Source organism: Sander lucioperca, chromosome 14 (genome assembly GCF_008315115.2).
Source record: "Sander lucioperca isolate FBNREF2018 chromosome 14, SLUC_FBN_1.2, whole genome shotgun sequence".
Lineage (NCBI taxonomy): Eukaryota > Metazoa > Chordata > Actinopteri > Perciformes > Percidae > Sander > Sander lucioperca.
Window position 1 is genome coordinate 33947849 of NC_050186.1, and position 123963 is coordinate 34071811.

The 123963-nt window shown below is 40.5% G+C and overlaps 3 protein-coding genes across 8 annotated transcripts; 1 reads left to right on the forward strand and 2 right to left on the reverse strand.

Annotated features, from left to right (window-relative positions):
* Positions 1 to 9692: 9692 nt before the first annotated feature.
* LOC116041381 (leukemia inhibitory factor receptor-like) lies at positions 9693 to 40619 on the reverse strand. 3 transcript variants are annotated; one of them, XM_035991375.1, is made up of 19 exons: positions 40500 to 40619; positions 40181 to 40384; positions 26513 to 26664; positions 26252 to 26402; positions 25852 to 26124; positions 25620 to 25743; positions 22257 to 22399; positions 22000 to 22145; positions 21750 to 21903; positions 21589 to 21650; positions 20643 to 20865; positions 18163 to 18342; positions 17980 to 18081; positions 16301 to 16456; positions 14761 to 14889; positions 14528 to 14621; positions 14336 to 14387; positions 10193 to 10727; positions 9693 to 10101 (listed from the first exon to the last, which is right to left on the reverse strand). In XM_035991375.1, exons 2-18 carry the CDS (start codon positions 40272 to 40274, stop codon positions 10242 to 10244), a joined length of 2721 nt encoding a protein of 906 aa, XP_035847268.1. In that variant the 5' UTR covers positions 40275 to 40384; positions 40500 to 40619; the 3' UTR covers positions 9693 to 10101; positions 10193 to 10241. The 3 variants fall into 3 exon arrangements, with proteins under 3 accessions (XP_035847268.1, XP_031143129.1, XP_031143128.1); XM_031287269.2 differs by having other exon boundaries at positions 9693 to 10727; positions 25852 to 26103; XM_031287268.2 differs by having other exon boundaries at positions 9693 to 10727.
* Positions 40620 to 54897: 14278 nt separating this feature from the next.
* On the reverse strand, positions 54898 to 78458 carry crata (carnitine O-acetyltransferase a). 3 transcript variants are annotated; one of them, XM_035991379.1, is made up of 15 exons: positions 78193 to 78219; positions 73488 to 73778; positions 73141 to 73259; positions 69942 to 69995; positions 68637 to 68793; positions 67280 to 67454; positions 65847 to 66025; positions 65552 to 65652; positions 63542 to 63661; positions 63302 to 63424; positions 60984 to 61119; positions 59978 to 60040; positions 57858 to 57995; positions 55641 to 55964; positions 54898 to 55306 (listed from the first exon to the last, which is right to left on the reverse strand). In XM_035991379.1, exons 1-14 carry the CDS (start codon positions 78217 to 78219, stop codon positions 55749 to 55751), a joined length of 1899 nt encoding a protein of 632 aa, XP_035847272.1. In that variant the 3' UTR covers positions 54898 to 55306; positions 55641 to 55748. The 3 variants fall into 3 exon arrangements, with proteins under 3 accessions (XP_035847272.1, XP_031143138.1, XP_035847273.1); XM_031287278.2 differs by lacking the exon at positions 54898 to 55306 and having other exon boundaries at positions 55563 to 55964; positions 78193 to 78458; XM_035991380.1 differs by lacking the exon at positions 54898 to 55306 and having other exon boundaries at positions 55563 to 55964; positions 78137 to 78194.
* Positions 78459 to 78722: 264 nt separating this feature from the next.
* Positions 78723 to 110305, forward strand: ptpa (protein phosphatase 2 phosphatase activator). 2 transcript variants are annotated; one of them, XR_004894992.1, is made up of 11 exons: positions 78723 to 78851; positions 79656 to 79765; positions 80997 to 81083; positions 81949 to 82074; positions 84758 to 84875; positions 88333 to 88432; positions 89042 to 89166; positions 91200 to 91300; positions 102672 to 102779; positions 109128 to 109650; positions 109693 to 110305. XR_004894992.1 is itself a non-coding variant. In XM_031287304.2 (10 exons), exons 1-10 carry the CDS (start codon positions 78827 to 78829, stop codon positions 109200 to 109202), a joined length of 975 nt encoding a protein of 324 aa, XP_031143164.1. In that variant the 5' UTR covers positions 78723 to 78826; the 3' UTR covers positions 109203 to 110305. The 2 variants fall into 2 exon arrangements, 1 of the variants encoding a protein (XP_031143164.1); XM_031287304.2 differs by having other exon boundaries at positions 109128 to 110305.
* The last annotated feature ends 13658 nt before the right edge of the window (positions 110306 to 123963 follow it).

The window sequence follows — 123963 nt, forward strand, 5'->3', positions numbered from 1 at the left end:
AATTGTACAATCCTCCCAAATTATAGTCTCATTTTACTGGACAACACAATTTGTGTGCTAAGAATGCCAAATACAATGCACATGGAAGTGGAACAAACATGATCCTTATTGTTAAAGAATTAAAAAAAAATGAATAAACTAAAATAATTCAAGGTGCATTGGTCAACTATAGAAATGTACAGCGTTGTATGTATTGCCCTTAGTAACAGACTTCATTTAAAACACATTTGAAATTTTATCAGCCTTTTCTAATTATCTCAACAACTGCCATAATATATTCATCAAACTTCTAACAACAATATGAACAGCAGTCTTCATACAGCAATATAACAGTAACGATGACTGTCACATGAATAATTATTAAAAAAAATTATGGTACTTAAAGGAACAGCAATATGCACCTGTTGTATTTTAATCCAGGCTGATAACAATAGGGTAAAACCACTGCTGGGTGATCAGAAAAGGCTCCAGGATTAAATAAATCCTGGCTGTTAGCCTGGTCAGGAGCAGGCTAGCTGCACAGAATAAATCTCCATGGTGATTTATGTGCCTCCACTTTCGTGAAACCGAGTCAAGGCTTAAATCATCCAGGATAACTGATAAATCCCAGCTTAATCCCTTATCTTGGTTTTGTGAAACAGGCCCCAGGCCTCATATCTATAACTTCTATGAGCTCAACAAGCTCCACACTGTTTGCATGGCGCCGAGGCTCACTGAGAGGAACACATCTTTGCCTGCATTTTCAAAATTGCGTGTTAGTTTGGCACAGGTCTTTAGCCACACTATTTCTGCAGGTATATTTCATGTGCATTATTCATCTTTACAATGACTAGTAGCAGAATTTGAAGATTCTAATGTAATACTGACCTCTTTAACAGTATTTGTTGCTACCCCCCTTAATTTACAGACAGTTTTAACTGTTCTTATTTTAACATAAATAACAATAAAAATGACAAAGTATTTTTAATAGAACTTTTATTGTAAAAAGAACCTCATTAGAACATTAACATCTACATGTGTGTGTGGGTGTGTGTGTTTCTGTGTGTGCGTGCATGCATGTGTGTGTGTGTGTGTGTGTGTGAACATTGGTGGTTCATATGCACAAGTGGCAAAATGACAACATGAACTGTGTTTGTGTGTGTGTGTGTGTGTGTGTGTGTGTGTGTGTGTGTGTGTGTGTGTGTGTGTGTGTGCGTGCATGCATGTTTGTGCGAACATTGGTGGTTCACATGCACAAGTGGCCACATGAACACCCGCTGCCTCAAAAAGGCCAAAACCATCCTACAGGACTCATTACACCCCGGTCACACACTGTTCAAACTACTGCCGTCAGGCAGGAGATACAGGTCAATGACAACAAGAACAAACAGACTTCAAAACAGCTTTTATCCAACAGCCATAAGTGCATTGAACAATGTTGCTAAAGTTGCTGCTAAAGTATAGTTCCCACCACTGATCTATGTCAATAGAGCGATGTGCAATTTTTTTAAACATGGATGCCTGTATGGGTGTGTCTCCTATGTGTTTTTAGCATTAATATGTATGCAGTAGTAGCATTCTTTATTTATGTATTTATTTAGGCATGTTTTACCTCGTAGATGTTTGGCACTTGACAAGGTCTGCACTTTATTTCGTTGTATCTGTTACAATGACAATAAAGATATTCTGATTCTGATACTCTTTCCCATTCATTTCCCATGGCGGTCATTTTTGACCGTAAACAAAAAAAGTCTGACTAAGTTGAATAAATCACTCAAAATTCAAAGAATTAGTCACAATGAATTGTATGTGTTCAAATGGCTTTTGTGAAGGATATCATAATGTATTGTGGTAATCTGATGAAAAATGCCATATTTATGGTACTGGCAATGTGTAAATCGGTCATTTTTGACCGGAACAGTGTTAGAAAGTTAAGTTATCACATCTGTTGTGACCCAGGCATTTCAGCAATGGTGTCATTGAAGAGGCTGCCAGCAGAGGCAAAAGACACGGCAGAATTGAACACTCAGATTCTCGCCTATCCTGGTCCAACCGGTACCGACACGAATAACAGGTGAGAGAATTCCCTATTGCTTGCTATAGCTGAAAATTCTCATATTCGGCCCTCTCTCTAAAGTTAAAGTTGGACCTGGGTAAGTGATTCATCTGACCATTTCAAATTTAGCTACACATTTTGTGGATGATATTGCAATGAGGATACCTCTTCCACTGTGACCAGGTTTCTATTTGTTTGCTGTGTCTTGATTTACATGCGGTGCTGTTTGTCTATTTTCCTTGTTCCTGTCTGTTGGTTCACTGATCTGTTGTTTGAAGTATGAGAGTTCTTTGTTTTCTATATGCTGATGGTGTGACTTATGGTGTTTTGGTTTGTCTTGATTTGTTTTTTGTACGTGTGACGTTCTGTTGTTTTGGGGTTTTATGCTCGCGTTGATTACATACTGTATGCGGAGCTCACTGCTCTGATGAGAGGCTGCAGACTCTCTGTATCGGCTCAGTATATCTCCGTTCGATTTCTCTACTTTTCCTCATCCTTGACTTCCAACTACGTTTTCTGATGCGGTGTTGATGCGGAGTGTGCTGGTGTGTGTCATTTCAATAAACTCTCTCCTTGCTCTTGAGACATAAAAGTGGTATGGGTGAAATTGTGTAAGTGTAAATCCTATAAACACCATAGTGCCAATTTACTTACTACCATTCTTTCACTTATACCCTTTAAAGTTATTTAACTGATATAAGGTGTCCTTCCCACATAAGACACCATAGTTAACGCTAAGGTTAAACATTCAATAAGGTGTTTTAATAACCACAATTGACAAAATAAACCCATATCACTTCCTCAAGACTGGTCGCTGATTTTGGTGCTTTTGTTGTGATGATCTGCTCTAGCAGACCGCTTGTGTCTCTCTGGATTGTAACTATTTTTTGGTTGTGTTGAAGAACTACTTTTTGTAGGGAATTGTTTATTACTGAGCACAGTGGACAGTCTCCTGTATGTTCTGACTTGCACAACAGCTGGTGACTGAAGTGGCTCAAATTTCACACTGACCTAGAAACGGGGTGTGGTCTGCGCTGCTGCGGGGAGGTGTCTACTGACTCTCTGCACTGCTTCCACACACACATTTTTTCTCTAAGGAGCCTGGCTAATAACTTTATTGTTAGTAACACACAGTACACACACACATTTTATTACTTGCATTTCTTTCTAAGCAACCTTACAAGCAACATTTTTTCCTGTATCATTGTACTATTCACAACATTTATTACGGGCTAGACTCTGTCTCAGCTGTATTGATGCTTTGCCTAGCTTTGAAACTTCTATTTTACATACACCTACGACTCCTTGCTGTTCACATATATATATATATATATATATATATATATATATATATTAGAGATGCACCGATTACAACTTTCTAGGCCGATTCCGATTTTCTTTGAGTTAGGCCAGCCGATACCGATTTTAGCCAATTCCGATTTCATTTTTTCTAACCACTTTACAGCACACACAAATATTTATTTTCTATCTTTTCTTTAATAGAACATTTTGCACAGAACATAGAACATTTTTTGAACAGATAATGGATCACTATAAAATAGAACTATATAAATTACTCCTGGTGTGGGACATTCACACACATCTAAAGTGCAATGTTAGAACCATTTTCTTCTTTTCACATCCAATATCCAACTAAAAAAATGTGATTTAGGTTTTTGGTGTCGTCCCTCGACGCCCTACTTTTTCCTTGCAGGTGTTGCATACTGCAAACTTGTTATCTTCTGCACACACGCTGAAGAATTTCAGCTGACATGTTGCAGGTTAATTCACGAGGTTCCTACATGTGCGAGAATAGCGGCGACACGAGCTTCACACCGCGAGCGGGTACGAGCGACACACGGCGGAAAAGTTGAGAGAAAGGAAAAAGAGACTTTGCTGTCGCGTCCGTGTGTGCGTGCGTCCTTGAGAACTGTAACTCTTATAACTTATGTTGTCAGTTAATTGTAGCGTTGACCGGCATTAAATCGGCATATGTCAGACTGACCTGTCGGTCGCCGGTCATGACCGAGCACGTGAAAACCGGCCAATTCCGGTCACTGGCCGGTCTATCGGTGCATCTCTAATATATATTAATTTGGCAATACATCTTTTCTTTGGACTTAACCATCTTTCATTTCTGGTTAACGATGACAAGATAATTTTGTTGCTAATCGAGTTGTACTTGGGTCTGAAAAAGAGGGTTTTAAGTTCCGAGACGCAACGGCTGTCTCGTACATGGATATTGTCAGGACCTAGTTGAGGGTTTAGCTTGCTTTTTCTAATTTTAGGTTAGGACACGTGTGTCAAACTCAAAAAACCAACAGTGTTGGGAGTAACGCGGATTTAGGCCTGTGGGCCAAATCCGGCCCCTCGCAGATTTTGATCTGGTCCGCATGTCACTTTTGGTTTAAAACACATTTTGGCCCACCAAGTTTTTGTCGCATTTTCTTCGTTTTTGTTGCTTTTCCTGTGTGAGAAAACTATACGAGACATGCAATAATACAGTCAAAGATATTTAATTTTTTGGATTAAATAAAGGCATGTCAATACACCCATACATGTCTAGCTCTTGATGTGATTCTTACTTTCCAGTGTGGCCCTTTTCTTGAATTGAGTTTGACACCCCTGGTCTAAATTGTGAGATGTGTGCTGCTCGGTTGCTTCCCAGTATAGTGGCTCGAATTTCAAGTTTGACTACAAACAGGGTGTGGTCTGTTAGTGAACCGCTGCAGCAAGCGAGCTCTCATTCTCTGGTCTGGGAACAGTCAGAGTGGGGTTTCCCAGATGCACACACACACACACACACACACACACACACACACACACACACACACACACTCACATTTGACAGTCGAACATAAATTGTGCTCCTGTTGCTTACACTTAGCGATGATTTTAATACACTGAGGTACATTCTTCAACATGATTTATATAATTTTTACTTTCTTTCTACTACTAGGTCTAGAAAACATTTTACTATTACTTTCTGTTGCAAACCCAAATAATATATGAAATAGACCTGGTGTCTTCACCATTTTTCAAGCCAAGGACCCCTTACCTGAAAGGGAGATGGAACTCTGACCCCCTGCTATTTATAGTATCAATGAAGTTGCATATTAAACTGGGCCTACGTGTAGGGCGGCCTAACACCTTGATACATACCCGTTTTGTGCATAGCATAATAAGCTATTACAATATCCTAATGCCTGTTTTCATGGTTTTACAAATCATGTTTTAATGTTAAACATGCATGTGGCACGGTGAATCCTTAGGATTAACTTTATCTGTGGACGGCTACCATAGAGACTACCTTCCCTAGAGGCCAGTAAGCAGTGGGGATTTATTTTATTTATTTACACTTTTAATTTTGGAAAAACTTTAAAATAATTCAGAGCCCCCCGCCCCACACCCCCCCTTGCATTGCAACCACCATGCCAGAACGGAATGTACATCTCCATTAAGAGCATATTGCTGGTCCACAAAAGGTGCACAGATGCTGGTATGAAGTATTTGTGCACCTCAAAATTGAATCAAGAGTGTATTGAGGTAATGCAACAGACTACAACAGACAAACAAAAAAACATGTATTGGTACAGTAGTTTTTCCCGGAAGCCTTCCAAGGGACTTTCCCTGAGTCTCTCTTCGGTCACATCTAATTGTGAGGTGGATGATGGAGTCATACTTCTGACTAACTCATCTGATGGGGCGACTTCCTCGACCTCAGCAACAACAGGTCCACTGACGCTTCTGACCACCTCATTGGCCCTGCCTCCACCTACAACTGTAATAGAACCAATGGATGTAGAACTGGTGTCAGACATTGCGGAAGACAAGGTTATCTGCACTACACAAAACACACATCTACAGTCATAAGTCACATAACACATTATCATATGCAATATGACATTGTATTTCTCTTACTTTGTAGACTGTTGGTGATTGCATCCAGGAGTAGGGCCTCTTTTATGTTGCTGGCTGGGTAGTCCGGATCCTTCAGCAGGAGGAAACAGTGAGGGCATGTCCTGCTGTTGGGTCCAACACATCATGACCACAGCTGCGTAGCAAGCAAAGAGCACCATTTCCTGGCGGCCAAAAACTATACACCGGCCGCCAACCCAATGAGGCCGTCAGAGGAGTTCTTTGCAGGACATGGCGCTACTGTAGAGAATGAGTAGTAAACAGGAGTGTCAGGTTGCGGCTGGTAATCAAAAGGATGGGATATACTGTTTTAACATGAAATAAAAATGTACATCCAACGAATCAAATGCTTATGTTATCATGAATCAGCTTGTTTTTGTTTCCTTACTGCTTCATGAGTTAGCTCCCAGAGACAGCTAACATTAAAGGTAACGCTAGCTGCCTTTTAGCTGTCAAGAGTCCACTTCGAGTTTATATATTATTTTCTAATAGATGAATTCTTATTAACGTGACATTTTGCAAGAAACAGGTTGCTAATCAACTGCCAAAAAAGTAATGACAGCACTGGAATAGTTATCAATGCTGTTATTCCGTTTATGACATATCTTTGCTGCTGTGCTTTCTAACATGCTGTCAGTGTGCTAACCAGGTTGGGCAAGTTACTTCCAAAATGTAATGCATTATAAATTACTAGTTACTGTCATTTGAAAGTAATTAGTTATATTACAATATTTCTGCCTCTGAATTGTAATGCTTTACACTACTTTTGCATTACTTTTGAGATACTTTCTCCAAAACAACAGCGGGAGTTTGACTTGGCAGCTAGCTTGTGAATTTCACCACCAGATCAATAAAGTCTCCTCTTTATCCACTTTAATATATCATAGATCATTCATAATATTTTGTATAATTAATATGAATATGCAAAGTAACTAAAGCTATAAAAACAGAGAAGTAAAACGTACAATAGGCAAGTAGGAGAAAATGAAAATACTCAATTAAAAGTACCAGTTGTATTGAAGTACGGCATAGTTACTTTCCACGGCTGATAAAATGCAATGATATTTACGTGTAGCAAGCCTCAACATTAATTCCCGACATGTTTCTATCTGTCAGTAGCTCGGACACACTGCTGTCCGCGCTGACGTACCGTCACCTGTTGGGACACAGATGTTGTCCGTAGCGTCTCTGGTTGGCTCTGACCACGGGAACAGTGACAGGACAGCTCACTTCAATGCAGCGTAATAACTCCTGAAAATAATATCCTTTTTTTTCCTGTGAAGAAATGTTTCACGGTGTTGGTGAATTCTTAAAAAGACAAAACACCACTAAATGTTGCGTTAAAATGCGTTGTAACTACTGAGATTGTAACGGGTATAATATTACCGAAATGTAATTAGTAATGCGTAATGTATGCGAATAGCCTACATTACTGTAATTGCGTTACTTCTGTAACGCGTTACTCCCAACACTGTTGCTCACACAGTTGTTCACAAAGTGGTAAAACCTCGCCCCATCCTTGCTTGTGAACAACTGGGCCTTTTGGGGATGCTCCTTTTACACCCAATCATGACCAATTAACCTGTTCACCTGTGGAATGTTCCAAACAGGTGTTTTTGAGCATTTCTCAACTTTCCCAGTCTTTTGTTGCCCCTGTCCCAGCTTTTTTGGAATGTTCAAAATGAGTGAATATTTGCTGCAGCAAGAGCAGTGCATATTGTCAGTGTATTCTCCAGACTTTCCATGGAGTCTGTAAATTGATGCTGAAAACTTGATGTAATAAAACCTTTTATAATCAAAATCAGTGTCGTCGAATTCCTCTTCCATACGACATCACAGCAACGAAACTAAAGATACCACAACTTACGTCCCAAATTCACTGGAATTGGGGTTTGTATAATGTACTTAGAGTATCAAAGGTAAAAGTACTCATTCTGCAGAATATTGGCCTCTGTAGCTGATATATTATCATATATGACATTAGATTGTTACTGATGCAACAATGTGTAAGAAGCATTTTACTGTTGTAGCTGATTAAGGTGGAGCTAAATTTAACTGATTGATATGCAGTGTTGGGTAGTTTAGGGGTTCTAACCCTAGTGGGCGGGCCCCTCCAAAGGGTCACCAGATACATCTGAAGGTTTAAAGGAATCTCAGGTGCTTTGAATGAAACCATCTGGGAAGTCTATAGGAGAAATGTTTCTTTGGTGGAACTATTAACAATTCGTCGACATCTAAAGAGGTACAGTACTTGAGTAAATGTGCTTAGTTGCTTTACGCCCCAGACCAATACTGTGTACCAGTTCAGTCTAGGGCCACACAATCCTCTCATAAGTAATGTAGTGCTATAGCTCCCTCTTGTGCTCACTAACAAAATTGTTAACAATGCAGTTTGCCACATATTCATCATTATAATTGAAATAAATATCAGTTAAAATGTACCCTTTTCTTTGTTTCTCTCAGAATGAAGTGAAACTGGTTCAGTAACGACATATTTATTGAAGAAGCTCAGCGAAAGCTTCAACAGACTGATGATCCAGTGAAGACTCTCTGAGGACACTGGGAGGATTTAATGAGGCAGAGATTGTTCTAAAGCAAATGAATGATTCAAAGGTATGTCTTATTTTAAACCTAAATGGAGCAAATGGTTATCACATGGCCCAATATCATCTAAAATGATTTGCCTATTAAAAGTATTCACCCCCCCCTTTGAAAGCTTTTATGTTTTATTGTTTTACAACATTGAACAAGACAATTGAATGCCAAAGTTGAAAGCTGGAATGAATTACAAATCTAAAATACAAAGTACATGTTTGCATAAGTATAAACCCACTTCAATAGGACACAGCTAAAGAGTTCCCCCCATTTTATTTTGAGGTACATACAGTAGTTCACAAGTTAAATGCCTTCTGTAATTTATTTATACATATAAAGTACACATATAATGCCAACTGCATTGGAAAATTATAGTCAAGTTAATTCACAGTGTATACTTCTTTATCAGTGATCAATCATGAAACAACAAGACTAACAACAAGACGCCTCAAGATTCTCAGCCATCAAGGTCATGCTTTACCCAGAAGAGTTAAGTCAAGGGGCAACTGAACTTGCTTTAGATTCGTCCAGACGTTAAAGCCTGTAAACACCCACGCGGGTGATTCCAGTTATTCTGGTTGATTAGACCTCTGCTCAGCTTAAAGTGGGCCGGAGCTTAGATGGGAATTCATTAGGTCACAAATCTTTTCTACCAATAAGAATGGTAAAGCTGTCATTTGTCCTGCCCTAACTGGTGGAACAAAGCTAACAAGAGACTCAGGAAGATGTCAATCAATCAGTCTAGACTAGGGTTGGGTACCGAAACGCGGTGCCAATAGGGCACCTCTTCCGACGTAAACGGTAGTAACAAGACCGAATGAGAACGAAAATTTCGGTGCCTGACTCTTTTTTTTTCTGAAGCATCTCTACACTGGACGCTATGTTACCGTTAGCTAATAGCTGAATTAAACACAATGGTTAAAATGCTGACAGCTTATGTCAAGTGGTGTAAAGTGTGACTGTATTTCCCCGTAGAGGATTCCAACACTGGGACGTAACAGTCTGACTGCAGCTGCCGTTGTAGGAAAAACAACACAGACGGTGCGTTTACTTGAAACTCGCCAGCCTCGTGGTGCATTTTAAGTTATTGTAAAATACCCTTTTTCCATCTGGTGTGTGTTAGAATGCTAACATTTGCTAATCAGCACTAAACACAAAGTACAGCTGAGGCTGATGGGAATGTCAACAGTTTTGCAGGTATTTCGTCATAAAGCAAAGTACTGGAGAAATAGAAATTGTTACCTGATGATGGCGCTAGATAAAAAGTAATCAAAGTTGTTATAACTCGTTCTCTGGGATCATGAATGTCCGTAACAAATTTCATGGCAATCCATACAATAGTTGTCGACATTTTTCAATGAAAACCAACAACGTCTACCTCATGGTGGCTCTACATGAGGGGTGAAGGGATCACCTAAGTCAGTAGGATTTAGCGACAAGGGACCTTGAATGTCTGTTACGAATTTCATAGCAATCCACCCACTAGTTGTTGAGCTATTTCAGTATAGACCTGAGTGCTGGACATACAGAAATTTCCATTCTTAGAGATTGCTAAAACTATGCTTAAAAAAAACATTGAACTGTGTAAATGCATACACATAATAAAAATTACGTGTTACACTAAATCCGTGCTAAATTTCTGTTTTCTGGCTACCCTACTTATAACTTACCATACCGGCATTGTATGCAGAAGCTATCTGGAAGATGACTGTGGTAACAATATGTAAGTGGAGACACAGGACATAGGACTGTCTGGATCTTCTTCTGTCTGGTTTGTAGTCAAGGTTTCCGTTTGATCATGAGGCTGGTATCCATCGGAGCTTCTCTCTAAAGATGTTCCCTCCTGAAGCTCAGGACATAAGTTGGACTGCTGATTCCCAGGCTGCATTATCAGATTGTATGACAGATTAGGAAATTCACTTCTAAATGAAGAAGATGGTAACCCTGACTGAGATGGGATGGCCATAGATGGTAAAGTGAGGGGTGGTGGGATGTACTTTTTCAGGGGCTGGTTGTAGTAACCCTTTGGAGTTTGTGAAAAAACAAATGGCATGTTCTCCTGGCTGACCAAACCATTTATTGGTGCTCCTGCACTACAATACAGTTCCGGGACATCCATGATATCTGCTTCACTATAGTGACACTGATCCACCTGAAAATGACGACATCCATGTTCACCCTGGAAAAACAAACAAAATAACCTCACATTAATTTCAAGATGGGTGGTAGCTGGGTGTGCAAAAATGCTGATAACCTCTGACCCAACAATAGTTTGGCATGTACTTGATCATAAACCAAAAGTAAAAAATTTGACATGATGACGGCGCTAAAGGAAAAGTTAAGTGATCACCAAAATTGTTACAATCCATTCTGAGGGGGACAAACCACAAATGTGAACCTCATGACAGTGTTAATTTCGGCAGCTATTTTAGGTTTAGTCTTAGACAAAAAATGCTTAGCCTATTAGCCTAGATTAAGTCACATTTTAGGCATTTTTATCCTTCAAATTTTTCTCATTACTTTTAGTCAAAATGTTTTCTCTGAATTTTGCCACTTTTGTTTTTTAGACTTATTCCTGTGTCAAATGTTTTATCAGTTAATTTAGTCTCAGCAAAATGATAATTTTGTAATTTTAGTCTGATCTATCTTATCATTATATGACGAAAAACACAGATATCCTGACTTTAAGTCTCTAATATCCAAAAACGCTGGATCCCACTCACAATGCCACTCAATGGCAACTGTCATTAGACCACCCCTGCCTTTTAAATGTCCTCATCTTCCAAACTTCACATCTTTAGTTTCTTACACAGGCTTGGTCGAGCTAATGCTGATGACATCACTATGACATCAATAGGCTAGTTTTCTCAGACTTTAGAAAGCCCCCTGCAGAGCCACATAAGGCAACAGTTTTCTGAGTTTGATCAATACTCCTCATGACAAGTAATCTGGGTAGCACTTTACATAACACCACGGTAATAAGATGGTAATAGTGGGGTAACAGTGTGATAATAAAGAGGTAATATATAGGTAATAACATGTAATTACCAAAGTAATAACTGGGTAATACATCACAGTAATAAGATGTAATACTGGGGTAATAAGGTGATAAGAAGGTAACAGATGTAATAACATGCAATTACCAATGTAGTAACTAGGAAAGGGTTCGATGATAACCATATGTATATCTGGATAATGATAATATAGTTATATTAATATTGTAATAACATGATAATAATGGGGTAATATATGTTTATGTTTTCACAGTATTATAGGCTACTATCAGCATAATACCTTCCAAATTAGATAAAACTTCTTGGAATTTAAAATTGGTAATTACCATGTTATAATGCTGAAATTCATCCACCCTTTATGTTCCAAATATTTCCCTTTTGTTTCAAGGTAATACTTAACAAATTATATGTTTAATCTTGTGACTTCTTACCTGGAAACACGATTGGTAGTTTCTGTGTAACAACCATGAATCAGTGGTGCAAAATGCAAAACTGCCTGTTTCTATTTTATTACATGGTAATATTAGAATAACAGATGTGTAGAGATTACCTGGAAATGCTTCTGGTAGTTTCTGTGTAACAACCATGAATCAGTGGTGAAAAATGCAAAACTGCCTGTTTCTATTTTATTACATGGTAATATTAGATTAAACAAATAATCCAAAAGTGCAGAGATTACCTGGAAATGCTTCTGGTAGTTTCTGTGTAACAATCATGAATCAGCAGTGTTGGGCAAGTTACTTCCAAAATGTAATACATTATAGATTACTAGTTACTGTCATTTGAGAGTAATTAGTTATATTACAATATTACTGTCTCTGAATTGTAATGCGTTACACTACTTTTGCATTACTTTTGAGTTACTTTCACCAAAATAACAGGGGATGTTGGATTTGGCAGCTAGCTTGTGAATTTCACCACCAGATCAATAAAGTCTCCTATTTATCCACTTTAATACATCATAGATTATTCATATTTTGTATAATTAATATAAATATGCAAAGTAACTAAATCTATAAAAAAAAATAGATAAGTAAAACGTATAATAGGCAAGTAGGAGAAAATGAAAATACTCAATTAAAAGTACGGCATTGTTGTAAAATGTTTGTTTATAGCACTTGAATAAGAAATTCATGTTTAGTTTAAAACACTCTAAAGGAAATGTTCAATTATAGTGTGATTAAAACTCACTATTAACATTATTTACAGTACTTGATTTACAGCTGGTTTGTGAAAAGGTAGCCTAAACAACCTTATTTAACAGTAATTTAGTTTTACTGCGAATAGTCACAGGAAGTGCTCTTATTTTGAAGTATGCTACACGAAAGTTATCTGTTGTGTAGCCTACTCTTGCTAGCTTACTGAGATGCAACCAGGATGCAACATGTCCGTCAGGCTCAAGTTGTTCACTTTCTTGTTTATAAAACTGCAACATATTGAACAGTAAATGGTCACAGTAAAAGACAAGCGTTTTTGGTCGTCATTCGAAGCCATTCCACTACAGGCAGAGTTACTCTCAACGGCTGATAAAATGCAATGATATTTACGTGTAGCAAACCTCAACATTAATTCCCGACATGTTTATATCTGTCAGCCGCTGACGTACCGTCACCTGTTGGGACATACATGCTGTCCGTATCGTCTCTGGTTCTGGCTCTGACCACGGGAACAGAAACAGGACAGCTCACTTCAACGCAGCGTAATAACTCCTGAAAATAATATCCATCTCGCAAATGTATTTGTCTCTGCAGTCATCTCAACCATCGAATACAGCGACAGGAAAATAATACGGCTTTTTTTTTTCCTGTGAAGAAATGTGTCGCGGTGTTGGTGAATTCTTAAAAAAAACAATGCACCACTAAATGTTGCGTTAAAATGCATTGTAACTCGCGTTACTGAGATTGTAACGAGTATAATATTACCGAAATTTAATTAGTAATGCGTTATATTACTGCGTTACAGCAAAAAGGAATACATTACTGTAATTGCATTACTCCCAACACTGTGAATCAGTGGTGCAAAATGCAAAACTACCTGTTTCTATTTTATTACATGGTAATATTAGAATAACAGAGGTGCAGAGATTACTTGGAAATGCTTCTGGTAGTTTCCAGGTAATCTCGGCACCTCTGTTATTCTAATTTTACCATGAACTGTGTCTTGTCCTGCATGCATGTAATCCTGTGCAATCTGACCAGCAACTCAACACCTTCCACAATCAAGCACTGGAGACTGGGATCGTCATAACTCAGTTTATTTGAATGTAAGTTAGTAATATTATAATAACAAAAGTGCAGAGATTACCTGGAAACTACCAGAAGCATTTCCAGGTAATCTCTGCACTTAGGGATGATTTGTTTAATCTAATATTACAATGTAATAAAATAGAAACAGGCAGTTTTCATTTTGCAGCACTGATTCATGGTCATGGCAGGGTCACTCCATCTCTTCCTCGTTTTTTCATAGGGTTTTTGAACCATTCTTTGTCTGGCCCCTCACCTGAGACCACTTTGCCTTGGGAGACCCTACCAGGAGCACAAAGCTCCAGACAACACAGCCCTCAGGTTCATAGGGACACACAAACCTCTCCACCACGATAAGGTGATGGTTCCTGGAGAGGTTATTACCTATACATTACCTCTTTATTATCACACTGTTACCCCACTATTACCATCTTATTACCATGGTGTAATGTAAAGTGCTACCGTAATCTGATATATTAATATGTGAAATTAGTGGAGTGCCCCTTTAAGACATGGTTGTGAGGACCTACCGTTGATGTCAACACTGGCTTTGGGATTGGAGGATAGACCGTCTCTTTGATACTGTTGGATGTAAGAATGCATGGAAATAAGTCACACAGGTATGGCAACACTATGCAGTCATTCAAATAGAACCATCAGAGTACCATTAGGGACAACAATTGAGCTAATTGCACAGAAAATGAATGTGTTGACTTGCTTACCATGTCCAGTGTCTGTAGCAAACAATAGTGATGAGGGAAAGGAGACCAAGAACAGTGGCCAGGGAAATGAAGACTGTCTTGATCAAGTCATCAGCTGTTGAGTTAACAACCCAAATGAGAAACAGAAGTTTATGAGATAAAGTAATAAATTCAAGATGTGATTGTGTTTCCATAAGACAATTGATTTGTACACAAGTAAAAATAGTGATCTGAAATCGAAAAAAGCAATATACTCAGTGAATTCAAGGTGGCAGTGATGGATGTAGCGCCACATTCTCCAACTGCTGTCCGTGCCTTTACTGTGAATTTGTAGGAACCGATTTTAAGGTTTCTTGCTGTCAGGCTAGTGGCCTCAGGATTGTCTAAACCAAACAAAAGAGATTGTCATTAGTAATAAACATCCTGAAGAACCATCAAGGTCACAATTTAACACTATAGAGTGCTTTCCAATTAGTAAAGTTAGAAGGTCTGCATTACATATAAACATAACGCTTCAAGTCCCCCTATTTAACATTTACTACATAAGCAGCTATAACAACCAGCAACTTCCGCGCCTGAAAAGTGAAGCCAATGCAGAAGTGCCTTAAACCTGCATTCTATCTCATTTCCAGCAGGGGGCGACTCCACTGGCTTCAAAAAGAAGTCTGTTTCTATAGAAGTCTATGGAGAAAAAAAAACACTTCCGCCTTGATTTAATACCTCAATAAACCTTTTTTACGAACCAGTTTACGGTCTCAATTACAAGTCTTCTTCAATACAGCATGATGTTCATTTTGTAAATTATGGTCCCATTTATTTAAAAATAGACGATAAAGCAGGGGATGCTTTAGGACCTGTCAATCAGGACAGAGGCTTAGCAATGCTAATCATGCTAACACTGTGGACATTAAAATAGACTTCAACTTGTTTTTGGGTGTTGTCCGTGTTTTCATCTTAAACTTTGACCCGCTCGCTGTGTGTTTTCACTTCAGCAAAGTTAATTGTAAAACTTTGGTCGCCTAGAAATGTCTTATTCAGTATTCTGCCAACCAAGCTAGCTAGCTAGCATTAGCTGGTAACTTAAAAGAAAGCCTGCCGATTTTCAACCAGCTCTGCATGCTACATGCTGACAAGCAGCACCAGTACCCGTAGGTCTGCATTTACCCGCCAGTAAAATGTTACCTATTTATCTTAGTGCAGCGCCATTGAAACCATACACAACAGTGCCGTAGACGCCAAATATGGTCACTCCGGCTCTAAAAAATGCTAAGATGTGGACGGCCAAAATGTAAACTCGTGGCTTCAAAACGGCAGTCCACAAACCAATGGGTGACGTCACTGATGCTGCGTCCATTATTTTTACAGTCTATGAGCTATAAGGACATTTTAAGTATTTAATAATAGACAGATTTGTCAACTTCTAATAACTGTGTTTTACTTTATTGTCATTCAATATCTGTTTTTACAACAGCCTCCATTTAGGTGCTGAGGAGTTATAGTTATAGATGTAAATAAACACTTACATCTGCTTACAACTATATTACAGTGTGTTATTAGAAACCATCTATTTCATGTTTATATACTGCTTGTAAATGCTAAATAGGGGGAAATTAAGTTGAATGTTGTGGCAATACTAAGGTAATTGATAAGAAGGTTTGTAAAGGTGTATCCTGACATGCAAATGTGTTCTTATATTTGTAAATGTGTGTACAGATTGAGAATGCGTAATAGGTCCTGTATGTAACCCTGGTTCTCTGTGGACTTTCATCAGAAAATAACAGGGTGTCACAATACCTGTGCTGAAGTTGACTTTCTTGTTGTCGTCCAAATACAGGACATAGCCTTGGATTAAAGCAGTCTGCTCTCTTAGAGATATAGGCTCCCAGGATAACTCGTAATCCCAATTCTGCTGTTGCCCCTTGAATGATTTAAACAGGCCGTCTTGTATTTCTGTCAATAGAAAGTACTACTGTAGTAATAGTCACTCATATAGACACATATCTATATACTTATATATAATTCATACCTTGCACTCTGTATATACTGTAGCATGTTATTTATTCATACTGTAGCACTTTTATTAGTGCACGAGCGCCAACAGCGGCGAAGGCCCTATCGAAACTCTTTTTTTTCTGCAAATGAATCGCCTTTTTGAGGGGCCGATCATACTCAAAAACTCACCAAAATTGGCGGTCGCATCAAGCCTGGTGAAAATGTACATATTTTAAGGGTTTCGGGAATAGGCGCACAAAAATGGCTCACTAGCGCCTCCTACAAAATTAAAAGAATTGAGCCCATGCAGTACGTTTAACGTAGACTAACGAAACGTAGTACACATATGTAGCATGTGAAGACGTACAAAAAAGCTAATTGGAGCCATACCCTTAACGCAACGGAAGTCTGCCATTTTGAATTGAAAGTTCGAAGTGAGTGTGTTTTTGGCCATTTCTACATGTCGTACTTTAACGAACTCCTCCTACAGATTTCATCCGATCGACTTTAAATTTGTCTGTGCCATCTTAAGACGTTAAAGATGAAAAGTTATTAAAAGAAAAACCTTTCGTCATAGGGCATGGCCGTGGCGCGGCCGCCATTTTGTGCGTTTCGCCATTGAAACAGGAAGTTGGTGTAACTTGAGTGTACAGGCCAATATTGACTTTTGGTCATAGTGCCCCCTGCTGGCAACAGGACATCAGCCTTAAATGACAAACATCATCCAATTAACATGAAACTTATAATGTGTGGTCTACTTGTGATACTGGGCTGGCCCCTATACTTTAACCATGCCCATGTACTCAGGCCACGCCCCCCTTTATGGCTTTTGAACCGTTTAAGGTACAGTCTTGTGGGAGGTGTCATTGAACTCAGCAGAGTTCATTTTTGATTGGTGATGGTTTGAGCCGCTCCCTATGTTTTAGCCACGCCCCTTTTTATAACTAATGACCCGTTTGATGTAAACTATTGTGTGAGGTATCATTGAACTCAGCAGAGAGTCCTGTTTTCACTGGTCATGGTTTGGCCCGCCCCCCTATGCTTTAGCCACGCCCCCTTTCACAGCTAATGAACTGTATGATGTCTTGTGTGAGGTATCATTGAACTCAGCAGGGAGTTCCCAGTTTCATTGGTGATTATTTGCAGTGTCTGAGTCCCACGCAAATGCACGGTTGCAAGGAGCGGCGTCCGCCAGTAACCCCGACATGCAAGGAGGTGCGAGGGCTCGTCCAATGCTGCTTGCAGCTTTAATTACATTTTTTATTTAATCACTGCTTAAACACTTCTGGTTAGACACTAACTACATTTTGTTGCTCTGTACTTGTGACATGTGCAATGACAATAAAGTTGAATCTAATCTAATTTAATCTAAAAAAGCGTAACATAGGTGAAATACTATTGGACAAAGTGCTTTTTTATTGCACGGATAGATTTATTAAGCTAAAAGTACTCCACAGATATATCAAACATTTCAATCTTACTTTTCTCTCCGACATAGCCCTCACTTCTTTGTAGTAGCACTGGAGCTCCCTGGGTGCAGGCATATACTGACAAAGTGTATCTCAGTCCATCTTTGAAGTTTTCTAGAGTGGCGAAATAAAAGGATGTATTGTAACACAAATAAATGTAATGTAACTGTTTTCTGGGCAAATGATGATACTTACTTGAAAATATACTGGCATTAGTCTGATTGGGAGGCACTTTCAGCCACTCCACAGTGCACTTTCCTAAGGTAGGACACCAATCTACTATGTAGCCACAGCTGGCAGTTGGACTGGCAGACCAAGACAGGTTGAAGCTACCGTTGCTGCCAATGATCAAAGAAGTGTTCACTCTGGTTCTGTCTGAAAATAAAGACTTTGGAAGTTAGGATTGAAATAAACATATAGCTGCAATTAGGGTAGTGCAGTGGTTAGCACTGTCGCTTCACAGCATAAGGGAATAGAGTTTGAACCCACTGGCTGGCTTGCCCCCCCTCTTTGCATGTTTTCCCCATGTTAGTGTGAGTATTGTCCCACAGTCCAAATAATCCAATTGTGACTCTAAATTGCTTGAATGAATGGGAGCGTGAATGGTTGTCTATTTTAGCTCTGCTGATAAAGTGATTGGCTGTCAATCTTCCATCCCTCCAGGACCTGTATGCTTCCAGGACCCTGAGGAAGGCAGAAAAGATTGTGGCTGATCCCTCTCACCCCAGACACAAACTGTTTTGAACCCCTCCCCTTCTGGCAGGAGGATGTGGACCTTCAGGACCAAAACCTCACGCCATAAAACAGTTTCATCCCGTCTGTATCTAATGTCTGTTATTTGATATCTCCTCGCTCCTCGGCTGAACCGGAAGTTGTTCTGTCCCTTCTTCGTGAAGGCCGTCTCAAAGCTCTAGTTTCTGCCCCGAGGAGGGATCACCGAGGAGGGATCACCGAGGAGGGATCACGAGGAGCCGTAAGCAAGGAAACACGAAAGCAGCCTTCCCGGAAGCCGTGCAGCTGAAAGGGTTGCAAACTGCTGACAAATTCATGTGAGGATTTGTTTCTGTATTTATTGCTTATTTCTATGGCTGTCAGCATTAACGCGTTAATCGCGATGCGATTAAGGGCCGGGCATAACGCGTTAATTTTTTTTAATCGCATTAATCGCATGCCGGCATTTATTAATTTATTTTACACTTCACTCGGCTTCGCGTCGTGCCTAACAGGCTACTATTTAGACCTTTTGCAGCACCTTCACTTATCATCAAGCTGCGATACTTCCTACTGCTGCAGGCATGATGGAGAAAGACAGCAGCAACACAATTCTGAATGATGCTTTTTATTTTCCGAAACTCCCGGACAGCTTGTAGACAAGTCGAAAGCCATATGCACATTGTGTGAAGCCGAATTAAAATATCACCGAAGCACATTAAGCTTGAGCTACCACCTACGAGCTAATTAACGTGACTCAGGTTGATGCTACCCACTAGCATGCTACCCACTCAGGCAAAGCAGTATTTTGGAGAGTGCTACGAGTGCTACGAGTGCTACTCGCCGACCTGTGGATGAAACCAAATCCCAATAAATGACTACAGCTCTTGTGAAATGGGTGGCAACTAACTGCAGACCTGTCAGCATCGTAGAGGACTCGGGTCTACTACTACGGTTGGCATGTTATGACCCGTCTCATTGCCGTCGAGGGGACAGTAGTTTCACGCATACACAGCCTGTATGACACAGAGAAAGCAGCCACACTGGAACTGCTGCAGAGTGCAAACGCTGTCTCATTAACCGGTGATCACTGGACGTCAGTGAGTAATCCAAATTATTTAGAAGTTACTGCACACTATATTGACTCTGGTAAGGATAGGGATTTTTAGTTTTTTAGTTAGGTACTTGGAGGAATTGTGCAATAATGACTCACACATATTTCTTTTGTTTACAATAAATAAATGATAAACAAATACACATCTTAAAGTCAAGCTCATAAAGTCACTTTCTTTGCATTCATTTGATTCCCAATCAAGAAACACTGGTAAGAATTGCTTTCCATTGTTAATATGTACTTAAAAATAGTTCTGAAATGCAAAATAATAGAATTTTAATCATGTGATAAAATATGTGATTAATCACGATTAACTATAGAAATTCAGCGATTAAATGCGATAAAAATTTTTTTCCTATTAATATGTTTAATGTTTACGTATGCACCATCCACAAAGGCAAATTCATTGTAAGTGTTACCTACTTGGCAATATGTCATTTTCTGATTCTGATTCTCTACATGTGAGCCCTGTGATAGTCTGTACCCTGCCTCTCGCCCAATATTAGCTGGGATTATTAGCTCTATGGATGAGCTCTATCTCACCAAAAATATCTCCTAAACCCACTGTACACTACCTGTCTAACAGCACACAGACACAGTTAGAGAATAGCTGAACACAATGGAGCATCAGCAGCTAAAGTGCCAGATACAGAGCAAATCAGAGCTAAAAGGAGATTAAATATTAGATTTACATTCGCTGGGTAGTCAGACACACAAATTATGCTTATAATGCTCTGCGTCTGCAGAGTTTGTAAAAGGGAACTGTTCAATAAGAAATCGCCATTTTCAGAATCAGAAAAAAAAAAATCAATTAATGTAGCTTTAAACCTGAATTCTGTTAGCTTCATACCTGGATTGGAGCTGGGGATGGTGATGGTTGATGGGGATGAACTGCCGTGTATATTCCTAGCTGTAACTGTGACGATATGCTCGACAGTGGTGTCCAGACTGAGGGCAAGACTGTAATTGTTGGGAGCCACTTTGGTCCTATTTCGTCGCTCTCTCTCTGTGGTCTTGGTCCAGGTCACTTCATAGTCTTCGATGTGTCCATGACTCTGGTTGGCCAGTGGCACCTGCAGAGAGGTAACATCAGGACTTTAGCTTAACTGCCAAAGCACACGCATGGAGATCAGGCACTCATCAACACCACTTCTAATAAGGCACCCTTTATGAAGTTTATAATACGAGTAGCTCAGATCAAGCAATCTGATTGGTTCATAGCCGTGATATAATAACCACATACAATGGCTAAAATTCAAATTCTTTTGCACAATAAGTATCACTCAGCAGAAAAAAAAAGTTAAACTAACAAACTGATAGCTGGTGCCACGGAGAAAAGCTGTTTATCTGCACACACTGCCATGACACAGAGCTGGTTTAAAGATCCTATGACATGCGGCTTTTTGGATGCTTTTATATAGGCCTCAGTGGTCCACCTGTAATACTGTAACACTGTTTTTTACAACAATCCATTCATTCTTGAACTGTGAATATCAATACATTGTTAATAAATAGATTTTGGTTCCACTACGCTGCAGCACTTTTCCAGAAGGTCAAAGGTCAAATTAGCGTGGTCCTCCTGATGAACTGAAGAGCTAAAAAGACAAGGGTCCTGCTGGAGGAGTGTAAGCAGAGAACCAGAGAGTTTTCACATCCTGGCCACCCAAAATGTTTTCTCATTAACGGATTAGTCAATATTTTACTACCAACCAACCAAATAAAGCAATTAATTACTACTGATAAAGCCTTTCTGAAGAGCAGTTTATTAGAAAGTGGTGGCCACTCATCTGACCTACCTTCCAGATGGTTATAATTTGGTTGTCCATCACCTGCATCCACACATCAAGAGCATCTGGAACTATAGGACAAAGAGACAATCAATGCCTAGAAAAAAATGGAAACAGTATCTGTTCAATTGCCATTATTGACTAAAAGTTTTTAGTTTTTAGTTTCTTACCATCACCCTTTGTATGGAAGTTGACATTTGTGCTCCAGGTGCTCCATTTCCAGAAATGTTGTGCTGTTCTGCATCGTATTTCCACATTATATGTCCAATTTGGTATTAGGTCATTCAAAACTGCAAAGTTAAGACCAACTCCAAAGTGTTCACTCTGGGAACACAAGTATAAGAATGATGATGTTAGTATAGTTCAGGAAATTATCCAACTTTAAAAGTCTTACTAATAATGTTTTTTTTGTCAACTCACTATGGTGTTTTCACCGTGGTTATTAATGTTCACTTGGCATATCAAACTGAGATTATAGTACTGCTGCACCGTCCACTTCCACTCCAGACTGACATTTCTGGCATTCACACTCAAAGCTGTCACTCCCTCTGGAGGGTACATGTGCACTGAAACAAAAGACAAACAACAATCAGCTGATTTTAATGATTAAAAAGTGATGTCAATCATCAAATAAGCATTTTGCCACACAGAAATGCTAATGTTCTAAAAAGGTATACCTCTTTTAGTCAGGTCTGCAGTGTCGGAAAGCTTCACTTCGCCCAAAGAATTACTTGCTGTTAACGTCCAGTTTCTCTCGCGAGCATCGACTTGCACTGTTTGAGAGCAACTCGTCTCAGGCGACTTTGCACAGATTGTCGGACTGAAATACAAATGCCAAGAGAGTCTTTTGTTTGATACATAATAAAATGCTCAAAGGGAAAATGTGCCACCTTTTATGTGGATGTCCAATCAGTTATGATGATAAATGTAGTTGATTAAAGCAAAACATTTCTCAGTGCATGCTATATTGATGGAGAAAGCTGCAGTTTGTAGCTGCAAAATCTGTTGTTCTTCCTACATCCAGCGCTGACATTTAACATGACAGTAGACCTTACTCCACAGCCCTGTTGTCTGTATAAATTCTAGGATAGGAGGTGTGGTATATTGACATTCTATAACATTCTATACACTTTGACTTAAGAGTTGGTATAAGGAGGATGCATGAACTTTACTCTACATTTACTGAGAACATCTGGAAATTGTTAACATGAGCAGAGGTCCCCCCAAGACAGAAGATACCTTTTTTGGAGTTGTGCCAGATAACAGGCATCGATTGGTCAGTTATCCGTCGAATCATATACTCACACATATCACGTCCTATGTTGATACAATGCATAGGATATATACGTTGTTCACACAAAGAAAAGGCAGAACGACTTTTTGGAAGAATTTGGGTTGGTCGTTCTCCAAGCTCTCTGCAGGAGTTTGTAAAATTGATGCTGAATCTTTGCTTGTAATAAACCTTTTTATAATCAAGATCAGTGTCGGCGGATTCCTCTTCATACAGCATCACAGCATTACTATTTAAGACACCACAGAGGAAAATACGCTCTAGGTTGATTGCATTTTTTAAACCAATCACAATCGTCTTTGGCTACCTTAAGTTCCAGTTGCAGAGAAGATGGCTCTGCAAAATATTCTTGCAAATAACGTTTTAGGTTTAGGTGAAACATTTAGACCCCGCAAAAGAAATCACCACATACAATATTAAATGAAGTAAACTGTTCACACAATACAGTACATGAGCTATTTAAATTAGCTGTATACATGGTTAAAGCTATAGTGCGTAATTTCTGTCGTTCCCCCATGAGGAATTCTAAGTAATGGCAACAACACTGTCGGCGCGTCCACATGATACAAGCCTTCTGTGAATGCGCCCCCAACCCTCCTCCACACAGTAGGATACGGACACGATGGATTCTTCAAAAGAGGTAATTATCTGGTAAAGATGGACGCTGTGTTGTCCTTTCTCAGCGGTGACGTGAAACACATCAATCGAGCTTCTGCGCACAAATGTTGCCATACTGCTCCATTTAGTAAAGATAGCCATACTGAGAAATACAGAGAGTTTCGTGGAGCTTATGGGCTTAATTAGCTTTTAATCAACTTATTTGGCAATGGCTTGAATGACAATCATTAATAAATAATGAACGTATAAATAATAAAAATAAATAATAAAATAAAATTACAAACTTTCTAAAAAATTCTAGTACTGCATTTAACCCATCCTAAGTATTAGGAGCAGTGGACAGATATACATACAGCGTCTTGGGGTTCAGTGTCTTGCTCAGGGACACTTTGACATGTGGCCGGAGGAGCCTGGAATTGATCTGCCAATCTTGTGGTCCATTCTACCTCCGAGCTTTATAGCTTTAAACATAATTTGTTCTTACCAGTGTTTCGCTGTGTGTACTCCCAGTTAGATAGTAAATGCTGTAAACATATTCTTTCAAAATTTTTCACCAAAGCAAACGAAAGAAAAAGAAAAAGTCTCCTTGCATTTACATTTTGTGAGTATTTTTGTCACCTGATGCATTTTGTAAGCTATTTTGTTGAGTTGCCTCTTAGCGAAATGCTGAGTTAATTTAAGTTGGGCTTTTATTGTGAAAGGTAAAAACAGTAGTACTGAAGCTGTAATGCCCTGCCATATGGAGGTGCCATTGCCAGTGTAGAAAATAATAAAAAGTTGTTGCCTTGGTTTAAAACTTGTTTGGTTTTCGGAGCCTCTGTGTTTTTATTTGATTACCTGCATTAATTATAGGCGCAATTCATAACCTTGACTACACTATGTTTTATCTGGGCATCAGTAACTAGCGCGCAATGAATCGGGTACATGTAGCCACTGCTGGCACAGCTCCGCGAGCAGGAGAAGTCAGCTTTCTCTTTCAATATAGCATGCACTGAGGAATTATTGCTTAAATTGACTACACTTACCATCAACACTGATTGGACATCTACATAAAAGGTGGCACATTTTCCATTTTATTTGTTGTTTTTATTTTGTTTCCAACAACATAAACAGGCAACCAGGACTACACCTCCAATATGGAAGTAAAGAAAGGCTATACATTTTAAATTTGTAAGCAATTCAGATTATTCCATCCATTAGATTAGATTTAGTCTCGCTTTGCCAGACCTTCCTCCACAGTGCTGTGGAGGAGGGTCTGGCTAGTCCACACAGCATTCTGGGATGGGAGAAAAACAAGCTCTGGTTTATTGGCATTTCTTTAAACCAATCACAATCGTCACTAAGCGGAAAGCTGGAAAAAAGCCTCGGGAAGGACCTTGTTTTGGTGGAACGTGTGTACGTTCAAAAGTTTTAGTCGTGCAACAGAAAACTCAGATTGGACAGATAGTCTAGTTAGTAAAGTAGTTAGTTAGTAAGTTAGTAAAATTTGAGCTTCCAAGGTTTTTCTCATCAGAACTTCTCTTTCTTGGATCATGTGACTGACAAACTGAAAATTGTGATTGGACAGTAAAACATTAGTAGCAACAGCAATAACACCTGAATCTTCAATTAAACTGTCTGAGTCTGACAATTTTTTCAGAGTGCAACAATAAATCGGAGTAGTACTCTTTGAAATATTTAAGTAAGGGTTAATGCCCGACGAGGTGTCCATTGTCAGCTATTGATGAACTTCGGCGGAGGCGTCGGATGGTTCACGCCTCGCCGTCGTCCGTTAATACCTGACAATGGACACCTCGAAGGGCATTAACCCGCTTATACCATGGTCACTTGCCAAATATATACTTTTCTTAAACATTCATTGATATTTTAATACGTTTTACAATCAAAATCTAAAGTTTTCCCAAACAATAACTCTGTTTCCCTGGTTATGACTGAGGGTCAGACTAATACCTGGAAAAATCATTCCAGGTATCAACACGAATCAACACTTTTGTATGGGCACCCTGCAGCCAATCAGAATTGAGTATTCACCCAGACCATGGTATAATAGTTAATAAGATTCAAATCCCTTACAGCCTTGTTTGCTTCTGTCCTCCAACCTCTGACTACATCTGGTTTAGTTGTATTATACCTTTCAAGTAGATGATATTCTGTTGGACTCTTAAAGGGTAGGCTTGAGTCTTTATAAGTCCAGTGGCATTCGACTGATTGCAGATCTCGGGTTTCACATTGAAGGTCCGTGACAATAGGTGGGTCTGAGTGATGGCAGGTATTAAAAAAAAAAAAGAACAGCCAGCAATTATTAACAAGACGTAGGCCAATTTAAGACTCCAAAATTGAGCACAATACTAAGTCATACTTACAGCCAATATAAGCACAAGCCCCATTTTCAACAGAAGGATACAGTTCACATATTACATTAGTGCAACTGTTGCTTGATGCCTGGTTCAGGTGGACGGTCAAGGCATAGGTCTGATTGCTGATCCTGGTAGTGTTCATATCAGCGCTACTATACCCATACAGATACATTTTGCCAAAAACTACCCCAGCAGGCAGAACGCAGCAGAAGGTGACTGTACTGCCAACCTTGAAGTGCTTGTCCTTTGGATAAACCTCTGCTCTTGATGTTTCAAGCCCTGCAAAAGCATAATAATAGGACATTATAAGCATCTGAAGCAGTGCCATGACTGTCAAACGTGTAATAATGACAGCTTGAATGTTGTTGATTATCAAAACATGGAGGTAAGTCAAATGAATATTAACCAGGAAGAGTCTCTTGATTCCATGGGCTTGTATAGTTTTTGTATCGGGACCTGAGCCTCACTGAATGGGAAGTACACTCCAATGCCAAATATGACGTCCAGTTCCAGGAGTGAGTAGATCCTATCTGGTCAGGCGTCACAGCAACTTCATCCTAAAATATTTCCATAACCAAATTAGAGGTGTGTTTGTTTGGCTACTCCAGAAGCTGAGGTTATTGTCATGGAAGTCAGCAACGTTGGTGTAATGCAAATGAACACTTACATAATGTTCTTTGTTGTCTGCTATGAGAACCTCCAGCTCATAGATCAGCACATCCTGTACTGCAGAGCACAAAGGCGTGTCTTCCCATGTTAACAGGATCATCTGACCGGAGCTGGTTAGTTTCAGATTCTGAGATCCACAATGCAGGACACCTGAGGAACATGATCATAGTGTATTTTACATGACCATACTCATCATAAACCGCAGAGAGGCAATAGGTTGTTCTCATGAAGCATTTTTACACATCGCTACGAAAAGTAATGCACTGTAATTTGTATGTATTCCACGTATTTGATGCTGTATACACCACGTTGACTGCTTATTTATAAGAGTGTGAATCACAGTGTAGGGAGGTGGTTGGGGTGGACGTCGGGGTCATAATACACAGCGCTTTCAAGCGGTGGAGTGGAGTTCATGTCCTCACGAAAACACATGACTTTCACCCACCAAATGGGTGTTTGTGTCCCGGGAGTACAACTGGAAACAGTTGTTTTAACCCAAACCACGATCTTCTTTCTAATCTTAGCTAGTCGTGTTGGTACCTAAACTTAACTGTCATCGCCACATGAAGGTAACTTTTTGTCAAGTATACTATTAGTCAGCATTTTTTGCGTATATGTGAACACTAAAAAGGGACTCAGACCCCTCTGAAGCGAACATACTCAAACCTCCTCGGGAGGTGGTCTGAGTAGACCACTCATCAGACTAAAGTGGACCAGAAAGAGAACTGAATCCTCTTTCATGAACCCACAATGTGAACGCAAAAAGAATTGAGTCCGTTTTCTGTTGGTCCACTTTTTGGTCCACTTTAAGAGGAATGAGTTTGGTTTGTTTAAGGAGGACTATATGTGAAAACACCCTTGGAGTAGGCTAGAGAAATTATAGGTTTGTGTTATCTAAAAGATTTTTAGTTCCGTGCATCAATATTTAAATGTTTTCGAGAATGTGGAACAGGTCATTATAGTTCGATGGCGTCCCGTATTCTTTTGAGCAAGAGAATAGAGATGAAAAGCAGACGAGGGGAGAGAGAGAGAGGCAGCAGGCAGAGGAGGGTGAAGCAGCTAGGCCTACTTAGGGCTGGGCGTATCGATCTAAATATCGATAGTATCGAGATCGATACTTTTGTTGCAGTTTCTCTCCCGAGTTCATGCGAGCACAGCGTCTCTCCAAGTCTGTGCGCAGTGTGCAAACAGCGCACCTCTCTCTCTCTCTCTCTCTCTCTCTCTCTCTCTCTCTCTCTCTCCCCCCTCCCCCTCCCTGCTCTGCCGGAGGTGGAGAGCGGAGAGTCAGAACAGTCATATTCATATTTATACATTGTGGGTTTTGTTTACTTATTTTGCACAACTGACTTTATTTTTCACAGATATCTGTGTGTAATGGAAGGTATTTTTGGTTGTGTTGTTGACTTTGTTATATTTATATTTTGTTATATTATTTTTATACCGTTACATTGTTTTATATTGTTCTAGTTAGTAAATAAAAACATTTAGATTTGCCTAAAATCTTTGTCCTGTGTTTTATCATAATCATAATCAACTAACTAAAGGCAAAAACACAATTATTCAATGATCGTGACGTTACAAGTAAAAAGTATCGGTATCGGCGATACTAGCCCTGTGTTTACTTGGTATCGGATCGATACCAAAATTCCCAGTATCGCCCACCCCTAGGCCTACTTGCTGCAAGCCTCCGGCGCTCTGGGAAATTGGTGGTTTTCCTGTGGGTGATCCCTATGTTTTATGACCAATTACCTGCAAAACTTGTTATATTTCCATTATACCCCTTTCAGACAACATATGTCCCACTGCCTCTAACTAGCATTGACAACAGTCTGCAGTTTACTTCCATACACTTCACTGATAAACTTGAACTTTAATTAGCAAATGTTAGCATGCTAACATTGAGATGAGGACAAATCTTTGGTTTGGTTTGGGTTTAGGTAGAGGGGAACAGATGTCAACGGGAAACGGAGTTCGATACAACGCCGGCCGTCATTGCAGCCGAAGACTGCCTGTAACAGAGTATAGCGATAGAAGACTCTAATAAGCTTCAGACCAAAAACTACACAGCTGGACATGTTCCAGAAGCAATGTCATCTGTAACTGAGGAGAAATTAACAACAACGGCAACGAAGATTACAGGTTTCCCTGACGTTAGCATGTAGCTAGATGTAGCAGTGGAATGACTGTTACGGAGCATAGCAGCAAAATCACTTATAAGGCTTCTAAACCAAAACCTACCCAATCGAACATGTTCTAACAGGAATGTGATACGAAGTTGGGGAGAAATTATTAACAACACAGCCTGTTCTTACGAACCATTCGCTCAAAAATCTACGAAAAGTTAAGCACTGTAATTCGTAAGCATTCCACGTTTTTCTGCCCGTATTCACTACATTGATGGCCGCTGCATAAGAACGTGGCTGGCAGAATAGGGAGGTGGACAGGGTGGTTGGGTGGGTGTTAACATACAGGACTTTCAAGCCAAAGAGCGGAGTTCGCTTCCCAGAGAATACTAAAGCCTTTTGTGGTATATTGACAGTCTATAACTTTCTATACACTTTGACTTAAGTTTTTGGTATAAGGAGATGCATGAACTTTACCCTACATTTACTGAGAACATCTGGAAATCATTAACATGAGTAGAGGTCCCCCCAAGACAGAAGAGACGTTTGTTGGAGTTGTGCCAGATAACAGGGATTGATTGGTCAGTTATCCGATCCAATGGTATACTTACAAATCACGTCCTATGCTAATTCAATGCCTTGAGATATAAGTTTTGTCCACACAAAGAAAAGGCAGAGCGGCAAATTTTGAGGTTTGGGTTGGTCGTTCTCCAAGCTCTCTGCAGGAGTTTGTAAAATTGATGCTGAATCTTTGCTTGTAATAAACCTTTTTATAATCAAGAACAGTGTCGGCGGATTCCTCTTCATACAGCATCACAGCATTACTGTTTAAGACACCACAATTTTGGCGACGAGGATGGGATCGGTTGCATCTCCCAGGTCATCGTTTCATCATGGGCAACCAGGGACTGACTCCCGCTTCATTGGTCGACTATGAGGTGAGCTTTCTCACAATTTGGGCGCTGGTCAGTTCGTGTGTGGCTCTGTGTGTGCGTTGAGGGATTGCACCGTGTCGAACCTGTGTGTGTTTTGTGCAGTGATTGCTGTGTGATGGGGATTCCGTTCTAAATTTATTTGCGTTAAAATCAACGCAGACAGGGGGAAGTGTGAGTTAACATATGAGAAATAAGAAGAAAACAAAGCAAATGCTTTGAGGAAGCTAGAGAAATAGAGAAAAAGGAATAAGAGGAGAAAATGAAGCAAAGGCTTAAGGAAGTTAGAGAAACAGAGGAAAAGGAAATTTAAGTGAAGAAATAGAGAAAAGGAAAAGAAAAGTAAGGGATTAAGGAATATTCACATAGACAATGTGAAAAGGTTTTAAGGAATAGGCAAACTGGATTAAAGAAAACAGTTGATAACCCTGGCCAGGGCAATTCGGCTTAAACAACATAAAGAAAAAGGAAACAAGAGAAAATAAAAACAAGAAGTAATAAAGAGTAGATAAAAGGAAATAAAGAGAAGATAAAAGGAAATAAAGAGAAGATAAAAGAATAAAGAGAAAATAACAGGAACAAAGAATAAAGGACAACGCCGTTAATCTGAGAAAGCGCTTTGAAAAAATTCAATCTCGGGCCGTAGTCTTGATCTTTTACTAGATAAAAGTTCAAGTTCTTTTACTAGATAAAAGTTGAAGCCAGTTCAAGGAACTGAAGTAGGCTATGGAATGTGTGCCAAATCGATACATTGTTGACGAATAGTGTCCGAAGCAGACATCCCATTGGAATTCTATAGCCTACTTAGGTAACAAAATAATAAGGAAAAAGAAATAAGAAAAGAAAAGAGAACAGCGGAAAAACATGTTTAAATTTAGGAAAGAAATGATAAAGAAAGGAAAAAGGAAAAAGAATACGGCGGAAAGCATTCTTCTTTTTTTTAGGAATTACATGGATGAATGATGTCGACTTTTGTGTGTATGAGAGAGTGTGTATGAGAGAGTGCGTGTGAACAGTGGTGTTTCTGCTGTGTGTGAAAAGGCTGTAGGCCTACATGCGTGATTTATGATCCTATATTAGATAGATATATATATATATATATGTTTTGGTTGAGAACAGGAGTCTTAGTTATCTGTAAGGAAAGATATTCTGTTCATTATGGCTAAAATATGAGTCTCTTTTTGAAGAGAACGTTTTCAAAGTGTTAAAATGTATGAGCCTTCTTTGGGAGGACTTTTGTTTAACAATCTATGAGTCTCTTTGAGAGAACATTTTCAAAAACATATAAAAACTTATGAGCCTTCCTTGGAGGATGTGAAAATAGCCTAGACTATAGTAAACTTAGGAAGCTTCAAATTAGTATTTGTGTTGTGTTGGTTTGTTTTGTCCTGTGTCATTGTTGTTTTAATGTGGTCTGTTGAGGAAAAAACGGAGGAACAGCTGGTCTGTTTGCTGAGGATCATTAAGTTTTCTCTGATTTCTTTGAGATCGTTTAAACTGCTTTGTGATAGCATATTGCTATTTGCATTATCTGCCGCTTTGAAACTAGTAAGATTAAGAAATTCTATGTTGAAGTAAGCTGAGTGATTCCTCTCACTGTGAAATCACACTGCTGACTGATTTGCACATGCCCAAGAATGCTAAGAATTCAAGTTTTCACAGAAAGTTTAGGCCACTCCTTGCCTGCACTTGAGTGCAGAGACGAAGCGGCTAAAGGAGAAGAGGGGTTGAGTGCAGCTCAGTAAAACATTAAAGTGGCTGTTGCTTGACTATGTAACTATTTGATTGGGATCCATTCAATTTATAAATGAGAGTTATGTTAGGAAGCCTTAACTATGCTTGCTTCTGAAGCATGAAAAGAAAAATTGGGAGAAAGATTTGAGGATAAAAGTAGGATAAATAAGGCTCAGGCCTGAAAGAAAAAGGAAAAAGAGAGATTAATAGCTGGCATAGGTGATTTGCTGGAACTCATATCAGTGATTGATCACCCTGGATTAAGAAAATTCCAGCCTCTATACCTCTATTGAAAGTAAGCGATGAGAGGACTGATTGATGGGCTTCAGGATTGTCACCTCTGCCATTTTAAAATGTTGGACCACTTGTTTTGAGTGGTGAGGCATCTAAAATGATTTTACTTTGAATAAAACAATTCAAAATTTGATAATTCTATAAGGTTTTTGATTTTGAAGGGAAAGTTAAGGGTACAATAAGGTACTAAGGTGGTTAAAGACAGAAAGAGAGTGTTGTGAAAGTGACAGAAAGACAAAGAAAGAGATAAATGTACTTTTGAATTAGGATACTGGAGTTCATACTAATATTGTTGTTACAGAGACAACTCGAGCATTGGGGTTACAATCTACAGGAGGGTAAACGTTTAGATGAAAATAGTAAAAACTGCTATACCACAAGCACCAAAAACTTAGGGAAAAGAGATAAATTATGTAATTTTCAGGAATGACTAATGGCAATTTCCAAGACAAATTGCTTTTGGATATTATTGTAATCTGACATATCATAAAAAATGAATTAGGATTTGTGTAGAACAAACATATGTTTATGAAATATGATGTTTTATTGTTGTTAGACTGTTCAACAAATATATAGGCCTACAAGTTTGGTTGAAATGTTTAGCTGTTTAAATGCTTAGTTAGTTGACAGGACTACTGTGATCATTTCCAGTTTAAAAATGTGGAATATTTTCTGTGTTGTTACTTTTAGTATTTGAAGTACATATTTTATGATACTTTTCTTACTTAGGTAATATTTTTGTAGCAGCATTTTGAATCAATGATGTCATAGGTTAGAAGCAAGAAAACTAAAATGAGTATGATTAAAGTACAAGTAATGCTTCTCGGAGGTGTTGTGTTTTGTGTTTATTCAGTGTGCCTCGATGGATGTCAGAGCAGACCTGTCTCACTCCTTTACAAGCTGATTTGGTAGTCAACTTTGGTCCCATCCCCCACATACTTGCACCAGAAACTGCATCTGGAGCTGGAGCAGCAGAGAAGGAGGGGCGACAGATTTACAACTGTCCATGGTTAAGTGACTGAATTGGACACCCAGATGGCTCTCAGGGCATGACCAGAGACTGACATTAAAGAAGTAACGTTACACATGCCTACAAAGTACTTTGGTGAAACATTCACAGATGAACTAATAATTGAGAAGCTGAAACAACCATAAAGATGAATCCAAGCTCCAAAAGTAAGAAGAAAATGAAACATCTGGAAACTAAGGGCAGACTGAGGTTTAGGAAGACAAAGGATGATGACGATGATGATGATCAGAGTGATTCAGAAGAGTGTTATAAAAGTGAAGATGGAGACAGCAATGAAGATTTGGAGAGCAGAGGAGCTACAGGATTTCATCCTGCAGCGATTAGCATAGAAGAGATTGAAAGAGACATGGAGCGATTGGAAGAGCACTTTGAGAAGCTGAAGATACAGAGGGACAAATTGCTGAAAAAAGGATCCCAGAAAGTGGAGAAGAAGTATACATTGTGCCCAAGACAAAGGGGCACAAGGAAGAAGAGGCTTCCAGTGATCATTCAAGATTTGGAGTATAAGCCCTTGCAGAACACTGATATGTCAGATATTCTTCATAAGTTGCCTACTCTTCAAGAGGGAGCACATCCTTGGATTGCAAAGTTGGAAGAAATTACGACGGGAACACAGTTTGCCATAGGAGATATTAAGAGACTTTTTGGCTAATCTTGTTGGGATTCCAGCTATGGGAGAAATCTTCCAGAGAGCCGGACTTAATCGACATGTGGGGACTTCTGTATATGATCCTGAGTTATTGGCCGCAAGTAGAGGTCGTCTGTGGAGAGCGCTGAGAGATGAGTATCCAACAAATTTGAATCCAGACAACATCTTGATTGAGCCATTGGGACAAGAAGAAAATCCAAGAGCGTATGTGTCGAGAGCTTATCAAGTGTGGAGAAATATTACAGGAAATGATCCAGATCTGAGCCAACTGGAACAGTCAATTTTGCGAACCAAACTGCAGGAGGGGCTGCCCCTACTAGTAAGGAGTAAGCTAGCAGAAGTAGTGGGACTTGGAAGTATGACAATAGGTGTTTATACAAATCAAATAGCCCATCAAGTGAAGCTATATAGAAATGAGCAGAAAGAACAGGACCGAGAAACTCTCAGAAAACTCAATCAAATGCAGCTGGTGGAGAATAAGAAGGACAAGAAGCAGGTTTTGGTTGTGCAGAATCAATGCCCACCAAATCAACAATTACCGCCACAATTCCAGTCAAGCCAGTTGCCCCAACCACCATTCGTGGTTCCAGTTGTTTTATATCCACAGCCAGTTTTTGGACAGATACAGAACTGGAGAGGAAGAGGACGAGGAAGCTTAGGCAGAGGAAGAGGAAGAAGATTTGATTCATACTCTATGCAATCACCACAAGCGTGTTTTAATTGTGGACAGGATGGACACTTTGCCCGTGAGTGTAATAGACCAGGAAGAAACTCCAGAGGAAATTACAGAGGAGGACCGGTGAACCCTTATAGGAGTCTGGAACCAGGATTCTAGAGATGCCCAGAAGATCTGAAAGGGGGGTGTCAGCTGGTGTCATCAGGGCCGGAAAGAGATCCAACAATTGAGGACAAGGACAGTCACGAGTTGATACAGATCTGCACAGATGAGCGTTGACATCAGCAGACTGACCAGAGAAAGAGGGAGGAGTGAGAGAGATCGGATTTGCTCTGACGCATCGACGCATCGACGCATTGACGCATCGACGCATTGACGCACCAACACATAAAAAGGAGGTAATGCACCAACAAATACACAATTTGAAAATACACATACTCTAAAGAAGTAATTATTTTTGCTTTTAAAATAGAGTTACTCCTATGTGAACACAGCTATGTGAAGGGTTAAGACATCTAAATTAAGCAACTTGGTATGAAAACCTTACATTTTGTCAGTATCTGGTGAAATCTATTTTGTTAAATTTGTAATGACTTTCCTGTGACAGCTTCTAACAAGACTAGTGACAAATATGCTACTTTGGTTGGTGTGTCAGGAAATGTTAAAAGAACATTTCACTGTTTTATTTTTGTGCTCTAATGACATAGGCAACTTTTGAAGATGTTTCTATTATTTGAGTGTTGCCCAGATAATTTATTGGGAAGTAATCTCATGTATGAATTTGGATTGGATTGATGTAAAGTTGTTACAAACAGCAGATTGAGAGTGCTGTTCTTAGAATTTGGTTAAAAATAAGCTTCGAACAATTGTGTGATTATAAGCTAAATAGCCTGACATTAACTCCCAATCACAGATATATTTCTAGTCAAATGAAAAGTTGTTTGCATTGGTTAATTTGTTGTTTATAGTGTACCAGTTATCTGTTCATGATTTCTCTCTAAGTATAGATTCGCGAATGGAAATCAGTTATTATAGACCAACGATGGATCAGCATCTTTTGTCATTTATATAGAGGTTTAGAAATCTGATTTGAATTTCACTAGTCTGCATAAGTTGCAGTGGTGTTAATGAAGTCTGTAGAGTTAGAAGGTAAAATAACTTACAAAAACTCCAGAGTGAAGCTCTGTAGTTTATTGAATTTTGATAGTGATTACAATTGGAGAGGAACGATTGTTCTGCACATTACATTAGCAAGTAGACATGGTTTGTCTTGTGTTCAGGATGAAAATGTAAAGATGTTAAATGTGAAGAGTTTAGGATAATTTTCATAGTTTAAGATGGCTACACTGATGTGTTGAGATGTTAGTTTAAGTATCAGTCTAAATTTCAATGAATGCTTGCTTTGGGCAATTGAGAAGTCAGTATTGACTAACACATGCATGGTTATAATTTTATAATGTGGCAAAGTGGCTGCATTGCTTTATGCTAGTATATTGCTCTGTCATGTTACTTTTCAGCCTTTGTCTAATTTAAACAGGAATGTCACATAGATGAGGTTGACAGAGTTGAACATAAGGAGATTTATTACACCCACTATCTGGTAACCAAACAGTGAAGAGAGACTTTGTGTGGTACTTTGTAAAAAGCGAGTAATTACATGCTACAAAATGATTGGCTCCTAAAATAAATTTGGTCTTCTCTAATCCCCAATTGGCTACACCAAGACGTGTTAAAAAGGGATGTTTATGATTTGTTTGATTTAATTTGTTGAAGGTGTGATTGATGCATCAGGATAAGAGTTATTTTTTTTTTCAGAAATGACATAACTTTTGTTGCTGACTATCAATGGTCGGCGAAGAGGGAATTAGAAATTTTGTTTATAAATAAGGGTTTGGTTTACTGTATGCTTTTTTCACATTTCTTTGGATTTTGTAGTGGTATTTAGTGTTTTCTTATTAGTCGAAGGGGGGAAATGGAATGTGATTCATATTATCATATATTATTTTTGATATTATTAATTTTTATTCTTATTTGATGTTTTTAATTTTCATGTGTTGTTTTGCAAACGATACTGGTCAGTGTTTTCTTTTCTTCCAGAGCATATGGGGTAATGTGCAGAGGGAGATTCAGATACAAATATGGACAATATGAAGGAACTAGGAGACTTCTGAACCAGGACGGTGTGGATCTGTTCAGATTTCACCACATCAACATTGCTGAGAAGCTGCAATGTAGTGGACTACATTCCTGTGTTTGTCTGATATATATACATGTTTGCATGTGTAACATATACTTTGTATAATATTCTTGCATTGATTGTTTGAAGAATGATGTTTTCTGTCATGAAGTGAATATATGGAGACCTCAGATGTTTTTCTTTTTTCTCGACGCTTAGGGAAATGGGGTCTAGGAAATAGAAGTCCTTTTTTCAGATCCGAAGGGTCGACCTGCCTGAATTTGGACATTGTTTTGATTTTATTTCATTTTCTGAGGTTTTCCCATGTATTTGCTTGAACTATAGCTATACAAATTGATAAAGATTTATTTTCTAATTGATCTGGAGTACAGTGCGTGGCCGCCTGGGCAGAGGGACCGTGAGAGATTTTCCTGTCTCAATTGTTTGAAGGATATTTTGGAACGATAGCTGCCAGACAGGTTTTCACTCTCACACTCCATAAAGTTATTGTATTGTTAAAATCATACTACAAGGAACATGTGTTGGAGAAATTGTTCTTTTGTTGTGATCTTACTCTTCTTGTTTTTCGAGACTTTATTAAGTCTCGAAGGGGGGAAATATGGTATATTGACAGTCTATAACTTTGATTTGAGGTTTGGGTTGGTCGTTCTCCAAGCTCTCTGCAGGAGTTTGTAAAATTGATGCTGAATCTTTGCTTGTAATAAACCTTTTTATAATCAAGAACAGTGTCGGCGGATTCCTCTTCATACAGCATCACAGCATTACTGTTTAAGGCACCACACTTTCTCCCAGGAAATGTGTGTTTTAATCCAAACCACGATCTTTTTTTGCTAATCTTAACTAGTTGTTTTGGTGCCTGATCTTAATTTGTGTCGTGGCAAAACGCTTAATTTTGTGGACTAAATTGAACCGTAATGTCCGTGGAAACGACTGACAGCTCGTGGTGCTCTGTACACGGCTCAAAGTCACCTATTTTTTGGGGGTAATTGAACCACCAACTACCACTGATACAATGGAGGCCTGTAGCCGGCATCACGAAGCTCTGTACCGGCTTAGGGCTCCTGGACACTGCCTGCGTGGCGTGAGCATGTCAGCTGCGTGGCGTGTCCGTTTTTATTTCGGCTACCATGTTAACAGGTTAGAGCTTGCACACTGCCTGCGTGACACGCACGTCTCAGGCGCTGCTCGAGCCGGGCCGAAAGCACGTGCAGGACCGACACCTATTTTTCACGCAAGCGTGTTGGAAGCGTTTCCAGGCAAAATAGAATATGAAAAGATGTTTATATGTCATTTTGACACAAATACATTTAATAAATGACATTTTAATGTTTGAAAGTCTCTAAGTTTTGACATAAATGCAGATATAAATGTAATTTTAAAAAATAATAATAAATAATTAGCGATTTTCAAATATTGCACCTGTCAATACAGAAGGAAATATTCTGTAGCCTACTATGCCATCAATACTGCCGACGTCTTTGCTGTGCAAACAAAAAAATATTGACAAAATAGGGTTGAAGAACAAGCTATTATTTCATTTTATCAATGGGAAACATACATGTGTACAGACAAGGCTAGCAGCAGCAGTGCCGCAGTGCAGCAGACACGTTTCTGGTGTGCAAAGACATAGAAAACGCCACGCAGCCGCCACGCAACTGACACACAACAGAAATGCCACGCTCACGCCACGCAGGCAGTGTGCAGGAGCCATTAGCCACTAGCATTGCCGCTCGGCGTCATGGAGCTCGTAGCCGGCGTCACGTGACCACCTGACGTCACTTGACCAGCCGGCGGTCTCCTAATTTCGTAGGATATCATACATTTTGGTGTGCATACATTTTCGTACGATATCATACGGAACCCTTCATAAGAATGTGTTGAACATTGGCAGCCATGAGTGTATGTAAAACATAAACACTGCATTCATGTCTGTTGACTGGTGTCGCAGTATGCCTGTGGTGACGTTGACATGTCCAATCTAGCATCTACCCTCCATTGGACCCCCAGAAATGGATTGCTGGGGCCTCATGTATAAAAGATTGCACAGCTTTCATACCAGAAGATGGCGTACGGCCAAAACTTGAAAAGTACCTACGCACAGAAATATTGAAATGTATAAAACCGTTGGTACGCCAGGTTCTGTGCACCTTTCCTTTATAAATCACAATCAAGCGGGGTGAGGAGCCAAGTTTGCAACGGGTAACCACGGTCACCTACGGGTATTCAATAACCACATACTCAGATGCCAATACAAGATCATTGCCTTATTTGACCGTACCCTAATGATCATAAATGAAATATATTACCAATAAGCCAGCCATCCTGCGCCGCTGCTTGAAGTATGTTCCCAACACTTCTATTTTGCAGGATAAATCAATCATGAGTAGAGCCAGGTCACCGTGCCACAACATTGGTCAAACACATTTGCGCATCACAGATCACTTGCACATTAATAGAGTGGAAGTGTTTTCTGTTCACATAAGCGAATTCATTATCAGATGGTCCCCTTATAGCAATGTGAGTGCAGTCGATGGCTCCGATTACATTTGGAAATCGGCTCATCGCTGCAAATTGCAATTTAATGTTGGCCTGCTCACCGACAGTGAAGGGAAATCTTATGTACCTGGGTGTGATACGGATGATACCGTTCCATACAGCTGGCATGGCGCGGCTCAGTGATGGTTGGGAAATGCCTGACCGGTTGCGAGGAAGCCCAGCGTGGTGAGAACTTGCAAGGGGACAGGTAACGTGTGGTTCCTTACTGTCTCACGTTTTAAAGCCGGCCCAAGCTCAGCACAGAGTTCCAGCAAGATAGCCCTTGGCAACCTGAATCGACTCATTAGCCAGTCATCATCGTGGGCCAGCAAATCAGTTTGGTCTCTGAATACACGCTTTCTCCGGATTCTCCAATTTGCGATGTCTTCAAACAGTGCAAGAGCAGCCATTGCGCATCAAGTATAGCAATATCTTTTACGCGTCCTTTTATAGGCGACACCTAATTTCCCACACCTTGTTCACTTATTTACACATAATCCACGGATCAATTGAGCATCACACGTGCCCTATGGATGAGCCCGAGTCAGGTTCACAGAGACAATTGCATTTTCCCAGGCCAGTCTTGTAGTTGCACAGCGAGTATATATTTCATATGTGGCAAATAATCCATGCTGTGTGCAATATTAACCATATACAGAGGGTGACATGCATTTCCTGAGTGATTTTGTCATTCGTTTGACACCCTCAAGTTGAACAGAAGTTATTAAGTGGTGGCGGATTAAACAGTTAATAGAATTTCCTGTTTGGGTTTTGGCATTCTGATGTGAATCCATCCACATCAATGATCAAACTTTTATTAGCGGTGGTAATTATGTTTTTGAATAGTCAACGTCATAGAAGAATGACGGTAACTGTAGTGGAAACTTTATTTTGTAATGTTTGGTGATTTTCTGTCTGTCTGTTTCTTTTGTTAGAATTCGCCACGTTACAGAGCCAGAAAAGACTCTGTGGACGGCCCGCACATTCTCACCACTGCTCAACAGTTTGCGTGACGGCCCGCACATTCTGTGAAAACCAGCGTACGCAAGCTTTTCCTGTGTACGCAACGTTTATACATGAGGCCCCAGGTCCTGAACTGTATGTCACGTTTAAGCTGAGAGGGTTTGTGAACGCAACTCCACCAATTTAACCAAAACTGCATGCTAGTCTTAAATATACCGCAGGCTATCTATTCATATTGCCAATAGCATGCCAGTACGTGTTATGAAAACATTTTGAAAAAGTACTATTAGAACCAAAAACTGGGTTTAAACAATTATAATTATAATTACAGTAAATAGGCTGCATAATACATTCATAATCTACAGTAAATGTAAAGTATAGAGACCATTGTCTTCTTTAAAATACAATGTCATTTGCATTTTAAATTTGCATGGAAATATGGCAACATTCTTATACTATTAATACAGTATAGTATCAGCTGTAAAGCATATCTAATGCTGTTATTCCTAGAAGTTCAAGGACAACGCACTCACCACTTTCTTGGCCATTTCCATCTTGCGTGCTCTTGCAGAACAGTGAGACCAGTAATAACCATAGGATCATCATAATCCCTTTTACAAGGACCATTTGGGATCAGCTGTTAATCCTTTAATGTAAACTTGTCAGCAAGCCCTCATTGATTTAGTGCCGTTATCATAGACGAGACATCAGAAACCTCCACTTATTACACTTGATACCTGTTAAAAAAAGAATTAGCAAAAAGAATGATCAGTTCATTCAGTGCCAAAATAATAAATAAAGGGGATATTCTTGACTCCTTAGGCTTTTTTAACGATTCATTTAAATACTTACATGAGGATGTCTGACTGGTTGTCATGGATCTTGCACACAGAATGAATTTAATTTGAAGGCAATAAGGGGTAAGAATAAAACTGAAAGAGTTACAGTGTCAAGTTACACCCTGCAGCAAACACTCCCTTTAAAGGTAGCCAATGATACAGTCCTTGGAAATCCATTTGCTGTTTGAGCTCTTAGTGATTGTGAAATCCATATGGACTTCATTGCAGGAAGTGGAGAGACTGCCTTCTGGTAACTGTGAGTCACAGTGGCCAGATCAGACATGACTTACATGCACTCAGAATGTTTGGATTCTTAAGAAATTACTTAACAAAACATTTTTTTCAGTATCTGAGTGTGGCAGGCCTTTATCAAGAGAAGTAGGACAAGTTTATTTGTTAGGATTTTTTCTCATACGTCACAGTTTCAGCTATACTCGGGAGAGAAAATCAGGAATCTGTACAACTTCGTCTTGCTTGTACCGTGATCCAGACTCAGCCAAACACGCCCACACAGAGAACTGAAGCTCTTTTTTGAAAATACCAAAGTCAGAACGTTTTCTATCATGGGCACTTTAATATGTTCCTTAGTATATAGTCACTATGGTCAGCAGTACAGGAGGAAAGAAAGTAAGAATAGAAGAGGAAGCTAAGGTCACTGATTTACAAAAGAGCAACAGGATGATTACATTTTAAGTGTAGCCTGCTGAACAGTTATTGTGTCCACACAGGACACGGGAATAGGCACACAAAAATGGCTTGCTAGCGCCCCCTACAAAATAAAAAAAAAATTGAGCCCCTGCAGTACGTTTAACATAGACTCACGGAACTTGGTACACATATGAAGCATGTCAAGACGTACAAAAAACGTCATTGGAGCCATACCCTAAACCCAACAGGAAGTCCGCCATATTGAATTGAAAGTTCAAAATTAGTATATATATGTATATGTCGTACTTTAACGAATTCCTCCTAGAGATTTCATCCGATCAACTTCAAATTTGGTCTGTGCCATCTTAAGATGTTAAAGATGAAAAGGTATTAAAAGAAAAACTTTTCGTCATAGGGCATGGTCGTAGCGGGCGGCCATTTTGTTTCACCATCGAAACAGGAAGTGGGTGTAACTGGAGTGTACATTGTCCAATTGGCTCAAAACTTTTCAGGATTCATAAGAGTCCCACCCTGACGACATCTGCAGGCCGATATTGGCTCAATAGTCAGCTGCAAATATGGCTTGACCACAACAAAATTCTAACAAAAGATTTCTCAGTGGTTTACAGTAGTATCAGATGTAATTAAAAACATACTAAAAGTTTACCAAAGTTTGACTCCAAGAAAGGCCCCATTGTCAAAATGGCAGCCGTCAGGTCCTTAAAATGACCATTACTCCTTTGTATTCCTCCTAGACCAGGAATACTGGTGCCTGATACATGTTTTGGCCATCTAATATTATAATTAGCATATTTGCATGATAGATAAGTGATTAAAAGTACAATTTTATATTAAAGCAATTGGTTACAAACATATTTATGTTAAAAATAAGGGTGAATACAATTACATACAATTTAATAATACAATTTCCCTTAATATACCATCCCATATTTCTCCTCCTCCTCATATCATTTGAAAAAATTGTGGTACTGTAAAATTAGTCATAACAGGGCTTCCACTTTTTTTTACAGATTTTTAAAATATTTTTTATAATGCATTTTGGTTTTTTTGTCTTTTGTTTTTTTATACTTTTTAAATACTTTTCTTATTTATACATATCTTTTTCTATTTTCTTCATTTGTTTCCTCTTATCTGGTTTATCTTTTATACTTTTTTGACTGTGACCTTCACTAGATTTACCATTAGTCGTCACACTCTTCCTCCCATAGAGGTTGATTATAGTGATTCTCACAATTCCCAACTTGACATGGTCCACAAGCAGGCATGCATGGTAGTCCATATTAGAGCTGTAATGGGGCCTTAAAAGTTCGGCCCGAAAAGGACCAAGCCCGACAGAATTCGGCCCGAGCCCGACAAGTACATTTTGATTGACAGCTTTTTAAAAGCCCGAACCCGTTTACAGCCCGACTGAACAAAAGGCCGTCTATCAGCAGTGATTAGAGTACATGTCGGTGAATAGCGCGGACACGCGCTTCACACAGCGAGTGGGCACACGCACCACTCGGCAGAAAGGGGAGAAAAAGAAAAAAGAGACTGCGCCGCACGCACACAGCTCTTTTGTCTTTCGTCAAGAACGAGTCATTTATACATTCTCCTGGAGCGCAAGCCCGAGCCCGGCCCGAGCCAGTGTAAAATGATAGAAATTAAGACAGAACCCGACGGACCCCGTCGGGTTCCGTTCGGGCAGAGATCTTCAGCTCTAGTCCATATACCCTGCAACTGTTGTTGTGTTTGGCAGGCAGTTGTGCAATTACAGTGGATCATCTGCAGGAGGCTTTCTGGGGCAGCAGTCTTACTGGTTATAACTGGCAGGAACCGGTTGTCCACCAGTTTCCATCCCCAATCCACTGTGTTCATGTCACCTTCCTTTCCAATCCACACCATGATCTAGAAGTAAACTCTTTGGCAATGGTATTTGGTTGAGGACTCAATTGGAGGCAGACGTTATGGGGTAACAAATGATTTGGCACCGTAACTGTCACCCTTTTTCCATGCCAAGCGGTGAACCAGGGAGCCACCGTCAAGAACATAATACTCAGTTGGTGGGATGGAATCCAGGACAGTTTTGTTAGATTTCTTGCTTAAGAACTCAGTGACTGCCTGTGCTAGTTGGGGCATGCTGGCTTTACAGAAGATTTCTTTCATAGCTCATTACATCTTCCAGTGAAAATTGTCCAGTTTTTGACATGATGTTGGGGCTTGTTGGCTTTACAGATGATTTCCTTGCCTACGAACAGGGCTGCAGGAAATGAGCAGAGCTCATAGCTCATTACATCTTCCAGTGAAAATTGTCCAGTTTTCGACATGATCAGGAACTGTTGGAACAACAAAGCAGGATCAATGGTTCGATCTTGGGCAACTTTGATGGTGGAGTCATCTGCAAGGGTTTTTGCCCGGTCTTTCCGTTTGAAGGATATTCCAACAGTCTCAAACTCACGCACATTCACCTCCTCTTTGGCAACAACACCAGTTACAATGTTTCTCAGAGATGGGTCTGGAGAGAATGGTGTGCAAATGCTAAGCTTTCCCTTGATATTTTCTAGATCAGAGTGATCTCTTTTCATCCTTGCTTCTGAGCATTCTCGGTGCTGCTCGCTGGTCGTGTAGGTGAGGTCATTGAATTCCTGCATGGCGTTGTTGTATTCAGATGTGATGGGTGTAGACATGGTCCACAATGCTCGCATTTCTTCAGTCATTCCACTTCCATGGGTCAAGCCTCCACTGCTTTTCAAGGATTGCATCAATGTCTGCTCGATGACAAGGTCAGAGCTAAGGCCTGCCCAGTACTGGTTAAATAACTTTTACATTTAATGTCAAGTCTGTTTTTAAGCAAAAAAAGGGTATGTCCAAAAACACATAGCCTACTGAGTAGGAGTTACATGATTTTTTAAGGGTGTCCTGCCCATCTTGGACGCTATCTTGAAAATTACACCTTTCTAGTGGTCAAACTTTGGTAAACTTTTAGTATGTTATTAAATATGCAAATATTACATTATTTATCAGAAAGTATTAGAAACTAAAAATGACTTTTAGTGGGGTTAGTACATTAACAATACAAAGATTTAAAGGTTTACACAGCACAGCATTTCTCTTTTTAGTTATACTATCATTATTATGAAAAGTAGTACTCCAATTAATGAGTTCAACTGACCTGTATGTGTATCCCTTTAAGGAAAACTATGATTTTATTTATTTAATTTCATGTTCAGCGGTCAGAATAATGCTTTGAGATTCCCAACAGTTGACACAACATTTTCAGTTAAACAAACTAGTCACTGTTGCTTTCACTGGAACTAATCCACTGTATTTTGAAAGAAGTACACTACTGTAAAAATAGACCAAAGTGTGTTTTCAGGTGTAGCCTATGAAGAGGCAGAGACCATCGTGTCCACACCATCCTTCCTGTGTCCTTCACAAACTAAACATTTTCCCTTATTGTCTTATGTTGCTGATATTGTATTGTTTATTATTACTGCTTTAATGCTGTTCAATTGTTTTCTTGCTGTCTGTTATGTCTGTGTCCCAGGGGCGTAGCCGTAATTTCCCAAGTGAGGGGGCCAGACTGTTCATGAGGAGGATTTTTATTGAAAAAATCCTCTACCATTTATCTCACCAAATCACGGATTCCACGTAGCCTACATTTCATTTATGATTGATGGAAACAACTTTTTTGGTGGAATTTGGTGGTAGTGTAGGGGCGTCTGGGGGCATGCCCCCCCAGAGATGTTTTTTGCCGTAATAGCCCATTTTTTAGTGGTCTTTGGCCCATTCAAATACCACTATGACTCACCCTGAACTTAACCTTGTATTGCAGTCCCAGCCCAGTCACTATGAATAAATACAAAGTATGAAATATAAGTAAATTTCAAAACTCAGATATTATATTATCATATTTATTACAGGTCGTTTTATATTTCATTTTAGCATGTTTTTGTCCAAAGTATGTTTTATTTCATAATGCCGTTCTTCCCAATGTCACTTTTATCATAAAGTTCAAGCATAAAGGTTTTGTCTGTCACTCGAGACAAAATGTGATTGGCTGTTGTTCTCATTTCAATAAGTGAAGAGCCAATCACATAGCCGTACTATCCACCCTGCTTGTCTTGCAGGGCAGACATATTTTGTGATAGTGGCATTATAAAATTAAACATTCACTTTGGAAATAGTCTGGATCAACAGAAGTACGTTTCCAGGATAATTGCCTGACATCGTGGCGTGGCTCACGGGCGGATGTCCATAACCTTCCACTCACTGTGTGTTGCTGTTCTCAAACTCTCAAAAACAAACTTCGAGCTACACGCTGAAAATGACAAGATTTGAAGAAAATTTGGATCGTGCAACAAGGCAGGCCTGCTTGTTTTTTTTTCGGGGAATGATTATAAAGATCTACAAAGAATATGTTTACGGCATTACTATCTAACTGGGACGTTTTGGGACCGATTGGCGGGAGTGCTGTGGACACAGTACATACACCAGTAAGAGTTACGTTTAACCATGTATCCAGCTAATTTAAATAGCTCATGTTACTGTATTGTGTCAACAGTTAACTTCATTTATTGTATGTGGTGTTTTCTTTTGCGGGGTGCAAATGTTCCAACAAAACAAGTTCCTTCCTGAGACTATTTTGCAGATCCACTGTTGCTGCGTCCAGAGCTAAGCACCGCCCAAGACGATTGTGATTGGTTTAAAGCGAACAACCTAGAGCCTTTCTTTTTCTTTTATATCCCAGAATTTATCTGTGTTGAAGCCAGACCTTACTCCACAGAGCTGTGGAGATAGAGCTGGCAATGCGAGACTACTTTGGAAATAACAGACTAAAAAGGACACTTTAAAATAAAAACTGCTGTAATAAACTAAATTGACCTGAAATGTTAAGGAAGCTATGAAATAACATTTCATATTAACGACCTGAGTTTAAAAGAAATGGTTTGATTATGTTTTATAGGGCTGTAACGATACACCAAACCCACGATTCGGTTCGTATCACGATTTTTGACCCAAGATTTGATACAAACCTCGATTCTTTTGGGGGAGGGGGGGTTGAGGAGAGTTATACTCAGTAAACGTAATACAACTTTTTTTCTGCCACATGGCATCGTTTTGTCATTGATTACATGCCACTTGGCCAACACAGTAATACAACAGAGACCTTATTTATTGATATTGATTGATTTCAATATCGATCGATCCAACACCAAAGATTCTTTTGTACCTTAAAATAATGTTTCCAAAAATGAGACATAAGAATAATGGTAACGGTAATGGACAATTCCGCTTCCAACCTGTAGGGGGACCGAAGAGGAAAACTGCTTTGGTGTTGCTTTAAGGTTAGCCTACTATAAAGGTGCTGGTTGACAAGTAGCTAATGCTAATGCTTGGTCTATAACATTAGCTAATTCTTGGTGGGTAACATAAGATTACGACATCGTTCAACACGCTCAGTTAGGTCAGGCTTCAGTCGGGATGAGAGCTGACAACAGCCCCGGCCCGGGGACACATCCACAGTCAGCCCCCAGCCAGCTAGCAGCCAGCCACTATCATTACAGCAATCCAAACCCGGTCAGCACTTAACTCCGGTGCTAAGGACCCTAACGGCAGTTTACTGAACCATCGGGAAACAGACCCAGGCACCCAAGTCAGAACAGTGGCCATTCGTAACGTTACACTTCCGTTAGCGTTACCAGTGTTCGTGGCGAAAAATCTCCCCCCCCCCCACACACACACACACACACACACACACACACACTCCCTTCACATTTAGCCATCTTTACAGTTAGCGAAATGTACCCGACAAAAGGGGGATAAGGCACCAAAACTACTAATAGTAATTTAAAGATGTGGTAGCATTGGATCTGGACGGGAAGGATAACTATGGGAGTTGGAAGGGGTGTGTCGTGATTCTGCCTTCTCACACCGCGACACAGGTTCGTGGATCTGAGTGTCGCGATTTCAGTTTCATATCACATTTCGTTACAGCCCCAATGTTTTACTACACATTTTGTCCAAGTTTTATTTATATGATTATTAATTTCATATATATATATATATATATATATATATATATATATATTTTTTTTTTTAATATTGACCACTTTGGGACTCCATAGCGGATTGTTGTTATGACTATGCAATATGCTCGATTCCAGTTTTGGTGCAATGTGTGTTATATTTTGGCTTACTTTTGCAATAATTTAAAACAAAGACAGATGTGATGAATGCACAAAATGATACTTTATTGCAGGAGTTAATGTAAATTGTTCCTGATCTCTGATTATATAGGTAATTATTTCTATTTCAAAAAAGGTGTTTACATTTCCCTTCCGGTTGTTAAATGAAGGGAACCTTCAGTGTTGGAAGGGCCCTCGCTCCTCTACGCGCGTCGGGGTTACTGGCATACGCTGCTCCTTGCAACCGTGCATTAGCGCGGCACTCAGACACTGCAAATCGTCACCAATGAAAAGGGAACTCCCTGCTGAGTTCAATGATATCTCACACAAGACTCTACATCATACAGTTCATTAGCTGTAAAAGGGGGCGTGGCTTAAGCATAGGGGGCGGGCCAAACCATGACCAATGACAAACGAACTCTGCTGATTTCAATGATACCTCACACAAGACTCTACATCAAACGGGTCATTAGTTATGAAAAGGGGTGTGGCTAACACATAGGGGGCGGGTCAAACCATCACCAATCAAAAAGGAACTCTCTGCTGAGTTCAATGATACCTCACACAAGACTCTACCTTAAACGGTTCAAAAGCCATACAAGGGGGTGTGGCCTGAGTACATGGGCATGGTTAAAGTATAGGGGGCGGCTCAGTATCACAAGTAGACCACACATTCTAAGTTTCATGTAAATCGGATGATGTTTGTCATATAAAGCTGATTTCCTGTTGCCAGCGGGGGGCGCTATGACCAAAAGTTAATATTGGCCTGTATATGTCCTCAGGGCTGGACTCTTGTTGATTGTGGGAAATTTCAAGCAGATATGACAATGTACACTGCCACTTTCTCGTTCATCGCTAAACACTCAAAATGGCCGCCACGCCACGCCCACACCCACACCCACACCGTTTCACGAAAAGTTTGTCTTTTAATAACTTTTCATCTTTAAGGTGTTGAGATGGTACAGACCAAATTTGAAGTCCATCGGATGAAATCTCTAGGAGGAGTTTGTTAAAGTATAGCACCTTGACTTTTAGGCCTACTTCCTGTTGCCACTAGGGGGCGTTATGACTTTGAGCCAATATCGGCATGTAGATGTCGTCAGGGTGGGACTCTTATGAATCCTGAAAAGTTTTGAGCCAATTGGACAATGTACACTCCAGTTACACCCACTTCCTGTTTCGATGGTGAAAAAAAATGGCCGCCTGCCACGGCCATGCCCTATGACCTGTCCTTCCAGAAAAATGCGGAGTTTTTTTGTGATTGTTGCGGGCAAAAATCCTTGATTATGTGGCACGTTTTCTTAAAAAATGCGATGGAATACGCGGGATATTTATGCAATTTTATGCGATGAAATTGCGGGAACTTGCAAAAATTGCATGAACTTGCAAAAACTGCGGTTTCATCATGGCTTCATCGCGGGGTTTGCAGCTTTTCGATGATGTTCACGTCGCGTAATTACGTCACTTCATAATGTTCCCCTGGCAACAGGGGCAAATGGCTGCTCTTGTGTGAAGTAAACGCAACATTTTTCAACTTTCTGCTAAGATATATGTGACTTTTTTCTCAAGAAAATGCGGGGATTATATCATGAAAGCCCCGCATATTTTGCGCGGAAATCGGCAATTTATGCGGCGAAAGTGCGGCGTATTTGAAAAAATGCGGCCCCCGCATAAATATGCGGACTTTGGTTGATTATGCATTGAATTATGCGATCGCATAATCACATTTTTCTGGAGGGACTGTATGACGAAAAGTTTTTCTTTTAATAACTTTTCATCTTTAACATCTTAAGATGGCACAGACCAAATTTGAAGTTGATCGGATGAAATCTCTATAGGCGGCTGCATATATGAAAAACAAAACACATAACCCTAAAAAAATTCTAACAAAAGGTTTCTCAGCTGGTTTTTGTAGTACTAGGTGTCCTTAATACAGAGATATGCTTAATTTGTCTATCTGATGGTTTATTTTAACACACTTTCAAGATAATATTAACTGTAAGTAAAACTTATTGAATTATTGTGTACTTAGGAAACGCTAATTCATCTCCCGCATGAGTAATTGCTTCCCTGGTAGTGGCTAATGGGGATCCAATTAAATAAATAGAAATGTAGCGCAGCTTGAATGAGAGTCTAAAAGAAAAGTCCAAGGAAACACTTAGTGCATAACTCAACTGCATAACTGAAAGCTACTGATGCTGTCACCAGGGTTATCTTGGCTTGGACTTGAAGACTATAAATGTGTAACAGATAGCCTTCATGGCCATCCTTTTCTAAATATGTTTCTTTCTTCCAACTTCATGGAAAAAGAGCAGCTGCCCAAAGTTGGATGACAGGTTATATCCAGCTAAGTGGAAGTTGGAAAACAATTATCACCAGTGTTTTAAAGGTTTCCCTTCCCATGGCATTATTGCTACAGTAGCAGATGGCATGCATGTCCTAGTTATTGTACTAAGGGACCCTGATTCCGAGTGGTCTGGTTGAACTACCCACCTTCACTTCTATTAGACGTTTTCAGCCATGAGAGGAATAGGTACTGTAGAGGTTATTCAAACCCTAGTCTATATCGACGACATTAATTTACGGGATAGTTCCGGTGCCGCCGGAAGTTCCACCGGATGTTCCTCATTTTCGGTCGGATGTCCCTCACCTTCTTGTGTTGGCATTCTAAACTCCAGTGGATTTATGAGGACTGTGGTTAACTGCTTCAATCCAAACAGATAGCTAGAAAATCTGTTGACTCTGAGTTTTCTCTTGCACAACTAAAACAACGTTTAAACGTACACGTTCCACCAAAACAAGTTCCTTACCGAGGCTATTTTGCAGAGGCACTGTTGCTCCATCTGCTGCTTAGCGCCGCCCCAAGAAGAATCTGGATTGGTTTAAAGGTCCCATGACATGGTGCTCTTTGGATGCTTTTATATAGACCTTAGTGGTCCCCTAATACTGTATCTGAAGTCTCTTTCCCAAAATTCAGGCTTGGTGTAGAATTACAGCCACTTGAGCCAGTCCCACAATGAGCTTTCCTTAGGATGTGCCATTTCTGTGTCTGTAGCTATTGAGGAGGAGAGAGGGGGGGGGCAAGGTGAAGGGTGGGAGTGTGGCCTTGACCAACTGCCATTTTGCTCGTTTGAAAGCCATGATGTCTCTCTCTTTCTCATGGGTGGGCCAAATTCTCTGGGCGGGCAAAGCAGAGAAAGGGGAGGTAACCTTTCCCCTTATGACCTTATAAGGAGCAAGATTCCAGATCGGCCCATCTGAGCTTTCATTTTCTCAAAGGCAGAGCAGGATACCCAGGGCTCGGTTTACATCTATTGGCATTTCTAGCCACTGGGGGACCATAGGCAGGCTAGGGGAACGCATATTAATGTTAAACGACCTCATAAAGTGAAATTTTCATGCCATGGGACCTTTAAAGAAAGGCCAATAAACCAGAGCACGTTTTTGTCATATCTCGGAATGTTGTGTGGACTAGCCAGACCTCACTCTGCAGCGCTGTGGAGGAAGGCCTGGCAATGCGAGACTATGAAAACCCACATCTACAAAATCCACCTTGTCAGAACTTGTCATGAACTTGTCCTCCACAGTGCTGCGGAGGAGGGTCTGGCTAGTCCACACAACATTCTGGGATTGGAGAAAAACGTGCTCTGGTTTATTTACATGTCTTTAAACCAATCACAATTTTTAAAACGCCAACACTAAGAAAGAGGAAGGTAACGGATATCTGGCCGAAACAAAGGACATCCGGCAGAATTTCCAGCGGCACTGGAGCAATCCCGGAAGTGGAACGTCGTGGGTATAGACTAATGGATGTGTAACAATAAGTCACTGGTTTAATAAAGTCCCACTAGTTTCTGCTGGCATCAAACACATCAGTAGTGCATTGAGATGGTGCTGAAAAGCAAATGGTTGCTACACTAAAACTTAGGACAAATGCGACTTTAAAGACAAAACTAGCAATACGACACAGCAAGTGCTTTGAAAAACATGCATTTAATTTAGGAAATTCATTTGAACAAAACATCACTGACCTCCCCCCCTCCCCCATCTGTGTAATTATGCAATTTTCCTGCTCGACTATCCTCCCAAAATCATTAGCTTAATTTCTGCTTTCACAATAATTACACTTCTTCCTGAATGGACAAAAGTCAATCGAGTGGAGGCATCTCTTCCAGAGATAGAGATATCAAATCTGACGTCTCTGTCTGAGGATGACTCATTGATTTTGCAGTTTACAAATGTTTTTTTAAAACACATTTTAACTTCAGAAAGAAATATGTGGCTTGGCACGTCACAAGGCAAGGCAATATTACCTAATTTCAAACACGGCAATGTTACACTGTTGTTTGAAGAAGAAAGAAAAGACAGCAGTGCAGAATACAATACTGCCACCCACTGGCTGTTATATGGTAGAACATTTTAATACAGTGGTGCTCATAAGTTTATGAACCCATGCCTAAGTTGACTAAAAAGAGGAATAAAAAAAAAAAAATAAAAAAAAAAATCATCTTTTGGAAATTGATCTTAATGCCTTCATTAAAAAAATGAGGAAAAATCCAACCTTTAAGGACACCAACACTAGGTCGACAATAGTGAGAAAAAATTTTAAAAAAAAGGTGACAAACTTCGAAGAAAAAGTAAGGAAGTAACGCAAGAAGAGTGATCTAACCATTCCAATGGCTCAGAAGCTGTTGAGTTACGGTAAATAAAGCTAAAAAAAAAATGCATAGTTCCCCTTTAATCTGTGCACTCTGATTTCCACACATATACAGTGGTGCTCATAAGTTTATGAACCCATGCTAAAGTTGACTAAAAAGAGGAATAAAAAAATCATCTTTTGGAAATTGATCTTAATGCCTTAATAAAACAAAATGAGGAAAAATCCAACCTTTTAAGGACACAAATTGTCTTTGTGAATGAATAATGTATCGTAAATAAATCATCACATACCCTTCACCATACCTAGAGATTGGCATGGTTTTATTTCAGTTAGCCTGATAGCTGGTTTGATTTGCATTGAAAGATGGTCTTATGGTAAGTACCCCATGCCAATCTCTAGGTATGGTGAAGGGTATATGATGATGTGGGGCTATTTGAATTCCAAAGGCCAAGGGAACTTTATCAGGATGCACATTTATTTATTTACGATACATTATTCATTACCGTCTTTTTTCAAAGTTTTTGTCACCTTTTTTCATCAGCATTTAAATTTACACGGCTGTTGTTTAGTAAATCTATCGCTGTATTGTTCCTCTTTATATAGACTTTTTTTTTCCTACCAAAAATGATTTACGCTGGACCAGCGTAAATCATTTTTGGTAGAAAAAAATAAAAACATTCAAAGGGGGTACATTATTGAAAAAAGTTTGAGAACCACTGCACTAAATAATAGCCAAGCTTATTAATCAGTCAGAAAAAAGTGAGGATGCTATAAAAGCCATCATCCTGCAAATAATAACCCTACCATCAGCTACTCGGAGTACTGTGTAAATCTCATTGGATTGCTAATGCATCATTTTCGTGACAACAAAGAATAAACAGAACAGGCTTCAACAATCCAAGAGTTAGTGTACAATGGCTAACATTGCTGTGACTTGCTTTTTTTTTTTTTTATTGTTTTTTCTTCTTCTAAGAATTACAATTTTTTTATTTATTCTGAATGCCAAAGAAGTCTGCAAGTCTTTGTCTCAAAATTTCCCCAAAACAGTGAGGTCAGTTTATCAATGCATTCACTTGGATTATTAGTTTGTGGAGACTGGAGACTTCATCTGTGCGTTTGGATTTCCACACCTGTATTATTCTACCATGTGACCTCTGGCCAGCGCTGTACAATGCAGAAATGATTTTATTAACAAATCAATTAACTATTTAATGAATTAACAAATGCCATTGCAAAGGAATAAACCACGCAGCAATGGAGCAAAACGCCACCTGACGCAGCAGCGTGGCTCTTGGGTTTGGTCTAAGGCACAGAGGCACGAACCGGTTTGTGGCTACACAATTCTTATTATTGGAATCAATTAGTTAGTTGTGGTCTCATCTGGTGACTTGTTTATAATAAAAATCATGAAATAACCACCCATATCCATCAACGAGATCATTTCTGTTAATTATTTGTCCATGTTCCACTTTGAAACAGAAATCTCTGTAAAACTGCATCATTATATGTGTCATTCAGAACTTTCATATAGACCAAATCACTGTGATGTTGCGCTGACACAAAAATCACTTCCGGGTAGAGAACTGGCTGTTGATTTGAATTACGGAGAAATGGGAAATCTGCAAACTTATTGTTTATTTCGGCTGTCATTTTAAAAGCGCGACTATAACGTTTAAAAGATATCTAGTGTACGGTGTTGCTTTGCTAGCGTCTTTGATAAATCAAATCTAGCGTTACGGACAGCAACATCTCACCGCCGGTCGGACTGACTGCTAGTTTGGGTGGTGTCATTTTCTTTTGTCTGTGGCCCAACAGCTAAATTATCCAATCTAACGTTGGGGAAAGTGATGGCACATGAAAGCATCAAACACACATTTTAGATGAATAAGATGAGTATATCCAGTTGTTCCTCGCTCCTATTTGCTCAGCGCCGTTAAATTGTATGTAAGAGAGGCCAGAGTTTTCTACCCGGAAGTTATTGGAACATGTAACGGACATTGTGATTGGGTCTATAGTGGCAAACAAGTGGAGTAATGGCTGGGCACCGAACGTCGATACTTTTATGGCACTGACCGAAAATACTCCGATTCTATGAGTATTGAAAGATAAATCATTTTTCAATACTCATAAAATCGAACCGAAGTTCCAAAAGCATCTGAGCGCGTAAGCGGAAACTTATCTGTCCTCTCTGCATATTGACAGAGAGCGGAGCTCCAACACACACACGCACGCGCACAGAGGTGCAGACGGAGTAAACTCGAGCAAACTACGTCGGCGCTGCAGTTTTCTTGAAGTCACAGTGAGTCACGGCAATGCCGATAAATTTGTTTCAAGGGTTGTTACAGTTTTTCACGCAGACACCGTTCGCTGCGATATGATATTAATGGAGAGGCAAAAGCGGTCGCGGTGCTGTTGACGTTACACTTCCTCTGAGACAAGCAGGCACAACAGTGTTCTCTATGCCCTGGGGACTGACTGACAGGCTGAGGTTGTAAGGCAAGGCAACTTTACTTCTACAGCACCTTTCAGCAACAATGCAATTCAATTCCATTCCTTTGCACTTAAGTTAGTTCTTCATTAGTTCAGTGTTGACACAGGGCAGTCACCAAGTTTATTGTTAAAGATTTGTGTCATTACCAGTGTGCACTAACAAGTCTTTGTGGTTTACATTCCGTTGCGTTTTAGTTAGTTCAATATTAGCCTGTACACAATGTAATTTGTTTATTTACTTATTATTTATAATATGTTCCTGTTGTGGCAAAAAGGTTTCTCTTTTTTTGTTAATTTTTACAGTTCGGATTGATACCGATCCTGAGTATCTGACTGGCACAGCCCTATCCAAAAGCACAACCAGTTTTATTAATGTTACTCTGAGTGAGCAGTGTTACCACAACTGTTTTGATTCACAATTAAGGTGGAAAATAAAAGTTTTGTGTTTAATGTATTTTTGTTTCTGTTGTAATGGATTTTAAAACATATGGTATCGGAAAAAGTATCGTTAAGGAACTGGCATCGAAACTGAGGTATCAAAATCGGCACCGGATCGAAAGATTTTGAACGATGCCCAGCCCTAGTCCTGAGCAGAGAATGCCTCACTCCCGCTGTGTGTGTTGTAATCCGAGCTTCTCGGATCTTTATTGTGGTAGCTGGCCAGCCAAACAAGTGCATGCGAGTCTCTCTCCCTTTGAAACTGTTGCACTGCCCAGCCATTACACAGCAACTATCACAGCATCATTTAAAGTGCATGATAATGATGATCAATAACATGGTGAGAACGCTGGTTCAGACTACCAACTGTAGCTTGCACCAGGTGTGGGGTTCAGTGTTGAGTTTAAAAAAAGTTTCTTGTGTTTTGTCTATTTGCATGCGTTTTCTTAAGTTGCAGAGCATTTGCCCCTGTCGGCCACCGTAGACGACGGACCAATGAAAAAAGTTTTCATGCAAGGAACCGCCCACAACTTCAAGCAAATATATTTGTGAAACTGAGAAATGTTTGGGACTGAATAGATGTGTAGACGTTAGGAGAGACAACTTTTTCAGCCCGCTGCAGCGTAAAATCCCGTTCTGTCATGTCATTTGGTTATTAAATCTTTTTGTTAAATCTTCATTGGACCGAGCCTCTCCTTTCTCAAAAACTCAAAGAATACGCAACATCGGTCATCCGAATGTCACTCAATCACACTAAGAGCGGTCTTCCTATCAAGCCTATCCTAGCCCTGTCGCGTCTACTTCAGTTACAAAGAGGTCAGTAAAGTCTGGAGGCCCTTCACAGCTTGGCTTTTGGGGTTTGTTCCAGCAGTGTCCTCATGTCCAACAGTGCGCCCTCCACGGCCTGGGCCAGATGTGCTGCGTTGGTTTCTTTACAGGTGTTGAAAGACGACACTGCAAAGTTGATGTGATCGTTCATAGGATTGTAGCACACGCCGTATCCGTCGGAGGAAACCGGGCCGAAACACATGACGCAGTCAGTCTTGGACGGCACCTTGTGAAGAAATGAGAATGTGGTGGTTAGTTAGCCAGGGTCAAATACTTGAGGAATAGTTTCCATCTTAGTTCAGTTTAGTCACTTTATTATCCCAGCTGGGAAATATGATCTTCAGGTCAGGAGTCAGTGCAAGATAAAAAAAAAATTAAAAATAATAGTATAACACAAATGCGGAATTTTCAACTGCTGTAAAAAAAAGTATTTCTTATTAGAAAATTCTGAGAATTTGTGAACTTGGTTAAGACAACATAGAGATGCCTGTAATTTATTTTCACAAACAATAAATGCCAACTTTATGTTTAAAGATGCTCTTTTCTACATTGACTGCAATGCGTAGATGAGGACACAATTCAAAAAAAAAAAAAAAAAAAATGTAATTCACTTTTTGATTATGAAAGAATAAATAATAAAATTCTGAGATGTTGCACACCAAACGTGATTTTTGAATGTTGTGATTTTTTTCCATGAACATCAAAGATTTAGTTTGGAGGAAATTGCAATATTTGTTTACACTACTAGGTGTGACGAGAGCTTCTCCCATGAGATCTTGTGAAATTAAAAACGTGACGAGATTTCTCGTCAAGGTGAAAAATGTCTTGTTATATCAGTACAAGTGGAGAGCAGCAGCCTCGAAATTGGCATAGAAGATCCCCCGCCCATTGTCCAAAGTTGACTCTGAGTTAACTTTTTGATTGAATAAAATGACTATTTTTACAAGTCTTATTTTTTTTTTTTAATTGAAGTTCTCTCTAAAATGGTATAAAAATCTTGCCTCGATCTTGTGAACAAAATCTCGCACCGTCTTGTCAGCTGGCTGTCTCGTCCCACCCCTAGTCATTGGTGTAAAGAATGTACAGCAATGGGGACAGGACACAGCCCTGAGGAGAGCCAGTGGAAGAGGAGCGCTGTTCTGACAGAGAGCCATTCACCCCTAACCCACTGAGACCGACATGTTAACAAAATCTACAATCCAGTTGACAACATATACATCAAGACTAAAAGTAATGAAATAGGTCTTAGTACTGGATCACAGGACAAGTAGAGCTGTAACATTTCCAAATTTTACTGTACAATTTATTGTCTAAGAGAGGTTACACACCAACCAGACGGCCGACCGTCGGCAGAAAAGGCAGTCGGGCTGATCAGTCGGGTCCCCGAGGTCCAAAAAATGCCTCAAAACACACTGAGGCAACACCGACGAGTGTACACTCTGCGCGTGTGCGAAACGTAATACGTCGGTTGGTGCGTCAGCGCCTTAAGAAATAATTCCGATTAACAATATAATTACATTGTAAATGATTCAAAACCGACCCTGAATTGGTCTTCAGGTATGAAATATGTCTATTTCATTCAGAAAATGACTTTACAATGCGCAATGTGGATATACGTCAGTAGCTGACATTAAATGACGTCCTCCTTCCATTTAGTGCGGACCTTTTATTCCTTTTACTCCGCGTTTGTGTTGGCCTACTATTTTCTTTCCCCTTGTCCCTCTGTAAAGTTACTTGTGTAAAGCGTCCGTGGGTTTCATGAAATGCGCTATATTAATCTAAATTAATATTACGTTGGTTGATACAACAATCTATTAATGCTTTGGCTCGTGACACAGTGACAGTGATACCCGCTTTAGCTCACGAGACATCCAAAGGAGGCTAAGTTACCGTATACCGCTGAAATCAACACAAACTAAAAGTTAAATATAGTCACTAAGTAAACATAAAACTGACAACTACCATCAACAGTCATACCCCTTAGGACCTAAGCCAATGTTAGCAATTAATTGCGGCTAAACAAAGAAACGGCGATTATGTAAAGAAAATTGCGATTAGACAATTATGTCATAATTGTTACAGGCCTAAGGACAAGACATCTTTGCCGTTATGCTCATACCTGGCTTGTAGATAGCTTGTAGTGTAAGGCTTTGGCGTAGGCAGTGTCTGTGTAGATATCAGGTATGGAGAGTTTTTCTTCAACAGCCACCATCTTAAGGCCTAGGAGGTGTCTGTCTATGGCCTGGCCAGTGATTGCCTGTGGGGATGGAGAGCATTCATTTATTTATAATGTTCGTCACCAGATGTTCACTTCTAAAAGAGAAGGCTCGCATTATTCTGCATTTTTCTTATTGCAAACAATTAGCAGTAAACACTAAGTACAGTTTTTCTTAAAATGGTTGGCTATTGTACTATATAGTTTTATTAAACGTTACTCAAACAGTAGGAAACCGTGCATTAGTTCTGCATCTGTTTGGGGACCGCTTGGTGTTCTGGAGAGCAGGAAGGAAATTTACGAATCCCACTATGGCCACGCCAAGACCCGCCCTACGAAGCAGCTTGATTGGTTGGGGTTAGGCATTTGACCTCAAGTGGTTAAGGTTAGGATAGCCGATTGGTCAGGGGATAGGACCTGTACAAATGGGGTTACGTTACCTTACGTAAGCATGGACGCCTGGCCAATAAATGCTATTGAAGGGCGGGTCTTGGCGTGGCCATAGTGGGATTCGTAGCGAGCAGGACGGTGTGTGTGGGATTGAGTCAAAATCAACTAGTCTGTGTTCATGGTAATGAAGGAACATGTCGCCCAGCTGTGTTTTTAATAGTTTTTGGACACCAATGGAGCTGTATGGCACAGAGGGAGAAGATATATCATGCTTTAATACACACACACACAATACTTAGTAGGGCTGGGACGCTATGCCTTTGTCCCGATTTGATTTGTATTGCTATTTTATTTTATTTTATATCGATTCTAGAAGTATTGCAATTCCATAGTTTTGAGTATTGCGACTTTTTCCTTTTTTAACAAAAAAAAGTTGAATACATTTGCATCTGAAAAACCTCACTGTTTTACAATGTTCTGTACATATATCATCCAACTGTACATTCGTTGGTGTTCATACTGTACATAGCTCACATTTGCAATCCCTACTGTCTACATTTTAATATATTCACTGATACTGTATTTTCTATTCCGGCCGAGGATACGCCTTCATCAATAGGATGGCTGCCAGGTGTTGCTTTCAGACTCTCCCCACCTTCACCTTTTGTCCACAGGACAGTCATCATTTGTGGGTCAATGCAACTGTAAAGAAGACCGCTAAAGAGGGGGGGAAACTTCAGCACAACACCGCGCGCGGCCAGCCAGACTCGGACGCCTGGGACGATATGGTCTGTTTCCCTGACAGAACATAAAACTTTCTGTTACTGCCGTTAGCCGTATCACCTGGCGCTAGGGTTTGTGCTGGCTGGGTTCGGATTGCTGTAAGTTAATAATAGTGGCTGGCTGCTTGCTAACTGTGGATGTGTCATGTCCCTGGGGTAGTTGTCCGCTTTCATGCCGACATGGTGGGATAACTGGCTAAATTAGCATTGGATTTATCTTCTATCTATACAGCTAGCTAATGTTAACGCTGACGTTAGCAGGCGAATGTAATCGAGGGGTTAGCCCAGTGCTGTTTAACGTTACCTTTACCTTGATCAAAACAATTAAACTTAAAATAACTTCATGAACGTGTTGAACAATGTAACTTTATAACGTTAACGCTCCACACCGAGCATTAGCATGAGCTAACGCTAACGTTACTTGTCAACGTAGCACGTTAAGCTGGATCAATCGATATTTAAATAAGTATCAATGAATTAGATCTCTGCTATATTACTGTGTAAGTGGCATGTAATAAATGAAAAAGTTGTATTACGGTTACTGAGTATTAATCTTTCTGTGACATTGTATGATTTACGATAACTCTCGAACATATCATCTGAGTGCCGTGTTTTGACGGGAGTTAGAGGAACCAGAGGGGTCAAAGGTTATATGACGCCACTGACAGGCGACTAAATGAAATGGACCGTGTCATTAAAATAAAATAACAGATTTTATAACAGGGTTTGAACGTTGTTTAGGATAGTGTAAGTACACAGCTCAACAAAGGTAGGTATAGGTTTTTTTTTAGACATTTTAATGCAGAGATGTTACATATTGTACCTTTAACTCCCATTGCTGTGAATACTTACCATGTTAGTATATGACCTGTGTGCATTTACAGCTTTCTCCATTAGATCAACCTTCTCGGTGTTCTGTGATAAAACAGGAAGATAGGAATGTTACAGCACATCTTATAGTAGGTTATTGTTTTAAAGTGTTCAAGTATATTTGAAAACCTTTGTGTAACACTGAAATCCCTCAACATTAGACGAATAAATACTGAAGAACACCATCACTTAGTCTCCTAATCTGGCATCATCTTTTTCTAGCGATGTGTCTAGTAGGGATGTGCATCTACGGTCTGAGGCTGATGCATCTCCATCACCATGCATTGCCAACAATCCGATACACAACAGATTTATATGCAGCAAGTACAGGTGTGATCAGATTTGCCCCTATTGTAATGCATTGCGAGTTAACACAATGCTATGCCATTCAACGCGATGTAGTTCTAAGTGATCGTTGCACTCGCATCGTGCACGTTTGTGCACCGCTGCAAATCAGTGCATCTTCCCATCACTAGTTTCCAGTGATGTTTCCGTTGTATGGACAAAGGCTCAGTGAGTCATGTGCTGCTGCATGATACAGCTATGAGTGGGACTGCAACTAATGATTCTTTTCTTTTTCGTTTATCTGTTAATTGATTTTTTTCGATCAATTTTCCAAAAAAAAAAAAAAAATAATTAGTTGCCGAGTAATTTTTTTAATTTATATATATATATATATATATATATATATATATATATATATATATATATATATATATATATATATCTCATGTTAGATTCATGTTAATGTATGTTTTCAGACATACTTCAAACCTTTTTTTTTTTTTAAACTATCGAGCAATAATTTGGCAGCCACCCCTGCAGCAACTCTGAGGACCCCCTAGGGGGCAAGATCTCTGACTTAATGTTTAGGCTGATTGATAAAGCCCAACATTACCATGTCAGATAGTTTTGGCACTAACTAACTCATATCACAACCCAAACGGTTGCTGTAAATTCGAATACATCTCATTCATTCTCGTCAGACCGGTTTGCTGGGGTCATCAAAGGCTCTGACAAAGGCAGCGGAGGCACTCGAGGCGGATCGGATTGTATCTGTTCGGCCCAGTCTGAACATACGCAGGGAGGCACTTTCATATGTGGCACAGCAGCGCTGGTACATCCTGTCGAGACAAAGAGGATAGACAGTGTGAGAAAATGGTCTGGCGGTGGTAACGCACAAATATAAGATAACAAGTGACAACAAAGGCAGGGAAGAAGAAGACATGGAAGCATGTAAACAATGCGGATTTCAAAACGTAAAAAAAATACAGAAAAAGGGGCGCCTGGGTGGTTCGCCTGGTGGAGCGTGCGCCCCATTTACAGAGGCTAGTTCCTCGCTGCCACGGCCGCGGGTTCAGTTCCGACCTGCGGCCCTTTGCTGCATGTCGTTCCCCCTCTCTCTCCCTCCCCCCTTTCGTGTCTGGGATGTCCCATCAAATAAAAAGGCCCAAAATGGCAACAAAACAACAACATACATGTAAACATAAGGAAAAATCTTATTTTACATTAATAATTATTAAAGTAAATTACATTTAACCCTTGCATTCTGTTTCAGGAAACAGATGCTTGCCACCTCAAATGGGTATTCTTTTTTTCTTTAACTCCTTCAAGAGTTTCAGGAATAATATCCCAAATATCATACATTGATATTATCAACATAACTGGGGGGGAAAATATTTAGCTTTTTTTCTTGCAGGCTTCAATAAAAATGATGGGTAGTCTTAAAAGAGTACTCCACCAAATTAGCATTGCACAACTATACAATTGTTTGATTCACCAAGGATAACACCAGAATCATTTTTATTTTACACGTTTTTCTTCCTTGTCCAAACCCGGTGCCTCCATTACTTACAACGAAACTCCACAACCAACAGTTGAGATGGAGATTCGGGTGTGTCATTCATGGTGGCAAAAGTTGGGCTCTCGATGAGCATCTGTCGCTTTATTTTAGCGGTGTGGTAAGGGTTCCTGCACCATCTGCTCCAGTCTACAGTCATCGGCTTTTTACCGGACGATTCAGCATGTTGAATCGGCGTCGGAGGCCATCAGTGAGAGAAATCCCTCTGATTGTCTTTTCAGCTTAAGCGAATCAGTGCACGAGAAAAAAAATAAAATGGAAGGGAGCAAAGCAGGCAAACAGCTAGAGTCAAAAGGTCGCACAGAAGGCCCTTCGCATTTTTCATCTTCGTCTCATGAATCCAATACACAAAAGGGCTGTCAAAACTGGCCAAAGATGACGTAGGTTATAGGTTTGAACTATTCAAATATCTATCTTAAAAAAAAAAGGTATAGTAAGCGAATATTACCTCACGGTCACCTAGCTCTCTATTTTCTGAGTGTGCGTAAAAAAAACAACGGTGTTTCTATACAGTCCTGGCCGTGTAAATGGAAAACAAACAAAGGTGCGCAGGAGCCACAAAACACTATTCCAGCCAACAGCAACAGGCGGCGCGTGCAAGGAAGTGATGGGGGTGGGGGGAGACATCGGCCAGGGCCAGGAGTTATCAACAAGAAGAGTTAGAGTAACCCTAAACAGCAAAAAGGGGAAAGGAAAGGAAGAAGAACCTCGTTAACATCGGTGAGGCCTTTAAGCACTGCAGAAACCTCCGTGATTTCAAAGATGAGGGCTCTCGTCGTTATGGACAAGTGAGTGACATTAGCTTCGCCGTTTGCTGTTTTCAACAGGTCAGTAACCTCGTCCGTTTGCTATCGTTTGTGATGGCTGCTACCCACTGGCTGGCTTTACAGCAGTAGTGACAGTTTGCTAATCCACAACCTAAAGGGAACTAACATAGATTTTGCCATATTTCGTTTAGTCAGCAGTCACTCTTCTCTTAATACACCCATGGCAGACAGAAGTGGTTGCTATGGCAAAGCATAGCTTACTGCACCTTTAATGCTGCTCGCTAGTGGCTTGCTCCTGATATTGTTTGTGAACTTCTTCATATGAGTGATCACATTGGGGGTTTGGAAGGGTTTGACACGGCGTCCTCCTCGCATTATTTCCACCTTGCAAGTATTGCATGCTGCAATTCACGTCACGGTCGTCAGTATGTTAATCCTGTGCTGCGTCTCACACTCACACTCACACTCACACTCACACTCACACTCACACTCACGACAAGTTTTGCTCAGTGGACCAATTCCGATGTATAAGATGAAGATGATTGCAGATATATCACGCATCCCTAAATTATAAGTACCTGAAAACTCCATTACTCTGTTACATGCAGCGCTCTAGTTAGCCTTGGTTTAGAATGTAAAGAGTAAAAGGTCTGCATACAAAGCTTTTCAGTGTCTCACCTGTAGTAAGCCAGTTGTAGGGCCATCTGTATGAAAGCATCCGGGCTCATCTTGTGGGCCTTTGGCACATTTTTCCCAAAGTGGCCAAATACCGTGACCATCATATCCAAGTCTTGGGCCAGTCTGTGGTGGGAGAAATGTCAGAACAATCTATCTCTATGCCTAATGACATGACGTAAAAATGGATACATAGCCTACACAATACTGGTCACTGAGTGTCGTTACAATATCTATCCTCACATGTTCATGGCGTGCTTGGCCTCCTCAATGTCCTTCTTGATCTCGGGCGTGATGTTAAAGTGCAGTTTCTGGGGCATGGGCAAAGGCACCATGGGAGTCTGCGCCATCTCTGGCTTCCTCCTGTTCCCACAAACAAGAACGAAAAGAAACAACACATGAGATGGAAGAAAAACACATGTAGTTAAAAACCAAAGAGATACTTAAAGGGTAACTTCTGTTTTTTTTTTCAACCTGGACCGTATTTTCCTAGGTTTTTGTGTGTGAGTGACTGATAGGAACTTTGACATTGGTCCAGTATTAAGCATGAACGCTGTAACCGGCAGCCACTGACCGGGCTGCAATGGAACCCTATGGGGCAAATGTCAATTTTTTCCAACTGAAAGTGCTTTATTTTGCCACCATAGAAATAAAATGGATAGAAAGGCCATTTCCATTCAAATCAACGTAGCAGAATGGTCAGAGCAGCAGCCATTTGTATGTGCACCATTGCCATGGTAACATATAAACTTCCGATAATAAGCCGACTTCCGGCAAGTCGCAGAGCTGTGGCTTTACAATAACCAATGGGCAAACGAGCAGCGGAGTAGTAACGTTACGAGGCAGAGAGTCAGCCGCGAAATGATTCATCCACACCAACGGAATTGCTATCACCACGAGTGACAGCTTTATTTGGCTCGTTTTCTGTGAACGATGTGGCGAGGAGGTAACATTCAGGCAGAGTTAGCAAGCTAACGTTAGCCAGCTAACATTGGCGGCTGGCTTGCTAGTTCCGCCGCGCTTTCATGATGCATCCGTTACAGAGAATGAGCTCAACAGCGGGCTGGGTCTAACGTTAGCGGTCCACTGACCCACTGCCGCTGGGTCTAACTGTCCCTCCTCCTCACTCCCTGCAACTCCGAGAACATCTCCCGAGCTGTGTCGGGCGGCTCTCCTCCCAGCGAGCTGCGAAACAGTTTACGGCCCCACTGACGCGTGTTGTCACTATGACAACTAACAGCAATCGCCATTTTGTTGTGTACCAATCAAATGACCACAGGGAACAGTTCACTGGCCTTTCTATCTATTTTATTTCTATGTTTGCTACTGACAGGTTCAAATTAATATTTTAAGTGTCTGACAACATTATGAAAAGGATCCCTTCAGAGATAGACCTTTAAAACCTCTTTGAGACCTTTCTGTTTAACCAGACACAGCTCTGAAGTCGCTAGCGCTAAACCCACCAGACTCCATTTAAAAAAGCAATACTTTTAGCGTGTATAGAGCCGAAATATTATATTATATATATATATATATATATATATATATATATATATATATATATATATATATAGAATATGTAAATCTGTAAACTATTTATTTCAACCAAAACTAGAGTTGTGATGGTTTAAAAAGTGAAAATACGACCAAAACAGCTTTTCATAGTTTGATTTGGTTTCTGTAGACTTTGAATGCAGTGTATTTTACGATGCTAAAATGACTGTTTATTTACATGGAGTCTGGTGGGTTTAGTGATGTTTTTTATGTTTAAAAAAAGGATCTTACTCTTTAACAGAAAGGTCGACCGCCTTAGAAATCCTTTCCATAATGTTGTCAGACACTTAGAATATTAATCTGAGCCTGTCAGTGGCAAAACGAGCACTTTTGTGAAGGTAAATACAAGCTGGACAATTGCCCTATTAACTTACAGTATATTGTAGCTTGATTGGCCGCTGCTGACTGCAGCATTCTTGCTTAATATTGGACCAATGTCAAAGATTGTTGTTCCCATCAGTCACTTAGACACAAAAACATAGGAAAATAGGGTCCAGGTTGAAAAAAACGTTAGTTACCCTTTAATGAAACCATGGATTTCTAATTGTGATTTTCTGTCTTTCTGATTAAACCTGTCCATGCCAGTGGCAGAAAGTCTCTGTGTACTCTCCGTCTTGTTGCTGAACTTTCGAAGAGGTTATAACAACTAGACAGCCAAATAGACACCTACAGAGTCCAAATGCTCTTTCACCTACTTACGTGTATTCTACAGCATGGTCGATCAAGGCCACTATGGGGGGGCCCTCAGCTGGGGCATGCTCGTAGTTCGCACCACATACCCCGTCTTCTCCAATAATAAACTGAAAGAGAGATCAGAAACTTTCTTAAAGCATAAAACAAGAATTTGCAGGATATCCAGCCTGAGAAATTTGTAGACAAGGTCATATTATTACATAAGCAATTTCACATTGGTATTTGCATTTAAATACCAGCTAGTTTAAAGCTGTAGCGCGTAGTTTTAGGATCACTTAGAAATCCCACTTCAGTGGGTCACCTGCAGTGTCTTGTCAAACCAGCGGTTGCCACTGTTCCACTGGCTGCCTCCTCCATGGAGCATCTGGACGGCAGCACAGCTGCGGAGCATCTCATCAGACACCTGAGGCATCGCTCCATCCAAACACAAAGTGAAGATGCTCCTTTGGATAGCCGACACCGACTCTCTGTTGGTCTTATCTGACAGATAAAACACACACACACACACACACACACACACACACACACACACACACACACACACACACACACACACACACACACACACACACACACACACACACACACACACACACACACACACACACACACACACACACACACACACACACACACGATGTTCTTATGTAATCAGAATGGAACAGTTGAACTAATCTAGATATCCATATTTCTACATGCTGTATTTATTTATAACTTGCATATTGAGGTTGCATTCCTGTTACTACTTCATTTACCTGACAGAGAAATGTCACTGGTTATGTTGCAGACTCAGATTCTACTCACAAAATATCAATATTAAAATACAATGCATTATTATTCATTAAACTATCCAGCATTATATCAGAGCTGAAAGCTCCACCTTGAACAGAGGTATTTACTGGTAAACTGGTAAATCTCGTGGTGCATTCAAAGTTATTGTAAAATACCCTTTTTTTTTCTTTTAACAGCAATTTACTGGTGAAAGAAGTAATTACTGTTAAAAGTTATGTTATTACAATTTTAATAACCCTAACCCCAAAAAGTTAGCATTGAGCCCGGTCATATATCAATATCAATATCAATATATTGCCCCAGCCTTAGCTCAAGCTCCTTCAGATTATGGAGCCTCCTATTTCTAGTTTTATTACCCTCCTCGGCTACAGTAGTTAGCACGCATTAGCTCGGAGGGCTAACTTGGCTCGTTTTACTTTTGTGAACATCTGTTTTCTCCCTGAAAGTCACACCGACAAATAGTACACAGTGGCCTACATGTTTACTTCTGTACGCAAGCATGATGTGTTTTGTTCTTTGCAGGTTTGCAGCTCTCTTTCTCGTTGTCGAGGGGGTTGGGGGGGGGTCGCCACTCTAAAAGGTTGAGTACCACTGAATTAAAGGACAAACTGTTACATCTCCAAGGGTTGGGATGCATGCGGCTGTAAGTGCAAAAACAAATAGTAAAGTTCATACAGTATCTCTCAGCCCAACAAGCTCAGAGGTCTATTTGTAATGCAGTACTCAGTCAATCATTTGCACTCTTGGAAGACATTCTCTCTTTGTGAAATCCATCTCTAATCAGAGAGCATGTTTACGACACTCCATAATGAAGTTACAACTGCTTTGAATCCCTCTGTCTACAATGACGATCACTCTCACCGGTGCCCCATTGCACACTGCTTTTCAGCTATCTGACAAAACTCCGTCCTTTAGACCAACGTCCGTGATCTTTTGGCTCACCTTTGCTGAGGTTGACGTAGGCCTTGCCCCAGGAATCGCGATGCTGGGTGGTGAGGATGCCGACGGGCTCCACGTTGGTCTGCAGCGAGGCGCTGCAGATCCTCTCCAGCTGAATACAGAGCTGATCGGCTGTCAGTGGAGTCCCATCACTGTTGTACACCTCCAACGCAAAGAACTGATTCCAAGTGGAGGAAAGAAGAAGAACAGTAGCTGGCAAATGTCATCAGCTGTAGCTATTAATGTTGATCCAATAAGTCCAAATTAAATGAAAAGACAAAATAATAGTTGGTTGTTGTCTGGTTAGTGTGCTCTCTGGAAGCCCATATCAGTATCCAAAGGTGGCAATGAATCATTGGTCGTATGTTTTGTCTCTTTGATCACATCATTTGGCTTAAATTAATTTGAAGTTTATAGATCATAGGTGCTTAGGATACCTGTTAGGATACCTATAGTTCTGATCCATTCATTTTGATTGACAGCAAGGCAACTGATTGGCAAATCGGCCACTCTATCTAAGGGAAGTTTGAAACACGAGTGGAACGTTTTGGGAGTCCTAGCTTTAGCTGAGACCAACCAGTTTTTTAACCATCTAGTCATCAATTTTATCATATTTGATATCATTTAAGTAACCATCAGTATTATTTATTTTCCCTGATTCTGCTACATTAGCCTAGAATGCAAATAATAGAACAGTTACAGTTTTAACAGTCTGGTAAGTTCTGAAAATGACATCACTTTACTGTAATGCAGCCTTTAAAACCAGGAAAAGACAACACTTATGCCATATTACGATATTACGATATCCAAAATCTAAGACAATAGCTAGTCTCATATCACGGTATTGATATAATATCGATATATTGCCTAGCTCTAATGGTGATCATAATGTAGGCATCTTTTGTTCCATCAAACCTTTTTTTGCTCTTTGCTTTACTTTTGACTGTGATTATATTTACTTAACTTATTCCAAAATAGTTTGTTCTTCATGAGACTAAGCACCCAATTCAATTCAGAAGGGGACAGTGCATTTTTCATCTGTCGTCCCCTGGCCTCGATGTTAAAAAAGGACTTTTAAAATACAAAAAAGTAAGACAACACAAGCAAAGCAGAACTTAGCACAAAACACAGCACAGAAGCAAAATAATAACTGTCATGATTATACTACTCAATATAGAATCTAGATTACTGAACTACAGAAATCTGAGTGCACTGTGCTTGTTGATACCAGTTGTCATGTAGCACTACTGCCAGGCCCAGTGAAGCCAAGTAGGCCAAAGTTGAACTTGCTTTGTGATACATGCTGCTGGTCCCAGAAGAGCTCAGACACACATACGGGACTTTTCCCAGTACTCCTCACCTGAAAGTTGTGTACCACAGTAATGTGTTTGGAGGTCTTGGCGTGGTTCACCACCGAGTCTCTCTTCAGACCAGGGATACGGCAGGAGGACAGCACTTCGTAGTACTGGTTCATACACAGGGGCTTCCCTCCCAGATATTCAACTGGTAGTGTCTCACTGCAAGACATTCAAGCTCTGCCATTAGACACCAACTTAACCATGATAGCATTTGCAACATTTTGCCATTTACTCAATGTCCCCGAAGCGACTATCTGCACTGTGTATTGCAGGATTACATTGAGTGATGTAGTGCTGCTTCCATCGTTGGCACACAGTGAAGACTCAGTTGGTTAGTTACACTATTAAACACAGTCCAATATTTAAAGACATGGGTTTATTATAGCTTATTATTCCAAATGATATTATCAATAAAATATATAGTATATTACACAGTTGGGTAAATGATCTGTTTTAATTCAGGTTGATAAATTTAAATTTTAGAACCTCAAAGTGAAAATCAGCTGATTTAGTGATTAATTGTGAAGAATGCAAAAAATGTTAAAACCCTTTATGACCTGCATCATCATACTGATACATTAGCAACAGAGCTTTTGTAAATTCCCCCCATAGAAGCAGCTGCTGCAACACACAGTAAGCTAGTGGAGCTATCTCAGATGCAAGCTAGTCAACGCTGTGGGTAACTGTGCCAAAGACAATAAACATTTCTTTACTGTTTTAGTTACAAAATGACAGGGGCAGAAATAAACGCGAAAAGATCCTGTGATATTGTAACAGTCCCACCCATCCCATTGTCCCGCTTAACACACGTTCACATTCTCATACGGCTTAGGGAAGGCAGAAGGTGTCGACAAATATCGCACCTATCTTTACGAAATGTAAAAAGGAGGTTGTCTGAACCAATCAGGACCGCAACATTTTGCTTGAATTTACTAAAGGCATTAAAGGTGCCGTAGGTAGGATCGCAAAGATCCAGGACTTAGACAAAAAAGCCCAAAACGGTCTCCTAAGCCCCTCCCCCCACAAGGGAGAATGAATGAGGCCCTGATTGGTGGATTTTTGCAAATCACACTACAGGCTGTAGGTGGTGCCAGAGGAGCCGGATTTTTTTTTTTAAATGACCTGCTTCATGTAGTTCTACTCGAACATAGGGTCAGTTTCAGCAAATAACAGAAAGTTAGTTTTATAAGTCTTACCTACTGCACCTTTAATAGCCACCAGTAGCTGAAAGACAAAACTATAAATAGGAGGGGAAAAAATGAGTGGGCTGCATAGGTCAATAAGGAGAATATTAGCGCAGTACTCACTTGTCAATCATTGTCTTAAAGTCCAAGACACCTGCGGTCAGTTTGGCAGCAAACCTAAACAGAGAAAACAGGATCCGTTAACTTCTATTCTTATGTTGGTAAAATTATGTGCACTTTCTGAATACATCACAGTTACAAACAGAATGAATCAAGGCACAGTGGAGCAGCATGACTTGGAAAATACATTATGTGGTGGTAATATGTAGCAAAACGATAGTGAGACATACTGCATTAGAGTAGAGTTGTTTTATTGTTATATGAAGAATAATGTAGAGAAGTGATCATTGACTTGGTGGGGCCAAACCATTCATGTATATGCATCTACTTTAACATCTAAATCTGATCAGATCAACACACATTTTCTTTTAAAGGAGGCTTATCAAACAGTTGTAAATGGGGTATACGGGTATATATTGTGTCGACCCAGTTTTATACAGTCTTTAACTGTCACTCACATTTGTAAAAACTAGAGTTGGGTTGATTTCCGGTTCCACCGGTCCGGTCCAGTGCATAAGGCTAAACCGCTTTGATTGTATGCAAACCGATTAAGCCGGCATTTGTCACTGTGACTTCTGGCAACTTCTGTAGCAGCCTACATAAGCAACCAGTGCCGAGGGCATCACAGCATTAAATCCAACTTGTATTGCAAGCAGTGTTGGGCAGTAGCATTACGAGTTTGACTACTTCTCAATAGCGTTGCTGTTTTCTGAGTCAAATAGCTTTTCAGTAGCTAAGCTCTTTTACTGATCAAGTAACGTTAGTGCGGTACCGTCCACACAAGCTACATTTTCCCGGGCATTTCTGAAGCTCAGCGCATCTGTGCTTTCTGCTGCGGTCTGAAATAAAACCGCTTAGAACCACCGCCAAACAGAAATCTTTGTCGTATACATGGTTGTATTAAAAAAAAAAAGCTCAGATGTAATAAAACAACTGTTGCCATGTTGCTGTAGCTTAGCTTGCTACATTTATTTGGAGTCTAATGTTAGCTTCAGTGTAGTGAAGCTTCATTTAATGTAGAGTAACTGGTAGGGCGTTTGGTGTTCTAAGCCCCGAACGTCGTCTTCCAGGCAACGCTGCCTGGAAGGCAGTAGGATTAGGCAATGGTTAGGGTTAGGGTCAGCGCTGCCTTGAAGTCGACGTTGGGGGCTTAAAACACCATCGAGCAACTGGTAGCTTAGCTCACTAAACTTTCCAAGTAGCAGCCCAACACTGGTAATAAGCAATATGACAATGTGATTAACATAATATGTCTGTTTATAAACAAACTAGCTGAGCCGCTAGTGTCCGACAGCAATTTACTGCCGGGCCAGGCTGCGCTATGAACACAATCACATTTCATCAGCGGTGCGAGGGGGAACAGCACACATTGTGTTTGTTTACTAGAAATTTCATGCGTTGTTTTGGGGTGACCAGATGCAGTTAGTCTCAAAGAAAACTAAAACTGCGCCATTTCTGATTTGAAGCTGTGATAGAGTTGAGGTCCGGGCTACTTTAGGTAATCAGGAGCATCCAGTTCGACTCGCCGCCTCTTAAAAAAACACGAACATCTTTTAAACTCACTGATGTCGATCTAAAATGAAGACATACAGTATATATAAACAGACATAAAATGCTTTCAGAAACACATTTCGGTGAACTCTTTTCGTAAACTAAGAGAAAGTTTCCAATCGAGCCGCTTTGTTGGTCTGTTTTGAAATCCGGGAGCAGACAGCCCACAAGTCAAGCGTTCGTCCAATCAGGTGCAGCCTTCGCGGTTGTAGGAGGGTGTGGCCCATTTTCTTTGCTTGTCAGTCATTGAAGAGAAAATAGGCTCGTTCGAGATGAGCCAGGCCTGCGCAGAAACGGTCAGCGGCGATTGCCGCCCAATGTGTGCCGGTTAGATTTGTGTCCGACTTGGCACTCTGACGGCATGCACACGTGGGCAACGATAACCTCACGAGATCAAGGCGGCCGCAGTTTTTAGAGGCAGGCGCCACAGTTGCTTTTCACCGACTGCAAGACGCAGGCGGACCCTGGGCAAGAAGTGAAAAGCCTGGCTCTCAGCTGATTGGTTCAGAATCAACTCAACATGATGACGTTTTATATAAACTTTTTCTTGTTTTTGAATTGGAGGGATTTTAATTGCCATTTGTCTGACTTAAAGGCTTATTCTGTACAGAACACATGTTGTGTGGCTGATAGTTGTTTAGAAGTCAGAGAGACTAAATCCGTTGAGACTATGGATCACCTACAGTCTGTTGTTTATTAGCATCAGCAACAGATCGCATGTAGAGCATTTTGACAGCTACTCTGTCATAATAAAAAAACAACTGGAGACTGTGTACAAGCTGATATATGGGTCTGATAACATTTCATTAAATTGTAACCGGACCTTACTGTACATACACACCGCCGCCGACTTGAGCTGCAAAGAAGCTCTGGCCACCCTGTCATGGACGCTTGTCAAGAAGTCCGGGGAAGCTGTTTGAGGCTTTGGCCGCTCTGACGTAGCAGCATTCTATGTTCATCATGGAAAAAGATCAAGCAGCCACTGCACGGCCAATACATTGACACTAGAAACCTTTTATAAATGACATATATAATGACAGAATTTGTATTGGTTGTTGGTCGCAGCGGTGTCTGTTAGCAGTTAGCTCGCTCGTTAGCCGCTGAACCGCAGCAGCATGCAGGCAGAGCGAGCAGCCGCCAGCTGTTGATCTGTGCAGGACTTCACCGTGAGCGGACTGTTTAGAGACCATGTGACCGGCAGGTAACGTTAACTGGTCCCTATACGCAAATATCATAAATGATAGGGAACCCAGCAACGGCCATGATGAGCTTTTCCTCCATTTTCTCGGAACTAATGTTTTGGTAGGAACGAAAGGACGTCTATATTCCGAATTGGTTGCTGGCGTTTGCCGCTGCTTGCCGCTGCTTGCTGCTGAACCGCGTCATAGCTCATTACCATAAAGTTTACCTACCCTTCAACTTTCTGATTGACGCTCTGGTCGCTCAAAACGCCCAAAACGCGACGCCGACAGATTTGATGCTCCTTGCAGCTGAGAGAAGCAGCTTCCATTGAAAATGAATGACTTCCGGTATCTCTAGCTCAAGTCGGCGGCGGTGTGTACGTACAATAACAGGATGCGAGTGTTTCTGTGACTTCCTGTTCAGCCTGAAGTTGTCATAACATGCTCCGTTTGTGTGTATGTGTGATCACCTTATTTGTCCCTGCTTATCACTGAAGTTCATGCGGGGCAAGACCAACCCGGGGCTTGAATGAACCACCACAGGTAACCGGTAATCGAGGTAAGCAACCAGCACCCACCACTCTGACAACTACAGAGACAAACAGATACAGACACAAGTCAATAACAGAACGACATAGGAGCGGAATAATACCCGTTTATTAAAAAGGGAGTCAAATCTAGTTTGATAAGTCAAATGTTAGTGGGTTTGCAATGAAACTGTGTAGAGAACAAAAGCAAACAAGTTGTGTCAGGGAAGTAAGTTATACGTTTCCCTGATCAACAATACTTATTTTAATTCAGAGTGTCGGAGTCTCACCCAGTTCTCTGTGTTCTGTGCTCTCTTTTCCAGGCTCCTCTGAAGTCTCTCTCCAACGCCTCCTGCTTTCTGAAACTCGGCCACCAGCTCTCGAGTTTGCTTCAGCTCATCGACCTCCAAGATGGGCTCCAGGGCACGGACGTAGCGCTCGCAGGTCTGCTGCAGAGGGGGGACAGGCAGACCGGGCAGTCCCTTCTGGTGGGTCAGGTATCTGCCAGAGACCCGAGCCGCTGATACGGGCTTCACCAAGTGACAGGACTTCATTAAGCCACAGGGTTTCGCCATCCCCACCTTTACATGACAGACAAGAGAAGTGTACGTTAAATACTTGTTGGTGGTGTCATTTGAAGTTGTTAAGTTGAGTGAATTGCTCCAGTGACTGAATAAATGCAATGAAAAAAAAATGATGATGATTGGATGTCCCATAATTTTCTCCAGTTATATAAAAAGTAGTGCTGTCAGTTAAACGCGTTATTAACGGCGTCAATTTTTTTAATCTCGAGATTAACGTTCTTTTTGGCCTAGCAAACTTTAGTAGATTTTTTCACATGCTGTTGCAACAACTAGTAACGTTAGAAAAACTACAACACCACACCGGATCTAGCTAGACCGGAAACTAAACAACAGGCACGCTGCACACACTTGTTTGGGTTTGCGAGCCGGCCAAAGAGTAGTAGGCTAACGTTACGTCGTTTTGAGTGAATGGCGAGCGTGAGACGCCGAAATGGATGCCAATAAGATTGTGAATGGAAAGTTTACTTTTAAAAAGTTGCCAAATGGTTCCATTGACAAGACCAAGGTGATCTGTTTGTTTTGTCGTTGTGAAGAGAGCTATCATCACAGCACGTCCAGTCTGAAATACCACTTGATGGCCAAGCACACAGCTGATACCTTTCCATGTTGATAAGAGCATTAAAATGAGAAAAAAAATAATGGGACGAAAAGAAATCTAGGGACATTTAGAATAGATGAAAATGTGCGATTAATTGTGAGTTAACTATGACATTAATGCAATTAATCGCGTTTAAATATTGTAATCGTTTGACAGCACTAATAAAAAAAGGGACAAAACTGAGACAATTATATTTTATATTTTTATTTATAAAATTAACAATCACATGTTAGTGCTCATTTGAAGCCCTAATGTTTAGGAGCTCAAACCATGTCAGGAATCTTAGTGTAGTTCTGGACTTAAAATTCCAAAACCCACGTCAACAGAATTACAAAATTAGCCTACTACTAGAGCTGGGCGACATGGAGAAAATCAAATATCCCGATATTTTTGACCAAATACCTCGATATCGATATTGCAGCGATATTGTAGGGTTGACAATTGATGCTTTCACAAAATATGCACACAATGAGATTTTCGATAATATATCATCAGTTATGTTGATATAATAACCATGTGGGTAAAGGCAAATAATAGAAGAGCTAGAACAGTCTGGTGTGTTCAGAAAATGACATCAGTCTACTGTAATGCAGCCTTTAAAACCAGGAAAAGACGACACTTGTGTCGTATCAGGATATTACGTTATACAAAATTTAAGATAATATATCGATATAATATCGATATATTGCCCAGCCCTACCTACTACCATCTCAAAAACATAGCAAGACTTAAAGGACTCGAGTCTAGACAGGATTTAGAGAAACTTGTTCATACCGTTGTTTTTAGCAGACTTGATTACTGTAACCATGTCTTTACAGGTCTTTGTTAAAAAAAATAAATAAAAAAAAATCAATCAGGCAACTGCAGTGTATTCAGAAGGCTGCTACCCGAGTCCTCACTAAAACTAGGAAATTTGGAATGGTTTGGGACCAAAATACATGTGTGACGTGCTGCTCTGTTAGGAGCCATCCAGAGCTCTAAGATCACCTGGGAAAGGCCTACTCTCCGTCCCCAGGCTCAGCACCAAACACGCGGAAGCAGCTTTTAGTTTTTTTACGCAATCTGTGTTCTTCTAAATCAAGACTTCAAACTTTTCTGTTTGAAGTCGCGTTGCTTTTCCTGAGGTCATTTAGAGACGGTTATTCCTACACTTCTATGTAGGCCTGTGACAATTATTACATAACTTTTCAACTGTCAATTTCTTTTTGCATAATCGCCGTTTCTTTGTTTAACCGCGATGAATTGCTAACATTAGCTAAGGTCTTAAGGCGTATGACTGGCAATTGTTGATTTTGTATAGATATGCCAAATTGTAATTATATAAGTGATTATTGGTCGAGCTAAATATTTTTATTATTATTATTTCAAGTTAGTTGTTGGCACTAGTACACAGATTCTTTTTTTTTTTTTTTTTATAAAGGCGTGGTTTACGTCATAGGCTGTATCCTTGTGTTATTACATTATCTAGGTCACATGACTGTGATATAACCATAAGATGTACGCTGGGATTCGTTTAAAACTTAGATTTTTTTTTTTTTTAAGTAATAAATAAATAACTATTTCTGACTATTTTGACTGAAAGAGACAATTATATTGTCAACTGCAATTATTTCTGAGAACAATTAATTGTACAGCAAAATTTGGAATTGTTACAGCTCTACTTCTATGCTTTTCAAGTCTTTAAAATGTACTATTTGCTTTTGCTTTGTTTTTATGATTGCTGAATTTTATGTTGTATTTGCTCTCTATGTGTCTGCTTATGTAAAGCACTTTAAATTGCCTTTGTGTATGAACTGTGCTATATAAATAAATTGCCCTGCTATGCCTTGCTACGTCCTTCTACGCTCTGCAGTGCCCTGCTATGCCATGAACTACTACAACTACTATTTCTAGTTATAGTTCCATTATCTTTATTGTGACTATTATTGCCACTGTTCATCACACCCCCAACCGGCACCATCAGACACCACCTACCAAGAGCCTGGGTCTGTCCGAGGTTTCGCCCTAAAAGGAAGTTTTTCCTCGCCACTGTTGCACTAAATGCTTGCTCTTGGGGGAATTACTAGAATTGTTGGGTCTTTGTAAATTACAGAGTGTGGTCTAGACCTACTCCATTTGTAAAGTGTCTTGAGATAACTCTTGTTATGATTTGATACTATAAACAAAATTGAATTGAATTTCCCCAGTCAACTGTGAAAAATAACACTAACTGACTTTCTGGGAGAGGCTGCTCTTTGATACCACCGTTTTCCCAGATTATCCAAGTTATTTTGTTGTCAAAGAGGGAAGCTGTTGTCAAATATTTCACCACCTACACCTACAATGACTCCTTCTGTTAGTCAAAAGTAAAACATAATCATTAAATAGTCTGATAAATGCAGTTCAGTGACATTATAAAACAGATCATGCTGAGTATATATATATACTATATTATTACTTACTTATACTAGGCTTTGGCCAGTGTATACATTTCCAAACCGATTTGATATTAAGCCAAACACCGGACCAGACTGCTACAGTACACCAAATTTTACCACTCGCACTTGACTCAGCCACTTCGAGTGAGACAGGGAGAGCCCATAATAAGAGTAGCGAATCCAGTCCACCTGGTGGCTGTAATGCACCTGTAGGCCATGACATATGTGATCTGATCTTATCTAAGCAAACTAATCAATGAGTCAAAAGATCTTTAGTTGCACATTTGAGAACAGGAATCCATCCTCTGGCCCTTGAGGTTGGCAGATTTAAAAACATGTTGTGTGAATTAGGACAGGTGTTGAATGAATCGCATTTCCTTCTGTATTGTCCTCATTATGATGGGTTAAGAATAACTATATTAAAATGAAATGTCTGTTCAAAATCCAGAAACTTTTTGGTTAATATGAATGCAGTTTCTTAAGCTTGGAAGAAAAGAAAATGTCAGGATGGGTTATTTGGAAGTTGTGATGCTACTCTGGCTTCTTTCTAAATAATGGTGTCTTGTGAGCCTGTTTGGGCTGGATATATTATTTATGCATGACACAATAATGATAAAACTAATCAAATCATATAGGAACCGAACTGATTCTGGAATGTGCTGGTTTTATACCAAACTCGTTGGCCAGTTCTTTCATAAATTGTACGTTAGTCTCGCATTGCCAGACCTTTGTTCACAGCGCAATCACTTCTCAGAATATGTGACGACATTTCGCCGGTAGAGCGCAGTCTGCACTCATTTTCATTTATGGAAAAAATATGTCAAAAGTATTAAGAAGTGAATGGCATAGATAAAACTAACAAAAAATGTTCAGAGGCTAAGCTGAAAGGTTTCCATAGGTTCCCATATAACTGTTAAATGTTCTATTTTCAAGAATCTGACTATCAGGTGTTAAAATAAAAAGCGAAATTAAGTCTCCTGCAGCATATGTTTCTGTCATCTTATAAAGTAGCGAAGCTGAAGAATACATATTAACGTTAGTAAAACTGAGTCTCAGTCAAGCTTGCCCTTTAGTGTCTTATCTATATTTGAATCTTAGCTAACCCCAAAATAAACCTTTGACCCAGTTAGCTTAGCTAACTGTTCACTTAACGTTACCGCTACTTCAGTTCATTACGAGCTAGCTAAGCTAGCAAACTTTGCTAACAGCTAGCAAACACTCCTTTACCACCGAGCGTTAGTTAGTTTTGCCAAGCGTTAACTTCTAAGTCACCACAATCATATATTACGTTAATAAAATAGTTATCAAGTCAACTGTATCAATATGTGTCAATAACTTACGCTCAAGTTGACTTTTGGCCAGTGTGTAAACAAGCATAGTCAGGTGCGTTACTTACCATGGTTCTGCTGCAAATGCCCCACATTCTGCATTCAAAGAAACGCCCACAGACCACAGACTCAGGTCAGACAGTGCTCGAAGTCCAGCCTAAAAGCAGTAGCTTTTGGCTAACGCTAGGTATTTTATTGGTTATTAGACCCGTCGTCAGACCCACTGGAGACAAGCTGGAAGCACACTGACCTCACAACCGCACAGGTCGTCAGCTGCTAAACACAATAAGGTCAGGGTGAGGTTCTTTTTAGACATCAATGGGTGAGGCTAGAGTTGTAAATGTACGGAAGAGGGTTAGGGCCACTTGGGAAAAATGCATTTGAGTTCTGACTTCATTAAACTAGCTACTACTACTACTAAACAAGACTAAAGGGGGTTCATTCTGCATTTGAGTACTTATATATCTGATACTTCCAGTACATTTTTTGCTGATAATACTTTTGTGCTTAAGTAAGTAAGTAAAAATATAGAATGCACGGCATTCATTCATTTATTTATTTTTAGTAGGCTACACAACCGTGACACAACCACAACAGAACCTGGGATGCCATTTATTTTTCGAACAGTTGAGGGCGGTAATGAGCTATGGCTGTTTTTATTCTGCCTGAAAGCAACGAAGGAGACTGAATGTTAGCCTCACCATGGCGGAAACACAACAGCAGTCAGGTAACGTTAAAGCACAGCTGAATGCAGTTGTGCAGCATTAGCAAGTTCGTGCTTCGCTTTTGCTATCTTTTGGTAAACGCTAACAATGTTAGCAGGTACACCACTACATTGCCACATGGGGCATTTAACTAATTAACTTTACGTGCTCTAGATAAGCCCATGAGGCATAACAGTTATCACTGCTGTCCTCAGGCAAAGCCACCCATATAACGTTAACGTCACATGTTGACGTTTCTATTTGGGCTTGCCTCTGTTGTTATATACTTGTACAACTTGAAAGTCGTGCTGTGTAATGTTTTGTGACAATCGTTGTGAAACTCTTAAAATACCCCCAGTGGCTTGCTTCACTGTGGAAGGTGTTAGCTAGCACGGAGTGTGAATCGCAGGAGACAATTTGCAGTGTGACGTAGGCACCACAGCCGTTTACTCCTGTATTAATAAGTACAACGTCAGTCCAAAAAATGTTTTTAAAAGTTGTAGAATTGAATTATTCTACGCTTTACAAACGCAAACCAACCGTGCACAAAGACTGATACGACGAGAGGAGCCAAGTCTCAGGAAACAATTAAACATGAATTGTCAAAAAATGAAGCAGCCATAGCCAATTATGTCATGTCAACTTCAGAAAACACTGGATTCTAAATTTCTTATAGTGCACAACTCAATAGCATGCTTTTATCAGACTTGTTCTGCCTGGTAATACTGAATTTACTTATCAAGAGAAAAGTTGCCAAAAACCAAATATCTGCTGACATAACTGAACTGGAATTATCTATGAAATCCGTCTCTTCCTAAACTATTTAGGATCCACCCCTGAGGATGAAGCACCTCAAGTCCCAGACAGCGTCACCTTCATGGTACCCAAGAAAGAGATCAGCATGGTGCCTGATATGGGCAAGTGGAAGAGATCTCAAGTAGGTTGCTGCCTGTGGCTGTGTGAACATGTTTCAAAACTCTCTGTTTTTGTCTGACTTTCCAAATACCAAACCAGACAGAGAACAGGGTTTAGACATACCATGTAGGCCTGAATCTAATTCCGATTCTTCGTGACACAGTGACAACGATACCCGGTTTATCTCACCATACATCCTAAGTAGGCTAAGTTACCGTATGCTACACTGGAAATGCAACGATGCATCTGTAACGTATTCTTTTAAAGTAAATTAATGATTTTCTGTCCGAGAAAAACATTCTCCCCACCCCAATACTTAATTCAGAATGGTTTGACACATATTTTGCCATCAACAAATATTGCGGCCCTCTGCGATTTGGATATTGCACTGGTCCATATTGCGATTTCGATACAATTGCGATTCATTGTGCAGCCCTAGTAAAAACAATACCGCTTTAGTCCAAAGCGGCCGCTAGAATCAACACAAACTGAAAGTTACATATAGACACTTGAAGTAAAAGTACTAATACCACATTGTAAAAAAATACTCCGTTACAAGTAAAAGTCCTGCATTGAAATTGTTACTTAAGTAAAAGTATGTAAGTATCATCAGGAAAATCTACTTAAAGTATTAAAAGTAAAAGTACTCGATGCAGAAAAATCCTCACACATTTTAGAAACTGGAAAAGATCCAAACTGTTCTATCAACTAAGTGTTTAATCGGCTAATGATTTCAGCTGGACTTGTAGGCCGTTATATTGTTGAGTAGTTTATTTTCAATAAAGCGTGTTTTGTGTGCAAAAATCTTAACTTGTAAAGTTATTAGTAACTTAAGCTGTCAGATGAATGTAGTGGAGTAAAAAGTACAATATTTCTCTCTGAAATGTAGCGGAGTAGAAGTAGAAAGTGGCATGAAAAGAAAAGACTCAAGTAAAGTACAAGTACCTCAAATTTGTACTTAAGTACAGTACTTGAGTAAATGTACTTAGTTCCACCACTGAATGGCAAGTAGATTATTATTATTAAAACCTTGGAAAGTGATTGAAGTTATAAAGTTTCTGAAGTGCACGTGTGAAGAGTTTTTGTCTGATGTTGCCCATCACTGTTGAACAATTGCCTCATCTTGATCAATATAAATTGTCAAAATATTCCCATAAATTGATATCATAATATTGATTTTAGTTTTTGTAGCAGTTCATCTGACTACACATCTTGATACATTCCAGTTTTCAACACCTCTCTCCCTCTTCCAGGCATACGCTGACTACATGGGATTCGTTCTGACACTGAATGAAGGTGTGAAGGGAAAGAAGTTCACATCTGAATATAAAGTGTCAGAGGTATGTTGTCTTTTATAACAGTGGCTTCTAAATGTGTGTGTTGGTGTGGTGGTAGAGCGAGTGAGAGAGTGATGGCGATTATCTTCGGAGCGAGTACCGACTCCAGAGTCAAAGTGGGAGAAACAAAGTGTCTCCCCTGTTCTTTCTGACCACGGTGGGAAATCTGTAGCAGGAAAAGTTAACCCTCTCCTTTCAATTCTTGAGTTTGGTAATTGTAGTTGAGTTTTCTTTTGTCAGTGCCCACTTAAAGCTTTAGTGCGTAACTTTTTGATATTAATGATCGTCCGTTACATTCAAGCCATTGCCAAATTAGTTGCTACAAAGCTAATTAAGACTATCAGCTCCACACAATTCTCTCTGTATTTCTCAGTATGACTATGTTCAGAAGATTGTGTCCTCCGTGTCCTCCTTGGCTACTAGCAACTGCGTGGAGGAGGGGTTGGGGGCAGTTCGCGCCGACAGTGTTGTTGTTATTACTTAGAATTCCTAATGGGGGCGACAGAAACTACGCAGTATAGCTTTAATACTTTTATCTGGAATTTCCATTCTTCTGCGAACTGCAATCATGAGCCTCAAATTAATCACATTTTCATACTTCTCATCTGTCTGAGAACAGAAACTTATGTCGATGATAACAACTCAGTTGAAATTCTGCTACATTGAAACACAAAGTGATCACAGAAGGTTAGCCAACTAAGGCTCAGCAGAGTGAACCAGGCTGCGTCTGTCTGATTGCACCAACAACCCCTGACCTAAATATTCTTGTTTATCATTTGCTCTTTATTCCTTTTCATACTCTTTAAACCCATCGTCTGATAATGATAAGTATTAGTGTTGCCTCAGTCGCTGTTGTCTTGTGTGACAGACAGTGGAGAAGTTACTAGATCTTTTGGGGACTCTGGACCGGTGGATAGACGAGACCCCTCCTGTTGACCAGCCATCACGCTTTGGTAATAAGGCTTTCAGAACCTGGTACGCCAAACTAGACCAGGTTAGTACACACACACACACACACACACACACACACACACACAAGCAGGTCCAATCCCAAAGTCCAGACTCACGGACTTTGGTGCGTTCTCGCGGAATTCGTAAGGGCTTAGCAGGGTTTCCCACAGAAAATGTGTTAGTTAAGGTGGTAGGTTTGCCATCTGACGGGGGGAGGGTGCGTAGTACGTAGTATACACGCACTACACACTGTAGTGTGTAGTGCAGACTCTGTGCTACACACTACGCTAAATATTACATTTAAATAATAATAAATAATTAATAAATAACCAGCTTTTCAAAATAACAGCTGCAATGGGCAATTTTAAGCTCATTAAACTATTTTCAAAAAAAGTGCTATAACACTTTTACTGGCATTGCTCCCATTATCCTCCGTGACACGCACTCGTCCACTTTGCCGACAACTCTTCTCCAAAACAAACTGCGCTGAGATAACAGAGCTCAGCCCATAGCTTCACATGCGTGTGAATGAAAGAAATGAAAGTATGCGTGAAATAAAAACAGGACACGTCATTTCACTGTGTGTAACTACGCTAACTAACCGTGTGTTGTGAACCGCGTGTAGTAATTAAAAAAAAACAGCTGTGTCTCAAAGACCGGGCAGCAGCCGGGACATTGAGAATCCACGCGCGAGAGGAGGTGATAGTTCCAGTCACTTCGTCATGTATTCACTTCGTTGAAACAAGAGAAGAAAGCCTCACTGATGTGAAGAACAGGACAGAGAAACATAGCCTATATAAATGCTCTCTGCCCACCGTATGCCAACACTGTGGTAAGTCCATCACCCCGTCTCTGCCCGGGCATACCCCAGCTGCCGCACATTTGTTGACAAACTCCGACGCACACGCGACGGTGAAATGGCGATTGTTCTCACGGACACACTCGCGTGATATGAACTGGCTAGTTCTCCTCCAGACAGCGACGGACCACGTCTCTTTTTCTTTCTCTCATTTCGGCCGTGTGGCGCGTGTGCCCGCTCGCGGTGTGAAGCGCGTCCGAGATGCACTTGACGGCCTTTTGTGCAGCAGACTTTTTTTTTTTTTTGACGACCTAGTTAAGGCGGTAGGGTTCCCCAGCTTAGGCTGGCCGCCCGAGCTGCAAAGTGCTGCGGCAACCCTGGTTAGAGTTGTCCCAATGTTGAATTTCAAAGGGCGTGAGGTTTTAAGTACACACTTACCGAGCTCTTTCCGTGAGTCTGCATCGATTCCACAGTTCAAAGCGTTGTGACGTTTACCGCGGAGACCGTAGGGAAATCCGGAGATTACAAAGGTAAACAGCAGCACGACACACGACCACGGAGCACAGACCAACCTGTTGTCCAGCTCGTAAAACAAGAGTTTGACAAAATTTGGAATCAGGCAGCCGTCTCCTGTGCCTTGGCCGTGTGGAAAGCAACAAACTTAAAATGAAAATTCCCAAACCGGCAAGTGTCAGCAACATCTTTTGTTATTAAACGTCGCCAAGGTAACATGTGATCTCGTGAAATGCTGTCCCAATCCCATTTATACCTATCTGAACACACTCACTCACTTAGCACCTGAGATCAGTTAAGTCTGTGAGTCTTTAGTCCTTAGTCCTCAGGGCTCACTTTGGGATTGAGCCCACACACACACACACACACACACTCCTCCGTAGTGTTTAATGACTTCAGTTCCTAAAACTGGAACTGGGGCATTGTATTTGTTTGGTAGTTGAGGTCAAATATCCACAATCTTTGCACAGCATTGCTTACTGCACCTTTTAAGTGAACTGAGCCGAACACTGTGGATCAGTCATGTCAGGCAGATACCTGATTATTAATTAAGTCGTTATCTGCACCAATGCATCCCTAAAAGAGACTGTAACTATTCTCATTTTGAGAAAAGTCAAGGGGAACTTTTTTATGGGAATTAAAAGGAATGTATAGGCACCAACAGTAAAAAACAGGAATTAAATAGAAATAAACGGGTTATTTGCTCAGGCTGTAGTTACTATGTCATATGCAGATAGAAACAAACATTTTTACTAAATCATAAGCAGACATAATCCATTTATTTGCCAAATACATACAATGTCAAATGTGTCTTGTGGTGAGTTAGCTAGCTGGTAAGTTAACAAACGTGGAAAGGTTCTTTGAAAATTTGAGCCATCAATGCGGGCTGTGTGCAAACTCAGGGTTCAAAGTCAACAACTCATTTTACAAAAGAATGAATTGAAATAGATTAATTTAAACTCCTCAATTAGCTCAGTCAAGCCATACATCCCATGGTCAACAGCTAGATAGCAAAACGTAGCAGAACGTGTTTACAAGTTATACATTGTGTACTTTGCTTAAGGCTACTATCTGTTGGTTAACTGAAATATCATTCAAAATATATTTACTTCAATGTCATCATTTGGCTCAGACAGTGAAGTAGTGTGCTGCACATGAGATTGGAGAATGCGCTGTGTATTCAGTGCAGGTTACAATTCAATTAAATGGGCATACTTTTAACCGAAACATGCCACATGACCTAGTATTGCTTTTGTGTATGTATCTTCCACCCAAATTAGTTCACTATTAAAAAAAAGTACAATTCTTATATTAAAATTGTGCAACATTTCCAAAATTCCAGAGCTTAACTCCCCTTGGAAAATTTCCTGGAAGTTCACGGACTTTTGTAACCCGAATATCTCTCTGTGTGCAGGAAGCAGAGGCCTTGGTTTCAACAGTGCTCCCTGCTGACAAAAGTGCTGCAGCTCCAGAGATAGCTGTCTATCTGAAAGAGTCTGTGGGGAATGCCACCAGGATAGACTATGGAACAGGTAATAGTGCTGTGCTAAATGTGGCCCATGACGCGTACATGTACATGTACACACTGCTATAAGAATGTGGTCATATGTTGGCCAGACCACCTCCGAATGTGGTCTGAGTGATCAGATCTGAATGCGTCCTGGGTGCATTCACACCCGTACTAAGAGCTAGGGTTGGATATCGTATGGGTTTCTTCCTGATACCGATGCTAAAACAATACTTTTAAAACGGTGCTGGTGCCTAAACAGTGCCAGAATCAATACTTTTTGAAAGATAATAAAAAAAGCACCAAAAAAAAAAGTCGTTGACATTAAAGACAGGCTTGTTTATTGCAAAGGCCATATGGTCAAAATTAAATGATTTATTAAAAATGTAATAACTTATAACTGTAACTTATTCCACCAGTAAATTGCTGTTAAAAGAGTGTAAAAAAAATGAGAGAAGGGTATTTTACAATAACCTAGAATGCACTCCAAGGATTACCAGTAAACGCACCATTTGTGTTGTTTATCTGACAACAGCAGTGACCATAGTGCAGCTAGTTTGTGTCTTTAGCTGCAGACTGTTGTACTTCCTGCTGTTGGAATCCTTTCCAGAGAAATACCAACGTCACATCATGACTTCGTGTAAACATACACGGCCACTTTCTTAAGCCAAGTGGCATGTTATCTGTACGCATTTTGAGCTATCCGCGTGTATGTCTACACTGTATACAGCGGGCGTAAACATACAACATGTTATCGCGAGAAGAAAGCGACGGTTAAGTTAAGGAAACGTCACACGCGGGTTTAGGAAAAGAAGAACCAGTTGGGTTTAGGAAAAGAACAACGGGGTTGGCTTTAGTAAAAGAAGACAGTTGAGTTTAGGAAACGTGATGCATGGGACACAATCCCCGGCTTCCTGGGTGAAAGTCCTGTGTTTGACCGAACCACCACCAACTTCCCTACGCGGATTTTCGCCCTTTCATACCACTCGCTACAGCGTAAATTGACACGCAATCGCAAGGTAATGTAAGTCAATGGAGGCCAATCGGTGTTGATAAACACGCTAAAAAGCGAGTATGCCTCTTGATAACACGGCAATAATGTCATACGAATTGGCGTGTCGTATACGCCATTTCATGAGATCAGTCTGGAAATACAGACACACGTTTAACCACCGTTGCTATATTAGCACCAGATTTCGGTACACAACCCTACTCAGAGCCGTCCACTCGTGATTGGCTCACTCATATCGGATTTTAATACCATGTGGAAATAGGGTATTAAACCCACACAAAACCTTTACACAAACCTTTGAATATATATATATAAACTCCAGAAAGTCGAATCTGCAAGGCCAGATTATCTCTCAGATAACGGAGAAAATGTTTTGTAATTTTGGCGGACGGACCATTCAAACATTAAAGAGAGAGAGATTATTACGTAGCTGCTGTGTTGTTTGTTAAATTTCAGAAGTGTGGCGCTTTCTGCAGATGATACCAAGTGTATCAGACTATATACACAACACAGATACTGTAATATGTGTTTGGCCACCAGGCGGTGCAATGATGCACTGCAACTCTGTAAAAAGCAGGTTCGATTCAGAGATTTATAAAGGCAGCAGACATTTAGTCCTGCAGCATTGAAGCTGTAAGAAACACTACGGGGAAACTGATTTTGAGTTAAGCTTAAAAGACTACATGTCTTTTTAAATGTTTTTAAAATGTCTTTTGTAATATGTGTAAATGTCCTTTACTGTAAATCCATTGAAAACTAGGTTGTAACCATTTTTAAAGCAGGAGTGTCAGTTAAAGAGTCAAGGAAACAAAAATGGATTCCTCGGAGCTTTAGCAAAGAGAACACTTGGACAAAAAACAGGCAGAAGTTAAAGGTACACTGTGTAGGAATTTCTCCCATCTAGCGGTGAAATTGTATTTTGCATTTAAACGAACAGTGCTCTCTAGCGCCTCGCTTTTTCAAATGCGTGTGTTGCCACTACGGTAGCCGTTAGGTACCAAGAAGTAGGGCTGAACGATTTTTGAAAATAATCTAATTGCGATTATCTTCCCAAATATTGCGATTGCGATTCGATTATTTTTTTAAGCTCTTTGTCTTCTGTATTATTCAAAGAATGATAATATAATAATTTATAGTATGAACACACACACACACACACACACACACACACACACACACACACACACACACAGTAATTTTTTAGCTGCCTCCAGCCCCTCCCCCTCGTGAAGTTGCATGCTGCCGTGTGCACTTGTTCAGAGAGGCTATCGTTACGTTAGCTAGTTGCTGGTGTTCTTGCCGTGGGATTAACTGTACTAATAAAACTGTTGAAACACCGCGGCCACGCTGCTGTGAAAGCTCCCTGAACATCATTTATCAGTCTGATTGTTACCCCTCTCAGTAGCAGCTCCTCCACTCATATCTTTATAGCGGAGCTAACCGCTAACCGGAGCTAACCGCTAATCAGAGCTAATCGTTGCCAACCGAGCCTTGAGTTCTGTGTGCCTGTATCCATTAACTGCATGTATAGACTCAAGCCCAAATAAAACCCTTCATTTTATTAAAATGGTTGTAAAAGTTTTAAACTACAACTCAGTTGTTTGAATGACAGAAATCAGCTCAAGGTACGCCGTAACGTTAGCGTGCTAGTTGATGCTTTCTCTGCAGAGTGCAGACTGATTTGCTCTCGCGAGTCATGTGACCAAATCGCAGCCTTTGCGATTAGGAAATCGCGTTTTAACATATCGCGATATTATCGCAAATGCAATTAATCGTTCAGCCCTACCAAGAAGCTATGACAACATGTCTTCCAATTTTCGCTTTTTTTGGCGACGAGGATTCCTTCTCCTCTGGCTCGGCATAAGTATGATCCTTCATTATGAACTAAGGTGCAGTGCAAGCTTTCAAATGTGCCGGGGCGGTGACAAGCTCCTCCCACTGATCTCCTTCTCCGTTTCAGCTGGTTTCAGTCACGTGACGCTGGCTCTGAACGAAAACACGTTGTGGATTAGCTAGACAGGTAGGCTAGTGCTGTATGTCCCTCTCAGTGATTAGAGTTTTTCAAAATGACGGAACGACATGGAAGCCTCCTTGGACCTGCCCGTCCAATGTAAATACAGATAAGAAATTCTTCGCTTACGAGGATAAGTCAGATCATTGGCAGAGGTAATTTTACACCAATGAGAACATAATTATGAATGAAGACATTGATTTTAGCTAATAAAATACTTAAAACACTACACAGTGTACCTTTTAAGATAGTGGTGGTGGTATCAATAGAAGTATAAAACAAACTTAAACTAAACATAATTCATAGTATCAGTAGTAATATGTAGCCATAAGTAATGGCTAAAGGCAAGATGTGGTAGCATTTGTTCGTCACTGTCAAATCAAAAAAGTCGCACTTGGCCTGCACACAGATCCTGTTGATGTTTGAAGAGCTTCAATGTGTGTATATTTGTCTTCTCAGGTCATGAAGCTGCGTTTGCTGCGTTCCTCTGCTGCCTCTGCAAGGTTGGAGCTCTCAGGGTAGATGATCAGCTGGCTATCGTTTTTCAGGTTTTTAACAAGTGAGCTGGTACTGCTGTGGTCTGCTTCAAACCTCTTGGTTTTTAAGTGTGCTGTTGATGTACACTGTTCACACAAAACAGAAAGACTACTTCCTGTCTCTGGGTCTATCTGAAAGTAAACATAGAAAGTTTGGTAATATTGTATTATTGATTTGGGGTGGCAGTAGCTCAGTCTGTAGGGATTTGGGTTGGGAAACGGAGGGTCGATGGTTCAAGTCCCCATACCGACCAACGTATGGTGGTGGACTGGTAGCTGGAAAGGTGCCAGTTCACCTCCTTTTGAGCAAGGCACCGAACCCCCAACTGCTCAGGGCGCCTGTCCATCGACAGCTGCAGCACCCACACGCTGACATTAGTGCATTAGCTTGTCTGCTTATTTTATCTATAAACACTTTCTCAATTGAAATTCTAGATAATGTACATTTAGTATATCAGTATTGCAAAACAAGATAGTGTAGATTACATCCACATCATCACTTGTGTCTGTGTAGCTAGCGCAATGTTAGTTCAACTGTTATTGTATATATGTTATATGTATAATATTGATATCTTGGTATCTTCCTACCCTACTACAACATCGCTGCGTGTGTTTACGGTGTGTTCTTGCAGGTATCTGACAGTGATGCGTAAGCTGCAGAAGACCTACAGAATGGAGCCAGCTGGGAGCCAAGGTGTGTGGGGACTGGATGACTTTCAGTTTCTGCCCTTCATTTGGGGAAGCTCCCAGTTTGTAGGTAAGAGCCTCGCTACAGCATTAAGTCAAAATGATTGAAAACAAGCGGTCTGTATCAGCTCAGTCTCACATTGCCAGACCTTCCTCCACAGAGCTGCGGAGGAGGGCCTGGCTAGTCCACACAGCATTCCAGGATTGGGACAAAAACGTGCTCTGGTTTACTGGCATTTCTTTAAACCACTTGGGGGGCGCTAAGCACTGGACTGAGCAACGGACCCTCTGCAAAATAGCCTCGGGGAAAGGAACTTGTTTTGGTGGAACATGTGTACGATCAAAGGTTGTTTTAGTCGTGCAACAGAAAACTCAGATTGGACAGGTAGTCTAGCTAGCTGTCTGGATTTACCCTGCAGAGATCTGAGGAGCAGTTAACCATAGTCCTCAGAAATCCACTGGAGTTTAGAATTCCATAAAAGAAAGCCGGATATCCATCACCTTCGATGGATATCCTGCCGTCTGAAAATAGGACATTTCTGTAAACAATCTGTGATATGTAACATTATTCCAGCATTTATCTTATGAAAAAACAGTAAATATGATAATAAAAAGAGGAATACAACTTTTTTAAACCAACCAAATGTTACACCAAACATTCAACTTAATATTGCACATTCGCTTTATCGCAGTTTCCACGGGGTCTTAAAAAGTCCAAAATTTCCAAATAAAAATTTTAAGCCTTTAAATGTCTTAAATCATTTTAAACAGGTCTTAATTTTCCTACGTCCACATAACGTAAAAACACACCGGGAGTGCAAGTGTCCCGTATAGCAGCGTAGCGCAGCTATTTTTATTTCGGCGCCCATGTTATTCAATCTGTCCGGCCCTCACCGGGCGCAGAGCAGCCGTGTCGGCCCGCGCCCTGCAGCGACAGTTACGGCGTCTCCTCTATTTCTTGCGCGAGACAAGAGCGTATGTGTCAAGCCAGGCAGGTAATCACATACAGGAAGACCACGGTGCAGCCGGATACTTTACCAAAATAAAATACATTTCAAAATAAAACACCTAGGTTCATGGTGATTTTGGCTGTCTTGACTTCTCACGGCGAGACACGCGATCAGGACAGAGAGAGTGACACACACACACACACACACACACACACTCCTCCGTAGTGTTTAATGACTTCAGTTCCTAAAACAGGAACTGGGGCATTGTATTTGTTTGGTAGTTGAGGTCAAATATCCACAATCTTTGCACAGCATTGCTTACTGCACCTTTTAAGTGAACTGAGCCGAACACTGTGGATCATAATTTGCTCCATATGTACAGATTATTATTTCGCTTTTTTTTTATTTGAATACAGTCATTTACTTTGCAAGTGCTTTTGTGACTCTGCATTTTGTTGTACTTTTATGTCATGCCATAGGTCTTAAATTTCATTCATAAAGGTCTTAAAAAGTCCCGATTTGATTTGAAAAAGACGAATCGTTCAGCCCTAACCAAAACCAGGATCCAATACCATTTACACTACTGTCCCATGGCGAAACAAATAAATAAAAGACGTCTACTATGCCAATTGAACGTCATTGGTGCAGTTTTTTTTTCATTGACAAAAAATAACATACAAAACTCTCGTAGGGGAAAGTAAACTGTACATCAGTAGATACAATAACAAATGTTGTCAATGTACAAGTAAGAAAAGAATCACCCATGCAAAAAACAACAAAAAAGAGGGGAATCACTTAAAGAAATCCCAAGTCAAAAGCAAAAAGGCTAGAGAAGTACAAAAATCAACATTTAGGAGCGGCATGAAAGGGAATTAATTAGGGTATTAATCAAAAACAATAATCTCCCAGATATGTCACTACACATTTTTCTGTCTATTTTACTAAGATTCACATCCTTTTTCAGTGAGAGAAAAACCAACAATTTAAAATCATTCATAAACCAAACAAAGGTAGGCTTAGAACATCTCCACTCACTGCAACGAATGTAATCATGTACACATCTGTGCATCTCCACAGTGGCCGCGGTTAATGGGAAGGTAAATGGGGACACCTGGTGGTGAACATGTGCACTTACAGCTCCTTCTCCCTTCAGATCACCCAACGCTGGAGCCTCGGCACTTCCTCGATGAGCGGGTGGTGAACGAGCACCAACACGAGTACATGTTTCTGGATTGCATCAAGTTCATAAATGAGGTGGGATATGAAATGCCTTCACACAAACTTTCACGTGTAAACAAACGGTGATCACACTTGATGTGTGTGTTACAAAATGATCTTTACCATAGTAGATTACTTACCTGTGGGATATATGGCTGATCAAATGAAATAATACATATACAATATGTATAATACAGTACTATGGATACTTTTTTTTTGTGATTAACATTTTTTATTCATTTTTTTAGAAACATACAATTCGCAACCCCCACCCCACTCGTCATCACCACCCACCCACCCAGACAAAAACCAAGAAAAGGATGCCACAGTAGCCACAATATACAAGACAATACAACAAAATAATAACAAAATAGAAAAACTTTAAACCGAATAAACCTATGTGTAATGACAACAGCATAAACCCATCACACACGTCTCGCCCCAGCACAAAGCGTCTTAGGAACCCTCCAGAAAGCTCAGGTACCGTCCCTATTTCCTAGTGTAGACATCCAATCTGGGGGAAAAAAAAAACGCCGCCACTCTACGCCAAGAAAAACACCGCTGCGAATAGCCGTGAAGCGTAGATTTGGGCCTGATCGCGCGCCTGGCTGTTCAAACCAGACGCGCAGTTCTCCGCAAAGCAATCTTTCTCCTCTCCACTCTACAAAACGTCTCTCCCCCCCACACACACACTCTCCGTGTGTGGGTGTGGATGTGTGTGTGTGTGTGTGTGTGTGTGTGTGTGTGTGTGTGTGTGTGTGTGTGTGTGTTTCTCTGTCTGTCCATCTGTCGGTCTCTCTCTCCGTGTGCCTGATCGCGTGGCTCGCTGTAAACACAGCTGAGGAGTCACGACAGCCAAAATCACCATAGACCTGGGTGTTTTATTATGAAAATGGTTTATTTTGTAAAATATCCCGCTGCACTGTGGCCTTCCTGTGTGTGTTATTACCTGCCTGGCTTGACACATACGCTCGCAGAAGAAATAGAGGACAGATTGAATAAAGTGGGCGGCGAATGAAAATATCTCCGTTTCACGGCGCTTCAGCGTGTGTTTCTGGCCCTAGCCATCTCACAAGCCCACTCCTGGTTTGACTGCACCCCTTCATTCCTCCGTCCTCTTAAAATAATCTGTCTGGCTATCAACAAACTAGTCTGGACCCAGCTTCTTATGTGCTTATCTATCCCGCTTAGGATTATTTTTTTAAGACAAAAGTAAAAAAAAAAATTGATTCCAGCTTGTTAAATGTGAATATGTTCTAGTTTCTTCTCTCCTTTGTGACAGTAAACTGAATATCTTTTGAGTTTTGACAAAACAACATTTGAGGACGTCCTCTTGGGCTTTTGGGAAACACTGATCCACATTTTTCACCATTTTCTGACATTTTAGGGACCAAACAACTAATCGATTAATCGAGAAAAAAAATCAACAGATTAATCGACTATGAAAATAATTGCTGCCCTAGTTATGGCATATTTTCCTAATATCATGCAGCCCTAGTACTATGTGTACTTTAAATAGACATTGCACTTATTTTGTTCTGATTTAGCTGTTGGAAATGAATGAGTCCACCTGAGCTTTGTCCAGGAAAAGGGATACGGGGGAAAGGCAGACGGAATGCCAGAGCAGGAACCATGCGCTTTGTTTTTGGATTTGAAAGGAAAAGGAGTGGAGGAAAGTAGAGGAGGGCGTTGTTGGAGCAGCTACATCCTTTTCCTCCTTCCCACTCTGGGGCACTCCCTTCTTCCCTCTTTTTCCTCCTCCTCTTCCTGCTGTGTGACCTCTCCCTCCTCCTCACGGTCACTAAAGGATGCTGCTGTTGTGTCAAGAAGGGAAGAAGTGCCTCCTTGGTTCTCCTCCTCAGTTACTCAGTTTTTCAAAATGAGATCATGAATGAGGTCTCTTGGTCGTGATAAGCCTGATACATTTTTGGGCCAGCATTGAAGAAGTGAAAAGTCTTCAGTCTTGTGTCAAATTGTAAACAATCAAGTCAAGCTAAATCACTTATCTACTTATAAAGGACAGGGCCCAGGTGGAAATGGGGTCCGATGGATACAACATTGTCAATAACAGGCAGTGCTGTGTTGCTGTGTCAAAGGTTCAGCTGGTCACCTGAGTATACTTTGGTCTTTGAGCCAAAATGGCTCATTTTGTTATAAGAGAAGAGTTGAAAAGCAGAAAATGGTACGTCAAAATTAATCCGAATGAATGTTTGGTTCTAGAAGCTTAGTGACGTTGTGACCAAGTGGCAACCTCCGGTGCTGGAAAAATAAAGTCAGTGTGGAAGTGCCATTAACTGCAGTTCATTGCCTGGCCACTTGAGGCTGGCTCCAAAAGGGAGGAATCTCCAAATACCCCCACGTTAAAATGCCCAAATTCAACATGTTTACAGCCTGGTACAAAAAAACAGTTTTGGTCTCAGTAGCTACAGCGCTAAGCATAAGTGAATACACCCATGCTAAAGTTGACTAAAAGAGGACTAAAAAATCATCTTTTGGAAAGTGATCTTAATGCCTTTAATTAAAGAAATAATGAAAAATCCAACCTTTTAGGACACCAATTTTCTTTGTGAATGAATAATGTATCGTAAATAAATAAATGTTCTTCCTTAAAATACAGGGGGGCATAAGTAAGCACACCACTATGTTAAATTCCCATAGAGGCAGGCAGATTTCTATTTTTAAAGGCCAGTTATTTCATGGATCCAGGATACTATGCATCCTGATAAAGTTCCCTTGGCTTTTGGAATTAAATTAGCCCCACATCACCACTTAACCTTCACCATACCTAGAGACTGGAAAAAGAAAATTGGTGTCCCTTTAAGGACTCCTCATTTTTTGAATTAAGGCTGATTTTTTTTTTTTGTTTGTTTTTTTATAACTCATCAGATTAAGTTATATTCAAGATAAAAGTCCTGCATAATTAAGGGTGTGCCACTTTAAGTGACAGGTTGGTGTCGTCACTGGAGGCGAGCATAGACTGTTGACTTCATTTGGCCCGCCTCAGCTCCACCACGCTCCACCTCTTTGCCCATCTTTGGATTAGCCGACGTTGGGCACTGCCAAGATGCGAGAGCCGAAGCCACTGGGAGCAGCCCACTTTGAGTTTCATTTTCGCTCTTCAGAAACCCATGGGTGACGTCACGGAGACTACGTCTATATTTTATACAGTCTATGGTTGTGCCTATACTCGCGGGGCAAGTTCGTGAACTGCTGTGGCTGGCCGCTTACTACTGCTAGTCAGTCACAATAGATTCTCTGAGATGACCTCGATTTTCTCTCTAGTGTTCCGTTTACTCCCCCCTTGGTATTTTGTTCACCATTGCTAATGCTGGGTTAGTAAACCTGTTAGCTTAATAGCTTGGGTCGCTAACGGTACAATAAGTTCACACAGTTTCTCATAACTGTCCAAACCATTTCTATTTTGTGGAGCAGTTTATACTCCGACAGAGAGTAAAAGAAAAAAGTGGATGGTGCATCAGTTAATTTGGACTCTCTGGCTCCAATTAATTCCAATGGAATCGCCACGCTGTTCATAAATGCGCCGTGACCAGGCCTTAACACCTGTGCACTGACTCTAATACCACATTGGGCATTGTTGTAGGCCTTTTATTGACAGGACAGCTGAAGACAGGAAAGGGGGGAGAGAGAGAGAGGGGTGACATGCAGCAAAGGACCGTGGGTTAGAATCGAACCCGTGGTCGCTGCAGCAAGGACTGAGCCTTTGTCCAATTCTTTTAAATGGACGTTTTGCAGTCCTATTTTTGTCTGCAATGTAAACAAACATGTTTTTATAGCATGCACAAGGGACAATACCATCTTCTGATTGGCTAGTATGTGTCTGTTAAACATGGGGACACCTTAAATGTGCTTCCAGTCAACCGCTACCCATGACCTCTATTTCAACTTAAAGTGCAAGGTTTATTTAACAGTGAGAAACCATAGCAACAATACTGAGGCTTAATAGTTAATACCACTTAAGGGTGATTTATTATATAGCATTTTCAGGTTAATACTTGTATTTTGTGTTTGTACTAGAACATGTTTACATGCTTTATGTTCCAAAAACACTTTATTTTTCTCATGCTGCCCATGACTGCTGCACCTGTATTCACCCTCTGTATGAGACGCTCTGTTGGAGCACCTGTCTCTTTAAGCCCCCCCCCATGAAAATGGCCAGTCTGCTCTAATTGATCGGATTCCGTATCCGTGCAGCACTCTACCATGAAAAACACCAATAAAGGCTTATAAGCCAAATATGACACAACTGGACACGTTTCATCAGCAGTATGACCCGAAACTGAAGAGAAATTAACAACATTGGCAGCGAAGATTACATATATTTACTTGCCGTTAGCATGCAGCTACTATAGTTAGCAGTGCACAGCAATAGAATATAGCAGCACTTTCTATCGTCAAAAATCACAGATAAAGGCTTCTTAACCAAATACTACCCAACTGGGCATGTTTCAGCATTAATGTGACCCGAAATTGGGGAGAAATTAACAACATTGGCAGCCAAGATTACAGAATTCCCTGGCGTTAGCATGCAGCTACTATAAATTGGCTAGCAGTGCACAATAATAATATTTAGCAGCAATTTTCTTCCGTCAAAAATCGCAGCTAAAGGCTTCTGAGCCAAATACTACATAGCCGGACATGTTTTAATAGTAATATGACCCGAAACTGGGGAAAATGTAACAAAATTGGGTGCCAAGATTACATCTTTTACTGCCGTTAGCATGTAGCTATATGCGACAATGTTAACACTCCAGTCCTGCCTAGGCCGACTCAGTGTTACGTGACACCGAGCCGAGAGTAGAGAAAGTACAACAGTGGGAAATCTGAACGTTTTAGTTCACAGGGATTTTTCTGAAATACGTTTACCTCATTATTTAAAGCTCTGGCCACATTTTAACATGAAAATCCGACATTATAGCATTATAGATATGACAGACAATACGGAAAAGCATAATAGTTCACCTTTAATTCTCACTGTTGAAATCGACCTGAGGTTTAACTAGATTACAAAAACATGTTAAATGTGTTTTTTTTTTTTTTTAGTTTGGTAAGGGAAACCAAATAAACATGATTAAACACTCTGGGCGTTCTTTCCTCTCGGATCTATTACTGGCCTTCTACAGTCTTGACTGCAGTTGTTTACTGCTGCTCAGCCAGGCCTTTAAGCATGCAACACTCCATATGTACACCCAAGTATTGTCCTCCTATACACACACACACACACACACACACACACACACACACGTGGATACTTCAACCTTGTGTTCATTTTTGGATTCACACACAAGGCTCTAGTGTGCGTGTATGTGCTGTCCTAAACATGAGTCACTTCCTTCCCCACATGCTGCTGTGAATCACTCCTTCCTCCAGGGAATATGGGCTGTCTCCACCCCCCTTTCCTCCCTCTTCCATGCCCTTCCCCCATGTGTTCTCATGCGAGGCCCTGGAAAGTGTCTAGAGCAGTATGAGGGAGGGGGTGGATGGGGGGGGATGGAAAAAAGAGGGGGATGTTAGATTGATGCCCCAGGGTCTAGGTTTGGGTTCCCCTGCCTCTTGGGGAAAATGGTGGGAAAACAGTCTATAGTCCTTAATTCATTCATACATTTATGAATTAATACATTTGTTTTTTTTGTCAGTGTCACTGTGACAGTCTGCCTATTGTTCTTCTGTATATTCTTACTATTTGTTGTCTGTCTGTAAGCTAACACACTCTGATTCCAGAATCTTTTTTAATGTTATTTAGGTGATTGCTGGAACAACAATCAGCCTTTTGTTCTGCATGCTCTTTTTACGACATTGATTACATTGCTGAAAGCAGAGTAATCAATGCAGTAAGAAAGCAGTGTAATCAGTAGCTTTATTTTGGCATTTTTCAAGTTATAAGGATGATTGAGGAAAACGGTCAGCCTGTTGTTCATATTGTTCTTGGTCACACTCGTTCTTTCTGCTATGAATTTTTCTTTTAGCTTCGTTTTACACAGTTCATCTTCAGGAGAACAAACCTAAACAGGATTTCTAAAAAGCCAAACATTGAAAAAAGAAGAAACGACAACGGTACCATCACATCACCAAGTTCAATGCCCTTATAGGATCATTTCCACAGTTCACAGTTGCATTACCAAACATCATCAGTGGGGGCACTATTGCGTGCTAGTGAGTGCAGCTTTAAAGTGCTCATATTATGCTTGTTGGCTTTTTCCCTTTCCTTTATAGTGTTATATATCTTTTTTGTGCACGTTATAGGTTTACAAAGTGAAAAAGCCCAAAGTCCAACCCAAAGGGACTTACCATCTCCAACAGAAAACACTGTTCACAAACTGCTCCAAACAGCTCTATTGTAGTCCAGCCTTTACTTCAGAGACAAACGTGGTCACTTTGTAACACACGTTATAATGCTTGCCTATCTGCTAGCGTGTCACGCCCTCATACTCTGCTTCTGACTGGCTAGTAGTCCTTACCTAGGTACTGAGCATGTACGACTCCCAACAAAGATGGAACAGAAGTGCGATGTCTCACTCTGTAGCTAAAACAGAGAGCTCAACACACAGGGTGAAAAGAGGAGCTGCAGCAATGTGTAGTACAACAAATATATGGTGTTTTTTGAAAATTAAACCATGTAAACCTATTCTGATATAACCTCGAAATACAATTATGAACCTGAAAATGAGCATAATATGAGCACTTTAAAGTAGCAGGCATGGATTAGCCAGCCAGCAACATTAATAAACTTCTTCATAAGTAGATATGAAAGTATATACATACAGTGTATTTTTTTAAACAAATTCTGTATACATTCTTATAATTTATGAATGTATTCTACACTTCCTTGGGTTTGTGTGACAATTCCCACACTTTTTTCTGGCATTCATATTACCATTCAAAAGTGTTTCCTAAATCTGTCTTTCAGTAGCTACATGGAAATGTACAGATTTTTTTCTGCTGCCTCCTTGTGACCAAATTACAAATTTAAAAATACAGCTTTAAATCTGCAATGATGTATTTTTTGGCCTCTTGGGTGAAAGGGAATATGACCACAACCTATATTTAAGTTGCTATTGCAAACGTCTAAAGAAACTGATTATTCAATCAATCAAACTTTATTTGTATAGCTGCTCATACAGGCTAGCGCAGTTCAGTGCTCCACAGACTTCTGATAAGCAGGGATGCACCGAAATGAAAATTCTTGGTCAAAGCCAAATATAGTGAAAAACTTGGTCGAAGGCCGAATAACCAAACGTGTTTTTTTTTCATTTACTTTGCCAAATCTTTTTTTTATCATTGCATAAATCAAATCATCATAATGGGCTTTTTACTACACTGAACAAAATTATGAACACTTTGGTTTTTGCCCCCATCTTTCATGAGCTGAACTCAAAGATCTAAGACTTTTCCTATGTACACAAAAGGCCTACGTATTTCTCTCAAATATTGTTGACAAGTCTGTCTAAATCTGTGTTAGTGAGCACTTCTCCATTGCCGAGATAATCCATCCACCTCACAGGTGTGGCATATCAAGATGCTGATTAGACAGCATGATTATTGCACAGGTGTGCCTTAGGCTGGCCACAATAAAAGGCCACTCTAAAATGAGCAGTTTTACTGTACTGGGGGGGCAGAAAACCAGTATCTGGTGTTGTGTCTGGGTATATTTTGTCTTGCTTTTTAAAGAACAAATTGATTACAACCCTATAATTTGAAAATATTTAAGATTTTTTTTAACAGTGCAACAGATGTTATACCAACAAAGCACATTTACAACTTAACATAATAAATAGGTAAAATAAAACCATTTTTATTTGGCCATCTTTGAGCCCCTCTTCTTAAATATCCTATTAGACCTTAACTGACTGCTGAAAGATTGTAACATACTCTGTACGCCTACTGTCAACTGCATTGATTACTCTGCTTTCAGCAATGTAATCAATGTCGTAAAAAGAGCAGTGTAATCAGTAGCTTTATTTTAACATTTTTCAAATTATAAGGATGATTGAGGAAAACGGTCAGCCTGTTGTTGTTCATATTGTTCTTAGTCACACTCATTCATTCTGCTATGAATTTTTCTTTTAGCTTCGTTTTACACAGTTCATCTTCAGGAGAACAAACCTAAACAGGACTTCTAAAAAGCCAAACAATGAAAAAAGAAGAAACGACAACGGTACCATCACATCACCAAGTTCAATGCCCTTATAGGATCATTTCCACAGTTCACAGTTGTGCACCCACAACAAAAGAATAATTGTCTTAGACATAAGCCTACTTAGTCTATTTCTTCAGGAAAAGTAGCTTCTCTGCTTTCTCACATGAAAGTCGGTTCCTTGTTACGTCTGTAGCGTAACGCGTGATTTATGGTCCTGCGGAGGCTCCACTCAGAGCTTTCGCCGTAGCCTACGTAAGTAGTTGTGCCTCAATTTGGAAAAATTGGAAATGGGCTCTTGGCCAGACTGTTTCCACGTACCTATGTATCACGGTGTAGATTTAACGCTAATGCATAAATTGCGCTTAACTTAAAAGTCAAAACAAAGTTGCGAGCCAGAAAACCAATGAGCTGAACGACGCTGTAAAGCTCTGTAGAGCTGCAGAGTTGGTGACAATTCTCTGTGGGTTTGTCACGAGTGACCACTTTCAAATACAAGCAGAGATGGGATCTGTTAATATAAAAATATTGACCACAAACTTAGACCACAAATCAAAAAGAATCTTTAATCATTTGCATAGAACTTTCAAACTTGTTCTAATCACACGCTGGAATGTGGGATAAATCCCACAGCAGGAGTTATCTTTGGATTGCTTACTGCTTTAGGCTCAAGATCTTCCTTTATAGACCGTACGATCTGTTCCTTTACAGGACATATTTACTTTATAGTCCTTTATTATCACTAGCGCTGCATTGCTCACATTCCCTAGCTGAACCAGTCGTTCCTTTTGAAAAACTACATAATCTACTGCAGAAATCAGACTTGGATATACAAAGTATATTTTGTTTGTATTTGTTTGTTGATTGAGAAAAGCAGCATGAGTCAGCTTGGATTGAGTTATTTACAATGGCTTCACTGGTGACTTATTTTCACTGTGTAAAAAAAAAAAGTGACCTCGCCTGCAACATAAGCTACTTCTCCACTGTCCATCAATAAGCTCACTACGTTCCAAAACCGTTCCAAAACATGTCTTTTTCTGCCATGAAAATGGGTCATCATTGGGAACCATTATAACTGACTCAACTCGAAAGTGATACACAAAACTTTTGAAAGCAACTTCTCCAGCCTACAAAGGGAGTGTTTGATAACCTGAAAACTGATTTTGGACGTATCACTCTAATGATGGTTTTAAGAGCACTGAAAGGAAGCTTTAAAAGCTATCCTGTTGAAGTCATTTAAACCTTGTGGTGCATTCAAATTACCTAAAGAGATGAACTATGATTTATATACTATATTGATTTTAATCAAAGGTTGGAAGTTAGTTTATAAGCGTATATAGGCAACAATACACTATGCCTGCTTTTATGCACTAATGAACATGCGTCCTTTCCTTGTCAGTCTCCACCATCTCTCTGTAAATCGGGATATCTCTATGCATGTGTCCCTACACAAATGCGCAGTACAGCAACGGGTGCGGGGAGTTGCTCAATCCCTACTGATACAAGGCTCATTGATTGCAGTTCACCGGCTACAGGGGTCTTGCCAAAACGCACGTTTCCCCGGGCCATTCTGCGCGCCGCTCAGCCGGGTTCCACATCGCCTAAAACTACCACGATGTGTGACTTTCATGATCTCATGAAGTGGCGTACGTATGACACGCCAATTGGTATGGCGTTATTGGCGTGTTATGAAGACGCACACTCACTTTTCAGCGTGTTTATCAATGCCGTTTGGCCTCCATTGACTTACATTACCTTGCGTTTGCGTGCGAATTGATGCCGTAGCGAGTAGTATGAAAGGGCGAAAATCCGCGTAGGGAGATTGGTCGGGGTGGTGGATGAATAAAACACAGGAATTTCACCCAGGAGAGCGCGGATCGCGTCCCACGTGTGTTGTTTCCTTTGTTTTCCACGTGTGTTGTTTCCATACCACGTTCTTCTTTTCCTAAACCCAACCCAGTTCTTCTTTTCCTAAACCCAAACCAGTTCTTCTTTTCCTAAACCCAAACCAGTTCTTCTTTTCCTAAACCCAAACCAGTTCTTCTTTTCCTAAACCCAACCCAGTTCTTCTTTTCCTAAACCCAAACCAGTTCTTCTTTTCCTAAACCCAAACCAGTTCTTCTTTTCCTAAACCGAACCAAGTTCTTCTTTTCCTAAACCCAACCGTTTTTTATTTTCCCCCGCGTGTGACGTTAAAACCAACCGTAGCCTCACGATAACACGTAGCCTCGCGATAACACGCCACGTGGCTTTAGAAAGTGGCGTGTATGTTTACGCGAAGTCATATCACGTTGGCTACACGAAATAAACGGACACGTTGAATCTCTACATGAGCCGCAGCCGAACCGCGACTGATTGAACCTGCAACACGTGTTACAGGTTGAGTTTTATAAGAAACACCCTTTTCTGATGAACAACCTAGACTACTACAATACTGCTGTATACCCATGGAATTCCCAATAAACACACATTCATTAAACCCTCATTTTTAATGTCATCGAGTCACATTACAAAGACAAAAACAGGACAACACAGAAAATATAATTCAGAATGTTTTATTGTCTTTCTGTAATTCTTATGGTTGGAATTACAGAAAGACTATGAAACATTCTGAATTGGAGATTGATTTGATAAATAAAATTAGGATAATAGGGATGCAAAAGAAAGTACCATTATGTAAAGCAGTTCCAAGTAGAAATTTGCAGGTTTAAATTCACAAGGCGCTTTACTTATGCCATATAAAACCGCCTGTGACCGCACAGTGCAAGTACTGCTTTCAAATGTTTAAAGTAAAAAGAGAGGCATTATCAGCACAATGTACTTCAAGGTGGATATTTTCAACTCTAATATAAATGCTGAATAGTTTAATGCATCATATTTTAATTGTATTTTGTGAGTAGAATCTGAATCTGCAACGTTCTCTGTCAGGTAAATGTATGTTTTCCTCTGAAGTACAAGTACACAGTAAGTCAGTAGTATAGGCCTGCAGTTGCATATTTACTGCTTTGGGGGCCTTCTGTAAGTTATTTTGGAGTACAGTGGTTCTGGAGAAAGCCGCAAGCAGCAATGCAGGAGGCTAAGCGATCGGCCCATTCCAAATAGGCATGTTTTGAATGGGCACTGCACTAGTAATCAACAATGTGTGAAATACCATTATCAGTTTGAGTTTTCCTTTGCACTGTACTTTCTGTATCTGAGTTACCCCAGACGTGTCTCACTTCACCACATCTATGTCACTCTTTCTCTGTTCTTTAGATGAAGACTGGTCCGTTTGCGGAACACTCCAACCAGCTGTGGAACATCAGCGCTGTTCCTTCCTGGTCCAAAGTCAACCAGGGCCTGGTCAGAATGTACAAGGCGGAGGTACGCTTGCTTCGTTCTCTGTCGTCAACTGATCAATCCAGTTCTTCAGTGATTTATCAGTCGGATAAATAATTTGGTGGAGAAAGAGTCCATGCAGGTTTTAAAGCATCAATTAACCCTAACCCTAGTATCACTGTGTGTCATCTAGGCTGACCCCAAACTAAAACACTAAGTGGAAAAAAAACATAAATTACAACTTGCATAGAAAATATTTTAATTGCATAAATACAAATTATATGGAAGATATCTTTCTCAAAGTTTGTGCTCTCCTTTGCTAGTGAGACAGTTCCTTACCACAGTCAATGGAGGAGATTAGAGCTGTCAGTCTTCCTGTATAATACCATTACATTTTTTTTTAATATTCAAATAATATTTAAATATGAGAACTCTGTAATGAAACATTATCTAACAAGTGTATTGAAGCTACTCTGTTGTAAAGGCTAATGGTGCTCGGTTAGCACAATGACACCAAGTTAGAAAGCACAGCCGAAACGATTTGTCATAAACTAAGTAACAATAGTGTTAGCCACGATGCTAACGACATTGATAACTAAGCCAAACGGTACTGTCACTACTATTTTAGTGATTTATAAGCAACCTGTTTCTTGCAGATTGTCACGTTACTGAGAAGACAGCTATTAGAAGGTATTATATGAAGTCTAAGCTAACTCTGACAGTTGTAGGGCAGCTAACATTAACTTTAGCTTTCTCCATGAAGCTCCCAGCTAAGCTAACGTTACTATAACTCGCGACGCAGTTAGGAAACCAGAACAACTAACTATTGATAACATAAGCATTTTGGCTCGGTGGATGTCGATTAAAGTCATGTTTAAACTATTTCTCATCCTTCTTCCGATTTCCAGCCGCAGCCTGTCACTCCCCCCCGGTACTAACGTTAATCGGTACGTAACGTTAGCTCACAATGCCTTGTGTTTCTCACTCCCGTAACTTATTGTTCATCAGACGTGACATGAGAAGATGTTGTCGTGACGTTAGCCAAACTATTTATAAAAAAGAAATCACATTTGAATAGTAATTTCAGCATTCGAATAGTATTGATTTTTAACTATTCGAATTTCGGAATTCGTTCCAACAGCCCTAGAGGAGATGTATTTGTACTATGCACTCCTGTCTTAACTGACTGCAGATCATGTTGTATCTCTTTGGTGGAGCAGTTCATGCTCCAGCAAAGAGGGGTTAGATAAAAATGGATGGTGTGACACAGATATAAATATATACAGTATATATTCATATTCATCCAGTTTTGACTTTCCAGTTCTCCTGGTCAGAACTGTGGAGGTGGTTTGCAGTTGCTCAATGTGACCAAGCCTTTATTAGAAGATGTTCCTCAGCAAGTGTTTAAAAACAAGACTAAGAGTTAGAGCTGGGCAATATGGAAAATAATCAAATATCACACTATTTTTTTACCAAATACATCAATGTCGATATTGCGGCGATATAGTAGGGTTGACTATTGGTGCTTTCACAAAATATTCACAAAAGGAGTGTTTTGATAAATAATCACCAATAATGTAGATACAATGACTAAGTGGGTAAAGGCAAATAATAAAACTGCTAGTAAGGCTGGTAAGTTCAGAAAATGACACCGCCTTTAAAACCAGGAAAAGACAACATGTGTCATATCACGGTATTACAATATCCAAAATTTAATGCAATCTATCGATATCAAAATAATATCGATATACTGCCTAGCTCTACTAAGAGTCTACAGCCATGCTAGCGGCACTGCATGGCTGTACTTTGCTGGGCTTTGAGCTAAATGCTTATGTCAGCATACTAACATGTTAATAATGAAAATGCTAGCATGCTGATGGTTGGAGGGTAATGTTTACCATGTTCAGCACCTTAGTTTAGCGTGTTTGCATGTTAACAGTAAACCAAAGGATTGACCGAAGTCCTTAGGATTCATCCTCTTGGAACCATGAATTGCTGTACAACATTTTTTATTCAAGCTATGCTAGCAGTGTTGCTCTTTTATTTTTTTAGGTAAGATATAATTCCTACATTTGGACGGATTGCTATCAAATTATCTACAGACATTCATTGTCCTCAGAAGATGAATATGAATATTGGCTGATAATAAGTTTGGCGATGCTCTTACATTTCTTTTAGCCCCATTACAAGGTAAAACATTTCCAATACTTGGGTTTATAAGGGATTAATAAAGCACTTCTTTAGAAATACCTAAGAAACTACTAACCTTCCCATCAGCTGTACATTGTTTAAAATGCTGATACGCAAATGTGAGCATGCTAACACACTCAACAAAAATGGTACCCATGGCACAGTACATGCTAAACATCAACATGTTAGCATTGTCACTTCAGGCATGTTAGCATGCTGATGTTAGCATTTGTCCTGTTTTTACCTCAGAAATTGTTAAAAGTAGCAGTGTATTAGTAACGCTGCAGCTTAAAGGTGTTTTTTTCCCCCTCTGCCTACCGCACAAAAGAAGACTTCGAACAGACTACAGTCTGACACCATCTCACATCTAATGTTAAAGACTGTCATAATATGTAAAGACTGGGGATCTTACAGGCTCACACATTGCAAGACTACAACTAGTTTTGTTTTGAAAAATGTAACCAAGCTAGCTAGCTACCGCTAGCGTTAGCTGGTAGCTAAAGGGAAAATTTGCAGATTTATTGTTCTACCGTACATGCAGATGAATGTCTCCAGTACCCGGAGGTCCGCGTTTATCCACCGGTAAAATTCCTGTTGGATGACGCGCTTCAGAAGGGTTGAAAACGGCAACTTTCCCTCCTTAGCGTTTAGCTTAGCCATTGCTGCTTCCTGTGTAGTGCTGGAGGGAGCACACCCATTGGTTGTTGACAATGTTCACGTGATTTAACTTCACTACCAAGACATCAAACTTTAGATTTTGTTTGATTTTGTCGTAACGTCAAGACGAGGATAAAGACTGACTGGGACTGAGTTTTATGACCACATTACACCAAACGATTGAGACGACGGGGGCGCCCCAACTCTAGCAAGACTCTCAGAGTTTCATTCCGATATTGGAAAATAGTCTGCGACGGTGGAATCGCTTGAAACGTCATTAAGGTCGGCATTAGATGTAGCTTTTGGACCGATTGGACTTGAGACTCTCAGTTTCAGTTTTATTGTCATTATTTAGGATACAAAAAGGCATGACTACAGTACATGTAACAGTCTTTTCTTTCCATTCCAAGCACTGCCGTTACAGGGAAAGCTTTGAGGCTTTGCACATATTCAAACAAAAACCAACCCGGTTAAACAATACATGGTCAAGAAACTAGAAACAGAAATGTAGCTATGTAAACTGGTTATCAGTTTGATATTTCAGAAATCAAATTACTGCTGAAAGCCCCACTGTCACCAGGTTCCTTATGAGCAGAACAGCCGAACAGACCTGCTTGGTAGTAGAGGAGAGAGGCAGGAAAGGGTTAAGAGAGGAATGGAGAGAATGGAAGAGTGTGTGTGTGTGTGTGTGTGTGTGTGTGTGTGTGTGTGTGTGTGTGTGTGTGTGCGTGCGTGTGTGTGTGCGTGGGGGGGATGTCTAAGCCCGTTCTCCCCGCCTGCATGCCCACATCCTGTGTTTTCCAGAGCAGCCTGTGAGTCTTCCCAAAGAGCTGAGGGGCCAAGCTGTCTGCCTCCCCCTCCCCCTCCTCCTCCTTCCCTTCATTAAATCCTCCCCTCCCTCTGTCCCGACCTTCCTCCAAGCCTGGAGCAACCATCAGCAGACTTGCATTCCTCTCTCCCTTTCCCTGGCCCCACACAGGGTTTCGGCAGAGAGTTGTACTACTAGACCCAGAAAGAGCAGAATCCACCATTTTCGGTCAGAGAGAGGAGGCAATTCTGGTGGCCTTGTCACTGTTTTGGAACATAAACGCGATTGTGTGAAATGACACATACTCAGGGAAACAATAGCGGTCGGACTGTTAGCTTGACTGTTATAAAATGTTCTGTCCATGCATGAAAAGAAGATCGGCCACACAGCTCTCCTCTACATTTTAAAGGCCCCTACATGTTTTTTTTTTCCATTTACTATCAATCATGTATAAGTGGTTTTTTTTATTCTCCTTCTCCAGGCAGCTATTGGGTTTAGTAAATGTGCTATACAAAATGTACTTGCACAGACTTGCTAGAGATAGATGCGAACATCATGTCTATTTTATTGTTGTAAGTCACAACAAGTTAATTTAGATACTGGAGAGAAATGAATGAAATCCAGACACTTACTGTACCTTCAAAAACACTAGCCGGATAAGGCTGGTGTTATTCTATATTTTTCTCATTTTTTAACATTTTGAAAAGACCAAAAGGAAGATGTCACCCAGTGTCACAGTGTGACTCCTTGATGTTTTTGGGCAACAATGGAGCCCTATGGCACAGAGGAATGAGATACACACACAATACATTTTAGTAGATACATTCAGTTTTGTTTTGGGTCTGTTCATGGGATTTGTTGACGATAACAAAAATCTCATCAGATTTAGCCTTTCAACACTGGTGTGCTGTCAGCAGTACAGTATGTGTGATTTGTTGGCAACAAGGACTAAAGCTGTACGCTTTACATACACTAGTGAAGCCATTTTGCATCCAGAGCAACAACGGGGATACATATGTGGATCAAGTTAGAAGGCATCAATAGGGTTGCCATAACTTTTTCCAGCAATGTTGATTTCATCTTGGTTATTACATTTCAATAGGCTCGTCTTATCTGTTAACTGGCAATATAGTGTGGCATTTGAATGTTTTGAATGTCGAGTTTATCTGTGATGAATTCCCATTGATTAAATAAGCATTTGGACCAAAGTTTTCCGAGGCATGGTTTCCACCCCAGTTCTGCCCAGATGATCATGACTGATAGTGTCACTGCACAGACAGACTGAGCACAAGAGTTCAATTCCACTGCGCTCCCCCAGCACAGCCTCCCAACCCCCAACGCAGACACCCACCACCCCCACCGCCGCTTCTCCCCGAAACTGGGTCCATGTCAGTACACACTAAGGGCTTTCCTCTGTGCTGATCCACAGCCATTTTGAACATGTTCAAAGTGAAAGGCCAGTGGGGGAGAGTTATCAGTAACACTTTAGGTCAAGGTTAACTTTTTGGGTTTGGGCTGAATGTCTGCGTTAAAGAAAAGGACGTGTCCTGTCACTAAACCTCAAGCAATGGACAGTCCAGTACATAATCCGACGCTGCCCAACTGTCCCTGGCACTGAAAGTGCGAGGAACCTATTGTTTTTGGAAAGATTATTTTTCTGCTGTGCAATCGCATTTTCGAGGGGCTTGGGATGCTCGAAAACTCCCGATAATTGGCACACATGTCGGGCGTGGCCAGCAAGCTCCAAAGCCCCCCCAAACGCAAACCAGGGTTAGTTTACGAACACGTTTATGGACTTAAGCATGAACAAAAACGCAAACGTTTGCACCCATGTTCAAACTAGTAATTATTTCAATTTGATATTCCATTTGGGCTTGGGCGTGGCACATTGGCTCTATAACGCCCCCTATTTACTTTTATCCTTCGAATGCCATTTTTGATGCCCTTGATATACTTGAGAACTCACTGAAGTCGGCGCACGCATTAAAACTTGTGAACATTGCGAGACTTTCTGCTCCACATATCTGGAACAACCTCCCAGAAAACTGCAGGTCCGCCACAACTCTCAGTTCTTTTAAATCACGGATGAAGACTTTTTGATGCTGCCTTTCTTAAAAAGTAATTGTTCATTCCTTATACTGCACCGTAACTTTTTATTCTCGTGTTTCATATCTGTCTTATTCTATTTGAGCTGTTTTTACATTTGTAACTGTTTTTAACTGCTCTTTAATGTTTTATGTAAAGCACTTTGAATTGCCTTGTTGCTGAAACGTGCTATAGTGATAAAGCTGCCTCGCCTTGCCTACAGCAATTTAGTTTTAAATTAAGAAATCCCACTAAATTGTGAGGGAAATTACTTTATTCTTTGATTATGGGTTACTGGAAAGACAAATCCTGACAATGACTGAATTTCAATGAAGGGCATCTCAAAATCAAGCATTGCTACTGTATTAATTTGGAAAATATAGCCCCACATAACTCCCACATTTGTACCTTGAAATAGAGAGATGCTGTAAACATTGGTAAGTTCACCTGTGTGTCATACTTATTATTATTACTTATTTATTTCCTATTCTATTTATTTTCTTATTCGGGACAGTCAAGGTTTCTGGGACGCTGGTGGGAAAAGTTAGTCTGGAGCTCTGGAGTACTGCACTTCAACAGTACTGTACTTTGTTTGAAGCATATTTCTTTCTAATGTTGGTAACTGCCCTTTTTTCTCCCCCCCCCCCCCCCAGTGTTTGGAGAAGTTCCCTGTGATCCAGCACTTCAAATTTGGTAGCCTGCTGTCCATCCAGTCTGGGAAGCCTTAACGCTCATGCCACGCACACAATGGAAAGACCAAAATCCCAACAGTTGGAACCAACCGTTTTCCCTTTCCTTCACGTGCAAACAACAGTAGCAGAAATCAACCACATGTAGTTTGACACACGCATTCCCACATGTGAACACGTGTGGTCATGAAACCTTGCAGTGATTCCATAACTTTAATGTAGAGCATGTTGTGGATGACTTTAGTGATTTTGGAGCATCTTTATATTTTGGTCATTTTATTTATATTATGGATAGAGTTTAAATCAGGCTCCTTTTTTTTTGAGGAATTTCTTTCCTTTTTCTTTTTCATTTTTATTATTTTTTAGAAATGTGCTTATTGATGCTTGAATTTACCTCAAAGTGTGGATCCCTGTGAGCAGTAGGCTCATTCAGAGTGAGGTGATGCAATTAAGAGTTTGTGTGACTTCTTCTAAATCTTTTGAGTTTGTTTGATTTTAGTTGTTTTTTTTTCTTGGTTTTGCTTTTAAGATCAGATGTTTTCATTTTGTTGCAAATGTACCACTATTTTAATTGCCCAGTTCATCCCAACATGTAAGTCACATTATAATTTGCAAAGAAATAACTTTGTGTGAGTGTTTTTTTTTCTTAAACAAGATGTCTATTGCACAAAGGGAAAAAGTAAAGGACTAGATTATTAAAGCTTCCATAACAGCTCATCCAAAGTGAAATGTACAAATGTTAATTCACCATAATTTCTTGAAAAGTCAATTTAGGTCTTACTGTATATTTTGCATATTTCCCCCTCACAGTCTGTCCTTTACCAGTCACTGTCAATAATCTAGGCCCATCTCACCCCAGTCTTAAGTTTGTATAGGTTCAGTTATGGTAAACATTGTAAATTGACAAACCATACTTGAACACATTCTTGTGGTTGTGCAGTGCAGCTTTTTCCTCGAAGTTCTCAAGCCAAGTACAATAACGTAGTTTTTTACACCAGGTTGTGTGTTAAATCCTGCATGTGTTTCAATTGGCACGTTTTAAAGATCATGGCATGCATTTTTAATTTAATAAAAGAAAAGCTATTTTTGTGTGTATACATTGACCTGTCGTACCTGATTTAATAAATTCTGTCACCCCACCACAAATGTTGTTCTCAGTATCCATGTTAAAGCCACTACAACAATGTTATAACAGCAACGCTCGCTGCTAATTTGAAAAGTGCTATAATCGATTCTGCACATAGTGGCTTTAAATCGGAAATGGCTTTTGTCTTTTCATCCTAATTCAGCTGCATCACATGTAACGGGCTTAATTTTGGGGTGAACAACATTTTTATCAGAATCCTGAAAATCTTTAAAAACTCAATTCCCAGCATGCAAGAACATTTTTGTATCATAACACTAAAATACTCTTACCCCTATTTTCCTCCGGGCGTGTTTGCGCTGCGTTCTAGAGGTGCAGCGCCCCCCGCGAGCAATCACGAGCATTCAAGTCAATGCTTGAAATTTCACCAGAAGTGTGCGTGATGCTGTGTGTCTATTGTCAGCGTCATTTCCCCGCATCCCATTCATTTCTATGGGAGCCGTCGTGCAATGCATTCTTGTAGCATTGCGGGGACTTTGGAGAAGAGGGGCGTTGAGTCACCTGCTCCTCATTTGCATAAAGTTGAATCCAGCCAACTTTATGCAAATGAGGAGCTGCCTCTCAAAAGCTGACAAAAATCTTTTAAAGTGACCTTTGTCGATCTGAAACGAAGACAGATTGAGCAACTGCATGGCCTATTTCTCACTTAAAATTTTTTCATTTCAACACGTTTCGGGGAACTATGTTTGTGAAATAAGAGATGGCATTCCGAACGAGCCGGCATTATGGTTCGGTTTTGAAATCCGGGAGCAGCCAGCCTCACGTGACGTGTTCGTCCAATCAGCTGCAGCCATCGCGGTTGTAGTAGGGCTGAGACTGTTTATTTGCTTGTCAGTGGTCAGTGAAGAGAAACTGGTGGCGAGCTCACTAGCGTGCAATGCTGGGAAGCGGGGCGATCCCATCCGTGAGTATTTGGACACCCACTATGAAACGGCTCTCCGCTCGGCACGGGACTTTTGGACAGTGTTTGGCAGGAGGTAAAACAGCGAGAGCATCCACTCAATTTACCAAAAGAGACCCCGCCCCCCCCCCAATATCGTATGCGTCTCTACAACACCACAGCCATTCAAGTCAATGTTTGATATCCCACCAGCTGCGTCACGGCGCGTACCAGAAGCATGCGTGAAGCGGCTCTCCACTCCACTAAAGATACGTGCCAGGTCTACTTTCACACGAGCAGCAGGGCGTTCGGACAGCCCAGCAGGAAGTGAAACAGTGAGACTATCCAGTCAATTCACCAAAAGACACCCCCCGATATGGTTTATGTCTCCTACAACATCACGGACGACGATCTTGGAGGTTGAAAAACATAATAGACATCACAGATCTTTTATTTAAAGACAACACCGGAAAAGAGAAGGCATGGAGTTTAATTACAGGAGTGCTTGGAGTGGAAGGTAGATACTAGCTTAATAAAGACATGATTGTTCTGTAAAGTACTTGTAGAGTCAATCAAAAGTACAAAACACTAGTTCTGGTGGTGTACAGCTCGACTGAAGTATGTGACAACGGAAGCTGTTCACTGAATATGACGTGTAGAGCCCCGCCCATTTCCAGCACGTGAGGTAATTGTCATGCATCAGTGCCGGGTTGTGACCCATGTTGTATCTGAATTGTCACGCCCAGGGGTCAAACCGTGTCGACTGGCTTGGTTGGAATTGACAAAGGAAGGGTTCAGCACTTTCAGATAACCCTGGTCATTGTCGTGTCCGTGGTGGTGTTAGTGGACCCAAAACAATCAAGAGATTTGTTTTATAATAATAGAACAAGAAAGTTTTAATAGTACAGCTGTCTTTGGAGCACCGCTGTAATGTGACAGAAAGAAGGAACGATTTGAAGTGAAGTTGAATGCAAAAAAGAACACGACAGCGAAATGCGGCCTGTAGCGGACTGCCGTGCGATGTCCGTGAAAACCTAGTGCAGCTCTGAGCTGCGGCCGTTTGATTCTACAGCAAAGTGCGGCCACACTAAGTTGGCATAGTTAAACTTTTGAGTGAGTCAAGTTTTTGATATCTTTTTTTGATATCTTTATTAGAGTGAATTAGTGATGAACACCCTTATGCGTGAATTATACATCATTAGCCTCATTTTTTACGCATGATCCATAATGATAAAGATACAGAAAAATAGAAATGCATGGCAAAAATAGCATATATTTTAGAGACCCCCCCCCCCCCACAATTTTTTTTTTCACAAACTCATGTTGTCAGGGGAGCTCATGTCTTATTACTTCTTAAGATTTTAAATCCATGCCTACAGTATATGATGTTACACTGTCTGATGTTATAACTGTCAGAGTGAGAGAATCTTCCGAGAAACTACTGAAATGTACCCGTTCCTCAAATATGTCAATAAAAATCCTAACATCTAAAAGGACTCTCAGTAAATTGGTAGATGTGATGATGATAAAAACGATGAACATAATTCATTTTGTTAAGTTTGTCTTTGTAATATATTTTATGTTCGTTAAATGTGGTATCATTTTTAAACTGCACATTAATTCAGATGAAGGCATTATTGCTCATGAATTTTATTCGTACATTGGAGAGAATTCAGAGTACAAGAACATTGGTATATGCCATGAATTCTTTTAAAATGTTAAAACTCGTACGTGCCTTAAGAACCAATCTGTTTGCATGAGTAGGACTGGGCATCGAGAACCGGTTCCAACTTGGAATCGTTTCAAAATGTATGATTCCAATGGAATCGTTTCTTTATTGGAATCGTCTGAAATCGTTGGGGAAATTTGGTTTTGAATTTGCGCAAGTTCTGGTTTCTGTAGAGACCACCGTACTTCCAGGCGCTTATTGTGTTGCAGCCACGGAGCACAGTAAGCGGCGCTCTAAAGTGTGGCTTTATTTTACCTTGAAAAAGCATGGTAAAATAAGCATGGGACCCATTTCAACTCCACTCTTCAAAGAATCGGAATCGAGAATCGTTAAGAACCGTAATCGAAAGGAAAAATCAGAATTGGAATCAGAATTGTTAAAATCAAAACGATGCATGAGTGGTTCTTGCATGAGGCCCATTGTTTGATTGGGAATAGACTTTGACTTGCATGTGACCCAGAGATGAACCCAGCAGTGAGGCAGATAGATTCTGAGATGTGCAGAGAAAGTGTTGAATATTGCATGAGTCAGGATACTGTACACTACTCACTACTTCATGTGAGGGATGATTTATTTATTTTTTTAACGTGGTTACCAGGAGTAGGGGAACTCCGATTCATGTCAAATTTACAATTCCAAAACAACACCACAGTCCTTTTTTACCCTACATACAAGAAGTCCTCATAAGGAATGTGGTGGAATTCCCCCATTACGTACAGGATGTTGGACTGCAGTGGAGAGAGCGGTGGAATAAAGCACAGCATTCCAAAGGAGGCGACTGAGGGACTTTGAATAAATGTTGTTCAACTAGACTAGCTGCTGTGTCGCATTTCAGATGAAGCCTGTGTTGTACAGTCGCAGCCCGTGAACGTGTGTCCTTCAGAGGAGTGAAATGTCATCAGCTGAGAGACGCTCTACAGATCAATCAACGTAATATCACGAGCTCCTGCTCCTTGACTCACCGAGAAGAAAAAAAAAAAGCACTGGTGCATTCAGCCGATCCTCTTCACCTCACAAAGTCTGACAATCATCAGGTCGTATTTATCAGGTTTTTTTGTTCACTCCGTAGCAAATGTATTACAAGAAGTCATGCACTGAAAAAGCCATCATCTAAAAACTGGAATCCAGACAATTATTGTTCCTGTCAACAGCCTGAACATGTTGGTCAGCACTACACAACATTTATAGAAGTTATATTGACAGTTTTTAAAGGAGCAGTGTATTTAAGGGAATCTATTGGCAATTTCATTAGTGTATAATCACCTGTTCAATGCAATCGTTATGCTTTTGTAGTTTAGAATCATAGACTGTATAATAATAGCTTCAGGGTCTGAAAAGTGAAGCAAATGCGGAAGTGACGTACACCTGCATTCTATCTCATTTCCAGCAGGTGGCGACTCCACTGGTTGCAAAAATAAGTCCATTTCTATAGAGGTCTATGAGAAAATGACCCTACTTCTCACTTGATTTATCTCAATAAACATTATCATATTGAGTTTATGGCCTAAATCGCTACTTTCAAGACTTCTTCAACACAGCATGATTTTCATTTTGTAAATTATGGTCCCATATATTTCAAAATTGATGATAAAGCAGGGGATGTTTTAGGGGCGTGGTTACACGCCGACCTGTCAATCCAGACAGAAGCTTAGCAATGCTAACCATGGCACTGTGAACATTAAAAAGTCGTGAAATTGATTTTGCTTGTGTCCATGTTTTCATCTCAAACTTTGATCTTCTCACTGTGTTTTCACTTAATCAAAGTTGAATGGAACATTTGGTCGTCTTGTTCAGCGTTCTGCCAACCAAGCTAGCTAGCTAGCTCTAGCATTAGCTGGTAACTTCAGGGAAAGTATGCAGATTTTCTGTACTTCCGTACATGCGGTTTTACTACTATTAAATTGTTTACTTATTTTTTACTAAGGGATTAGTGTTTTAGGAACCTTGCTGAGTTGTTTGTTCAATAACATCTATGTGTGTATGTTGTATGTCTGTATGTATGTTTGAAATGGTAATAGCAGCAGCTTGGGCGTTGACCCAAGCAACATTTTCCACATTGTGGAACAATAAAGTTTACCTTATCTTATCTTATGCAGATGAATGGCGGCAGTAGGCAGAAATCCGCATTTACCTGCCAGTAAATCTCCGCTGGATGACTCGCTTCAGAAGGATTGCAAAACAGCAACTTTTCTCATTAGCGTTTAGCTTAGCGCAGCGCCATTGCAACCATAAACACCACTGGCTTGGCCCCATCCTCCCCAGCTTACCCTCTCGCTAAAAATCGTCACATACGGTTGATAAAGAATGACATGGCGACGCCTGTATCGCTAAACCTCGAAGCTTCAAAAAGGCAGTCCACAAACCAATGGGTGATGTCACAGATGTCCACCATTGTATATATCTATGCTTAGAATGAGCTGTTTATATCTACTTACGTAGTGGGTTTCACAGAGCTTCCACAGAGCCACCACCACGTTTCTACAATAGCCCAGAACGGACAAACCAAACATCAGGCTCCAGCCTTTCGCATTTTTATGTTACCTGAAGACCACCATAGGTTCTCCTTCACGTTTGGAAAGGGAGGGGTGAGGGGAGGGGTATTCAGTTGGTTGCAATCTGCAACTTCGCTGCTAGATGCCAGTCAATCCTACACACTGCTCCTTTAATTATTGTTCGCCATTGACTTGATGTTGACTGAAGTGATATACATAATACAACTAGTATTTTCAGGCTTTACTGCTCACGTGTTAGTAAGGAACAACGAACATGATCACCTTTATAAGTTGATGATGACTGCCTGAATTCATTCACAAGTGAATGTGCATGATGGATTGAGGGTACAACTCTGAGGGGAAAAAAGGCTGAATTTGTTGTTCTCATTTGGAGGAATGTTTGGAATGGGACAGCTGCGTCGACCCGTTCTGACATGTCTGGGCTTGAAACGTCGACTTCCATGGAGGCAGCTTCTGAAATGGGAGGCAGCTGCAGACTTAAGATGGTGGAAAGCAGTTGTTGAAAGTAACTATTTACTCAAGTACTTATTTAAGAACACACAGCATTTGAGGTACTTATACTTTACTTCAGTATTCCCATGTAATGTTACTTTATTATTTTACTTCATTACATTTCAGATGGAAATATTGTACTTTTTACTCCACTAAGTTTACCTGACTGTCTAAATAGCTGTAGTTACTTTAACATAAAATCTTACAAAATACAATGCATTATTATATACCAAAACCAGTTGTTCCCAACCTTTTTGGCTTTTGACCCCTTACTTGGTGCCCTATGTCAAATGTTCCAGACATTTATGAGTAGTTGCAGTTCCACCAAAAAGTGATTTTCCACTCTTAATTACTTGGTTTTATTTAAAGAAATATTCAAGGCTGAAAGACAAATTTACTCAAATTACACAATCCTTCACAAAAGCAAAGATTAGAGAAAATTTTACTATACAACCCTCCAGATTTATTTTGTGACCCTTTGGAGAGGGCCTATCCCTATGTTGATTAACCTACCTGTAAAGTAGGTAGACTAGTCGAACTAGTCCAGTCCACAGTGCTGGTCTGGCTAGTCCACACAGCATTCCTGGATGGGAGAAAAACAGCTCTGGTTTATTGGCATTCCTTTAAACCAATCACAATCGTATTGGGCAGGGTGCTAAGCGCCGGACAGAGCTACAGTGCCGCTGCAAAATAGCCTTGGGAAGGAACTTGTTTTGGTGGAACAAGTATATGTTCAAAGGTTGTTTTAGTCGTGCAACAGAAAACTCCGATTGGACAGATAGTCTAGCTAGCTGTCTGGATTTACCCTGCAGAGATCCAAGGATACAAGTGGTCAAAATGGGTTTCCTCAGGAGGGTGGCTGGCGTCTCCCTTAGAGATAGGGTGAGAAGCTCAGTCATCCGTGAGGAACTCAGAGTAGAGCTGCTGCTCCTTTGCGTTAAAAGGAGCCAGTTGAGGTGGTTTGGGCATCTGGTAAGGATGCCCCCTGGGCGCCTCCCTAGGGAGGTGTTCCAGGCACATCCAGCTGGGAGGAGGCCTCGGGGAAGACCCAGGACTAGGTGGAGGGATTATATCTCCACCCTGGCCTGGGAACGCCTCGGGATCCTCCAGTCGGAGCTGGTTAATGTGGCTCGAGAAAGGGAAGTTTGGGGTCCCCTGCTGGAGCTGCTGCCCCCGCGACCCCGACCCCGGATAAGCGGACAAAGATGGATGGATGGAGATCTAAGGAGCAGTTAACCACAGTCCTCATAAATCCACCAGAGTTTAGAATGCCAACACAGAGAAAGCGAATGGTGACGGACAACGGTCAATTGAGTAATAATCATCCATTCCATTTTCAATTTTTTTTGTGTGCAAGTAAGAGTGTGACCTAATTAGTTTTTATTATGATATGCAAATAAGATACAGCATAGTTTGTCCCAAATATGCAAATAAGAGCATAGCCTAGTTTTCAATATGCAATTGGGCTAATTAATATTCGGAGCGTGGCCTGTTTCTTTTATTGTCTTTTTCATCAATATGTACCAATTATGCACAAGAGGTGTGGTCTATTTGTGGCTTTTAACTTGTGAAAATAGGGGAGTGGTCTATTTTTTCCCAGTATGAAAATAAGAGTGCGGCCATGTATTGGAAATAACTTAATCTATGTCATCCTGTATAAAGTCGTCAGTTGTCATATTTAAATTCAATATGTGGTAATTGGCAGCTCATTTGTGTATTCTACCAGTTTTCTCACCAGTTTTGAACCCCAAAAGCAATAGGACCTTTCTTATTGTAATTTGCAGTGAACATTGTCATCTTGTAGCTGAAAACAAAAGTTTTGGATGTGTGGAAACACAAAATGAAAATCATTTTAACTGATGCTCATCAAAAATTTGGTAATGAAAATTGAGAAAACCCCAAAATTGATGAACCAGAAACCCATGTTCATGTTAAGGCCCTGACACACAAAGAAGATCAGCGCTACTCGTCGGCCCTCGTCTGCCTTTTTTTTAGCGTTGGAGCTGTCGCTGAGAGGAATCCATCTGATTGGCTATTCCATTATAACATAAAATTTTTTAGGCCAATGACCCCTTAGCTGAAAGAGAGACGCTGCTCTGACCCCCTACTACATATATTGTATAAAACTGGTTGGATAGATGGATATTCATAAGATAAGATAAGACAAACTTTATTGTCCCGAAGGAAATTTGTCTTGGGCAAAGAGAATTACTGGAATTGTTGGGTCTTTGTAAATTATAGAATGCGGTCTAGACTTCTACCTGTAAAGTGTCTTGAGATAACTCTTGTTATGATTTGATACTATAAATAAAATTGAATTGAATTGCATTGGCAACAGCTGCATACACATACATACACCAGACATCAACAGACAGTAAGTACATAACAATATATAACAAGACAACAATGTGCTCTAGGACGAGCAAAGAATAAATAAGAGCATATTGCACAGGCCCTGGTATAGTAAAGTATTGCACTGCCCCATAATAAAGTTAGTTACGCGTAATACAGGACATTACCAAACAAAGGATGCAAAGTGTGGATATAGAAATTGCACATAGTGAATAAACATACACAGGTTACATTGGTTAAGGCCAACAAATTATTGTAGTGACGAGAACCTGTTCAGTAGTGCTATCAATGTGGGGATAAATGAAAGCTTAAGGCGGTTGCTCAATAGCGTCTGCCAGATGGGAGTTCATATTCTTTGAAGAGAATGTGTGAAGGATCTTTCAGGATCCTGTGTGCATGTGTGATTACGGTTGACTCAAAGATTATTTGAGGGGGTGGGTGTGATTTTTTCCCCCCTATTACTTCAATTGCTGTTTTGATCACGTTTGCTATTTTAGCTTTTGACTGGACTGAGAGGGTTCCATACCATGCGGCCATGCCATATCTGATGATGTTACCTAGCACGGCATAATAGAACATTAACATACACTCTGTCCCAACTCCAGACAGCCTCAGTCTGCGAAGAAAGTGAGTTCGTACATTAGTCATACATCATGTTTTAACGTTAAACATACATGTGGAAGGCACAGTGAATCCTTAAGCTTAACGTTATCTGTGGATGGCTACCATTGTGTCTACCTTACATATTAAGCATCATCAATGTTGTGTATATTAAATATTTTTTTTGGTTTGTTTTTTACGAATAGGCCAATTCACCTTTGCTAATAATATGTTGGATTCATATTGATGTACTGTATATTTTCTGACATTTTCATGGCGGCCCCCCTGGAGTAGCTCTCCAGACCCCTGTTGAAGATCTTTGGGCTATTCAGTTTAAGTGAATTAAAGCACTAGTGAGGACAGCAAGCAAACGACTGAAGTCAACAGGGCCAACCCGGTCCCACGCCAGTTCATAAATAGTCACGTTATTTTTATTTATTGATTCATGTACAGGTCACGATTTTCTCGTTTATTTCGTGTACAGGTCACGATTTTCGAACGTTACCATTTCATGAACTGCCACGACAGTGGGCTGCTTGGGGGGCGCAACAACGGGGAAATTAAATGCCACACGCCGGTGACTACAACGGGACACACGGGGATGCGATCCCGGGCGCAGGGACACGATCCACGGTCTCTGTGGCAGGCAACAACGGGGACATGAAACACGGGGACAGTTGAGGTTAGGAAAAGAAAAACTGGGAAAGGAACTGTCACACGCAGGACACGCCAACAACAACGGGACGGTTGTGGTTAGGAAGAGAATAACGTGGAAAGAAACTGCAACACGCCGGACGCGATCCCCGGTCTCCGGGGTGAAAGTCCTGTATTGTTTGACCCATCTACCACCCTGACCAACCTCCCTACGTGGATTTTCTGCTTTTCATACTACTCCCTACCGTTGTCATGTTGTGATCACGAAATATGCTTCCCATTTAAATACATTACATTAAAATTCGTAATCACCACACGAAAAAAACTACATAATCGTGTCGTGTTCACGAATCAATAGATTCAATTACGTAAACATTTCATGAACTGCCATGAGACTGTGCTGACAGGGCACACACAGAAGGCTCTTCTTGTTTTTCATCTTCATTTCATCTGACTAATCCATTACACATAGGGCTGTCAAAACTGGCTAAACATGACGTTTGAATATTCCGTCAAAAAAACAGAGTTTCGGACTATTGGAATATTGATTTTTGTGCATTATGATCATAAGAGGGCAAACGTATAAACGTATAATGAGATACGTAACTACTTGTATAGGTATATTTATTTCAACATAAATATGTCTTGTTGATATATTTTGGGTTTATTTTTCTCCGTGCATTATCTGTTTCAAAAACGCTTTGAGGGTTGTCTACAGTGAGACACTTTTTTTTTGAAGAGTACTTTGTTCTGTTACATCAAATGTTATTTTATTTCACGCTAGTGAGTAATTTCCTTGCAATAGTGGAGTTGAAATTATTCAAATTTAACTGGAATAGGTTTGATTTATAACATTTTAAAGGGTCAATGCAATAAATAATTTGTTTAATTTTCTGCACTCAAAGTTGTTATTGCAAATTATATTGCTTTCTGATTCAGCCACATTCCACTGTAACAGAAGTTGCATACTGTCAAAATGCTTTAGCTTAACTTAACAGAAATGTAGACTAGCCTAAACATAAAACTGACTGAAACTATGCCTGCACAGAACAGCCAAGAGGAACGCTTTCTCTCTCTGAAATGACCTGTGATTGACGGCTAGATTTTCAAAAGACTACAAACAGAGCCAAGAGGAGCTGCAGAAGTCTAGTTTTCTCTCAGACCACTTGAATTACAATATGCTGAAAGATTAGTATGGAATTTTTGCCCAGCAACGCCAAAAATATAGTGCCTACCACAGTCTAACTACAGCCTCACAGAGCCGATAGCATGGCTGAAGGCTTCTTGTGTAAATGTCATTTTTCAACGCTGCACGCACCACAAACTAAATGCCTAATACGTTGTGTTTGTTTGTCTCTAATTAAATATCAAAATAGCTGACATACACCATCATAGTTTACATGGAATTATTTTATTTTTTTAAGTTTGCCATTTTAAAACTAGCCAGGGACAACAGATGAAAATTAGCCTGCTGAGCTAACTTTGGCTAGCCTAGAAATCTAGATGCACCCTAGCAGCAGCAAATGTAATTTGCAGCCAGGGTCAGTCTAGCAACTCTCCGTTGGCTTGCGAGCTGGAAAAACCAAACTCTAGTCAGGCCAATCACATCGTGTATAGAGTCGGTGGGTGGCGAACAGCGGTCTTTGGAATCGGCTTTGGCCGCGACTCTGGAAGACTTGAAGTTAAGCTTTTCTTTGAGAAAAGAACAAAGAACGGCACTGAAGTCATTCAGAAAAGGAAGATGTGTTCGGAGTTTTGCCGATCAGATATGGCAAAAGTTTAATCTATCAACTAGCGTTGCTCTGCTTGGTTGTAGCGCTATCCTATTGCGTGCAGAGGGAATTTGAAAGACAACCATTTATCCCGCCCCTTGGATTAAGTCCTGCCAATGGTGAGTTCCCAGACCCAACATCTTGATGTGGGTCTGGCTTGTCAGGCTAAACTCTGTCTCATTTACAGTTACTATGCTGTTGAGTAATAAGCACTGTCCCTGTCAAATAAACAAATAAATAAATGGTAGACAAAATTGGCTAAGAAAGGGCGATTGTTGTCTAAGGCCAACCCCCATCTAACCCCCTTCACCCACCCCCCATGAGTCTGGACCTGAGCGGTTTTCGAAACCGTTCTCTATCACTGCAGTAGAGCACTATATACTGTAGTGTGTTCGCCATTTTGGAGTGGTGTTCGAATTCTCCACGGTTCATTTCATTCACTATATAGTCCACTATAAAATACCCAGAATGCACAGCTAATTTGAGTGTACATACGATGCACCCTTCATTTCCCCCGGAGGAGAAGAAAAAGCAGAAGCACCCACGAAAACTGAAAAAAATGGAAAATGTAACATGCAACATAATGTACACAGTTTTTATTATTCTCCTGAGTGCTCGGTTTGTTTTGGAGATGTATTAAAAGTATTTTTGTTTCAATTTGTTTACATGATACTAGGAACTCCCACCTTAATCATACAAATAACGGGCGCATCTACTGAATCAACGATATTTTCAGCGTAGTGTCCGAAAGCTGGTTTGGTATAGTTCACTATTTAATAAACACTATATAGAGAATAGTGAGTGAGTGAATGAGGGAGCGGTTTTCGAACACAGCTCTGGTCTGCATCACACCCCCACCTGCCCACACCCCTCTACACACACACACACACACACACACACACACACAAACACACACACACACACACACACACACACACACACACACACACACACACACACACACTCACACACACACACACACACACACACACACACACACACACACACACACACACACAGACCTCGGTGAAACCTGGCTGACCTGATCGATCTCTGCTGCCACAGTCGGCCTCCCCCCTCTCAGAACACCTATTCCCTACAGTCAACCCCCCCCAACCCCTCCCTCTTGCTGTCACATTTGGCCTCCCCCCACCCCCCAACACACCAACCCCCTCTCCTGACAAAGCAGGCCTCCCTCCCCCCTGCTAACCCCCCTCATGACTGCACCTCTCCCCTCCTTCCCTCTGCTGTCTCTCCTCCCCCCCCCCTCCTCCCAGCAACCCAACACAACAACACTAGACACCACACCCCCCTAACCCCCCCGCACTTCAACCCCCGCCACCTGGTATTGTCCTTCAATGTGGATCAGTAGAAGTGAGTGATTGGTAAAATAAATAAGAACATTCCGGAAATAAGTTGACTTAAGAGTTTTTTAATCCAAAGCCATGCTTCAAATCTTTTTAAATCTATTTTATTGTAGTCACATAATCCAAATACCTTACAGTAATACATTTGGGGTTTTGGGTATCTGAGTTTTTGTGTATTTTATTTTTATTTTACATATATTATGTTTATATTTTAACAAAGTCAAACCAAATCGAAATATTGAGTGCAAAAAACCTAAATGCATATGTAAATGACAAATCAACGAAAAATCACTGATGCCAAACAGGAAATCAAAGATTTTGTGTGTGTGTGTGTGTGTGTGTGTGTGTGTGTGTGTTTGTGTGTGTGTGCTTGTTTTACTATATCCGTGGGGTCCAAAAACCGGGGCCCAAAATGCTGGACCCCACAAGGTTAAAGGGCTGTTTGAGGGTTAAGACTTGGTTTTAGGATTAGGGTTAGAATTAGGTTATGGTTAGGGTGAGGGTAAGGGTTAAGGTTAGGTATTTAGTTGTGATAGTTAAGGTTAGGGTAAGGGGCTAGGGAATGCATTATGTCAATGACGGGTCCCCACAAAGATAGTGAAACAAACATGTGTTTGTGTGTGTGTGTGTGTGTGTGTGTGTGTGTGTGTGCGTGCGTGTGTGTGTGTCCATGGGTGTGAATCTTTCCCAATCCAGATGGAGGAGCTGTGTATACACCAGGAAACAAAACATTTGTCCACACCATTTGTCAGTAGCGGGGAGGGCTGAGCCATGGCTTTTTTTCTGACATCATTTCATGTTTTAGTGTTTGGTGTCCAAATGCAGCAGGCAGATGTAAACAACCAAAAGATAGAATCGTCCTGCACTCCATTTCTGCATAATTACACCATGCATTCTTCTCACTGCCTCATTCCTTCCATTACAACCTACCTACTGCGAGTTGTTATGGGTAGCGGGAGCTGGAAAAAAAAGCGCACAGAGCTGGAGGAGGAAAGGAACAGCAGCGATGGATGGGATGTGTTGAGGTAGAGTGATGCCTCCCCGAGCCAGCCAGGAAGAGGAGGAGGATGAAGGGGAGGGGGAGGAGGAGGAGGAGGAGGGGGAGGGGGAGGGTCAGCCTGAGGTGGCTCTGCTCTGCATACACAGCCCTAGTGATATTTTCATTCATTGATTTTAAAGAACACCACCAAGTGGCACAGAGCAGAGATAACAGGACTCAAAGTTTTACTAGGGGAGGAAAAAGTCCAGGCTGAGAAGGGGAGTGTAGGCCAGGTCGCATATGGGCAGAGGTAATAAT

Excerpts from the sequence above, each read along its gene's own strand:
- ptpa (XM_031287304.2), top strand. The coding sequence starts at position 78,827 with ATGGCGGAAACACAACAGCAGTCAG. Across the intron at positions 84,876-88,332 it reads CAGGATAGACTATGGAACAG|GTCATGAAGCTGCGTTTGCT; the intron begins GTAATAGTGCTG and ends TTGTCTTCTCAG. Across the intron at positions 89,167-91,199 it reads GGGAAGCTCCCAGTTTGTAG|ATCACCCAACGCTGGAGCCT; the intron begins GTAAGAGCCTCG and ends TTCTCCCTTCAG.
- crata (XM_035991379.1), bottom strand. The coding sequence starts at position 78,219 with ATGTGGGGCATTTGCAGCAGAACCATG. Across the intron at positions 73,779-78,192 it reads GCATTTGCAGCAGAACCATG|GTGGGGATGGCGAAACCCTG; the intron begins GTAAGTAACGCA and ends TGTCATGTAAAG. Across the intron at positions 69,996-73,140 it reads GATAAGCAGGGACAAATAAG|GTTTGCTGCCAAACTGACCG; the intron begins GTGATCACACAT and ends TTCTCTGTTTAG.
- LOC116041381 (XM_035991375.1), bottom strand. The coding sequence starts at position 40,274 with ATGGTCCTTGTAAAAGGGATTATGATGATCCTATGGTTATTACTGGTC. Across the intron at positions 25,744-25,851 it reads GGCTTGTGCTTATATTGGCT|ACCCACCTATTGTCACGGAC; the intron begins GTAAGTATGACT and ends GCCATCACTCAG. Across the intron at positions 14,622-14,760 it reads TGCCACCTTGAATTCACTGA|CTGATGACTTGATCAAGACA; the intron begins GTATATTGCTTT and ends TTAACTCAACAG.